This window comes from Abrus precatorius, unplaced genomic scaffold (genome assembly GCF_003935025.1).
Source record: "Abrus precatorius isolate BTA unplaced genomic scaffold, Abrus_2018 Scaffold7, whole genome shotgun sequence".
NCBI lineage: Eukaryota > Viridiplantae > Streptophyta > Magnoliopsida > Fabales > Fabaceae > Abrus > Abrus precatorius.
The window spans coordinates 21,344,638-21,488,816 of record NW_020874417.1 but is presented as its reverse complement, the minus strand read 5'-3'; the positions used below and the strand labels follow the sequence as shown (position 1 = coordinate 21,488,816).

General features: G+C 33.9%; 5 protein-coding genes, 2 non-coding genes and 1 pseudogene across 15 annotated transcripts; 6 read left to right on the top strand and 2 right to left on the bottom strand.

Moving 5' to 3' along the window:
• The first annotated feature begins 24,771 nt into the window (after positions 1–24,771).
• LOC113873908 lies at positions 24,772–24,878 on the top strand. The gene has a single exon (XR_003505974.1). It is a non-coding gene; the product is annotated as a small nucleolar RNA R71 (small nucleolar RNA).
• Positions 24,879–31,023: 6,145 nt separating this feature from the next.
• On the top strand, positions 31,024–31,128 carry LOC113873924. Its single transcript, XR_003505990.1, has one exon. It is a non-coding gene; the product is annotated as a small nucleolar RNA R71 (small nucleolar RNA).
• A 37,516-nt stretch (positions 31,129–68,644) lies between these two features.
• Positions 68,645–71,937, top strand: LOC113871610 (annotated as a pseudogene).
• Positions 71,938–88,075: 16,138 nt separating this feature from the next.
• On the top strand, positions 88,076–92,421 carry LOC113871972 (zinc finger protein GAI-ASSOCIATED FACTOR 1-like). 2 transcript variants are annotated; one of them, XM_027509077.1, is made up of 4 exons: positions 88,163–88,566; positions 88,735–88,839; positions 89,826–90,222; positions 91,071–92,346. In XM_027509077.1, exons 2-4 carry the CDS (start codon positions 88,803–88,805, stop codon positions 92,014–92,016), a joined length of 1,380 nt encoding a protein of 459 aa, XP_027364878.1. In that variant the 5' UTR covers positions 88,163–88,566; positions 88,735–88,802; the 3' UTR covers positions 92,017–92,346. The 2 variants fall into 2 exon arrangements, with proteins under 2 accessions (XP_027364877.1, XP_027364878.1); XM_027509076.1 differs by lacking the exon at positions 88,735–88,839 and having other exon boundaries at positions 88,076–88,566; positions 91,071–92,421.
• Positions 92,422–93,023: 602 nt separating this feature from the next.
• LOC113870829 (psbP domain-containing protein 7, chloroplastic) lies at positions 93,024–96,707 on the top strand. The gene is made up of 3 exons (XM_027507321.1): positions 93,024–93,548; positions 93,648–93,858; positions 94,186–96,707. The coding sequence occupies exons 1-3, from the start codon at positions 93,260–93,262 to the stop codon at positions 94,502–94,504; spliced, it is 819 nt and encodes a 272-aa protein (XP_027363122.1). The 5' UTR covers positions 93,024–93,259; the 3' UTR covers positions 94,505–96,707.
• On the bottom strand, positions 93,853–100,586 carry LOC113870828 (lysine-specific demethylase JMJ25). Of its 5 annotated transcripts, XM_027507319.1 has the most exons (14): positions 99,725–100,557; positions 99,504–99,646; positions 99,327–99,426; positions 99,086–99,218; positions 98,954–99,008; positions 98,193–98,832; positions 97,969–98,073; positions 97,744–97,842; positions 96,794–97,210; positions 96,614–96,686; positions 96,316–96,401; positions 95,496–95,615; positions 95,285–95,355; positions 94,727–95,070 (listed from the first exon to the last, which is right to left on the bottom strand). In XM_027507319.1, exons 1-14 carry the CDS (start codon positions 100,265–100,267, stop codon positions 94,971–94,973), a joined length of 2,685 nt encoding a protein of 894 aa, XP_027363120.1. In that variant the 5' UTR covers positions 100,268–100,557; the 3' UTR covers positions 94,727–94,970. The 5 variants fall into 5 exon arrangements, 4 of the variants coding, with proteins under 4 accessions (XP_027363117.1, XP_027363120.1, XP_027363119.1 ...); XR_003505693.1 differs by having other exon boundaries at positions 93,853–95,070; positions 96,316–96,416; positions 97,744–98,073; positions 99,725–100,583; XM_027507316.1 differs by having other exon boundaries at positions 94,054–95,070; positions 97,744–98,073; positions 99,725–100,586.
• Positions 100,587–107,360: 6,774 nt separating this feature from the next.
• LOC113872707 (DEAD-box ATP-dependent RNA helicase 16) lies at positions 107,361–113,694 on the bottom strand. Of its 2 annotated transcripts, XM_027510467.1 has the most exons (15): positions 113,315–113,694; positions 113,072–113,230; positions 112,876–112,965; positions 112,589–112,717; positions 112,218–112,318; positions 111,190–111,304; positions 110,549–110,680; positions 109,830–109,895; positions 109,484–109,663; positions 109,196–109,291; positions 108,886–109,023; positions 108,378–108,460; positions 108,240–108,277; positions 107,920–108,128; positions 107,361–107,640 (listed from the first exon to the last, which is right to left on the bottom strand). In XM_027510467.1, exons 1-15 carry the CDS (start codon positions 113,486–113,488, stop codon positions 107,536–107,538), a joined length of 1,815 nt encoding a protein of 604 aa, XP_027366268.1. In that variant the 5' UTR covers positions 113,489–113,694; the 3' UTR covers positions 107,361–107,535. The 2 variants fall into 2 exon arrangements, with proteins under 2 accessions (XP_027366268.1, XP_027366267.1); XM_027510466.1 differs by having other exon boundaries at positions 107,385–108,128; positions 113,315–113,678.
• Positions 113,695–116,010: 2,316 nt separating this feature from the next.
• On the top strand, positions 116,011–130,763 carry LOC113871224 (acyl-CoA-binding domain-containing protein 4-like). 3 transcript variants are annotated; one of them, XM_027508171.1, is made up of 18 exons: positions 116,011–116,452; positions 117,018–117,088; positions 117,365–117,428; positions 117,521–117,592; positions 117,881–118,075; positions 118,170–118,247; positions 118,453–118,560; positions 118,701–118,767; positions 119,263–119,324; positions 125,447–125,586; positions 125,928–126,054; positions 126,132–126,246; positions 127,607–127,695; positions 128,030–128,113; positions 128,213–128,395; positions 128,962–129,102; positions 129,314–129,373; positions 130,152–130,763. In XM_027508171.1, the coding sequence occupies exons 1-18, from the start codon at positions 116,294–116,296 to the stop codon at positions 130,338–130,340; spliced, it is 2,004 nt and encodes a 667-aa protein (XP_027363972.1). In that variant the 5' UTR covers positions 116,011–116,293; the 3' UTR covers positions 130,341–130,763. The 3 variants fall into 3 exon arrangements, with proteins under 3 accessions (XP_027363972.1, XP_027363974.1, XP_027363973.1); XM_027508173.1 differs by having other exon boundaries at positions 128,213–128,359; positions 130,152–130,594; XM_027508172.1 differs by having other exon boundaries at positions 128,213–128,407; positions 130,152–130,594.
• The last annotated feature ends 13,416 nt before the right edge of the window (positions 130,764–144,179 follow it).

Genomic DNA, 144,179 nt, shown 5'->3' with positions numbered 1-144,179 from the left:
TCATACATGTGGCTTTCTTACTGCTTGGATTATATTAATATTATATTTATATTGATGGCGTAATAAGTAGTAAGGGTGTCACAGTGTCTGCCACTGGTAGGATTCACGTACAACAGCAGTTAACATACTAGTATTGGGATGGCACCATTTGAGGCTTTGTATGGGTGGAAGTGCAGAACTCCATTGTGTTGGTATGAAACTGGGAAACAGTTTTGTGTGTACCGGATATGATTCAAAAGCAAAACGAACATATCAAAATGATCAGAGAGAAGATGAAGGCTGCCCAAGATCGACAAAAGAGTTATTATGATAATAGGAGGAAGCCTTTGGAGTTTTAGGTGGATGACCATGTGTTTTTGAAGGTCTCACCTGTGACTGGAGTTGGGAGAGCTCCAAAATCTCGGAAGCTATCTCCTAAGTTCATTGGGCCATTCGAAGTGTTGAGTAGAATTGGTCCTGCTGCATACCGAATAGCGTTGCCTTCAAATCTCTCGAATCTACATCCGGTGTTCCATGTGTCACAACTCAAGCAATATGTGTCGAATCCTTCCCATGTGATTGATCTTGACCTGGTTCAAGTGAGAGAAGACTTGTCATATGACGTGTATCCTGTAACGATAGCGGAGCATAGCATTAAATAGCTGAGGGACAAGGAGATCTCATTGGTGAAGGTAATATAGAGCTTGAGTGATTAAGGAGATGCCACATGGGAAACAGAGAGTAGGATGAGAGAGTTATACCCAGGATTGTTTGTGTAATCTGTGTATGTTGAATTGAATTTCGGGGACGAAATTCCCTAAATGAGGGGAGAGTTGTAACGCCCTGAATTTTGTAATATTAATTATTATTGATATATGTATATGTGTTTATATGTATGTGTAACTGTGAAAGATGTAATTTTCATTTGAATGCGTAGTAATGATGATATTTGTGGGTATAATGTATATGGATGTGTGTGTGTGTGTGTGTGTTTGTGTATAAATCTTTAGGACAATTTAAATGGTATAAGGATACCTTCATGTCCAGATTTTTAACCAGGGAAGATTGCAACCAAGCTTATTGGAAAGAAAAATATCTTGATGGGCTTCTTAAAGCTTTCGGAGATCTTATTAGAAGCAAACTCCGAAGTCATTCTCCTACTGGAGAAATAAATTATGACAGTTATGACTATGGTCAAATCACTGCCATCATTATTCATAATGCCATCAAAGTTTGTCAAAAAGATAAACTTCAGAAGCATCTTGCCAAAGAAAAAGCCTTGAGTAAGAAAGAATTAGGATCTTTCTGTGAACAGTTTGGTCTTCCATCTTGCTCCACCCAAAAGAAGAAACAGGTTCCCAAGAAAGAGGCTGTTAAAACTTATAAGAAGCCTTACAAACAAAAATACAATAGGAAACCTCCCTCTAAGAAACAAGGGGAAAGTGTTATCCCCACCATTATTCCTAAGAAACCTAGAACAGGAATAACCTGTTACAACTGTGGTAAGCCCGGCCATATCAGTAAATATTGTAGGCTGAAAAAGAAAATTAGCAGTCTTAATCTAGAGCCTTCTATTGAAGACCAGATTAACAATCTCCCTATAGAATCCTCTCAAGAAGATTCTATCAAAGAATCTGATGAGGATATTAATCAAATCCAAAACGATGACCAAATTTCTTCTTCTGATAGTGATGAAACTCCAAAAATCAATGTTTTGACAAAAGAACAAGATCTTCTTATTGAAGCAATAAACTCCATTCCTGATCCTCAGGAGAGGAAAGAATTTTTAAATAAATTCGAAGAAGTTTTAGAAACTAAACCTAAACCCAAAGAATATTTTACTACAAATAAGTTTGACATAACAAATATTTTCAAAAGATTAGAAAAGAATTCTAATATCAAACCAACTACTAATCAGGATCTCCAGATTGAGATTAAAAATCTCAAGAAAGAGATTAGAGAGATTAAAGAACAATAACAAATTCATCAAGTTATTCTTTCCCAATTAGATGATGAATCTGATATTGAGAAAGAAGAACTTCCTGAAAATAATGATTCTGTAAAGATCAATTCTGATAATTTGGAAGAAACCTTTATGTGTTTGATCAACAAGGTCAAAATTCAAAAATTTTACATTAATATCAAAATCATTATTGATGATTTTGTTCTTGATACTTTAGCCTTCTTTGATACAGGAGCTGATTCAAATTGTATTTTAGAAGGCTTAATTCCTACGAAGTATTTTGAGAAAACTTCTGAAAAACTTAGCACTGCTAGTGGTTCGAAGCTCAAAATTAATTATAAGCTTTCTAAAGCTGTGATTGAAAATCAATTCCATTCAAAATGATAAGAAGGCGGCAATCTTTGCTTTCTGATTTAGAAATTGAAATGTTGCTGGATCAACAAGCTTCAAGAGTTTTGGATTGTTTCCAAAAAACTCATTAACTCCTTGTGGTCCGGCATGTTCTGCATTGAATTGGTTCCACCATTTCACAAAAGCATGTCTGTGAATCATGGGAAGAATGTCATCATCTTCTATCTTGCTGTACCTGTACTTCCATGAGAATACCCAGGCCATAGCAAATGCAGAGAAATACTTGAGATCTGCACCGATTCTAGTGGGAGCATATCTATTTTTGAAGATTTCAAACCCTTCTTTTACTGGAGAGGGAAGAATTGCTTCTAATGGTCCAAAGAAGTCCCACCATTGAAGGAACCAATTAGGGAAATTGTAATTTTAATTTTTCTTGAAATAAATCAACCAAGAGTGTCGATTGAGTTTATTTTGGGACCAGAAAGTTCTTGTCCAGGCATCTATATAGTCCCAGTAATTGTATCCTACCGGATCAAAAGGTTGGGAGAATTTTTTGAATGAATTTGGATCTTTTCCAAAACTCTTTGGCGACAGAATTTTTAAAATTTGTATTGTAGAATGAGTGATTATTGAAGGATCTTTTTGGTCCTTGTAATGTTTAATAGAGACCGAATCTGAATCTATTAAAATGAATTCATAAAATTGTCTGGTCTTATTCAAGGCATATGGTCTAAAATGAAAAATAGGAAGGAAGGCTTTGGTGATGACTTTATATGGATTTTTGTCCCAAAATTCGGGTTCCATTTGGATGACAGAAGAGAATTTTCCTTTTTCCATGTAATGGCTGGTATTTGAGGTTTTACCCTTTTGAAGACTAATAGCTTTTTCTGTTTTATCAGGGAGACTTATTGTCTTTTACGATTGACTGAAGGACTGGATAATGGTGTTTAGGTTTGCTAAATCAATTTCCATGTCTTCATCTGAGGCAATGTCTGCCCAAGATTAGATGCTCGCCATAATGACTTCAACGACTCCCTTATAGGTACTGTTGAAACCAGTATTGGCCAAGGCCCAATTTATTTCAATTGTTTTCCAAAAAAAATAGTGAGTCTTTTAGATGAACACATTCTTGACTCTCTGTTCCTCAATATATGCTTTCATGGTTAAACATGAAAGAGGGATCTATTCCCGCAGCCTTAATCTATAGGATTCAGTACAAAGCCATGAACTCTTGTGCTTCTAGAGTCCTTCTCAAACCACAAAGAGGTGAGACTACTTTGTTTATCACTGATATGACAAAGGCTAATGTGCCTCTCCCAGGAATAATCAAGTGGGATGAAGTGGACAACCAAAATGAGTTACTTAGTAAAATTACTAGTCTTCTCACTACTGTCCTCGACACTCCTCAAAATTTTGAAGAATCTAGTGCCAAACCTAGAACTAGATCTCTCACTAAGACTGTCAATGCCATTTTCAAGATTGATTCAGAACATTATTCTGAAATAGAATCTCTCTTAGCTATCAATCCTATCAACAATTGGAAAAATTCTTCCAAACTTTATTATAATAGAACTACTGCTCCTGATCTTATTTTAGAAGAAAAACAAGATTTTATTCAAAGCTTTAATTCTAATGACATTTATATTTGGAATATTGATGGATTGTCTGAATATAATATCATTGCCAAACTCCAAAACATGTCGGTTGTTGCTATGGGCTATTTTACTAATCAAAATATGCCTGAAGACACCATTGTTTATATTTTAGGCATCACCTTGTGTCCCTAGACCTGCTCCTCAAATTGAGAATATTTCTCAGGACAAATCTAGGAAAGTTGAAAATAACCTATATATATATATATATATATATATATATATATATATATATTTGGATTGAATTGATTGGGCTAAAAATAGGCTAAGTATGGATGCTGCTGCAAGGCATTCTCGTTGTAGCGAGAGGGCACTGGGATAGAAGGATGAAATTGTCGCTTTGTCGCTGTAGTGAGAGGTCTCTCGTTGTAGCGACAAAGCCACAGTTTGGGCTGCATTTTTGGGTGTAGTCTCGCTGTAGCGAGATTCTGCAGAAACCAGAGTGCAATTTTGTCTAAGTTTTTTGCTGTAGCGAGGGAAGGAGTCGCTGCAGCGAGGTATCTTGCTGTAGCAACAGTGTCATGACCAGAGAGGATTTAAAGGGGGTTAGGGTTTGAGAAAGGTTATTTCTCACCTTCCCTTCAAAATTTCTTCGATTCTCTCGACCTAAAACCCTATCTCACCGATTAAATTGCCTCTAAAGCTGTTTGAGAGCTTGATTGAAGGTTAGATTCGTGTTGGGAACGCTTGAAGGTGAGTTTTAATGGTTAGGGTTTTCATTTTTCATCCCCCTTCTCTGTTTTCGCAATTTCCCTGGGTTCTCATGGAATTCTTCCGTGTATTTAGAATGAAATCCGTGTGAGAAGCACTTCCATGGTTGAATTCGAGTATAGGTCTTCAATCCAAGGTAAGGGGGACTTTACCCAATCTCTTTGGGTTTGATTGTTGTGTATTTTGATTAATATTGCAATGTGAGTGAGATAGAGTGTAGGAAATATGTATTTGATGGAATTGTTATGTGTTGTGAGGTGCAATAGCATGTGGAAACCCATGATGGGTGATTATGTAGTGTGAGTATGCTAATACTTGATGAATGAGGAATGTAAATGTGAACTATGTTGAAAGTATTGTGTGAGTAAATAAGGGCAGTGTGTGTGCCGTATAATGTGAATAAGTGTAGGCCGAGAGCCTTATACAATGGTGAATGTGTGTGTGGTTGAAAAGAATTATGTTGTAAATGCATGTGGGCACTTGTGCCGTATATTTGAATGAATATTATGAATAAGTGTGGGCCCAATGGCCGTGTAATATGAATGAATATAGGCTTTGTGCCGTGTACTGTAAAACGAATGAGGGCCTAGTGTCGTGTATTATGCATGACTGTGGGCTTTATGTCGTATACTGAGAATGAATATTACAATGTGTGTGAATGGGGCATGATTAACACTAGTGTAACGTACTATGAATGGTTCAGCGATACACTAGGAGTGTGGAAGATGAGGACGATAGAAATACCTTGGGGAAGAGGGAGTGGTGGTGATACCGATAGTGGGAGCAAGTACACCACGGGTCACACACACTCTTCCTGACTAGACCTCTGACCACTTCCTTTGCTAAGTACCCGTGACTGCCCATGTGGTATCCGTGAAGCAGGGTTAACCAGCGACCGTCTATAGTGAAAATCTGTAATCACAGTACCACCGTCAATGTGGCTGGCATGCATTGAGTGCATAGGATTATTGTTTGTTAATTTTGTGTGTATAAATTGTTTGATACCATGAGTGCATCGGTGTTTGAATTAAATTGAATGGAGTAGTATTGCTGCCTGTGAATGTATTTTTATGATATGTGTTAGAAATAATGTAAAATAGGTGCAAGGTGAGACTCTATGTTTATTTGTATAACGAGTAGTATAGAGTACTCACCCTTACATTCATTTTTCAAGTAATCAAGACGATCAGCACCGGTCTCAGTGAAAAGGGGGGGATGGAACTGCTATAGGACTTAGAATATTATTTGAAACTGTTGTATTTGAATAGGTCTTGGAGTAGTTATTTGATATGAACTTGTAACCATTCCATAATTTGAAACATTTAATGAGGATTTTATTTAAATGAAAAAGTTTATTCTCCCTATTTTGCAAAATCTATTGTTATTTTGGAAAGTAAAAATTTAGGTGTTACACTCTTTCTTTTCTAAGGTATTTTTACTATCCCTATCTTCCACACCTCCAATGTATCGTTGAACCATTCATAGCATATTTACAACTACATTTGATATGCCCTTCATACATAATTTAGTTATATTCTTAGTCACACACAATATTCATATTCATACACGGCACGAATGCCCACATTCATTCAAATCACATGGCACAAGTGCCCACACTCATTTGTGTTGCATTTAACGGACAGTAATTCCATACACACAACAATTTCTACATAATCCTCATTCATCAAGTTATTCAATCATTTCAGTACACATAATACCAACTGACGTCTAACATGCCATGTCTACATTGAGAAATTCATCGAAACACATATATTTCCATATCCAATCTTAACCGCATTACAACACATAGCAAATAAATGGATTTCCAAACAAAACGAGATAAGGTAGAGTTCCCCTTACTTCAAATTGAAGACCCACACACGAACTCAACTAAGGAGGCTCTCCCCACACAAATTTCGTCCTCTAAATGCCACAAACTTGCTTTCAACTTTCAATTTTACTTCCAAACGGCTTTGGAGGCAATTTAATCGGTGAAATAGGGTTTGGGATTGAGAGAATTGTAGAAGAAAGGAAGGGAAATGTAAAATAACCCATTTCCTTGAACCCTAACCCTTTAAATCCCCTTTTGATCGCAACATTCTTTCTCCAGCGAGATCGCTGTAGCGACACTCTGTCTCGCTACAGCAAAAATCTCAGAGGAAACTGCACTCTGGTTTCTGCAGAATCTCGCTACAGTGAGACTGCACCCAGAAATGCACTCTTCACTATCGCCCTCTCACTACAACAAGGGAATTCTCGCTACAGCTAGAACGCAACAATTTCGTCCCCTCTCCCAGTGCCTTCTTGCTATATTCTGAGTTTGATCATTCAAGATGACACTTTAAGTACATAAAGTGTCTACGCAGAGGCCATTACTCTTGAATTCTAAATCCAAGTTTTGCACGTTAACACTCTTAGTACCTAAAGTGTTAACGCGCAACTGAATTACACTGGGTGTTACCACTCTTGGTACTTAAAGTTGACACGTGCAACTGCGTGTTAGCACTCTAGTTGCTTAAAGTGAACACGTGCAAAGTGTTTATGAGAATTTCTGGAGTGAAGCTTGCGCGTGGACACTTTTATTACATAGAGTGTTAACGCGCACATTTATATCTTTTGTGTTGCTACTCTTATTACTTGAAGTGAACATGCGCAAAGGTACTTGAAGAATTCTGAAGAAATAACTTCTGTATGGCTACTCTAGCTACTTAAAGTGATCACGCACAACTACGCATGGACACTCTGGTCACTTAAAGTAAATACACGTGTTTGAACTTAGCTTCTACGTTGCTACTCTTGTTAGTGAAAGTGATTACGTGCACATGTTAGACCTTTTAAGTATCAACTCTAGTGGCAGACCTCAATTTAAGTGGTAACTTTGATTACTTAGAGTAAGTATGCACACTTTATATTTCATTAAAATTTTTCAAAGTGCTTACTTTTCCTAATTAAAGTGTTTACTCACTCTGCATAGCTATATAAACCCCTTAGTGTAACAACGCAGTATTTCAAAGCCTAAAATTCCAAAACCCTAGTTTTCAATCTTGATTTTCTTGCTCGTTTTTTATAACGTCCTTCTTGATCATTTGTTACACCATCATCTGCGAGTAGGATTACATTATTTCTGTACTCTAATTCCAGGTAATTCTTCTTCCAATTTTGAATTTTCTGATTAGGGTTCTTAAAGACATAATTTAGGAAAAAATTGGGAACTAGAAATTGGGGGTAATTTCTTTGAAATTGTTGTTTTGAATATATAATTGAAGGTTGATAAGGTTGATTCCATGCTGAAATTGTCATTTTTAACTTAGATTTAACATTGCATTAGGGCTTTTCGCATGAACATGTTGCTGTATTTTGTGCTTTTATAGAGGACTTGATTTCTGAGAATATTACTGTGAAATTCATGCATTTTGATGATGGAAATTGCTTGAAATATGTTCTGCATTATTCTGAAATAAGTTTTTATCAATCAAGTATGTAGAAAGGATTTTTAGAATGAATTCCATGAGTACTAATGTGATTTTTGGTGTTGAAATTGTTTGAGTATATCATTCTAGATTATTAATTTGCTGCACTACACTGATTGGCTCTGAATTTCATATTTTTACCATTGAATTTTGATTCTGCACATGTTGATCATACTAATTTGCATATTAGTACACTGCACATGAAAAATAAGAGTTGAGCATGAACACTCATTTTGCACCTACACATTGCTAAATTTGATGAGTTGTATTTGTTGATGAGTTGTTAAAATTGCACACAGTCTCTGAACAACATATCCTCTGTGTTTTGAACTAGAAAAAGTGTTGAAATTACTGCAATACTTTTTGCAATTTTATCAAGTTCTAAAACTTATTTCTTTTTATATTCACTTGTGATTTCAGCTGAAACATGACAAGTACACCTAGAGGAACTCCAAGATCAAAGAGGGGCAGATTTGCAGCTGGTCCTTCTTCAAGGACTATACCTCATCATGACTTAAGATTTAGGAGCATTGCACATGAAAATCATTTCAAAGCCAACTTCTTAAGGAGAAAGATTGTGCATGATCAAAATTTTGAGTTGCAAGAAAAAGAGCACCCTAAATTTTGTGAACAAATTCAAAAGAGAGGCTGGGAGATCTTCACCACTGCAGTTGGAAAAGGGTCTAAAGAAATCACTCAAGAGTTTTATGCCAATGCTCTAAGGACCAAGGGAGACCACCTGCCATATGATCACACTGCTGTTAGGGGAACAATAGTTGATTTCTCTGCTAAAAATATTAATAAAGTTCTAAAAATGGTTGTTGAAAAGTGTAGCGTCCTAAATCACTAAACTCTAATATCAACCTTCTTAATATAACAGTTCAAAAAACACCAAAATCTGGTAAAAAAAAAAATTTCTTTCTTCATACAATTACAAGTATAATTTTCTTTCTCTGAAAGAGAGTTAACATGCATATAACTTTCTCATCTCTTCATTCTTTAGGAACTAGCATTCCTCATGTATTTCTCAACAGCACAAGATAGTAAGAATATATGCAACTCATACTATGGAAATACCTTAATATATCAAGCATTAATTTGCAAAAATTGTCAAGTACTTAATTAAAGCTGAGAAAGATAAACATTATCCACATACAAACATAATATAGATAGACCAGACTTCCTAAGAGCAGTTCTCCTAACACATAAATAAACAAACAGTCATCAATCATAAGGAGAGTCATCCTCGATGGGATCAGACTCCTCAAAAGATGTAGGGGAAGTAGAACTGGAAGTAGCAGCCGCGCCATGATCTCCACCATTCTCCTTCATCAATTCAGCTGTGCGAGGAGGTGAGTGAGTAGCAGCGGGTGGAAACAAAGTAGATGGGTACGCAGGGTGCATATAATAGGGCATGGTAGTGTACCTAATGAAGGATTCCACCACATGGACATCCCTCTCCATTGGCATAGGTGGAGAAGTAGGGATTATAAAAGGAAATGGCACAGATGCGGGAGCTAGCCTAGCAATAGGAGTACGGGGTCAATCGACATGCGAGTCGGGGAAGCAGACAAAGCAGGGTAAGGTAACTGAGTGTCACCAGGAGGAACAGAAAAGACAATCTCAATAGGGGTGTCAGCTATGAAGTAGGTGATCCACGAACCTCCACTCTCCAATCCATGAATCACTCAAGCGAATCCGCGAAAGATACTTTGCTGAGCCGCGAAGTTGAACACCCACATATCCTCCTCAGAAGGAAGGATCTACACCTTCACCTTGTTCATGTCTATCTATATAAATAAAAGAAGAATGACACAATGCAAGACAAACAAAAGGGGTGAGTTCTCCAAACACAAACATCAATCAAGAGCCATACCCCGAGGAAGGCGGCGTCACAGTCACAATTCAGTCCAGCAATCAACATTTAGCATCATTGAACATTCAATAATATAGTAGGGTGATAAACATATTCATAATCATTGCCAATTTCACCAGTACTCAATCATCCCTAATAACAATGCACATGATGCATGAATGCAGGATTCGATCTCACGCATATAGTCACTCATATGTCAATAGCATGCAAATGATGCATGGGGATCCCATTCCTATATGATTGGCGACTTGCCCAGCTTTAGCATAGAGATAGATATATAGATAGATTCAAGTCGTATGGCGATTGAAGGACTCCATTCCCTACTTTGTACAGTGATACGATAGATAGAAATAGAATAATAGCACATCAGTCGATGTGTAGTGCCATTCAGCATGTTCAGGAATGGACCTCAATGACCCTAGTATTATGGAGTTCACGTCAGGTTTGGCTAAGGTCTTGCAAGTGGGTCACGACTCGGCTACAGGGAGCTCAACTGCCATATGCCACTTAGGTCGGATGTTCCCCCTTTCGCCACCCCCAGAAGGTCTACTTTGGACCAAACTTCTAATACCTACAGATGTGCCTCTGTTATGCCATCAAGTCATTTCACAAGATAATATGATGCATGAAGTGGCATTCTCAATTTTCTTGTGATAGTTTTCTCAATTCATTTTGTTTAGCCGCTTGGAGGCTATTGCACAATAATAATAGAAGCCATTATGGGCTTAGAATCATAGCATATAGCATATAGCTAGAAGTCACCATAGACTTAGCAACATGGATAGATAATCTCCATGAGTCACATGTCGTAGCATGGATAGATAGATTCCATGAGTTTCACAATAATTCTCAATAAGTTCATAATAATTTCAAGATAGTATAATTTCAGGAACTCAAGCATAGCATGGATCTTTCATCATAATTTCATAATCTCATGGTTTTATAGATTCATACTCATGGAAAATTTTAGTGCAGCATATAATATTTTGGACCTTAACTTAGGCAATTCATTCAAGCCTTCCTGATTCATTTCCTTTTTCTCAATTTACTCTTTTTCTTTCATATTTCAAATCTTATCTCTCTTGTAATTTAGTACAATCCCATTCCTCAATTCATGCAATCTCACCATTCAAATTCATCCTAACCATTTCATTTATTTTCATCAATCTCTAGCACCTTCTAAACCATTAATCACTCAATTCAACCCTTGCCCTCATGGTTCCTTCCTCTCGATTTTTCTCTCCATAAAAGAATTATTTATCCAATCTTAAATTCTTCTAAACCATCAATTAATCAAGTTAATTCACAAGGAGCCAAGGTTATCACCTCTCAATTTTTCACTCTGCATCAGAGAAGTGATAGCCATGTCGCAGTGGTATCAAAAACTACTAAATTCCTCACAAAAACATGCAGTTCAGGGAGCAACCTAGGTCATATCTCACAAGGATGCAATTGCACATTGCTCTAATCTCAATTATGCATGAAAGGTTGTATGTTTGGGGGTTTAATTGCAGAAACTGAATTGCAAATTAAAATGCAGAAAACGAAATTACAGAGAATGAAATCGCAAAGAATGAAATCGCAGAGAATTGAAATGCAGAAAATGAAATTGCACAGAATTGGAACCGAAAGTTAAAATCGAAATCCAGAGCACAAAAATCCAAAACTAAGATTGAATGAAAATCGAATTTGTTTAAATCTCTTCTGCACAACAAACAATTAATCAATTGATTGTTATACGATTAAGAACAATGCACAATTCAATCGAACAATGCTTCTATACAATCGTAAAAATGTGAGATCGGAAAACAAACTCGGAGCATCAAAAACGTCTTGAACAAATGTGATCTGGACTTTGGCAATGAAATTGAATGGAGAACATAGGAGAAATCATCTTGACTTTGTAGAATCTTAAATGTCTTTCAATTGTAATTGCAAAGGCATACAAATTCAAAATGGAAAAATGCAAGAAAAGAAGAAGAATGGTAAAAAAAATGAGAGATTCTATTAGAAGCGGGAAAGGTATTGCAAACTGAAAAACAAAAAAATGAATCAAAAGTCCTTCCCAATCAGCGTCTGATCTCTATAAATACTAATCCTAAAAGAGCAAAAATCGAGTGGGCCAAAGTTGGGCCGAAATTAAATACAAAAGAACTGCAAAACAAAAGCAAAATAAAAACTATACAATAGTCAACTAAAAGTCTAAACTTCTAAAATTCGTAGAAAATATCTCCGGACTCCAAACAGCACGATCCAAATATCCAAATTAAAGCCCCGGAAGTAAGGAATCCAATGCAAAAAGAATCAGCCAAAAAGGATATCTACAGAAAACGTTATGGTCAAATTAGTAACCAAAGGTCAGAATAGAAAATATGAACAAAAGTATAGTATTTACGAAAATTCCTAATTATCAAGATAAATGGAAAAATATATTAAATGGAAGAAATAAGGGAATGAAAAGACATGCAAAGGATGCAATAAGACTAAAACTGTGGGAACAAAATATGAGCTATCAAATACCCCCACACTTAAGCTTTTGCAATCCCAAGCAAAAGAAAAGAAAAGAAATGAACACAAAGCAAAATTTTTCAATGGTTCCCAAAGTGTAAGTAATGTGAGCAACAAAAATCAGCAAGCAATCAAAGTATGGAAGAATCAAAACAATCAAGAATATGCTCCAACATTAAAAGTAAAGAAGAGTTTCAATCAAATCAAATTATGGATCACAATTGATAGAATTCTCACATAGATGTGTATCACTTAATCTCTCAAGTGTCTAGGCAAGAAATTTCACTCAAAGCACATCATGAAAGTAAGTAATTCCATAAGCTTGAAGAGCCTCTAATTTCTACCATTTAAAACACATGCACCAAAGATCAATAGGACTTTAATTAAGCTTGTAATGTGGCTAAGGTAAAGGTAAGATAAAAGAAAGTAAACAAAGCTAAAAACCAAAGAGAAACGAAGAGCAATGGGGAATGGATTAAAAACAAGTAAAAGCAAAACAGCAACACATCACAACAATCAAGAACACATGTACAAAAGCTAGAAATAGAATAGTACTTTTTTTTTCTTTTTTTTTTAATTTTTTTTTTTTTACTTTGTAAGTACTGCACTGTTTTTATACAATCCACTTTTCTAGTCAACCTACAATGCATCAAAATATGCTCAAAGCAATATGTACAAAACACCCCCACACTTGTTTTTAACCAATTCCCAAAACAATTCCAAAGCTCATCTATTCCCAAAGGTTGGGCACATCATGGTTTTTCAAGTTACATGGCTTGTAATGAGCTACAAAATCATCAAGAAAAAGGTCAATAAGGCTCAAAGGGGATAACCAATGGAATACATGCAAGGTAAGTCAATTTGGCCAAGTGGCTAAAATCAAAAGAAGGCCTAAATCATATCAAAAGTGCATGTGAATAGATGACATCAAAAAGAGTCAATTCAAGCTCAAAAATACCTACAAACATGAGTGAATCACACAAGAAAGAAGATAAGCTCAAATCTCACTAAGGCATGCATTCTACCAATTAATGATCCACAACCTAATCATCATGAAAAACTAGCTAAACTCAAAATGCAAGAAACACAACTATGAAGTTATGAAACTTCCAACTAAGAATGACAAATGAAAAGTTGCTCACAAGAATGAAGTCTCTAAAAGCAAGGGAATCCAATGAAAAATATGCTAAGGACTACTCCCTCCCCCCACACTTAAAATACACATTGTCCACAATGTGGGATGTCACACTCTTTACAATTGTTGTTGCAATGAAGGTAAACTGACTAGCAAGTGTACTAGTGTTGTTGTAGCAAGTTATAAAAAATCTTAGAATCAAATTGAGTTCCAAGTATCGTCCTCAGGGAATAAAGTTCTCAATTACCACTTCACAAGATCACAATTAGTTGAGCTTTACAAATTTCAGATGGAATTGGTATGAATGTATCAAAAACGAAATTAGAAAGTAAAACAGAACAGTTAGTACAAAAGTATATAGTAAACAGATGTAGAAAGAGTAGTTAGGAAATTGTTTCACCAAAACTTTAACATTGAATCAATAAAGTTCTGAACTTTCAAGCATTTAGATGGAATGACAATCAGTTTCACGTTGTATTAATCAAAGGACAATCCCTTGCCTCAATGAATCTACCATCTAATCAAATAATTCTAATCCCTTAGATCTAATCCAATCAAATGCTGCATTAAGTTTAAGAAACCAAAAGATTGCAAGATTAAGATATCTTATCCCTAAGAAACCAATAACCTTGACAATTAATTCAGATCTGAGAAACAAATTCAATTCCCATTGATAAGAGTTCCTCTATGATTAGTTGATCAAATTTCCATTCAATCACTACTTTAACAGCAGAATCAATCACTCAATCCAATCCAAAACTCAAAGTTCAGATCCAAAATCAATTCAACATTTCCATTTCAGATTCACAGTTCCTAACCACAAAGAGTTTAAGCAAACATTACAAAAAGAGAAGATAAGAGAAGAGGAGAAGAGAATGAACAAAGAAGAAACATCTTCAAGCCAATCTCCAATCTGATCCCTCAAGAAATGAAGCTTGGTGTTCATCCTCAATCTCCCTCTTTGACTCTCTCAACAACAAAAACAAATGGAAAATGAAAAATGAACAAAAACTCCCAAAATTCCTGAGCTAACTGCCTTTTATAGAATTCCCGCTCTGCTGGCATGAACACTCTTTCCAGCAATAGTAATCACACAGAGGCTAATTCTTCATTTCCACTTGCGCGTGTTCACTTTTGCTGGTGATAGTAGCCACGCGCACTTCAAAGTGTTCACTTTTGTTGAAAATAGTAGCCACGCAGAAGCTTCCTTTGCTAATGTCACGCGCGTGTTCACTTCTGCTGGAAATAGTGAACACGCAGAAGCTGCTTTCTTGCGCGTGTTCACTTTTGCTGGTAATAGTGAACACGCGCAGCTACTCTTCTTGGAGGACTCTCTGGAATGCTCACTTTTTCCAGAAAAAGTGATTACACAGAAGCTCTTCTCATTGCAACCTCTCTGAAACGATCACTTTTGCTAGCAAAAGTGATTAGCAGAAGCTCTTCTCCATTTTATGGTTCTGGAGTGATCACTTTCACCAGCGAAAGTGATCACTCAGAGGCTGTTCTTCAATTATCAACTTCTTTCCTCCATTTTTTGCTACTTTTCTTCTATTTTTCCTTTGATCATCCAATCCTCATGAACTTAGCTCAGAATTCCGTACAAAAGCATACTTGAAATGTCATTTTTTACATAGAAAATCAATGAATTTTAAAATAACTATGTTTAAAAGTGACATGCAACATTTTATTATTTTTTTAAGGGTTTTCTACTATTTCTAGCATGTTTTCTTTATTAATTGCACTAGAAACTATTGTAAAATACTAGTAAAATATGGATTCATCACTACCCCAAACTTGAATTTTTGCTTGTCCTCAAGCAAATTAGAACATATCAAGGGTGTAAATTCTTATTATTTGGAATCCAAAAACTTTTTACATTTTTCAGAAAAATTCAGATTAAAAATCCATTTTACTTCAATGCATTCTAATTGTTTTCTCACTAAGTCATTCACTAATTCTTCATCATGATAGTCACACTTGACTTCTCTTTTTGCTGCACAATCTCATTCATTTCAATCAGGCAAATCATTAAAGCTACATGCAAACAAAGTTGAGAAACATTATCACAGCTCTCAGAAAGTGTTTCTCTAACTCAATTAGTGTTTAAGCTTGTGTTTGCTCTCAACATCACCAAATTAATCAAACTCTGCCATAAGCTTGCCTATATTCTCTACCTCCTTTGCAAATTTACAATTAATCACATATCAAGAGGACTTTTTAGGTAATATTAAGGCTCAAGGACAGGTATGATTTCAATGAATTCAGGATATAAATGCAGCTAATTTCAAACAGAAAAAGATGCAAATTGAGTAGATAAGCTTTTAAACTTAGTAAGGGCTGCATCAACTGTTTCTTTTCTTAATCAACTTTCAGTCACTGTTTAAATTTTTGCAGAATTATCTACCAATTTCCTTTTCCTTTTTTATTTGCTGATTTCTTTTTATTTCTTTTTCATTTTTCTATTTTTACTTGTAGCTTTTTACTTCTTTTTCATATTTTCTCTGCATGACTTTTTCTAACTTTCTTAATTCATTTCAATCCTTTTCTCAATCCTTTCTACCCCAAACTTAGAACATTGCTTGTCCTCAAGTAATGCTCTAGAAACATGATGTTACCCCAAACTTAATTTTAAAACTTATCTTTGATTTAACTCAATTTGCCTCTTTTCTATTTGAATAGGTAAAATGGTTTTTCTAGAAAAGCTTGTATTGAGGTTAATCAAAGAAAGGCTATCAGCTCAAAGGGGCTAACTAGGACATTCAAGAATTAAAGGCAGTCTATTTGGCTCACTAGGTAAATCTGAATAATGGCCTCCATCCTTTATGTGATTAGTGCAAAACAGCATATTCAGTTAAGAAACAAAGCAAGTTCTAGAGAGTGAATCAGAATTTGAGATCAGTCACACATTAATGAATGAAAAGGTTCAAGTCTCACCAAGGTAGTAAAAGGATAATATTTATCAATTTAGTTCACTATTTACTTCAAGAATTTGCATGAATAAAATGGCAAGACTGCTTTATTTTCTTTTTAAAAATACAAGTATGACAATCATGTTAAGAATGAGAAAAACAACTTATGTAATTCAACAATCAGAATTTCAATTAGGTGAAAATCAGGTTTATTTATCAAGAAAACAAAATCTAATGCAGTTTAATATTTTTCTAACTTGTGAAAATTTTATGCCAAATGTAAGCTGTACACATGAAAATAGAGGTACAGAATTAAACCCCCCTTTCATGGTAGCTGTGCATATTTCAATCATTCCATGCGCTCATTGTTCAGAGTTTGAGAGCATGGTCTGCACAAAAACATCACAAGTTATTCATCAATTATCAGATAAAAACTCAATAAAATTCAAAGCTAGTAGATATTTAAAACAGAATTGTTCATAACCAAAATAAAACTAAAATGTAATTACAACACTCAAAAGTCTGAAATTCTAATTACAATCTTTTTACAAAAATTAAACTAATGACAGAAATTTAAATTCCTAATCTACTCTTCATCTTCATCCTCATCCTCATCTTCCAAATCATCCTCTTCTTCATCATCTTCTTCCTCTTCTGCAGCAGCTGCTGTGGAGGGAAATGAGTTCTGTAGATAGGGAGGTCTTTGAAGACAGTTGACCTCAGGCATTAGGCATTATCTGCTTGATCTGGAGTGTGGTACAAGTCTTCTTTGGTCATGCCCATCTTTTGACCAATGTTCATGAGAACACCTTCCAGAAGCATGATGCCAACCTTCAAACTGTTGTGCAATTCATTCTGCCTCTCAGCTAAGGAGTTTTATCTTTCAGCCATGAAGGCTATCTTCTCCTTCATTGTGGTTGGATTCTCTCTTTTATACTGGGAGGGAATTGGGGCTGCTGATGTGCAAGAGACATTAGCATAAATCTCCTTCACCATAGCTACTGTAATTGGAGGTGCAGCTCTAATTTTGATTTGATAATCTCCAATTTCAATACCAACATCCTCACAAAGAACAGTTATTAAAGAAGGGAAAGCTAGAGAATCTCTTTTTCTCTTGAGGATGTCCAGAATGCATCCACTAATCACTTCTCCTATATCTATATAAAAATCGTTAACTATAGCATATAGGAGTTCAGCTCTCTTCACTGCTAGAGTGAAGCTATGCCTAACAGGCATGAATGAACTTAAAATAAATGTGCTCCACACTTTTGCAAAGGGCAAAAGGTTCTTGGCATTTGGGCTTTTCTGATAGATTAAGCTCCCAAGTAGTCCCTGGTTTCCCAATCCTCTCAAGGACTTGAACATAGTCCTTGTCTTCAGCATCCCTGAATGCTTTAAAGTCTTGCTGCCCAGGTTGCTTTTGAGCCTTAATGTTGAGGACTCTATTGATGTTAGCAGCAGAAAAATCAATTGTTGTCCCCTTGACCATTGAATGGTATTTAGGCAGCTGATCTCCCTTGAATCTCATGGCATTGGCATAAAATTCTTGTGTAATGTCTCTCCAGCCAATGCCAGCCATCATGCAGAAGGATTCCCATTCTCTTTTCTGAATTTCCTCCTTGTATTCTGGATAATGGTCTTCAGCTATCTCAATTGCTCTATCTTGGACAATCTTTCTTCTCAAGATATTAGCTCTGAAATAATTCTCATGAGCTATACTCCTGAACCTTGGATCATGTTGAGGATTTGGCCTTGATGAAGAAGCTCCTGCTAATCTTCCTCTCTTTGTTCTAGGAGTACCTCTAGAAGAGCCAACTGGAGTGTTGTCAGATGTGCTTACCATTTTTTAAAATTTCCTGCATAAAAAGAATATTTCAATACACTGAAAGACAAGAATGCAATGCAATGCAGGACATTTTCAATTTCAAAATAGCAGAATATGAATAATGCAGAATTTAAGAATATCATAACAATGCAGAATATGGTTCCTTGAAGCATTTAAACTCAGATATTCATGATTTTGAATGCAAAATGCTAGAATTCAAGAGTTACATGTATGCAGAAATTTCTTCCTAACTATTTTTCTCTTTAAGTCCTAAGGTTAACTTATGCAATCTGTCAATGTAGGTCTTTTTCCATCTAAAAATCTATCAATTGAAGTGAGAATTACTCTACATTGCCTTGTAATTGCATATTCAGCTTAGTTATTAACAAGAAAATTTCTATTTTTCCATTACTCAGTGTTTTCCCAAAATTCTGCAAAATGAAGAACCCTAATTTCTAAATCAGAGAAGTAGAATACTGACCTGAATTTGGAGAAATGTGCAGAATGAACTTCAATTGATTGCTTAGAAACAAATTTCGTTCAGCAAAAGGTTCAGAAAGATTAAGAATTTGAGAAATGAGATGAAGAAATGAAGATTTGAGATTCTGAAAATGGCTGTGCGTGGTTCCTTTTATGCATTTTAATGGACACGCTTACTGCACGTGGCCACTTTTTTCAGAAAAAATGGAAGTTGTAGAGATGATGTTGTGTGCGTGTTCACTTTTTCTGGCAAAAGTGAACACTTTGAGGGTAAATAGCATGTGCGTGTTCACTATTGCTAGAAATAGTGAACGTTCCAGAGGGCTTTGCATTGAGTAATTTGAAATGAGTTGCGCGTGTTCACTTTTTCCAGAAAAAGTGATCACGCGCAGGTAATATCCTTCTGCGTGATTACTATTACTAGAAAAAGTGGTAACGCGCATCAACTTTAACTTGAAACTACACATAACTCATGCGCGTGATCACTATTATTAGAAAAAGTAACTACGTGCATCACATTACCTCTATTTAAGCCTAGGCGTGGTTACTTTCACTGGAAAAAGTGATTGTTCCAGAGAAGGGTGTCTTCCAAAGGGTTCTGCGTGTTCACTTTCATCAGCAAAAGTGATTGTTCCAGAGAAAAGTGCGTTCCTTGCTCCTCTGCGTGATCACTTTCATCAGTAAAAGTGATTGTTCAGAATGAAACCCTGTAATTGAAGCTCTGCATGATCACTTTTCTGCAAAATAGTGACTCCTTTTGTTATTCAAAGCTCCTTAGAAACTTAATTGCCTCATGCATTCAATTTCAATCATCTCATTTATGCATCCACAGCATGAGCCTTCATTGAATCAACACATTATTCCTAAAACACATATAAAACAGAATCTAAAATCATAAAATTGCTAAAATTGAAATAAAGAATTAACAAAAGTTTAAGTAAATTGCAAATAGAGTAAAAATGGTTCAGAAATGTGAGTTGCCTCTCACAAAGCGCTCTTTTAACGTCACTAGCTTGACGTTAAATGTTCCTCACTGCTAAGAAACCAAGTTAATGCAAAAAGTATTCCTATTGAATTCTCCTCCATTGTAAATCTTCAGTCTTTGGCCATTGACTTTAAACTCTCTCCCTTCTCTTTGATCTTCAAGTAACACAGCACCAAAGGGAGATACTTCTTTTACCATAAAAGGTCCTGACCATCTAGACTTGAGTTTTCCAGGAAACAACTTCAATCTAGAATTGAATAGTTGAACTAACTGCCCTGGTCTGAATTCTCTCTGTAAGATGAATCTGTCATGTATTCTTTTAGTCCTTTCTTTATACAGTTTTGCATTTTCATATGCAATTTGTCTGAATTCCTCCAGTTCATGTAGCTGTAACACTCTCTTTTCTCCAGCCTTGGTTGAATCAAAATTCAGCCATTTAGTAGCCCAATATGCTCTATGTTCAAGTTCCACAGGAAGATGACATGACTTCCCAAACACTAATTGATATGGTGACATACCAATTGGTGTTTTGAATGCAGTTCTGTATGCCCATAATGTACCATCAAGCTTCCTTGACCAATCTTTTCTTGAGTTACTGACTACTTTCTCTAAGATCTTCTTGATTTCTCTGTTTGAAATTTCCACTTGTCCGCTTGTTTGAGGATGATAAGGAGTTGCTACTCTGTGTTTTACTCCATACTTATCCAGAACATTATCAAGGTATTTATTGCAGAAGTGTGATCCTCCATCACTAATCAGAATTCTTGCCACTCCAAATCTTGAAAAAATGTTTTTCTTTATGAAGGAAATCACCACTTTGGCTTTGTTTGATCTGGTTGGTATAGCTTCCACCCATTTAGACACATAATCCACTGCCACAAGTATGTATTCATGAGAAAAAGAAGTTGGAAAGGGTCCCATAAAGTCTATTCCCCATACACCAAACAGTTCCACCTCCAAGATATAGTTCAAAGGCATCTCATGTCTTCTGGAAATGTTACAACTCTTTGGCATTTATCACAGTTTTCTACATAAATTTTTGCATCTCTGAACAATGTAGGCTAGAAAAATCCAGCTTGTAATACTTTGGCAGCTGTTCTTGATCCACCATGATGGCCTCCATAATCTGAATTGTGGCAATGCCATAGGATATCAGCTTGTTCTTTCTGTGAAATACATCTTCTCAAAATGCCATCTACTCCAATTTTGAATAGATGAGGATCTTCCCAAATATAGAACTTGCTGTCATGAAGAAATTTCTTTCTTTGCTGCCAATTCATTCTCTTTGGAATGTGCTGAGTGGCCTTAAAATTCGTTATATCAGCAAATCAAGGTACTTCATCCACAGTTAGCAGCTTTTCATCAGGAAATTCTTCATTAATATCCAAGTAATCTGATGACATTGTATCCAATGGAATTCTGGATAGATGGTCTGCAACACCATTCTCTTTTCCTTTCTTATCTCGAATTTCTAACTCAAATTCTTGAAGTAATAGAATCCATCTCAGCAGTCTTGATTTAGCATCCTGCTTATAAAACAAATATTTCAGAGCAGCATGGTCAGTATATACCACAACCTTGGACCCTACTAAATAAGACCTGAATTTATCAAAAGCAAATACTATAGCAAGCAACTCTTTTTCAGTGGTTGTGTAATTAATCTGTGCAGAGTTTAGGACTCTACTAGCATAGTAAATCACATGTAGTCTTTTATCTTTTCTTTGTCCTAATACAGCACCCACTGCATTGTCACTTGCATCACACATTAGCTCAAATGGTATAGTCCAGTCAGGTTTAACAAGAATTGGAGCAGAAATCAGTTTTTCTTTTAAGATAGTAAAAGCATGCATACAAGATTCATCAAATACAAATGCTGCATCCTTTACAAGCAAGTCACTCAGAAGTTTGGCAATTTTAGAAAAATCTTTAATGAACCTCCTATAAAACCCAGCATGGCCTAAGAAACTTCTAATTCCTTTCACATTCACGGGTGGAGGTAATTTACTAATCACTTCTATTTTAGCTCGATCAACCTCCATCCCTCTAATTGAAATCTTATGGCCAAGCACTATTCCTTCTTGCACCATAAAGTGACATTTCTCCCAATTTAACACCAAGTTGGTGTCTTGACATCTCTGCAAAACAATGGACAAGTTAGATAAACAATCATCAAATGAATTCCCAAAAACAGAAAAATCGTCCAGAATACCTCAATTATTTTCTCAACCAAGTCAGAAAAAATAGCTAACATGCACCTTTGAAATGTAGCTGGAGCATTACACAGCCTAAAAGGCATTCTTCTATATGCAAATATTCCAAAGGGACAAGTAAAAGCAGTTTTTTCTTGATCAATTGGATCTACAGCAATTTGGTTATAGCCAGAATATCCATCTAAAAAGCAGTAAAATGCATGTCCAGCTAACCTTTCTAGCATTTGGTCTACAAAAGGTAGAGGAAAATGATCTTTTCTAGTTGCATCATTCAGCTTTCTATAATCTATACACATCCTCCATCCTGTGACAGTCCTTGTGGGTATCAACTCATTCTTTTCATTTGGTACTACAGTCATTCCACCCTTTTTAGGTACCACTTGCACAGGACTTACCCAATTGTTGTCTGAAATAGGATATATGATCCCTGCATCTAATAGTTTAATGACTTCCTTCCTTACCACTTCCTTCATGACAGGGTTTAATCTTCTTTGAGGTTGCACAACTGGTTTAAAATTTTCTTCAAATAAAATTCTTTGCTTACAAAAGGATGGATTTATACCTTTCAAATCTGAGATGTTTCACCCTATTGCTGATTTATGGGTTCCCAAATTCTCAGCAACTTCTCCTCTTCTTCCTTGAGTTCATTGCTTATGATAACTGGATTTTCATGTTTATGATCTAAGAATGCATATCTCAAGTGAGATGGAAGTTGCTTTAATTCCAGCTTCTGACTTTTCTCTTCTTCTCCTTCATTTTTCAACTCCTCTTTGATTGATTCTTCTGCAGGTATTAAAGTAGGTAGAGTTTCCAATTGCTGCTCCATTTCAAATACGTTTTCATCTTCAAAATGCAGAGATTTAGTATTTCCTGCAGCTATGGTTTCTCTCAACACAGAAATTTTGTCAAATCCATTTAAAGAATAAGGAGTGATCATAGAATCCAATGTATCTACTCTCATACATGTGTTATCATCAATTGGATATTTCAAAGCTTCAAATACATTAAATATTACCTTTTCCTCTTAAACTCTAAGCATTAACTCTCCTTTTTGCACATCAATGAGAGCTCGTCCAGTTGCAAGGAAAGGCCTGCCCAAGATTAATGGTATGTTTGCATCTACCTCCATGTCCAATATGACAAAATCTGCAGGAAAAATAAATTTGTCAACTTTAACCAACAAATCCTCTACTACTCCATATGGATAAGTATATGATCTATCAGCTAATTGCAATGTAATGTTGGTTGGTTTCACTTCCTCTATCCCCAATTTCTTCATAATGGCTAATGGCATCAAATTAATGCTTGCCCCCAAATCACACAATGTTTTTCCCACAGTACAATTTCCTATTTCACAAGGTATGCTAAAGGATCCTGGGTCTTTTAATTTTTGAGGAAGTTTTCTTCTAAGAATAGCACTGCACTCCTCTGTCAAGGGTACCGTCTTATCATGTTCTAACTTCCTTTTCTTGGAGAGTAGTTCCTTCATGAATTTTGCATAAGATGGCATTTGCTCCAAAGCTTCAGCAAATGGAATGTTAATTTGCAGCTTTTTGAACACATTTAGAAACCTCTCAAACTGCTCCTCTTGCTTAGGATTTTGCACTCTTTGAGGATAAGGCAGTCTCTTATATTTTTCTGGATCAATTGGCTTATAAGTGTCTTCAAATAATTGCTTCTTTGTCTTTCTTTCAGGACTTTTATAAACTTCTTCATTCTTTTTTGAATGTTCTCTCTTTAGTAGCTTGAAGTTCCCTTGCTGCAATTCTTCTTTTAAATTTCTTTCCTCTGCTGCATTTTCTACTTGCTTTTCTGCTGCAACATTATTCAGTTTCTTTTCAGCTGGTTTTGGATTGGCTACAACAGCTCCACTTCTTGTAACTATAGCTTGACATTGTTCCTTTGGATTCACCACTGTGTTACTTGGAAATCTTCCTTCATCTCTGCTTGTTAATTGTTCAGCCAGCTGTCCAATTTGAGTTTCTAACTTCTTCATAGAAGCTTCTTGTTTCTTGATGCTGGATTGAGTGACTTTCATGAACTGTAACATTGTTTCCTCAATCTCGTTCATTCTTTCTCTCATTGGTCTAGTTGAATGTTGACTCCTTTGAGGTTGAGTAGAAGAATTTCCTTGAAAGTACTGCTTTTGTTGGTGATTTCCTGCATTTGAAAATGGAAGAGATGTATTAGTGCTTTTCATTGCAGAATTCTGAGGATTCCAATTATAAAATTGTTGATTCCTATTATTAGAATACTGAAATCCAGGAGGAAATGATTGTTGAGGATAAGATTGTTGCTGTCTTTGATAATTCCCCATATAATTGACTTGCTCTTGTGGTTCAGGGGTAGGTACATCACATGCACCATTAGCATGATTCCCTCCACAAAAATTGCATGTCAACTGACTTGTTACCACATTTCCAGTCTGCAAATTATTAATCTGCTGAGTCAAAGCTGCTATTTGATCAGAAAATAATTGGTTCTGCAGCTGATTCTGTGCAAGAAAAGTTTCCATCATCTTTGCTTCATATTCATTGCCTCTTCTTGTATTCCTCAAGTTGGAATTCTGATACATGGATGAAGCCATCATCTCAATGATTCTTTGGGCTTCTTCCAAGGATTTCATGCTCAAAGATCCTCCTGCAGCTGCATCAATCATAGTTCTAGTTACTACATTCATTCCATTATAAAAAGTTTCCAGCTGCATCCATTCTGGAATACAATGATGTGGACATCTTCTCAGCAACTATTTATATCTTTCCCATGCTTCATAAAGTGATTCTCCTTCCTGCTGCACAAAAGATGTTATTTCTCCTCTCAGCTTAGTAGCTTTTGAGGGAGGAAAATATTTTGTTAGAAATTTATTCACAAGTTCAGTCCATGTGGTGATACTTCCTTGAGGTTGTGCTTGTAACCAACATTTGGCTTTGTCTCTTAAAGAAAATGGAAATAGCCTCAGTCTTATAGCATCTTTACTTACTCCATTCATCCTTATAGTATCACACAACTGCAAAAAATTAGAAATATGCAGATTAGGATCATCAGAAATTCCACCAGAAAATTGGTCCTGCTGCACTAGGTGAAGTAAGGCTGGTTTTATCTCAAAATGATTGGCTTGAATGGTTGGTCTAACAACTGAAGAATTATAGCCTTGCATATCTGGAATTGCATAATCTCCTAGTGTTCTCATTCTCTGTTGTTCTGCCATTTCAACTTTTGGAGTTGGTTGTCTAAAAGGTGAATGTTTCCTATTTGCAAAAGGAGTGACTTGAAATTTTGGAGAATGTATAATCTCTAAATCACTGTCACTTCCTACAGATCTCTCTGCTCTAGTCTCTTTTCTTAATCTCCTAAGAGTTCTATCAATGTCAGGACCAAAGACAAGAGTAGATTTATTTTTGTTTTTCCCACGCATATACAACTAAACACAGATATAGTATAATGAAAACAGAAAATTGCAAATGTAATGTAATATTTGCAGAAAATTTAAAGAAACAAATGCTTAATCTAGTTATTTTCCTGTTACTAATGATATCGAAACAAATTACTCCCTGGCAACGGCGCCAAAAACTTGTCACACTCTTTACAATTGTTGTTGCAATGAAGGTAAACTGACTAGCAAGTGTACTAGTGTTGTTGTAGCAAGTTATAAAAAATCTTAGAATCAAATTGAGTTCCAAGTATCGTCCTCAGGGAATAAAGTTCTCAATTACCACTTCACAAGATCACAATTAGTTGAGCTTTACAAATTTCAGATGGAATTGGTATGAATGTATCAAAAATGAAATTAGAAAGTAAAACAGAACAGTTAGTACAAAAGTATATAGTTAGTACAACTATGTTCTGAGCCGGCTCCACTGGTCTACTCTCCTGGAATAATTTCAGCTGATGACCATTGACTTGAAAAGTCCTGCTGGTAGCTTCATCCTGAATCTCAACTGCACCATGGGGAAAATCATGAGTAATCACAAAAGGTCCATCCCATCTAGATCGAAGCTTACCTGTAATCAATTTCAATCGAGAGTTAAACAATAACACTTTCTGGCCTACAGAGAACTCTTTCCTCATAATATGTGTATCATGAAATCTCCTAACTTTCTCTTTATACAATCTAGAATTCTCATAGGCTTGCAGGCGTATTTCATCAAGCTCCTGAAGCTGGAGCTTCCTTTCAATTCCGGCCTGCTCAAGTGCTATGTTACAACTCTTCACAGCCCAATATGATCGATGCTCAATTTCCACCGGAAGGTGGCATGCTTTACCAAACACCACTCGAAATGGAGACATGCCTAATGGTGTCCGATAAGCTGTCCTCTGAGCCCAGAGAGCATCATCCAGAAACTTACTCCAATCTTTCCTATTCGGGTGCACTAATTTCTGCAACAGGTGCTTGACTTCCCTGTTGAATACCTCAGCTTGCCCATTAGTTTGGGGATGATATGGTGAAGCAACTCTATATGTGACCCCAAACTTCTGGAACAAGGCTGCAATGGTCCTGTTACAGAAATGACTTCCCTGGTCACTGATGACAGCCATAGGCACACCGAACCTGCAAAAAATATGAGTACGGAGAAAATCCGAAACAACTTTAGAATCATTAGTTCTAGTGGCCTTTGCCTCCACCCATCTAGACACATAGTCAACAGCAAGTAATATGTAAGAGTATCCAGCAGAAACAGGAAAAGGACCCATAAAATCGATGCCCCAAACATCAAAGATCTCACAGAAAATAATGGGCTGCTGAGGCATCTCATGTCTCCTAGTAATAGTCCCTCCTGCCTTCTGGCATATCTCACAGCTCTCAGAAAATCTGGCTGCATCTCAGAAAATGGTAGGCTGGTGATGGTCTATTTTAAGGTGTTTAAAAGATTTGTCGCAAATCCTCATCAAAATTTAAACAATTCAATGTAGTACTAGGGTTACCCTAGATTGTCTCCCGTGAACATTGGCTATTAATCTTCATTAAACATGTTGAAGGCATTAATTGAACAAGCAATTAAAATGGGGGGGGTTTGTGGTTTCAAATCAAAATAAAGAGTAAAAAACAAACGAGTTTAATTAGCTCAAACAATAGAAAGCAGCAATCCTTAGTTCATCCACAAAGATTCTATCCTCATTCCACTTAAGATTTAACATTCATCCTCTCTTCAATGAATTAGGTTAATTTAACAAGCAAAAATCAACCTTATGGTCCCAACGAAATTACGCAATTTGTTAGGCTATAATCTCTCATCCCAAAATTACGCAACCTTAGAATTAAACCTAGGATTAAGCAATCCCTAGTTTAGAATCTCCTTAAAACAAAATTAGGGTTAATTGAGCAATACCCCCCCCCCCGTCATTCACCATTAATTCAATTCAAGAGACAAGGAAGAAGTAATTCATGAAAAGAAAGGAATTATATTATCATTAAATTCAAGGAACTTAAGAATCTATGCGAACTTACTAAGGATTACACAAAATTTAGCCCTCCATGGAAATGGGGGTCAAAAACGCAGTTGGGAAATGCAGAAAACTCATTAACATTAATGTAAGAGCAAGAGAAATGAGAAACCAAACCCTAGGTTGGACCCTTGGCTGTCACCCAAGGTTGCCCTAAGCTCTGGAAAATATCCTAAATTGAGTAAAGAAGAGAAAAGGTTCAAAAAGTATAAGAACTCCCCACCCTAATTTGGTAAAAATCTATTTATACTAAAGCTGGCTGAATGATGGGGGTTGTGGTCAAGGCTATCTTTAGGCAATCAAACGCCTCTTTGCACTTGGCTCCAAACTCGAAATCAATATCTTTCTGCAGTAACTTGGAGAGAGGAAGGGCTATCTTGGAAAAATCCTTGATAAAGCGCCTGTAGAAACCTGCATGGCCAAGAAATGCACGCACCTCTTGCACACAAAAGGGGTAAGAAAGCTGTGAAATGACATTAAGCTTAGCAGGATCTACCTCAATTCCCTTCTCAGATATTATATGACCTAAGACTACCCCCAGCCTAACCATAAAATGACATTTCTCAAAGTTCAAAACAAGGTTAGTTTCTATACATCTTTGTAAAACTCTATCCAAGTTTCCTAAACATGCAGAAAATGATGACCCATATACAGTGAAGTCATCCATGAATACTTCAATACAATACTCAACCAAATCAGAAAATATGCTCAACATGCATCTTTGAAATGTACCGGGAGCATTGCAAAGCCCGAATGGCATTCTCCTATATGCAAATGTACCAAATAGGCATGTAAAAGTGGTCTTCTCCTGATCCTCAGGAGCTATGCATATTTGAAAATAACCTGAGAATCCATCTAGGAAACAGTAGTGAGATTTACCTGCCAGGCGCTCCAGCATCTGATCTATGAAAGGTAGAGGAAAGTGGTCTTTCCTGGTCGCCTGGTTGAGCCTCCGATAATCAATGTAGACTCTCCAGCTGTTCTGCATTCTAGTGGACAGGAGCTCATCCTTCTCAGTCTTCACAACTGTAATCCTTGACTTTTTGGGCACCACCTGCACTGGGCTCACCCATGTGCTATCTGATATCGGGTAGATGATGCCTGCCTGGAGTAGTTTGGTGATCTCCTTCTTCACCACCTCCAATATGATCGGATTTACCCTCCTCTGGGGCTGTCTCACTGGCTTGGATCTTTCTTCCAGCAAAATCCGGTGCATGCACAGGGAAGGGCTGATTCTAGGGATGTCAGCCAAGGTCCAACCAATAGTCTTTCTATGCTTCCAAATCACATCAAGCAACTGCTCCTCTTGGTCCTCATCAAGCTCAGTGGATATGATCACAGGGAGCTTCTCACCTGTTTCCAAATAAGCGTATTTTAAATGCTCAAGCAAGGGTTTAAGCTCCAAGGTGGGAGGCTGCTCAACTGAAGGCAGTGCTTTAGCACTTTCATTTGAAATGATTTCTGCAACATTTAAACCACAAGGGTTAGATTCAATTAGACTTGTTGTACTTAATGAACCACATTCTAACCCTTTTGATTTTTTAATGTCATTAATGTCAGAAGTTGCAGAATCTAAATCCAGAAAATCAGCAATACAAATATCACACAAAGATGACTTAGTACAATATTCACAAATTTTAGTATCTATGGTATCTATACAATCAAAAAAATCAACGAAAGAGTCTCCTAAAAATTCAGCAAAATTATCATCTATCAAGCTATCAAGAACATCAATGTGAAAAACTGAATGCTCCTCAGGTGAGTGCTTAATAGCATCTAGTATGTTGAAGCGAACCACACTCTCTCCAAACTCCATAGTGAGAGTTCCAGCATGCACATCAATTTTGGTCCTGGACGTCTTCAAGAATGGCCTTCCCAAGATGATTGGTGTAGCTCCTTTTATTGGCTCTTCTTCTTGCATGTCCCAGATGTAGAAGTCAGCAGGAAAAATCAAGTCATTCACTCTCACTAGAACATCCTCCACAAGGCCGGCTGGATTAGTAGTGCTCCTATTTGCTAATTGGATGATGACACCTGTGGGCTGCAATGGTCCAAGAGACAAAGATGTGAAGACAGATAAACGCATAACATTAATAGATGCACCTAAATCTAGCATGGCATTATCTATCCTATTGTTTCCTATAATGCAGGGAATAGTAAACGTCCCTGGATCTTTGCATTTCTCAGGCATGGAAGTTTTCTGCCTCTCAAAAAGAGCTGATACATTCCTCCCCATGTTCACTCTTTCATTACCCTTTAGACGCCTTCTATGAGTGCACAAGTCCTTAAGGAATTTGGCGTACTTTGGGATTTGCTTGATAGCATCTAACAAGGGGATATTGACTTCAACTCTTCTGAAAGTATCCAGAATTTCTTTATCAACCTCTTCTTGCTTCTTGCTGGGCTGAATCATTCTTTGAGGGAAGGGAATAGGAATAGACCTCTCCTCCTTGTCTACCACTTTTTGTTGACATGGTGTGGGCATAGGTGCAGGCTGCTCTTGGCTTCCAACTTCTCCTCCTTCACCTTCTGCAGCTAAAGTGCAACTGGGATCCTTCTCAGTAGGCATTTCTGGCTCTTGCATCACCTTACCAGATCTCAAGGTAATGGCACTCACATTCTTTGGGTTTGTTACAGTTTGTGCAGGGAGATTGCCTGAACCTTGAGATTGAAGTTGATTAAGGGATGAAGCAAGTTGACCCATTTGATTCTCCAAGGTCTTGATACTTGCTTAAGTCTGTTGCTGGAAGGCTTGACTCTGTTGTTGGAAATTGAGATTACTCATAGTGAGTTGCTTTACAAGGTCTTCCAAGGATGACTCATTCTTTTGAGGTGCAGCGGCTATTGAAGAAGATGCTTGATGGTGCTCTTGAGATGAAGATGATGGATGGTGATGTTGCTGGGCTGAATATGGCTTGCTTTGTCCAGCTTGATGCGGTTGGAAATGGTTGTTAGTTGGTTGGCTAGAGCCTTGATGCTGTGCATTTCCTCCCCACCTTAAGTTAGGATGGTTCCTCCAACCGGGATTATATCTATTGGAAGATAAATCCCAGCTTTGTTGTTGTTGCGGCTGCTGAAAAGGAAATTTATTAGCATAAATATTAGCAGCATAAGCTTGAGGATTACCTTCTGAAGATTCAGTTTCCTACAATGTGGGGTAACTATCAGTGAAGTGATCCGTAGATGAACAAATTCCACAAAGCATTGCTGGAATGGATGGAGGTGGAGGTGTATATGCAGCAGAATTCTTTTGGATGGATGCCAACTGTTTTACCATAGTAGCCAACTCATCTAGTTTATGCTCCAGCTTGTGTGAATCTGAAGTTTGAATTTCATTGACATTTCTGGACATAATGGAATTTTGCCTTGTAGCAAACTATTGAGAGTTAGCTGCCATATTCTCAATAAGGTTTCTAGCAACTGCGGGAGTCTTGTCAACTAGGGCTCCCTCACTAGCTGCATCGATCATGTTCCTATCCATTGGGTGTAAGCCTTCATAGAAGTATTGGATTAGGAGCTGGTCACTTATCTGATGATGGGGGCAGCTAGCACAAAGTCTCTTGAAACGCTCCCAATATTCATACAAACTTTCCCTCTCCAGCTGCCTAATACCACATATTTCCTTTCTTATTGAGGCAGCCCTTGAGGCAGGGAAAAATTTTTCCAGGAACAATCTCTTGAGGGTGTCCCTACTTGTAATAGAGCCAGGTGGAAGATAATACAACCAGTCTTTAGCCAAATCCATAAGAGAAAATGGAAAAGCCTTTAATTTCACATGCTCTTCAGGCATACCTTGTGGTCTCATTGTAGAGCAAACAATATGAAATTCTTTGAGGTGTTTATGCGGATCTTCACCTGCAAGACCATGAAATTTATGCAAAAGATGGATTAGGCCAGTTTTAAGAACAAAAGGGGCATCCACATCCGGGTATTGGATACATAAAGTCTGGTAGGTCACGTCCGGTGCGGCAAGCTCCTTAAGTGTCAAGTCATTTTCTGCCATTTCTAAAGGTTCAGAATTTAAAGAATGCAGAGAAGAATATATAGAAGATGGAGAAAATGGTGAAGATGGTTCCTCAATATGTGCAGAATTTTGTCTACTAAGGTTCCTAAGATTTCTATGGAATGTCCTATCAATTTCAATATCTGGAGGATATAAATCTCCCGGATTTGATCTGGTCATTCATTAGGAATTATCTATGGAAATTTGAAAAGAAGTAAACTAATGAAGCAGTAAAAATGCAAAAAAATTCAGATGACAATTATGCAGAAAAACTAACATCTAAGTGCAGTAAAATAAAGTATTAACACCAAACAACAGAAATAGAAAGAAATTGCAATTATGGAATGAAAACATGCAACACACAAACACAAATTCTGCAGAATTATGCAGCAGAAACAGGGTAATTGCAGCAAACAAAAATACAGTGTGGTAAACTAAAATGCAGAAATCAGAATTCAAACAATATGCAGAAAACAACAATTGGTTCTACCTAAATGCAAGATATCTCTACTTATCTATGTAACTACAACTATACTAAAGTATTCACAATGCAAAAGTTAAAAGAGAATTCACTAAATATGCAGAAAACGAAAATGAAAACAGAGCAAATAACATTTTTATGAAAAATCAACACCAATGTTCCCCGGCAACGGCGCCAATTGGGTGATGGTCTATTTTAAGGTGTTTAAAAGATTTGTTGCAATTCCTCATCAAAATTTAAACAATTCAATGTAGTACTAGGGTTACCCTAGATTGTCTCCCGTGAACATTGGCTATTAATCTTCATTAAACATGTTGAAGGCATTAATTGAACAAGCAATTAAAATGGGGGGGTTTGTGGTTTCAAATCAAAATAAAGAGTAACAAACAAATGAGTTTAATTAGTTCAAACAATAGAAAGCAGCAATCCTTAGTTCATCCACAAAGATTCTATCCTCATTCCACTCAAGATTTAACATTCATCCTCTCTTCCATGAATTAGGTTAATTTAACAAGCAAAAATCAACCTTATGGTCCCAACGAAATTACGCAATTTGTTAGGCTCTAATCTCTCATCCCAAAATTACGCAACCTTAGAATTAAACCTAGGATTAAGCAATCGCTAGTTTAGAATCTCCTTAAAATGAAATTAGGGTTAATTGAGCAATACCCCCTCATTCACCATTAATTCAATTCAAGAGACAAGGATGAAGTAATTCATGAAAAGAAAGGAATTATATTATCATTAAATTCAAGGAACTCAAGAATCTATGCGAACTTACTAAGGATTACACAAAATTTAGCCTTCTATGGAAATGGGGGTCAAAAACGCAGTTGAAAAATGCAGAAAACTCATTAACATTAATGTAAGAGCAAGAGAAATGAGAAACCAAACCCTAGGTTGGACCCTTGGCTGTCACCCAATGTTGCCCTAAGCTCTGGAAAATATCCTAAATTGAGTAAAGAAGAGAAAAGGTTCAAAAAGTGTAAGAACTCCCCACCCTAATTTGGTAAAAATCTATTTATACTAAAGTTGGCGCCCTCCAAAGTAGTTACTCTCATTCTTTCATAGTAAACACGCGCAGCATCAGTTGGGTTTTGCCTCTCTGGAGTGATTACTATGAATATTCATAGTAATCACGCGCAGCACTGGGACATTTTGGACTCTCTGGAGTTGTCACTATGAATTTTGTTAGTAACTACGCGCAGCATCTTCAATTCTGCATGCTCTGGAGTGGCTACTATGAATACTCATAGTAACCACGCACAGGTTTAGTGGATTCTGGGTTGATGTAGTTGTCACTTTAAGCTTTGAAAGTGATCACCTTGGTCCCTTTGCTGGAAATGGCTTGCTGTAGTTGTCACTATCAATTTTTTAAAGTAGTTACTTTCACCTCAAATTCCTCAAAATCCAATGATTCTTCAAAATAAGCTTGGGAATCCCTGCCACATTATTCAAATGATCAAAACATGTAAATAAACTATATAAATCAATGTAAATTAACTAAAAACTAAGAAACCTATATTATTTAGCCTAATTGGAATATTCATCTTATTTACACTATCTAAGTCTATTCTTTTTTATAAAAAGTAATAAATGATGTATAAAAATTTAGTAAAATGTGGATTCATCATAGGCCAATAGAATTCGCTGTCCAAAACTCTCCTGGCTGTCCTCTGCGGTCCAAAATGGCCTCCTACAGATGTGCCATGACAAAAATACAAAATGTCCTGAAATTCGTGGTCAGGAACACATCGACGGATGACCTGATCATTACAAAATTTCCACAGATATAGATCATCCCAGACATAATATTTAGCATTACTTTTCAATTTATCAATCTGGGATCTAGATGCATCAGGAGGTACAACAGAAGTAACCAAATAATTCACAATATCAGCAAACCAGGGAATAGAGTCTATAGAGTTCAGAGCAAATAAATAATCATCAGGAAAACTATCATGAATAGGTAAAGGGTTTATAGTCCCTTCAATACGACTCAAATGATCAGTAACCTGATTCAGAACACCACTCTTGTCTTTTATCTCAATATCAAACTCCTGCAGAAGAAGCATCCATCTAATCAATCTAGGTTTCGCATCCGGCTTCTTCAGTAGGAATTTCAGTGCAGCATGATCTGTAAAGACAGTTATCTTGGAACCAAGCAAATAAGAACAAAATTTATCTAATGCAAACACTATAGCCAGGAGTTCTTTCTCAGTGGTGGTATAATTTATCTGGGCTGCATCGAGAGTTCTAGAGGCATAGGCAATAACATGAGGAAATTTACCAACTCTCTGAGATAGAACAGCTCCAAGTGCATAGTCAGAGGCGTCACACATCAACTCAAAGGGGAGCTTCCAATCTGGTGGCTGCATAATAGGTGCTGTGCTGAGTCTCCTCCTCAACTCCTCAAAAGCCTCCTTACACGAATCAGAGAATAAGAATGGTACGTCTTTCTGCAGAAGACTGGACAGCGGCAGTGCAATGGTACTGAAATCTCTGATAAATTGCCTGTAAAAACCTACATGTCCAAGGAAAGAACGCACCTCCCGCACAGAGACGGGGTAAGATAGAGAGGAAATAACATCAATTTTCCCCTTATTGACCTGTATTTCCCTCTCAGAAATAAGATGTCCTAAAACTACACCTTCTTTTACCATAAAATGGCATTTCTCATAATTCATCACGAGATTAGTTTCAACACATCTTTCTAACACCCTGGTTAAGCTATGCAGACATGAATCAAATGAAGAACCATAAACAGTAAAATCATCCATAAACACCTCCATGCAATTATCAATTAAATCAGAAAAAAAACACTTAACATACACCTCTAAAAAGTGGCAGGTGCATTCCATAGGCCGAATGGCATCCTTTTATAGGAAAAAGTGCCAAAAGGACAGGTGAAAGTGGTCTTGTGCTGGTCCTCAGGAGCAATATGAATCTGCATGTAGCCAGAGAAACCATCCAGGAAACAATAATGGGATTTACCTGCTAACCTCTCAATGACTTGATCAATGAATGAGAGAGGGAAGTGGTCCTTTCTAGTAGCCTGGTTGAGTCGCCTATAGTCAATACACACTCTCCATTTGTTGGCGACTCTGGTGGCAACCATCTCATTCTGTTGGTTCTACACCACAGTAATCCCAGACTTCTTAGGTATCACTTGGACAGGTGACACCCATGTACTGTCAGAAATGGGGTAGATGATCCCAGCCATCAGTAGCTTGGTCACCTCCTTCTTCACTACATCCAGAATGGTAGGATTAAGTCTTCTTTGGGGCTGCCTCACTGGCCTAGACTCATCCTCCAAGTGAATCCTGTGCATGCATACAGCTGGATTGATCCCAGGAATGTCACTCAAGCTCCAACCGATGGCTTTCTTGTGCACCTTCATGACTTGTAGCAACTTCTCTTCCTGATCCTCCAGAAAGCTGTTGCATATAATTACCGAAAACCTCTGCTGCTCTGCATCCATATAAGCATATTTAAGGTGATTTGGCAGAGGGCTCAACTCCAATGAACTTGGCTGCTGCTCTATAACTGATAATGGAGACTGTGGGGCTGCAGCAGCCATGGATATCATAGAATCTGGATCTGCACCTGCAATGGAAGGCAAAACAACAGAAGATATGGCAGTATTAATCTCAGCACAAATGGAACAAATGCCACTATCACAGGTGCGTCCTGGTAAAGCATCTAAATCTAAATCTAAGTCTAAAAACTGAGACAAGTCAAAATCTAAATTTACAGCAATATCAATACTAGAATCAAAAGCAGAATCAAAATCAGAATCGATTACATGAACTGTATCAAAATCTAAATCAGAATTTCTATCTACTACATTAATAAGAAAAACAGAAAAATCAGAATAGTCGAAAAGCATCGAATGGCTCTCAACTGGATGTCTCATGGCATCAAAGATATTGAAATGAACTGTGTCATCTCCAAACTCCATGGACAGTGTGCCAGTATGGACATCAATCTTTGTCTTCGCAGTCATCAAGAATGGTCTACCCAGAATCAAGGTCGAATTCTCATCCTGCATATCAAGAATGTAAAAATCAGCCGAAAAAATCAATTGGTTAACTTTTACCAACACGTCTTCGAGCACTCCTAAGGGCTGAGCTGTGCTTCGATTTGCTAATTGGATAATCACGTTGGTTGGTTTCAAGTCTCCCAAATGTAACATCTTATATACGGCTGAAGGCATAACATTGATAGAAGCTCCCAAATCCAGCAAGGCACTAGCAAAAGAGGACTCTCCAATTGTGCAAGGAATGGAGAAAGTTCCTGGATCACCACATTTCTGTGGATGGCTAGACTGGGACAAGGATGAAACTAGCTGGACATTCCTCTTCTTTAAGTTCCTCTTATAAGTACAGAGCTCCTTCAAGAATTTTGCATATCGAGGAATCTGTTTGTTGGCATCCAGCAGAGGAATATTAATCTCCACCTTCTTGAAGGTATCCAGCAACTCTTGGTCCATTTCTATTTTCTTTGGTGGAGGAACTCTGGTTGGGAAAGGAAAGGGAATCTGGTGATGTGGTAAATTATCTCGGACTCCCTCTTCACTTCCACTACTTTTACTAGCCTGCACTGGACAATTGGTCAGTTCCTTGCCACTTCTTAAAGTAATAGCACTTACATTACCTTTCGGATTAACTACAGGCTGCGAAGGAAGTGTTGCAGACCCTTGCTATTGTAAATTATTCACTAAAGTTGCTAGCTGCCCAATTTGGGTCTGTAAGTCCTTAATGGTGGCTGAAATGTTCTGCTGGAACTGCAGACTTTGAGTGGCCATTTGACTCATCAACTCCTCCAAGGAAGGTCCACTACTGCTGGGCTGTGTAGGAGGTTGTTGTTGAGTCTGATTTTGCTGTGCAGGCTGCTATTGTTGTCTCATAGGAGGAGGCAGATACTTTGGTTATTGCTGCTGCACAGGGTGATGTTGTGGCTGGTGGTATGAAGGTTGTGCAGACTGCTGCTGGTACACATATTTTTGCTGTTGCTGTGGTGCTGGTGGACCATACCTCAGATTGGGATGACTTCTCCACCCTGGATTGTATGTAGGGGAGAAAGGGTTATATTGTTGAGGTTGCTGTTGATGACTCAGGTAAGGAAGGTGTATGCCTGCTACCAAATGAGAAGGTTGGGCTGTCTCCTACAACTGAGGGCAAGAATCAGTATAATGGTCACTTGCACAAATGCCACACGTCTGCTGGATCTGTGGAGTTGCCTGGCCCATGGCTAATTGCCTCACCAAAGAAGTCAGTTCTGTAAGCTTGTTTTCCAACCTTTGGTTATCAACTGCAGCAACGCTGCTTGTGGATGCCTCATGTACAGCTCTAGTGGTAAGATTCCTGGAACTGAATTGCTGAGAATTTTCTGCCATGTTGGAGATCAAATATCTTGCAGCTGTTGGAGTCTTGTCCATCAGAGCACCTCCACTGGCTGCATCAATCATGCTGCGCTCCATAGGCATCAATCCTTCATAGAAATATTGAATCAAAAGCTGCTCATTTATCTGATGGTTTGGGCAGGTCGAACACAACTTGTTGAACCTCTCCCAGTACTCATATAAACTCTCTCCTTGCAGCTGTCTAATGCTACTAATCTCCTTCCTTATTGCTGCTGTTCTGGACGCAGGGAAGAATTTTTCTAAAAATTGCCTCTTCATGTCGCTCCATGTACAGATTGGTGTTGGCTGCAGGTACAACCAGTCCTTGGCTATGTCACATAATGAAAATGGAAATGCCTTCATCTTGACGAAGTCCTCTAGCACATCCACTGGTCGTATGGTAGAACACACCACATGGAATTCCATCAAATGCTTGTGTGGATCTTCTCCTGCAAGACCATGAAATTTAGGAAGTAAATGAATAAGACCAGACTTCAATTCGTAACTTGCTCCTCCCTCATGTAATTGTGGTATCTGAATGCATAAAGGTTGATGTCCAACATCAGGGGCAGCAAGCTCCTTCAAGGTTCTCTCTTGGTTGTTTGCCATGTTGCTTGTTTGTGAAGTAAACTGACTATAAGTAGTGTTGTGCTCTTTCCTCAATTTCAAAAGCTTCAATCTCGTCCTCTCTATCTCAAGGTCAAATGAATGCAGTATGCCTGGATTAGATCTAGTCATGCAAAGTTAGGGTCACAAGGAACAACACACAAATCCTGACTGCACAGAATCAGTTAACAAAGCAAGTATCATCAAAACACAAGCAATGGTTGAAGTAAGACCATGATAAATCCCCAAATGGTATAGGATAACACCACAAAAAGTTTCAGAATTTTTTGAATTGATCTGATATGGAAACTGGAAGCCTAAAGTCAAGAAAAATAGGTCAATAAATGCTTAAAAATAAAAAAAAATTAGAAAACATGCGATTTTTGAAAATCGGGGAAACCTCAATTGGCAGAGGTGGTTGCAGTGAATAGGAAATTTTATTCTACCCCAAAGTCATGTGTCGTGGAAAAAATTCTGACACTCCTAGCAAAAGTTATGACACTTTTAAGTTGCGCAAAATTTTTCTTCACCACCAAGGTGTATCTCTTTCTCTACAAATTATTTTTCAATTCTACCAACTCTACACACTAATATACACTAAATGTAATGTGGACACAAAAATTCAGGCCAAAATTCGACCATTTACTATTTTTTTGGAATTTTTCAAAATCAGTGAATAGTGGATGAATAGTGCAAGAATAGTGCAAGTCAGCAATTCAGCATGCATACACTAAACTAATTTCTACTAGTCCTCTGTTTTCAGCATGCATACACTAAACTACAACTTACACAAAATGCTATCACAGATCTATTGAACCTAGTCACACACACTCAAACACGAATTGAAGTACAACACCTATATATCATGCAATACAAACACATTCAATATGAATCATAACAGATTACACCAAATCACACCATTGCAGAACAGAACAGAACACACCATATCATATGCAACTGAACAATTCATGAATCACAAATCACAGAACTACAATTGGATAACATAATCAAATGCATACGAACTATACTGGACACAGGACACTACAATACACAATTATAGAATTCAAAAAACAGAATTTACAAAATTCACAATTGAACTACACAAACACAGCATACAGAAAACACAATGCACCATTGAATCAAAACAATACGAAATGCATCCCCAGCAATGGCGCCAATTTTGATAGCCATGTCGCAGTGGTATCAAAAACTACTAAATTCCTCACAAAAACATGCAGTTCAAGGAGCAACCTAGGTCATATCTCACAAGGATGCAATTGCACATTGCTCTAATCTCAATTATGCATGAAAGGTTGTATGTTTGGGGGTTTAAATGCAGAAACTGAATTGCAAAATTAAAATGCAGAAAACGAAATTACAGAGAATGAAATCGCAAAGAATGAAATCGCAGAGAATTGAAATGCAGAAAACAAAATTGCACAGAATTGGAACCGAAAGTTAAAATCGAAATCCAGAGCACAAAAATCCAAAACTAAGATTGAATGAAAATTGAATTTGTTTAAATCTCTTCTGCACAACAAACAATTAATCAATTGATTGTTATACGATTAAGAACAATGCACAATTCAATCGAACAATGCTTCTATACAATCTTAAAAATGTGAGATCGGAAAACAAACTCGGAGCATCAAAAACGTCTTGAACAAATGCGATCTGGACTTTGGCAATGAAATTGAAGGGAGAACATAGCAGAAATCATCTTGACTTTGTAGAATCTTAAATGTCTTTCAATTGTAATTGCAAAGGCATACGAATTCAGAATGGAAAAATGCAAGAAAAGAAGAAGAATGGTAAAAAAAATGAGAGATTCTATTAGAAGCGGGAAAGGTATTGCAAACTGAAAAATGAAAAAATGAATCAAAAGTCCTTCCCAATCAGCCCCTGATCTCTATAAATACTAATCCTAAAAGAGCAAAAACCGAGTGGGCCAAAGTTGGGCCGAAATTAAATACAAAAGAACTGCAAAACAAAAGCAAAATAAAAACTATACAATAGTCAACTAAAAATCTAAACTTCTAAAATTCGTAGAAAATAGCTCCGGACTCCAAACAGCACGATCCAAATATCTAAATTAAAGCCCCGGAAGTAAGGAATCCAATGCAAAAAGAATCAGACAAAAAGGATATCTACAGAAAAAGTTATGGTCAAATTAGTAACCAAAGGTCAGAATAGAAAATATGAACAAAAGTATAGTATTTACGAAAATTCCTAATTATCAAGATAAATGCAAAAATATATTAAATGGAAGAAATAAGGGAATGAAAAGACATGCAAAGGATGCAATAAGACTAAAAATGTGGGAACAAAATATGAGCTATCAAGAAGTTTAATCAAACTTAGGTTCTTTCTATACCACTAACTTAATCAAATTAATTTACAAATATTCAAAGTCCTATCCTCTTGGTTTATCACACTTTTTCTCGCATGACCACTTGCTGATTTTTCTTTCTTGATACTCAATCACTCATAACACAACTAGATTGTAACACTTCCAATAAGTCCAATCATATCCATGGTCCATTTCAATCAAACAGCCCTCAAGGCCACTAGATCATAGTATGATAAAATTATTTTCGCTGCACATTAGTATAATTCATCAATCCTTTCATGATGGAATGTAATTGATGCATGTGATACTATCAAAATAGCAATTTCATGGCATAAATCAGATTACATAGCAAGTAACTTAAGCTTTAAGCCATGCATCACATCATGCTCCTTCACGGTTTTCTAAGAGCAAATACCAAGGATGAATAGTATTTCATCTCACATCAATCACATTTTTCCAGCAATTCACTCAAGTAATTTTCATGATTTTCAAACATCATAACAAAGTAAAACCAAGTCATGCACGTACTTTCACCCGAGGTCTATCATACAAGTTTGCAAGCAACAATCAACTTCACAATCAAGCAAGCCCAACACGATTCAACCAAATCAAGCAAAGGTAAGGCACTTTCAATGTCATTTTAGCTTCCTTACACAAAACAAGGCATCACAAGGTATAGTTCAACTTTTTGCAATTTCTTAGAGGTCAAAACCGAGGCTATCCACTAAATTTAGCCCTTCCTTTTGTGTAATTTCTTTTTAAAATCCACACTAACCTTTTCCAAATAGTTCAAGACCTCATCATATGAAAACTCTAGCCTTTTTTTGTAATTATCAAAACTTTCCAGCATTATACTTTATTTTTCTTCAAAATCCAAAACATGCAAGATAGAAAAATTAACATGCAAATACTTTGCTTCATCATCCAAGTGTAAAACTTTTGCTTCAAAAAGGATTCATGACTAGAAGGAGTAAAATCAAGACATATACAAGCATTTTTGGCACTCAATCACTTAATCACCCAAGTTCTAAAAAGCAAACTTATTTTAAGAAGGGATCAAGCTTGAGAAGAAGGAATCTGAGACATGCAAAGATAGTAAATTAACATGTAACACCTTATCATGCCATTCAAGTACAAAATTTTCAGTTAGAAGGGAAGATCAAGCTATGCAAGTGGAACCCGAAACACACAAGAGTTAAAATCAACATGCAATGGATGAAACTTAACATGCAAGCTCACGATTCCATAGGTTCAAAGGTGAATCATCATTTGAACAAGAGATTTAACAAGATAAGTGTAAACCCGTGACATACACAAGAAGAAATTAACATGCAATTAATAAAATTTCAAACTTCCAAAGGGATCACCTCATCCAAGGACAAAACTGAGAATTTAGAGGCAATAAAAGTGAAGTACAAGATGGAAAACTCAACATGCAAAGAGTAATTTCAACTTGTCCAAAGTCATTGAAGATAAAAACATAATCTTTTCAAGAGATCAACAAAAGTGCAGCTATGAGAAAGCAAATCAAGAGTAAGAAAGTGAGAACTCCCCCTTGCCTTAGAGTTTGAGCGTGAAATGAAAGAGAAGAGGGCTGGAAATGGTGGATCTCCAAGGAATGCTTGTTGGACCGAGAAAACAGCACCAAAGATTTTGAGTTCTTCCTCCAAAGGAAGCTTCTTCAACACGAAAGTTTAAAAGAATGATGGAGGAAGTTGTTGGTAAAGAAATGTAGGAGTGTTTACAAGAGTTGGATGGAAGGATGACGAGGTTTTGGGGTTGGAACCTCTCGGTTCTTTTGAGAGAGTTTGAGAAAATGAGAGTCATTGGGAGAATGAGAAGTGTGAGAGCAAAGTGAGAGAGAAAAGAGAGAGAGGTCTCAATTTTTGAGTTGCAAAATGAAGAAATGGATTAGGCAAATCAATTTATATGGAGGGTCAATGGTTCTAATTGCCAATTGCAATTAGGCTCTCATGGTTTTGGCTTATTGGATAAGCCTTAGAAGTCCCAAAATTGCACACGATTCACTTGGAATAAAATTGGAGTGGAATTGGTGAAAATGATGCAAGAAAAAGGATGTCACGGTTTTTCAAGTGGGAATAGTGAATTTTAGGGAGACTTGCAAGAAAAGTCTACACACTTTTAGCAAGCAAAATGCATGGAATTTTTTAGGGCTGCATGAACACGGTTTTGATCATACAATTCCCAAAATTGACACTAAATTTCAAGGTTAAGATTTTGGGCAGCAATTGCATGAATTTCTATTGGCCGGAATGGAATGTGACATCACTAGGTTGACATGTGGACAAGACATTTGACATGGTGCTAAATTCAAGAAAGGTAATCATGGTGTCGGCATTTTGGAAGACAAGACAAGAATATTCCAAAATGATTATGTCTGCAAATCGGGAGACAAGAATTTTTTGCATGTAATTCTAGTGGTAGATACTAGATTTTGGAAGATTCGGGTAATTATGATGTCGGTGATTTAGGAGACAAGAATATTGATAAGTGCTTTCTATACTTGATCCTACATTGTAATTCATGAATGATAATTGAGAGTTTTAAGCTATTCATTGAGAAAATTTACTATTATTAATTTCATTTTATTCATATTTCAGGAAAAAGGATCAAGAAGTGAAAGCCTTAAAAATGTCGAGAATTGAAGAAAAAGAAACCAGAGATATATACGAGCAAGTACATGCCCGTGTATATGAGCGTGTATCTCACCGGTCGCGTCAATTGAAGTGTATCATCAAAACCAGAGATGTACACGGCCAGATACATGGTCGTGTACATGAGCGTGTACTTTTATGGAAAGCTTTGAAGGGCGTCTATTAGAAAACAGAGATGTACACGGCCAAGTACATGGCCGTGTACTTGGGAGTGTACTTTTACGCGCGTCAGAAATTTAACTTTTGCAAGAAAATTAACCCTAGGATAATTCCTATAAAAGGAGAACTGGTCTTGAATGGAAGGAGGCAGTTTTTTTGGAGACGAAAGACTCAGAGACGGCAGGAGGATAGGATCAAGCGTTTTAATTCATCTCTTTTGTAATTTTAATTTCAAGATGTTTAGGGTCTAACTTTCCTTTGAGTATCTAGATGTAATGAATCCTAATTGACTAAATTTTCTGGAATTCTTCTAATGCTATTTCATGTTCTTTTCTCTTGGGTTTAATTGAGTAGTACCAATTTTCTCTATCTTGTTTCCTTGTTTGAATTTGAGTAAAATTCCTGCATGAAATTAACATTGCTCAATTAAAAAGACTTGAATGTATTTCTAAAGATAGAAAGACGTGAGTTTTCTGTATTAGGATTAACCCTAATTATGGAATTCATAATGAACTTAATGCAACCTAGGGGTATTAATTAAGGAAGAGATTTCGATTAATCAACTGAGGGTTAGGAATCATTATCCTTGAGAAAGGTATTGATTTAAATTAGAATTTCCTGCAACGATAAGGGTTTGGAACTAAGTAGTTGAAGAAGAATTTCAGTTATTTGGACACTTAGGGGGATTTACAGTCTAGATACTTGCCTTTTTACATTGAATACCTTTAGTCATAATTTTCTATAATTTATTTTCAGTAGAATATCTGTTCCTTTTAATTTATTATTCTTTTACTTTTAGCAATTTCATCAACAAGATTTATTTTTCATATTTATTAACAATTACGCAATTAAGAAAAAGTTTCTTAATAACAGTCCCTGTAGATACGACACTTGATAATTTAATTTTAATTTTAATAATATTACTTCGACAACGGGTACACTTGTCCAGTGATCAGATTTTTACACACCAAATATTTTGCATGAAAATCTAGTGGCAAATACTAGATTTGAAAATCTTTAAGGTAATGATTACTAGATTTCATGAGATTCCGTGTAATAATTTTGACGTCTAGGACATTATTTGAAATCTAATGCAATGATTACTAAATCTTTGCAATAATTGCAAAATCTCACATTCTTCAAGGCAGATAATTATGATTTTTCAATAATTTAAATAAGACAAAAATTAGCTTTTTGGACGAGACTCTCAAGGTATGTTAGGTAGTACAGTTGAACATAATCAGAGAAATTCTTGGATGATATTGTAGCCAAATATATTGCATACAATTACCCTAAAATGCCAAACTCAGATATTAGTCAATATTCTCCTTAGAGAATAAAAATAAAAATCAGCATCTAGCTAATTATTCCGACACTAGCAAGTTGGAACTAGCAAATAATTAAGATTTAGGAGTTACTTCCTATTTGACAAAAATTGGGGCGTTACAAAAATGAGGAAGGTGTTACTTTCTCAACAGTTGCACTAAAAGTAAAATTGACTAGCAAGTGTATTAGTATAGTTGTAGCAAGTTATAAAATCTTAGAATTAAGTTTGAGTCACAAATATCGTCCTCAAGGAATAGTTTTCTCAAGTATCGCTGCACAGTTTCAACAATTAGTTGAGCCTAACGCAATTCAATTGGAGTTTGTAATATTTTGAAAGCAAATTAACAATTACAGAGTTTAGAAAATGTAACAAAGCAAAAGCTACAAATTTGGTATTGAAACAGATGTATAAAATATAGTTAGGGGTTTACTTCACCAAAACTTCAGTGTTAATTCAATCAAGTTCTGAACTTTCAAGCATTTGAATTGGTTGACAATCAGTTTCATAATTTATAAATCAAAAGTTAATTCCTAAACTCAATGATTCTAACATTTAATTCAACCATCCTAATTCCTTATATCTGATTCAATTAAATGTTGCGTTAAACATTAGAAACCATAAGATTGCAAGATTAAGATGTCTTATCCCTAAGAAATCAATAATCTTGGTAGTTAATTCAGATTTGAGAAATAAATTCAACTTCCATTGATAAAAGCTTCTTTGTGCTCAAAACATTGAATTTCCATCCAACAACTACTTTATTAACAGAATTAACTACTCAATCCAATCAAATACTGAAAGTTCAAATGCAAAATCAATTCAACACTTCCATTTTAGATCCATAAATCCTTAACTATAAAGAGTTTAGACAGTCATTACAAAATGAAAAGAGAAAGAAAGAGAAGAAGGAGATGAGCAAAGAATCATCTTCAATCCAATCTTCAATCTGATTGCTCAAGATGTGAAGCTTGGTGTTCGTCCCTAATCTCTCTCTCAGACTCTCTCAAGTCAAGAAAAACGAAATGAAAACAAAAAATGAACAAAACGTCCAAAAAGTATGAGCTAACTCATATTTACAGAATTTCCCACCTTTCTGGTGTGATTACTATTTTTCAATAAAGTAACTATGCAGAAGCCTTTTTGTTAACCTTCATGACTAGAACAATCACTTTGGTTTATAATAGTAGCAATGCAGAGGTAGATTGCTTCTAGTAACATGCGCATGTTCACTTTTATACAAAATAGGAGTCACGCGCATCTTGTTTTGTTGAAATGCTCTCTGGAACAATCACTATTTTTTGAAATATTGATAACGCGCAGCTAGTTTTTCCTTTGGATCATGCGCGTGATAACTTTACTCATAAATAGTGATCACGCGTAGCATATTGCTTCAAATTAGACTTGCGCGTGTTCACTTTTATACAAAATAGTAATCACGCACAAGTTGTTCTTCTCACCCCAGCTCTAGAACAATCACTATTATCAGAAATAGTGATAACGCAGGATCTCTCTTCATGGGTGTGGTTATTATTGTAAGAAAAAGTGGTAACGCACAAGTCAATCCTTGAAACTAGGCTTTAGAATGATTATTTTTCTTTAAAATAGTGATCACGCCCCAAAACTAGCTTCATAAATCCTTGTTCTTTGTCTCTAAAATTGCTATTTTCTTCTACCTTTCTCTTGATCTTCCAGCCTTATGAATTCAGCTCAGAATTTCCTACAAAATTTGTTCTAATTAATAATTTTTACACAAAAAATTCACAAAATCTAAACAACTAACTATTTAGAAAAGAATTGAACATTCTACTATTTTTATGAGTTTTTCATCTTTTTCCATTATGTTTTCTAAATCAAATGTATTAAAAACTAAGGTAAAATACTAGTAAAATATGAATTTATCAGAAGAATAGCAAGATTTCTCAGACTTTGGGAAATATATGGATAAGGATTACACTAAAATCCTCCATAAAATTGGCATACCTGGAACTACATGGGAGTTGAGTGCAAGAGATAAAGCTAGAAACATCTCTACACCCAAAAATATTCTGACCAAAAATCTGATGTCAAAAGAGCTAAGCTTATTTTTGCCATTATTAGTAACTTTTACATCAATGTGGAAGAAGTAATCAAAAACAACATCAAGGCAATTCTGAAAACAAGAAGGGACTCGTTGGGATTTTCAGAATTAATTACTTTACTTTGCAAATATATAGGGGTAAATTTTGGAGATTTCCAAGAGAAGATCAAGGCAACTCCTTCCATTACAGTGGCTAAGATCAAGGAGATTTATGCAACTACTCCAGTCACTGCTGCCTCACTAGTCCCTACAAAATTTAAGAAGGATTCTCCTCTCAAAGTCAAAGCGCAGCTGCAGAAAATTCTGGACAGACAAGACTCTTTGGCTAAGAGGCAAAATGCCTTACATGAAAGCAACAAGGATGGAGTTCTGCTCTTGGAAAACATCCTGATGAATATTGGTAAGAAGTTGGGCATGTCCAAGGAGTAGCTTTATGAGTCAGAGGTGAAAAATGCCCAATGCTTGAGAGCTACCACATTCAACAATCTCCCTCTCTTCAACACTTGCTTCAACACTCCTCCAAGAGTTGATTAGGATGAAAGTGAGAAAGTGAAGAAGAAGCTAAAGAAGAAAAAGAGAAGAGTTCAGACGACGAAGATGCAGAAGACTAGATTAGGATTTTTAGTTTTTGATGTTTTCAATTAAAAATTTCAGTATTGTGTAATTTTTAGTACTTAGGAACCTTATTTTCTGCAATTTTAGCTAGTAATTTTTAATTATTCAGAATAATTTTAATACTTTTTAGTTATAATGAAGTATAGTTTTCATTTGGTTTTATATTTCTGCATTTTAATTACTCTATTTTTTTATTAATTTATGGAGATTATGGTGTTTTGTACAAAATATATCACTATCACACAGCACCCAAGCACATAGACTTTGACACTTGCACAAGCTGCCATGAAAGGGGGGTGAATTTTGTACCTCTTGTTCATGAGTTTAGCCTCATATGCACTAAAAAATTTCCAGAAAAAACACAAAAATATTAGTTTAGACATTGAGCTGCATTCTGTGAATAAACTACATTTAATTGAAAATTCTGTGAATTCTAAAAAAAAAATTTGTAAGTTGTTTTTTCCATTCTCACATGATGATCACACTTGTAATTTTTCAAAAATAAGGTAGTCTTGCCACTTTGTGCGTTTAGTTCTGAAAAAATGGAGTGTGAGCTTGATTGATTAACATTTTCACTTTAAAATTCCTTGGTGAGACTTGAGCCTCATACATTCTTTGTTGTGTGATAATTCATCTTATATTTTGCGCACCTCTAGAACTTACATTGTTTCTTGATTGAATATTTAATTTACAGATCTTGCATATATGATGGAGGCCTTATTTGATCATGCTTAATTAGCCTAAATGAACCTCCCTTTATGTTGAGAATCCTAGTTCACCCCTTTTGAGCCTTTAGCCTTTTCTCTGGTACAACTTCAACATAAGCCCTACTGGAAAACCATGAGACCTATCCAAATTAGAAAGAGGCAGTTTGAGTTTAATCAAAGATGAATTTTTTGGGATGACATCTTTTTTTGCATTGCTTGAGGACAAGCAAAGTTCTAAGTTTGAGGTAGGGCAGTAGCAAAAATTCTGAGTTATGAGAAAAGAAAAATGAAAAGCAAAGTGTTAAAAGAAGAAATAAAAAGTGTGAAAAATAGAAAAGAATTGAAAAAGAAATTTCTGCATAATTGATACATCGATAGTTCTTTAAATGTTGCATGAAGTCCTGAAATTTTATGTAGATTTGAATAAAAGAGAATGCAATCTCAAATATCAGTTTTAAATTTCATCTACTTGAACTACATCTTTTCTGTTTGGAAGTAACCATATTATTTCCCCATTTGATTGAAAACTTACTTGTCTTTTAACCTCAATTTCACCTGAAAAAGTCCCCTTGATATGTGATATGTTGTATATTTGCAGAAGAGATTGAAAATATTTACAAGCCTATGGTAGAGTGTGGTAAAAATGATGATTTTAAGAGCAAACACTAAGCCTAAACACTGTTGAATGATGAGGGAAACAGCACTTGTGAGCTGTGATTATGTTTTTCAATTTTTACTAGCGTGAACCTTTGCTGAATTACAAGAACTCAAATGGCAAACTTTTGTTAAATAATATGATTAATTTAGTGTGATTGTCATAGTGATTGAATTGAAGAATAACTTGATTGAGAATGAGAAATCAGAAAACAAAGAATTGGAAATTGAAAAAAAATAAAAAAATAAAAAAATTGTAAGGCAACTTGTTGATTGAATATTGAGAAGTAGATGAACTTTCCCTTTGAGTTGATTTGATTTGCTTGAGGACAAGCAAAATTCTAAGTTTAGGGTAGTGATAAATCCACATTTTATCATCTTTTTAGCATAGTTTTTGTTAATAAATAAGTAATAAAGTACTAAATAAACTTGAAAATACCATAAAAATTTCATTAATATTCATAATTGTGTCGTAAGTTGGAATTTTGGATTTTATTCTAATTCTGGAGAAATTTAGCTTAATAAAAGAATTAATTTTTGTACAAAAGCTTGGGTTGAGACTTTGAAGTTGATATCGAAGTGAAGAAGCAGAAAGATTGAGCTTAAAAGATCAGGAATCAAGCGATAAGTGCTAGGCGTAGCCACTTAGGGTGCATAGAGTTAAACTTTGAAGAAGAAAATCCATGAAAATCAAGTGCGTAGCAACTTTAAGCACTAAAAGTGAATACTCCAGCAACAGAATTCATGAAGGGATTACGCGTTATCACTCTGACTACTAAGAGTAGCTACGCCCAAGGCTAATTTACCCAGGAACCATGCACGTTAACACTCTCACCACTAAGAGTAGCCACGCACAAATTTGTGTAAACACTCTTACCACTAAAAGTGTTTACGCAAAATAAAAGAATTCTGGAAACTACTTTTAAGTGTCAACTTTGGACAATTTGAGTTCCTACTTCAGCAATAGAAGCTTTTAGAAGGCCTTTCATGTGATAACTCTTAGAGATTAAAGTGTAGAATTCAAAAAAGGCGGGAAAATAATATAAATAGTAGTTAGGAATTCAGATTGAGGGACTTTTGTAATCATTTTGTTATTTTTCACTTTCTAACTATTTTAACTTCCAAGAGAAGTCAGAGAGAAGAATTGGAAGCGACTTTTAAGCTTTATTGCTAGACGAATCAGGGTGAAGAATGGGTCTTGAAAGATATTCTTCTGCTCCTTGTCTTCTTCTTTTCTTACTTTTCCTTCTTCCATTGTAATGATGTTCTAAACCTTTTTGTTTAGGGATCTATAGATCCAAATGATGTAATTTTGGATCTGAACCTTAAGGTTTTCATTGAATTAAGTATGTGATTCTGTTCTTAACGTAATTGTGAACTAATCATTCATTCAATTGAAGTTAGAGGAGTCTTTATCAATTGAAATTGAGTTTATTTCTTAATCTGAATCATATACTTAGGTTATTGAGGCCTTAGAAATAAGTGATCATAATCTAATAATCCTATAATTTCCAGAACTTAATGTAATATTTGATTGAATTTCACTTAAGAGATTAGAGAGGTTTAATTAGGTATTATGATCAATGAGGCAAGGAATTGTCCTTTGGTTAAGAAAGTGAATTTGATTATCAATCAATTAGAATTCTTAAGAGTCCAGAACATTATTACATTGCAATAGAAAATCTGGTGAAGTGATTCTTAACTATTTTTCATATAGCATTTTAATACAAAATTTGTATTCTACTTTTACAGCATATTTGTCACCTTTTATTATTTTTCTCTTATTCTCATATGTTACAAATCTTCCAAATGAATTGTGTGGGTCAAATAATTGTTGAATTGTGAAGTGGTAATTGAAAATAAAATCCTTATGGATGATACTTGGGACTCATATTGATTTTCAAAATTTTATTACTTGCTACAACTACCTAGTACACTTGCTAGTTAGTGATTTTACACAAAGCATATTGCTTTATTCTAAAGTGTAACAATATTTGATAAGTGTTATGAATATATATATATATATATATATATATATATATGGCAGTGCTGCTAAGGCTGAATGAAAGTGTATACATAGTTATGTTGCATCTTCTTGAATTTCAATCATTCTAGAGTCGAGTTACATGTTTATGTGGTTAGACATGTAACAATAGAAATGTTGAGCTATGTTGTGTCTTGATCCAGATGTCAGGATAGGTCACTCCCAAACTGGAAACATTTCATTTGGATTACTTAGGCTGTGAAATTAGCTAGAACTGGATTGTTGTATCTGCATTAAATGGGTTGAACATGTTGCATCAGTTGAGTTGTATAAACCTTTCTGATATTTTTATATTCTATAATAATGACTGTCAATTTCATAAGCTCATCCTTGCACTTGTCTGTGTGATAGGTGAGGCATCCACTTCTCATGCTGGAAGGTTTGGCTGAGAAAGGCATAGAGTCAAGTGCTTTTGTGAAGATTGTAGCTTTATTTATTTTATTAGTCTAGGTCTTAGTAGTGGGTCTAGACTATTTAGCTATAGTCTTCAATAATGTAATTGTTGTTTATAAAAATTATATTTTGAGCTCTATGTAGAGCAACTATTGTAAATACATACAATTGTGTAATTTTTGGATTATAAGAAAATGCCCTTATGGTTTTAGTATTTTGTTGTTGAAGTTTAATTTCTGAAAAGTATACCTTCTATAATCTACGTATATTTTATCTCATAAATAACTCATACTGGGGGAAGTGATGCATGATGTCATTGATTCTTTACAAAAAGAGATTGTGACATTTAGTGGTATCATAGCATGGTCTAGGTAAACCTACGGGGTGAGGTTACTAGGCTTCAATTGTGTATTCTGAGTAGGGGATCTTAGATGTAGATCATATATCAAAATTCGCTAGTCATTCAATTATGTAGGGAACAAGTTTGATCACCCCTGTTTTCTAACATGACAAATGTAAAGGATTTTGGCATATGAAGCTTAGGTGAGCTATAGGTAGGTTATGTTGTCGAGTAATGTGCTGCTGAGGTGAGCTATGATGGGTTACTAAATTAGTTGTTATTGTTAGTTATATGGCTAGTGAATGTTAATGTTGTGCTGCATGAGCTAAACTGCTATGACACGTTTGACTTTAATGCTTGTTGTATGCTAAACTTGTGTATAAGTTGTGTTGTTATGCTGAAAGCATGTTGATTTGTATATGCTATGTGCTTGGTAGATCACTTATATAGTTGAATAATTAATTTAAGATAGAGCTGGCCATTATTGTTCTGAGATAATTTTGCTTTGTGTTAAGATGGCGAGACCACCTAGGATGTGCAGAGAAGCGGAAAGTAACATATGATGGATATATATTAGTAAGAGATGTTGAGATGTGGTGGCATGGAGCCCGTACTATGTTGGAGGGTCGAGGAGAGGCTATTATATGGGCTATATTTAAGAATAATTTCCTGGGGAAGTTTTTTCCTCCCCATGTTCATGTAGCAAAAGAGTGAGAATTTCTAAGTTTAGTGTAGGAGAGCTTGTCTGTTTATGAGTATGCCATTTAATTTGAATGTCTCTATCAATTCTATTCACACCTAACTTCTAAAGAGTGGAGATGCCAGAGATTTTTAGATGGGTTGAGGACAGACACCAAGAGAACCTTGATCCCGCTCAGAATCACTTAGTTTCTTGATCTAGTGGATCAAGCTACTATTATAGAGAGTATCAATTTAGAGGATGCTAGAAGGGTAGGGAAAGCCCAATCTAGCAGACAAGCAAGTACTTATGGAGGTAATAAAGGCGCTAGGAAGGGCCCTTATAGTAGACCGTATCACCAGTAGCAGTCTCGACCTTCCCAATCTAGGGGAGCGACATCATTAGCTCCTAGACCACTGGGGACTGCCACCTCTGCTCTCTAGACTAGGGCAACAACTGTAGCACCTTTCAAAGTCGCAGCCCCTACGACAGTTAGATGCTTCAAGTATGGAAGGCTCCACATCTGAACCAGTGCCAGCAGGCTGATACTAAGATCTATTTTTCATGCCAATAGTCAAGGCATCTTGCCAAGGATTGCACTGCTTCCCGGAGTGGAGCAGTGTCATCCATAGCTAGTGCATTACATGTCGTGGGACCCAGAGCAGTTAGGGCCCTACACATGACTATGCCTAGAGTTGAGGCCTATAACATCCTAGTTTTTGCTCCCTCCAGGTTAATGTATGTTAGCATGATTTTATATCTTACAAAAGTAATTCAATGTATTTTACAAAATTTTATAATTTTGGTTAAAGAAGTTTTGAGATGAAAATATTTATTTTATTTCATTCAAATAATTCATCGATATATGTTTGAATTTTTATCAGATGGATCTCAATGCTTTAGATTATTTAGATATCCCATAATTATATTTGAGTTACAAATGCTATAAGAACTAGCAAAGATGGTGTAGTAGTAGTAAGGTTGGTCCTTAGTCTGGAGTTAGAAGTCTCTAAGTTCAAACCTCCGCAAGGTAGATTTTACTTCAACAAGGTTTTTCAGAATTTTAATTCATAGAATGAATTGTAAATTTGACCTGACTGCCCTTAAAATGTCATACATGCATAAGATAGGTAACGAAACCAGGTAATAGGTGGCGAAAGGTGGCAAGATCATCCCTTGCAAGCATGACACATATGCAGCCATGTGTTGAAAGGTGGCAAGCCCTTACATGCATTGCCACGTGTTGAAAGGTAGCAAGGAAGGAAAAATGTGGCATGCATTTGTAAAGCCACTTAAACTGTTGAAGAAGGAAAGAGTGTCATATGTGCCCTTGCATGTATTTAAGAAGGAAAGAATGCCATGTGTTGAAGTGGGAAAAAATGTGGCATTTAGTGAAACACTCTTCTCCCTCATTGTGAAAAGCTCTCTCTCTCTCTCTTAGTTTCTCTCTTCTCCCTAGCATTTTCTTCACTTTTCCAACAAGTTCTGGCCCAAAATTGCTACTCCTCATCACCAAAAAATGAACCACCCCTTCCCCCTCCACACAAGGAAGAACCAAACATTCACTTTCTCTCCTCTTGGAAACCCCATCTGTGACCTTGTTGTACCAAGAGAAATCATTTTCACCCTTGTACTGAGCTGTTTGTCCCCTCAATCGCCTAGAATACATGAGTACCTACAGAAACAACATAAAGAAATAATTTTTACGCCCTTTGTACTGAGTTGTTTCTACCTAAAAATTTTATTTTCGTAAACTACATGAAAACAGCTTTCTAATGCATATTTTTATGTTAACTTTGGACTTTATTTGAATACCTTACAAAATTAATTACAAAAATGGTGCAAAGCTAAAAAACTATAGTGATTACACGCACTACGCGTATTTACTTTCATTTACAATAGTAATCACTACAGAAAGGGAGGACTTCATGGACGTTGTGCATGTTTACTATCATGAACGATAGTAACTACTATGGAGGGTGTCAAATTCACTATAAATAGATTTTTACCATTTAGGGTTAGGATTTTTTTTCTAACCACTTTAAATTCTTTTCCATTTTAGGAGAATTTTGCAGAGCTTAGGTTAGCCTTGGGTGACATCCAAGGCTACATTTAGGCTTTGATTTCCATTTCTTCTTACTTTTCTTTGATTTTTGTCTTGATGTCATTAACTTTTCTTGATTTTCATCTTGTAATCGTGAGACCCATCCTTATGGAGGGCTAATTATCTTGTAATCCTTAGTGAGTTCATATGGATTCTTGAATTCCTGAGTTTTTACTTCTTCATGAATTTCTTCTTTCCCCAATCTTTTGAACTAAGTTAAGAATTGAATGGGAGGGTGTTGCTTAATCAACTTCTAATTCATTTTTAATGGAGGTTCTGAACTTAGTTTGCCTAATTCTGGGTTTAATCCTAAGTTTGCTTAATCTTAAGGATTAGATATTGGAGCCCATTGATTTTCTTAATTCCGTATGGAAATTTACAGTTAATTTTCGCTTGTTAAATTGACCTAATTTAGGGAAAAGGGTAGAGTATTAAATCTTAAGTGTAACGCCCTGAATTTTAGTAATATTAATTATTATTATTCTTATATATATATATATATATATATATATATATATTCCTATGTGTGTTGATTTATTTGAAAATGATGTTTTATGTGTATTAAGTACATGGATGTGTGTATATATGTGTATGTATGACTGGATAGGCTGAAAATGGGCTAAGTGCCTAAGTGTAGGGCATGATACTAGGCTGTTCTCACTGCAGTGAGAGGGCCCTGGGAGGAAGGACCAGAACTGTTGCCTTCTCGCTGTAGTGAGAGACGTCTCGCTATAGCGAAAGAGCGACAGTTTGGGGTGCATTTCTGGGTGCAGTTTCGCTATAACAAGAGGACCTCGCTATAGCGAGAGTCTGCAGAAACCAGAGTGCAGTTTTCTTTGGTTTTTTTGCTGTAGCAAGAGGGTGTGTCGCGACCAGAAAAGAATTTAAAGGGGGTTAGGGTTCGGGGAGAGTTATTTCTCCCTCTCCCTTTGATCCTCTCATTCCCCAAAGCCCTATTCCACTGATTAATTGCCTCCAAAGCTATTCGGGAGCTTGATTGAAGGTTAAATCCGTGTGAGGAACGCTTGGAGGTGAGTTTTAATGGTTAGGGTTCTATTTCTCATCCCTAATTCTCTGTTTCTCAGTTTCATGGAGTTCTTCCATGTGTTTTAGGCTGCAATCTATGTAGGGAGCACGTCCGTGGTCGAATCTGAGTGTGGGTCTTCAATCTAAGTTAAGGGGGGACTTTATCCTACTCTTTTGTGCATGAATTGTTGTTATTTTGTTGAATATTGTGTTGTGGCTGAGTTAGTGGGTAGGAAATTGCTGAGAAATGTAAATGTTGTGTGATAGAATGAGTATGGGCACTTGTGTCGTATATTTGAATGAATATTGTGAAAATGTGGGCCAAGGGCCATGTAATAGGAACGATAATTGTAGGCTGTGTGTCGTGTGCTGTAAATTGAATATAGGTTGTGTGCCGTGTGCAAGCATGAATATTGCGTGCGTGAATGAAATGCATGTGAATGGGGCATGTAGTGCCATTGTAATGCGTTGTGGATGGTTCAGCGATACATTGGGGTGTGGAAGATGAGGACAATAGAAATACCTTGGGGAGGAGAGAGTGGTGGTGACACCGACTGTGGAACAGGTGCACCACGGGCCACACACTCTCTTCCTGACTAAACCTCTGATCATTACCTTTATTGAGCGACCCGTGACTGCCCATGTGGTATCCGTGAGGCGGGGGTAACCGGCGACCATTCATGGTGTAAATCTATGATCACAGTGCCATAGTGAGTGTGGCTGGCACGCATATACATGGGTTTATGAATTGTATTTATGGATGTGAAATGCTGCTTGTGATTGTGTTTGTTTAATGCGTTGGAAATGTTTTAGAGGTGAGACTCTACGTTGATTGTGTGTTTTTGGGTAGTGTAGAGTACTCACCCTTACATTCATTTTTCAGGTAATCAAGACGATCACCACCGGACTCAGTGAAGGGACAGATGGACTGCTATAGGACTTAGATTTTATTTTGAAATTGTTGTAATTGAACTAGTCCTGTAGCAGTTATTTGATATTACTTTGTAACCCTTCACTTATTTCAAAATCTTTTATGAAAATTTGGTAATCCGATTTGTGAAATTATTATTTAATTGAAATTAAATTTAAGGTGTTACATTAAGAGGAATCGGGATAGAATCTAGATGGACAAACTAGGGGTTACTATATTTTATTGATTGAACTTTACAATTTAATTTTCTAATTGAATAAGTTGCACTCGGAACCACAAAAATCCCCCATTTTTTTTACTTGCTTTCTGAGTTAATGTTTACAACATGTTTGATGTATGTTTCTTATCCAATGGCACTGGAGAAAACTTAGGCTTGCATCCTCGACTACATTAATTTTCTGCATATTTTGATGAGGGATAGCGGCAAACTTTATTGCATCATCACCTAATCCTATGAAATTGGGGAAATGAAAATTTACAAGAAAATGGTAAAAAAAGTTTGGTCCCTTTCTTCTAATTGGAGGTCTATTTATAGTAAATTTAATGCCCTTCTGGAAATAGAGAAAGTAATTACACAAAAAAAACCTCTTGCAATTCTATCCTCACTGAAGTAATTACTATCGGTGCTGAGAGTAAACAAGCCTAGCTTCATCAAAAAAATTATGCTTGCGCGTGTTTACTATCAATAGTGAAAGTAAACACGTGCAGCTTATCAGAAAATTTATGCTTACGCGTGTTTACTATCAATGATGTAAACACGCGCAGCTTCGCCTCTTAGAAATGGCTCTGTAGTGATTACTATCAATGGTGAAAGTGATTACTTCCACCCAATTTTCTCTTAAAAGCTCAAATCCCATGTATTAATTGTCCAAAAATTTCTGCACAATTATTCTAATTAGCAAAATTACACAAGATAATTGTAAAAAATTAATATAAATTGAACTCAATTAAGAAAATTGAAATTAATTAACAGAAATGACATTTTTATGTTATTTACATTTTCTAAATTTATATATATATATTAAAAATCTATTGAAAAGACAACTAAAATATTAACAAAATGTGGATTCATCAGTCTGCTAAATTAACTTGAGATTTTACACGTATGACGGTAATTATACCATCTCCTATTAAGTGCCTCACATACTCATGTCTCAAGCTTATATGTCTAGACTTTCCATTATAAACATTGTTTTGTGCTTAAGACATGGTTGATTCACTATCACAGAAGATTGAAATGGCATTCATTGGTTGTGGCCACAACTCTATATCATATAAAAAATTTATAAGTCATTCTGCTTCTTTACCAGTAGCTAACAAAGCTATAAACTCGGCCTCTATAATAGAAAGTGAAATACATATTTGTTTCTTTGAGACCCAACTTATTGGTCCACCACTTATGGTGAAAATCCATCCTGAAGTGGACTTTTTATCACTTAGATTTGTAATCCAACTAGCATCGGAATAACTTTCTAATATAGCAGGATAATTACTGTAATGTAATCCCAAGTTTATAGTTTTCTTGAGATAACCAAGAATTCTTGTTATAGCTTTCCAATGTTGAATACTTGGTTTTCTTGTAAACCTTGATGGTTTGCATATAGCAAAAAGCTATATCTGGTCTAGTGCAATGCATTGCAAACATTAAACTTCTGATAGCACTTGCATATTCTAATTGTGCTACAAGTATCCCTATATTTTCTTCTAATTTAAAATTAGGATTATAGGGTGTATTGGATTCCTTAATTTTAAGATGCTCAAACTTTTCTAACATTTTTGTGATGTAATGAGATTGAGTTAAAACAAAGTTGATGTTATGTTTAAGCACCTTTATGCCTAGTATTGTATCTACTTCATTCAAATCATTCATCTTCAATCTAGAAGTTAGATACTACTTTGTTTGACAAATCCCTTCTAAATTTGTCCCAAAAATTAGCATATCATCCACATACAGACAGATTATTTCTCCATAGTCCTTAGTAAATTTGGAGTATATACATTTATCTGCACTATTATGTGGAAGCCATTTGATAATATTATAGAATCAAACTTCTCATGTCATTGTTTAGGCGTCTGTTTTAACTCATATAAAAACTTAACAAGTTTACAAACTTTCTTTTCATTTCTGGGTAGCACATAGCCTTCTGGCTATTCCATATAAATTTCTTCATTAAGATCTCCATTAAAAAAAGTAGTTTTAACATCCTTTTCATGAACATGAAGCTTATAAATAGATGCTAACACAATAAGAGTCCTAATAGAAGTAATTCTTGCCATAGATGCATATGTATCAAAATAGTCTAGACCTTCTTTTTGTGTAAACCCTTTTGCTACTAACCTTCCTTTGAAGGTTTGTAGTGAACCATTTGTATCATACTTTCTTCTAAATACCTACTCACACCCTATAGGCTTTGATCCTTGAGGCAAATCAACTAAGATCCAAGTATTATTAGATAATATTAAGTTCATTTCATCATCTGCTACTTCTTTCCAAAAGAAAGAATCTCTAGAGGTCATTGCCTCTTTAAATGTTTGAGAATCACCTTCTACACTTAGAACAATAGGGATTTTGTTTATCACAGAATCCCTAGTTCCTTCAACCAAAAAAGTTATAGCTTGAGAAGAAATAAAGTCTGGACCTAAGTCTTTCTCTATTCTCACTCTTTGGGTCCTTCTTAGTTCAAAGAATTCATTGCTACTTAGTCTTTAATTGCTCACATTTCTGACTGCTTCTTGAAAATCTTTTGTATTCTTTTGAAGATATTCCAAATTAGGGTTTCAATCACCAATGATTTTATTTTCAATAAATTCCACCTCCTTTGATTCAATGACTATATTGGAAACTGCGTCCAAAATTCTATATGCCTTATAGTTTTGAGCATATCCTATGAAAATGCCTTTTATGGCTCTTAACCTCAATTCAATTCTCTTTTTATCAAGAACATGATAAAAGGCTAAACACCCTCACACTTTTAAATAATTTAAGTTTGGTTTTCTTTCTTTCCATAATTCATATGGAGAAACCTTTCTATTTATTGACAGTATTCTATTATGAATATGGCATGTCGTCAATACTGCCTCACCCCAAAGATTATGAGATACCTTAGCATTTAACAGCATTGAATTAACCATATCCACTAAGGTACAGTTCTTCCTCTCTGCTAAACCATTTTGTTGTGCAGTATATGGAGCAGAACATTCATACACAATTCTATGTAATTCACGAAATCCATCTAATGAATTGAATCCCAAGCCTTCTGATAACTATATAAAATAAAGAAAGAAGAGGCATCTGACTTCAAGAAGAAAAAGGGTCTTTCCCTGCCAATTTGCATTTTGCTTGCTTAGGAGCTTCGATAAAGCTTCACGCTAACCGGAAGAGCCTTTATTTTCTTATCATGCATATTTTCTACTTCCATTTTATATTTCTTAAATATTTCAAATGCTTCATCTTTATTTCTTATAAAATACACATAAGTAAATCTAGAACAATCATCAATAAAGGTTATAAAATACATTTTTCCTCCTCTAGTAATATTTCCATTTAATTCACAAATATCACTATGTATTAGTTCTAGTAAATGTATATTCCTTTCAACTTCAGGAAATGGTTTCTTAGTAATTTTGAACTGTATACAAATTTCATATTTCTTATTAAAATCCTTATTACTAAGATCAATATAATTATGTTTTTGCATATATTCAATTTATTTATAATTTAACTTTGCTAATCTATTATGCCTTAAATCACAAGAATCAATAACACACAGAGAATCATTCATTTTATCATTAATACTAAATTTGAACTTGTCTTGAGTACAATATCCTTTTCCTACATACATATCATTCTTAAGCAAGATAATCTTATCGGATTCCATTATAATTTTGAATCCTCTCTTACATAAGAGACTAGCAGAGACTAAGTTCTTCCTCATATCTGGAACATGAAGTAAATTCACCAAGTTTAACTTCTTTCCCAATGTAAAGTTCAACTCTATTGTTCCTTGACCACACACTTTGGCTGAATTGTCATTTCTCATTAACACTTATCGGTTGTTCACTTCTTCATATGTCTTGAATTGATTGCGATAATTGCAAACATGAACAATAGCACCAAAATCTAACCACCACTCATGAGCTCTTTCATCTGTTGCCATGTTTAGTTATGTAATCATACCAATGTGCATGCATTGAATTCCGTCGGTAATCAGAACAACCAAGTCTCTTTCTTCCACAAGATTGGCCTTAGAACAATTCTTCTTTTGAGTTATTAGCCCTTTTTAGAAGTCAGCAATCCTTAATATAATGCCTTTTCTTATGGCAATGGTAGCATTCTCTTCGTCTCTTTTATCTTGCTTGGTATCCACAAAGGATTTCTTTCTTTTGCCTTTATTGGCATTTACTTCTCCAACATGGTTAACTTTAGAATTTTGAGAAAGATACACAACATCACGTTTTTGAGTTTCCTCTTATATCTGTAAATGCTTTAGTAATCTTTCAACAGAGAAGTCTTCTCCAAGATGTAGGCGTTTCTTCCTATAATCATTCCAAGATAAAGGCAAATTTAAAATAATTACTCTAAGTTGTAATGATTCAGGAACTGTTACTTGTAGATCACGAAGTCTACTTACAAGAATTTGTAACTTATGAACTTGATCCATGATAGGCACATTATCAACCATACTAAATTCAAAATACTTCAACATGATAAATTTATCCATACCTTTTCATTCATTATTGTATTTCTCTTCTAAAGACTTCCAAATCTCTAATGGGGATAGAATTGACATGTAGAGATCATAAAGTCTATCTGACAACGTTTGAAAATGTGTTCTTGACATGTAAAAGTGTCTTAATCACGTTTTTTCTTTAATTGGACAATCCTTTCCTTTTCTTTATCAGTTGCATCTTCAGCAGAATTAGGAATTTGTGTTGTATTTGGATCAAGCACATAAGCAAGATTTAGTACTAAAAGAAGAAACATCATTTTGTCCTTCCATCAGTTGAAGTTTGTCCCATCGAATCGATCTAGTTGGACAAACTCTTGATTCATTACCTTGAAAGTAGTATTCTGGTCTTGAGTCTTCTTCAATATAATATCTCTTTAAAATTTTTAATAAAATTTGGTGTAGAAGATGGTGAACAAGAATTTGAAATACTAGTTTCAAGGCACGTAATAATCGCTATCTTTAGGGAGATATTTGCTCCCACACGAGGTTGTTATGGGTTAATGACGATACTTTCCCAAGATACAATGAAACCTTTTAAATTTCTTGTCTAGCAATAACAAGAAAAATTTTCTCTTGAACTTGGAATTTAAGAACACCCAAACTCATATGTTATACACAGTAAAAAAGTTCGTAACGTGTTCTATAATGAGAATTATTTATAGTTGATGATTTAGACGCAAGTGAATAATTACATCTTTTCACTTGAAAGTCATGTCTTTAAAACCAAGAGATACCGAACAGAATTGGGAAGTCATATCCTTTCACTTGAAAGTCATGTCTTTTAAAAATAAGAGATATCGTACGGCATTGTTCGTGAACCAACACACTTATTCATGGTTAATGATTGTTTCATTTTTCTTATTTATTTAAATAATCTACTTTTAAACTTGTAAATATATTTCATTCATTTAATTGCCTCACGACCATGTACCCTTATGTATGCTAAGTGTTTTTGCTTTAACTAGTGGTTCACTCTAAGCTTGTCTTATATGGCTATTTTGACCACCAAATTCTAAGGTTTTAATTACCTTGGTTAATGTCCATGGTACTTTTGATTCCATACCTTTTTATCCTAATGTCTAATTTCATTTCACTTATCTTATTGAAATGTTTGGTCCAATTTTAAGAGCATAAGCCATAGTTACACTTTTTTATAAGATGGAAACCAAATCCTAACTTTAACAAAGATTCCTCATCATTGTCTTTGATTTTTATTTGACTACTCTTCCTCCTTTCATTGGATTATTTGTTCAGTTGGCTTCTACCATAATTAAATATACTTAAAGTTGTCTTATCTCTTAAGTTAACCATATGGATAAGCCAAGATTGATCCTTACAAATTTCAACACAAATTGCTTCCTTCTTAGGCTTATTTTCACATGCTCACAAAGCACAACCTTACTTAACAATCTGACTAGAAGTGCTTTGTGACCATTGATTTGCGATGTTATAATCACAATCAAATAATCTAGGTTTTAAACAAATGTAATATATGATGCAACCTAAGTTAAAATCATAGAAACACTTTCACTTTCGAATACAAATTATGAGGAATAAAGTTGGGAGAATCTATCATGCAAGTTGAATCAAACTATGAATTGAACTACGAATTAGAAACAAATTTGTTTAGGAAAAATCAATTCACAAAGATCAACCTAAGAAATTTGAATGCAACAGTTTAATTTCATTACTAAAGGCAATGCAATTCCAATCTAATTCTGTTAATTTTAGATTAATTACATGAAGATATTCAAGCAAGCAATCAATGTAACATAAACCAATTAGCAATTGCATAATTAATGTTAGGTAACTCGATTTAAATCCCAATCCCATTAACCTAGATCACAAACCTGTAATCAAGCCTCCAATTAAACCTAACTAAATCCAAATTTATCAATTCAAAAATTAGTGTATTATAATTTTACAAGATTCTATTATAATCAAAATAGATTAATTAAACACAATTAAATTTAATTCGAAATTGAATCAAAATAGAGGAGAATTAGAATATGAATTCAAATTAAACACAAATTTCATAATTAAAACTATTGCATTGAAAATCTCTTAGGTTGACTTCAAAAATTAGCATTCAATGGATATCTCTATGAATGAACAACTAGACAAAGATATAAAACAATGTTTAGAGAAAAAGAGAGTTTTTCACCACTAAAAACTAAGAGCTCCATGAGTTCTTCTGCCAAAATAATAAAACTATTTGATACAATATAATTTCTAAGCTACCTCTAGCCCAAATGAAACTACATTGAATCAACTTTCCAATGAGATATTATTTTCTTAATTTGGGCCTAAATTGAAAGAGATATGCCTAATTAAGTGAGAAAAGATCATATTGCCTAGCAGTCACTCATGTCTGATTTTAAGCCTAAATTTGTCCTTTAATTTGATCAAATCAACCAAAGTTTATTTTAGAAGGAACTGTAGGTCTCTATCTTAGCTTTCGAGAGTCACCAAGATCATCCAAATATGAAATCTAGATCTCCAGATATTTCAAGATGTAGTAAAATTTGAAAATTGAGCAAGGAATTCAAATAAATCCATTAAAGCCTAACATCACAAAAAATATTATCAAAATCATAAAAATTAGGCTCAATTGACATCTAATAAGACCTATTATAGACTTACAACGATTGATTAAAAAGTAATTGATCAACCATGCACGACTGTGCTGAAAAGTAATTATACTACCATGGTTGTGCTGCTTTATTAATAATACTCATTCGTTATTTACAAATTTCTAATAATGCATGATTACAAAAATATTATAAGAAAATTAAATGAATAGATTGACCAATCTCACATAAAAATAATTTAACTAGTGTATGTTTAATTTTAATATAATTTTAATGTTTAGTGTTAACAAATATATATATATATATATATATATATATATATAAAAAGAGAGTGGGAAGGAAGAGAATATTCATAGAAAATATTTAATTATTATGAGTTAAAAAAATAAAAGATTAATAAATTTTATTTAAATAGTATTAAAAAATAAATTTACAATACCTTTTTTATTAATACATTTTTAATCTTAATCATTTTCATTTTTCACATGTAATATATCTTAAATTTATAATTTTATCATCTTAAATTAAAAATTATTTTATTGTCATAAGATTGTTTTTGTGACATTTTTAATTTCTCTTTCTATAAATATAATAATTTATAACGAAGTAAAAAGAAATAGAGCGAATTTTTTATAATTATAGTGAAAAAAAATTACATATTTAAAACTTTCATTCTATTATTTAATTTAAGAATGTGCAAAGGCATTCAAGACAGTAGAAGGTAATTAACTACACTACATTATGATTTGCTAAATAAGATTACACTTCAATTGTAGGAAATATGCATATATTGGATTTCATTCATATACAAAGGTTTAATATTTATATATCACTACCAAAAATACATTAGGACTTGATTTATATAATTACATTATCAAAAACAATCTAAGTTTTAGTGAACAATCTATATCCACACCAAAATACTAAGGATACGATCCTAGTTATTATCCTCAAATCAGTCTTCTATCTCTGTCTCCGGTGTCATGTCCTTGCTGTAATGATCTCTGGCATCAGCGATGACCTCTATGCCGGTTACCTACTCTCAGGTGAATATAATTGGCCTCCCCATCTTATCGTGATCATAGAAAGTCATAGCTCATAACATCAGGTGTTCAAACCGTCTCTCATATATATACAAGTTGAAGGTATGATGGATTCTATTATGAACAAGGTAATCAAAAGGAACATTATACCCATTATCATCTCTAAGGTAACACAAATTTTGGACTCATCCTTACTATCTATTACAAATTTACAATAGCAGATTTGTTGTCGTTCTCTAAATACATAGTTCAATTTACTACTTACAAGCCATTAGGATAATCTAATAGGTCTTTGAGAGTTGGTCATTCTTGTTTTCTAAAAACATAAGTTAGGATGAGTTCTCTTCTCATCACTAAAAAACATAGTCAATTAAAATATCACAACATCAAACACAATAACAAAGATGTTAGCAATTACCATAAATATATACATATTCAGTCACATAATCAACAAATTTCTCTCTCTCTCGAATATGCATTTCTTTGAGCACTGTGATCATAGTTACTCGATGTCTCCAGCATTTCATGAGATCTTACATATATGTAGATGAATAGTCATCAGTTAACCCATGTACACGAATACAACATACACAATAATGGGTCCTTTAGCAAAGTATAGTCATGAGTGTTAGTTAAGAAATGAGTATGAGGTCATGTGACACATTCACTCTCAATAGATTGTGTACACACATGCGAATGTCATTCATCATCTTACATTTCTTCCAGACTTCCAAAATCAGTTCTATCTCGTATTCCCTAATGTATCTATGTAACTATTCACACTAATAACTTTCTTCATATTTACTGGTAATATACTTCTTCCATCTATTTCTTATCATTCAGTTCAATAAATCGTGCTTAAGATCACAAAAATTCAAACTTAGTTCAAGTCAAATATACATAAAAATACATTTTATCATTCAAGAGCAGTCAAACACTCTTCATCAATCTTACACAAACAATTAAAATCTCATTTAAGCGTATATTCATAAGACAAAGAAATATACCATCATACTTTCATAAGCACCAAATGTATATTATGTTCTAATGATGGGATAAAGCTTTTCTTACCTCGATGAGAAGATTTGTAAAGAGAATTGTTGAAGATATTGTTCAAAGGATTGAACTCCTCCTAAATATTACTGAATAGAGCACTTCTTTGAGAAAGGAGAAAACAGAGAAAGTAAGAAAACTGAAGAACTAAGCTCTGAGAAACTTATTTGGAGTCGATCGAAACAAATGTCCAAGCTCAAACTTGAGAGAAGTTCAGTGTTTGAAGAAGTTTTCTCTAAGAAGGGGAAGATGGAGTTCAAAGAGAAAAGTGAGAAAAAGTTCCTTGAATTGTAATACAAGTTTTAAAACAGAAAATTTCTTAAATACTCTTTTCAACTCGCAACTTCTCACTTAAGCGAGCAGACTCTCTGAGCGAGATCCATTCTCGCTTAGACGAGAACACCAAACAGAAGAATTATACATGTTTTCTGATAATCTTGCCTTAGCGAAATGCCTTCTCGCCTAAACAAGATGTCTTCTTACCTAAGCGAGAATCAGTCCAAAGAGCTCTCATCTTCCGTTGTGCCTTCTCACTTAAATGAGAGGACAATTGAGGCAACATTATCCCTTCTTTCTTGAGTGAGAATGCTCTCAAACACCTAATCTCAAAGACTTAATCTCACTTGAGCAAGATATCTTGCATTTACCAAAATTTAAATTCTTCTAATTAAAAACAAACAAAACAAAAAAAAAATTGCAATAATAATAATAAAAATGAAAATAGTTACTGTTTTGACTTAACATATAATTTTAATTTTGACTTCACACAAAAAATACTTATAATTAAATAAAAACATTTAAAATTATTTTCACTAAATATATTTATATAAAATTACTACAATAAATACTAATAGTTATTGTGAAAATGATAACAGTAAATATAAATTGTTAGTTCTCATTTAAATTGTTAAAATTAAAATATAAGAAATATAACTTTTAAAGTAATTAGATAATATGTAATTATTTTTTAATTTTAACTACAATATTTAAAGTTTTAAATAAGAGATAAATTCTCAAATATATATATATATATATATATATATATATATATATATATTTTGCATGCAATTGTATAAATGTACATTTGTGTATAATATTTAGCGTGTTTAATTTAGAATGTGCGTTTCAATTTACATGATAAAAAATAAAATAATATTTTATTAAAAAATAAATTATTTAACATAATATAATATTAAATTTTATAATTTTAAACAAATCTGTTATATATAATTTTTTATTATATATTACATTTTTATACATACAATACAAAAATGTAAATAAAATTATTTTAAAATGATTTAACATAATTAAGATGCATTTTGAAATGATTTTTTTCCTGATTTTTAAATGAATTAAAGTCATAAATTTTACCTTGCGTGCGTATTTGATTCTTGGTCCATCAAGGCAACATGCCCTTACTCGGACGACTTTCTATTCTAATATCGCCAACTCAGCTTCAGGTTCATGAACTCGGACGAGTGACTCGTTTAACGTAACTCGGCGTGTTTAAAAACTTTGGTGTATATATCGCTATACACTTCATTATTTTTTTCGTTCCTTCTCCTCTATCTCTTTCTCCTTCGTTTCCCTCATGGCCCGCGAATTCACCCTTTGAAGCTCGTTTTCACCACCAGGTTCTCTGTTTATCTCTTCTTCCTTTACCTTGTGCTTTTGTTTAGTGCTTCCTTCAATGTGTTTTCTATTATGTTACACATCAAACTCAAAATATCATCACTTATTTTCTTGTATATACATACATATGTATGTATGCTTTTGACGTTTCCAACACTTTGACGAGGTTATATAAATGTTCATTCATCTATCTCATTGATCGTCATCTTGTCCAATGCGTATCTATGTATATGTGCTGCTGTTGTGGATTATATATATACATATGTATACGTTTTTTTTTTTTTTGTATAATTAATAATATTATAACTGATCATAGGATACCAAGAATGACCCTTTTAAATATTTTTGGATGCTAAATGTTTCCATTCACTCTTAGCACTTTATATACGATTGTTATCATATGGGGTGTGCTCAATCTTTGTGTCAATGTACTTGTTATTTTCTGGTTTCCTTGATTTCATATGCTTTTTCTGTGTTATATACGTCTGAGTCTGTTTGGTGTATATTTAATTATTTATCTGCAAGCATACGAGTTAACTTTGATTATGAACTTATATATAAGAGGATCTGGGGTTTTGTTTTCTTGCAGTTGGTTGATAATCAAAATTATTCGCGTTGACATCATTTTGCCAGAAAGGGTATTTTTGTCCCTGCTAAGATCACACACATATATGTAGTGGTTGTTATATGGTATAATCATATTCAGAAACTGTGTCAACCTGTGAAGAATGCTGTATTCGAGAATTAGTAGGGTAGGAAAATTGGCTTTTCTTTTTTGGCAAAGAGAATCGAAAGGGTTTTATGTGAATGCTTTAGGTAGCCATTGTTCAGGATTCTGTTGCTTTGTCATAGTAGCAATTAATGATTTTGATTTGAGCTAGGTTCTAATTACTTTGGCGCAGAAAAATCAAGTTTTGGAATTACTGGTCAATGAAGAATTTCTTCCCCAAAATTGCTCCTCTATTACTTGTATTTTAATCCTGAACGTTTACCAAAGCATCAGTGGGCGGGCAGCCACAGTTTTTGTGAAGGTTGAAAATTCATTATTAGGCAATAATTTGATATTTGTATAGAATACAACTTCATACCCAGTAAAAGTAGAAACTCTTGCTATTTAAAAAGAATATATATATATATATATAATTTCCCCTTGATTAGTTTGAACTAATTCAGCAAAGTGCTAACAACCTGATCTTTTGTGCTGATGATTTTCTTAATACTCAAACAGGCAGTCCATACAGTTAATGAATAATCTGATTTTTAGAGAATTTGATAGTAGTGACTAAATTAAAAGGCAAAGGAAAAGAATAGCAAAATAGCTTCTATACTTGAGTACTAATGTTTATCAAATAAATAAGTATGATGCTTTGCATAAGTGCTGGCAAGGAAAATATGAAATAGCTGATGTATGACTAATGAAACTCCCTGAATCTCTGTACATGTATACCTAGTTGACACTCATGTTTGAAGCATTTTCTTGATTGAATTATAGTTATGAGTTAACCAGCCTATGCTGCTTGACAGATGGAATCAATTGATCAGGATTATGATAATTTCATGGAGCATGCATCTAATGAGCAGTTAATTCTTCCAAGTTCTCCTGATATAAACGAAATAGTTGGAGCCCCACAGATAAGTCCTGAACTTGGTCATGAATACCAGGTGGAAGTTCCTTCCATGATAAAAGAATCAGATCGGCTTCAACTTCTAAGGAATCCTGCTGATTCAGAACTTGTAATTGATAACACACATTCCTTCGCATTGGGCTTGCCCATCCCACTCATATGGGTACAAAATGAAGTGGAGGATAATGGACACCAAGAGTGGTTTGGTGACAATGATGATACAGTCAATGTAACTATACCTGCAGCAGCAGCTAATGTGAAAAAGAATTGTATATCAGATAATGGAAAAGAATTGATACCAACCACTTTTCAATCTGTGATGACAATAGATCAACTCAGTAAAGGCAAAAATTATCGAATGGTCCCTGGCACTTTGAGTAACTCATGGAGTGATGCTGATGTGAAAAGTTTTCTCCTTGGTTTGTTTATCTTCGGGAAAAATTTTGTTCAGATAAAAAAATTTTAGAGAACAAAGGGATGGGAGAAATACTGTCATTTTACTATGGGAGGTTTTATAAGTCTGCTGAATATCGTAGATGGTCAGAGTGCAAGAAAATAAAAGGGAGAAAAGGTGTAACTGGACATAAAAATTTTTCTGGAAGGAGGCAAAATGAACTGTTGTCTCGCTTGATTCCCCATGTCTCTAAAGAGTTTCAAGATACTCTGCTACAGGTATCCAACCATGCTATCTCAGAGAGACTCTTGTCTCATGAACTACAATATGTATGTTTAAGCTGCCTGATTTTTAGCATAGCTCAGATCTTTATGGTGTCAATATTCTTTCGTTCTCCTGTATTACTTTTCTAATTTAGTCCTTTGTAAGTTGCAAGGCGGATTACTTCCCTTGAAATTAAGATAGCGTTCTTTTAATTCCCTTCTTGGTGTTATCTTATATGTTTTATGACTGAATAATAATTTTGTTAAAGATAATCAGGTTTATATGGTGCATTGGGTGTGTGGGTAGGTGTGTGTGTGTGTGTATTTGAATGTGTATTGACTGTGTGTAGAATGGAAGCCATCAGCAACATGGACCTCAATTGGTGGCTGCTATACTTGTCCATTAACAGGCTTTACTAAAAAACTCGAAAGCGATATTTTGGCACAATTCCATAGCTTGATCCGGAAGAACTTCAGTTTTTAACCACATTATATGCATTAGGCATCAAAATGATCCATTTGATATGGGTTATTCCAGCATGCATTTTCCTAATCAGATTAATCATTAAAACTTAAAAACTTCACTAAATTACCAAGTATGTTATTTCCTTATTATTTTATGCTTTGTACATTTAGATACAGTGGTCATTAAGCCAAAATATCTGATGTAGCAGTTATTTTTCTTCTAATGATAGACCGATATATGATTTGAACCTTTATTGCCAGTAGACTTCTATTTCCTTTGTTACTCACTTAGCTTATGTCTATAATTAGGTTTCCAAGTCATTCGTGGAGGGGAGAACTTCTCTAGAAGAATATATCTCTTCTTTGAAATCTATTGTTGGACGTGGTGCTCTTGTGGAAGCTGTAGGTATTGGTAAGGGGAATGAAGACCTAACTAGCCTTGCCATGGAATCTGGGAAGAAAAACCGGGTGTTTTCATTACCAACTAGAAAAGATTGGTCTTCTCTTGGACCCAATGATATAATCAAATTTTTGACTGGAGGATATCGACTGAGCAAAGCCAAAAGTAATGATATCTTCTGGGAAGCTGTTTGGCCACGCTTACTGGCAAGAGGTTGGCACTCGGAGAAACTAAAGAATCAAGGGTATACTAGCTCCAAAAACTTTTTGGTTTTTCTTATCCCTGGTGTTAAGAAGTTTTCAAGGAGACAACTTGTGAAAGGTAATCATTACTTTGATTCTGTTACTGATGTCTTAAGCAAAGTGATAGATGAACCAACTCTTCTTGAGCTTGAAGTTGTAAAAGCTAGAGTTGAAGAGGCAGAAAAGGGATCCAATGAGGATGGTCAAGCTGATTACGATCGGCATTGTTACCTCAAACCCCAAGCTTCCACTAACAATGCAGACCATATGAAGTCTACAGCTCTTGATACTAATTTGGTGCACAGGAGGAAGTCATCAGATTTAAGGGAACTGAAATCTTCACCTGGTAATTCAGCAGGTAAAATTGAGGTAGATGCTGCTGATATAACAAATAATAAAGGAAACAAACATATCAGCACAAAATACCTCAGCAAAGGTAAGCTTGATAGGATCAACCTCAAGTTGAAAAAGTTCACGGTTGTAGATACTAGTTTGCTTTATGTAGGAAAATTATCCAAGGCTAGGGAAGTGAGATATCCGCCTGCTGAATTGGCAGATACGTCTAAGATGATTGAAATTGCAGGAAAAAGTGACAGGAACTCTTCTGATGACATTTCATCAAGGGAGACAGAAGCTACTATAATATACAGCAAAAGGAATAGTAGTAATGCTGATTGTCAGAAAGGTAAGCACCATGGAGATTCTACCCGTGAAAAAGAAGTGAATGTTAACCCAGCCAATTGTGCAAACAAGATGGAAGAAAACAGTGGAAATCAGAAGACCTGTGTGCCTGATGGTAATAAACTAAAGAGAGCCATAAAGCAACAATTCAATCGAAGAGCAAGATCAGGTCCTTCAAATCTTGCAGTTCCTCCCATCAAACGGCGGAGACTCACTGCTTGTGCTAAGGTTGAGACAAACCGCATCCTTGAGAACTCCTCAGGAGGCTTAGGATCAGAAAAACTGGGACTCTCTCAGTCTTCTTGCTTTCAAGATGCAAACAAGAAAGCTTCAGATATAGTCAGTCATCAACAGGATGTGACTATAGTTTCTTCTTCAGCTGAAGGAAGTGCGGAATTGAATGATGAAGAAAGCATTCTCAATAGAGTTTGTCATGATAAGGGTGTTTCTTCTGATAAATTTGAGAAATGTGAATCTCAACCATCCATCAACTTCAATGCAAATCAGCTTCTACTCAACTCTGAAGATGGTGAAATGATGGCAATGGTGGAGGACGATGGGCAGGACCTAAAGCCAAATGATATAATTCCCAGGAGGCAGAGCACAAGAAACAGACCATTGACAGTTAGAGCGTTGGAATCTTTGACAAACGAATTCTTGCATCGACAAAGGAAACAGAAAAGAAGAGACAGACTCACACTTAGAGACCCCTTTAGTGCATGCCGCAAGGCTCGAACCAGAGTCTAACCAATGTAGCATAGTCATAGCTCAGTCATGGGGCTCCAGATTCAATAGAAGAAATGCGTTTGAACAGAGATTCTAGTATCATGAAAATATTAGCAACCCTCTAGATTATATTAGGAATCTCCGAAGCTACCTATCATAATGCTTCTCCTGTCTGACTTAATTCTATTTTGAAGTTACCGCTGTGATTAGACATACTGTACAGATATATTTTTTATGTAATAAGTGCCTTTCATATTTAGTTATTTAAAATCAGTTTTATGAGCACTAATAAAGGTGCAACCCACTTTTTGTCTCTCTTCTCAAAATCAGAATGAAAAATAATATAATAAACAACTCAAGTAAAAGATCAGTTGCTTATATAAAAAATTCAGTTGGTTACATAAGAAACTCAATTCTACATGTAGAATCAGCATTTTTAAAACCAAGGAAAGCTATTCCCGTTAAAAATGACCTAAACTCTAAGAGCTATGTGTCTTTTTGTTTTTTGGCCCAAATGTGTGTTTTATTGATCATATACCATATTAGAGCCCGGTTGAAAACGGTTTTAAAAACATCAAGCTGACATGCCGAACGCTCTTTTTGTTGGACAGAGTGAATTCATCAAGTAACCTGATAAAGCATATCCTTTTTTAGCATTGTTTATATTTTAATATTCATGAATCTCTCTCTCTCTCTCTCTCAATTGTTTTGCTTATTTGTGTTTGAGCAAGCGGGAAATTCATGTTTCTTCCAGTTTTATATTTCAGCGGCTTAAGCATAATACTTTTCTTCTCCACTGCTTGTCATCAACTAGTTTTTTGCAAATAAGTTATGCACTTTTGGCTTCTCATTACTTGTCTCCCGTTGTGTAGTTCGAAAGGGCATATAGACTCTGCCAACAAACAAGCTTGTCTAGCTACGTCATCAACCTTAAATGTAAAATTGATTGTGAATTGCAGGTTCAATGAAAGTCAAATATGAAATATGACATGAGAATCTTGTTGGGAGAGTAGTTGCCACTCATTCAGGTTTGAGAAACTCTGACATCAATTTATGAACCCTCACTTGTCACACTTATATCTGACTCTCATGTAACGACGTTATATGAACTGCAAGCTACCACTGAAAATTTATATATATATATATAATCTTTTTAGAACTCACAAAAGATTTTAGTTCAGTAAGTGTTCCGTAGCTTCAGCTGTCACTTCGAAGAGCTGTCACGTTCTCTTTGGCCTTCGCAATTTTGTACTTGGAACGTTTGTCCAAACACCTATGGTTCTCAATAAGAAGCATATAAATCAATATCTTTTCAAATCAAATTGAACTGTCTTTTTCCTATTTTTGTTAGTGAATTCTTTTATCTATTTATACATAAGCCATTTGGTCTAAACCTAGTTTGTGTTGTAAGTATCTTTAAAGTTTAACATGAAACAATGCTCACATTGTTTGGGAGAAAAGTTATTGGAAATGTAAGACTGTGTTCAACTGCTAAATGATAGCCTTTTCTCTTACTATTAAACTATGTACAAAGGAGTATATATATATATATATAGTAAATCTTTATGTTAAAAAATAATTGAAGTAAGCTACGGATAAAAATTCAACGTTAAAGTTGCTCTACGCATGTTAAGATTTATTTATCTTGAGTCTGTACATAATTTGAGAGGATTGAGTTTGTGTGCGCATTTAGTCTAATGGTTCTAATTTAATGTATTTGCACTCTACAACTATAAATTATGATATTAGGTTTAGTAACTTTTAGTTCTTGCATATATAGTTTTATTTTGAATTTTAAAATTTTATTATTTAGAGATAATTTGTTTTTCTTAATGATGTATGATTGTTGAATGACATTCAATAATGTTGCTAGTTCAGTATATAATAATTAAAATTGAGTCCCTTATTTTGAGAATGAGTGTCTCTTGGATTTTTTTCTTCTCTCTCTTTATGTATGACAAAATCATTGTTTAATAATTTTTATACTTTAAAAAATCATAAGTTCTCAAATTTTTCATATATTGTTTTTTCAAAATTGAACTTTCTCAATGACTTTTATCATGCTAAATTTTCCCTCAAATTTTAGTTATTTATACACTCAAATTAATTCGTGTTACAAAAAAAATCTCCTGCCTAAATCTAAGGTAGTTTATATTGTATATGTTTGTTTGAAAAATTTTTATATTTTGTATAATTTTTATATTTTGAAATTTCACCTAAATTTAAAATATCTGTACATTATTCTAAATAATTATTATTTAATTAAAAAATTAGTTTTATTAATTTATCAGTGTATAAAAATGTTGAATCTTTTGTTTAAAGATATACAATTATTTTCCGAAAATGACACTGCATTGTAGGGTATAAAAGAAACTTTCCTTACACTGCAAAGTGGAATGAGCTGTTGCCTATTGATTTATGGATCTATGGCCCAAAGACATTGGACAAATGCCCAGAAAGATAAATGCATTTTGGATATTTTCCTCGTGACTTTTTCTGTAGGCCTTGTTATTCATTTTAAAAAGATTAATTAAATGGTTCAGATATCGTACATAACATCTATGACCTTGTCTCCGGAAAATATGAAAATGTACAACGTTACACCTACCTATATAAATAGGGTAAATCACCCAAAAAAATATGATTTAGAATGAACGGATAAATTGTTATCGAGTTTACATAAATCTCATTTTCCTTCGTCGGCTATAAATTAATTTAGATTTTTATATTTCAAAGAGAGGAAAGAAAAGAAACTGTAAGTAAGAAAATTTATAAAAATCTCTATAAAATTAGACGGTGATAATAGCCTTCTTTAAGTATGTGGAACCAATTTAATTTCTAGTTACGTGCATGAAAAAAATTACTAAAAGAGATAAAACTTACTTAAAAAATATATAGATTTTAAAATAAATTAGTCTCTAAGTATCAACTATATATACAGATGACCAAAAAGTTAAATTTTTATTTGAGCCACAAAATTAAAGTTTATACCTGACCCATATGTAATACATATTTAAATAAAATTAGACTGATTTGAACTCAAACAAAGTGTTTTAGGGAATTAAATCATGATATTTTAATAACATTTAACACGTGATTCCTTTCAATTTGGCCATTATGTCTTTGTTTTTGGGGGCAACCATTTGGTTCTAAGTTCATACCAAAGACCTAATATTTGTTTCCTGTATATGTTCCATTACGCAGGCTAATTTTGTAGGATAATTTTGCGCTTTTACTGTATTAAATTAAAATTAAAATTACGAGTAAAATATTGATGCATAAGACTTATGGATAACTTTGAATGGTGACTTCTTCGTGTCCTATTAAACCCATTTTCTTTTGGGCAACTGGGAGTTGTATGATTGCACCTCTAAGGGCCTAACGTACTTTTCAGCGAGCGTGATTTTGTGTTGTGCAAACTTTCAAAATAAAATGATTTTAAGTTAGTTGAAGATAGAGACAAGTATCTTCTTAATCAAGCCACCTAATTCTATTCAAAAACTATTCTTAGCAACATCAAACTCAGAAACCTTTCGAGGAAATTTCATACATGGGGCTACCCTTAAGTTCCCGCTCTTTTCTCTCACTTTCGAGTTTCAAGTGTGAAGTGAAGGACATGCATCATGGGCTCCACATGCCAATTTCGTTTGGGGCCCATCTCCTACATCTACTAACCCTCACGGGTCCAATATCATTCCAGGTTTTACCAACAAGGGAATCTATTTAGATTATCTCCGATTACATTATTATTATTTATAAAGTAATGACCGTACTAGAAGAAACCACACACACTTTTTCCTACGCTGCATGGAATGGCCTTTTGAAATTTTACACTTGTCATTGATCTCATTACAAGTTTTGTTTATTTTAGATGGATACATTTTCTTGTAAATTAGACCAAAAACAGATTTTTATTTTATTTGTATATCTGATCATTATCATCATTTTCTCTTATGTCAAAAGATTACAAAAGTTAAACTTTAGAATTAAGATGTAAAGAGTTTAAAAGAAATTTATCTATAAAAAGTGAAGGTGCATCCTTTTATTTTATTTTTTTCATTTAGGTATTCATAAAACGCATGAATAACCTCAATAAATAAATGTTTTTTTTTTATTATAAGAGAAACTACGGGATAAACAGTATAGCAGAAAGTTTGTCCACCTATTTTATTTATTATATAACTGACTTTTAACCAGCATTTTAGATGGGCGCTTATGTATTAAATTAATATTTTAGCTAATATTTTGTATGTTTGAAATTTTACAATAATAACAAGTTAGGTGATAAACTGAAAGCAATATGCTTGGACAAGAAATCAAGTATTTCACAAGTTATATTCAAAAGAAAAAAAAATCAGATGACGTAAACTTGATAAAATTACTGAAAGTAGTTTAAGCACCAAGTTACAAAACTAGAAATTTATATAACATAAAAGACACACCTAGTTTAGGTGTTGCTGCGTAGGAAATGATAAGAGTTGTATTGGAAAAGTTAATTTGTCAAATTTATTAATGCTCACCGTTCATTGTAGTCGGTGTTTGTTTTTAGTTCTGTATGTGAGCAATAGCATCTTGTTATAGCTTTTGAAGGATATATAAAAGCAAAGATTAACACAAGACTTCGTCGTTGTCCATTGTGTGTCATGCGAATGAAGAAAATGTAACATTCGCAGTCACGAAACATCTTTGAGCTGAAATGCTAATAGTTAATTTGGAGCATTATTCAAAAGGATAATAGGCAAAGTGAAGTTTTCAAAAATGCCAACCTAGCATATGAGATGTATGTTTGCAAAAGTGTACACTTCCACGTCCTTGAGAGATCCACGCTGGCACTTGAATGATCCACTCCCATTTGTTTGTAATAATTACTGTCAGCACTTAAAGATTACTTTAATGCATTTATTCATAGGAAATGTATATTGTATATTGTAAGAGTACCTGTGAATTACGTTGGGTTGATTTTGTTAAAAAAAATTAAAATTTTGAACTGATTAAATTTAGTTGAGTTAAAATTTAAATTAAAAAAAACATATATATATATACACACACTCTTATATTAAACTTTAAAAACAATAGAATAGATATTAATGATAAATATAATCTTTTAATATTTTACAACAAATACGTATTATATATCATTACGCAATGATTATAACCTAAAGGTTTTTTCACGCGCCAAATTAATTTTTACTAATAATTTTCCAAGTAAAACAATTTGACTGTCGGTTATTAAGTTGTTCCTTTTTTTTTTTAACAAATAAACAATTTTAATTCACAATTTTCATATATAGCCCAACACAGAAGTTCTGTTAAGTTGAGAAGTACATGTACAGAATGAATCACCATTTAGGGAATATTCAGTGGAGAGATCTTGTAAATTTTTTTAGAAATATTAAGTTAAAAATATTAGATTATCATATTCAGTATGAATATTTAAAAGGATTTTAAAAAGTTAATACCCTCAAAAATATTTTTTTAATAAAATTCTTTAACAAAATATTTTTATGAGAGGAGTGAAAATTTTAACATTTCTGTAAAGATGAAAAGAAAATATTATATAAAAAATAATTATATATTTTAAAATTTTAATATATTTTATGCTATCTAAAGTATGTTTTACTATCTCGTCAATGCTATTGCTGTTGATGATTATCAAAAGAGTCATTATAATGATTAAAAAATATTAAAATTAAACGTGAACAATTATAATTAAAAAGATTAAAATTACATATAAATTAAAAAAGATAATTAATGTAGGTGACAATTATCACTACAAAAAATCGCTTATTTGTGGCGGTTAAATTTTATGATTAGCGGTAGTTTTAACCGCCTCTAAATATTTTTTCAGCGGTTATAAAATTGACGTTAAAATTGGCGACGCAAAGCTAAATTTGTGGCGGTTTTAAATCGCCGCTAAAATTTGAAATTCAAATTTTAGGCTGTGAGCGGCAGTGTTCTATTTTTGGCGGGGCAACGTTTTATGTTTAGCCGGCAGTGCTTTATTTTTGGCTCCCACACTTTTTTTCATTTTATCTTCTACTGAGTTCTTTCTTTTGCTATTTGGTTCACATTCCATTTATTTTTTAACATCACAACATATATATTATATAATTTATAGTGTAGAATCGTTGGAGAAGAGTCTTTTTTGGAAGAAGTGAAAATGATAGTAAAAGATTACCAAAGTTGTCACGGTTAGAGAAAATATTTTAGCAGTGACAGCAGTGCGGCGGTGGCGACAGGGGTAGCGGTGGCGGCAGTGGTGGCAGTGACAAAGAGAATGGTGGAACTCATGAGGCTAAGGTGAAAATGAATGATAACTTTGAGTGGGTGATAAGAATAAAATTTTTTAACAAAATATTTTTATGAGAGGAGTGAAAATTTTAACATTTCTGTAAAGATGAAAAGAAAATATTATATAAAAAATAATTATATATTTTAAAATTTTAATATATTTTATGCTATCTAAAGTATATTTTACTATCTCGTCAATGCTATTGCTGTTGATGATTATCAAAAGAGTCATTATAATGATTAAAAAATATTAAAATTAAACGTGAACAATTATAATTAAAAAGATTAAAATTACATATAAATTAAAAAAGATAATTAATGTAGGTGAAAATTATATTTAACTCTTTTTGTTGTGCACCAAATATATCCTTAGCAATAGTCAACTAATCCTTTTAAGAATTAAGATAATTTATATAGGTCTTACCTAAAAAAAAATTATACAATTAAAAATTGAATCTTAAAGGGTTAATTAGTTATGAAAAGGAAGACAATGTCTTGTAATTGATGTGTTGTAAGCTTGAGTTATCGTTTGTTTTATTGGGAAAAATTAATATATATTTTTTTAAAGTAATGCTATTTAAGTTTGTAAATTTTTTACACCTGAAATTGGAGTATCATCTGTTCTCTTTAAATTTTAAAACAATAATAATTTTATCAATTTAAGATCAGTCTTTAAAATTAAATTTAAGCATCTAGAAACAGAAAATATGTTTAACAAAACAAAATATTTATTATACTTTACATTCCTTATACAATAAATGTTTTTTCCATAAAATTTATCATTTTTAATTATTTAAAATAAATTTTTTTATTAGCTAGTAGAAGAGATTTGGTGCTGTGTTAAGAAAAAAATCTCATTGTGAACTTTTTTATATTAAAAAAATGAAGAAATCATTTGACTTGATTTTATCCATCAAATTTAAATAAATCAAATTTCGAAACAAGTATTTAATTGCTTGATCGAAGTGGGTCTAGTGACCAATAGTTATAAGTGTGTAGAATTGATTATTTAAAACGTACATGTATACCTTTTAAAGCAATTGATCAATTGTCCCGAATGATCATCTATAGGGTGGAGACAAACACACATATATATAGAATCTAGAGTTCTGTTCAAAAGTATATCCCCTTTACTTAATCATTCATTTTTTTTACCACTTTTATAATTGAGGTATCAATGGATAACAGTGAAAGAAAAAAAGATTTTCAAATTTTGAAATAACAAGGAACTAAAGAGGGTAAAAGGCTAAAAGCCCAACCATCATTGCACATCCAACTCAACCGACTGGTGTTTCTTTTTATCATTATTTACCAAACGCCAACAAAAAGAACACATAATCTCTATGTGGATCTACCATGCAATTTTAAGTTTGATCATATTTGCAAAAGAAAAAAACAATGTGCAACATCATCTCTTTCCCCACCCCCATATACCAAAAGACAAGGAAAGAGAATGATTATCAAATATGTAAAAAGGAAAAGGAAAAGCTTTGATGGAAAATGTTACTTTTAGCAGTTCAAACAAAGACGTATAGGCAGTTGCACATGACGAGGAGCACAGCATTGGGCAGGTTCATATCATTTGCAACGACGTTGGTCCCATATGTGAACCAAAAAGTGCCTCGCACAGACCTTATAGCCTATTTTGTGAGTAGTGAGTGTTTTTATGGGTAGTGCCTCATCAAACCCTAAATTGTGTGGACCTTGTTAGGGTTTGGGAAATTATTTGTTAGCTCTTTGTCGGCAAATGCGCCATCTAAATGATAAATTCATGAATTTAGTTCTGTTTTTCTAGTCATGTCGTACACATTGATGAATGAGATTATATCAAAAGGAAGAAAAAAGATGTACATCTTAATAATTATTAAACCGCTGTAAGCCATTCATGTATGTGATAATATATCACTTTTTCCCCCTTATATGCACACACCCTTTTTACCTTTCCTTTAACAATTATTTAATTTATTACTCTCTATTTATCTCTTATATTGGGCTTTTCATAAATGACCCGGTAAACCTTTTGCTCTTATTTTCCTTCCCAATATATGAAACCCAGAGAGCTACAACATGTTTTGATTTGGTTAATTAATTGTAGGACAGAACTATATCGTAATAGAAGATTTTTGCATAAACAAGAGTTTCTAATATTTGTAAGCAGAGCGAGATCTAGAGAGATAGATAGCGAGCATGGCACAATTTCTTTAGACATGAATAAAGTTTATTTATATGAGAGAGAGAGAGAGAGAGAAATAGCCAGATTAGCCCCACACACAAGTGATATAACCCGACGAATGTCCCACATGTGCTAAGTGCAACTTCCTTCTCATATTTAAATTCTGCATGAGTGAAACTTTTGCCTAAAATGATTGATGAGGATCTTTCATCCATAACACTTAGATTGCCTTTACAGAATTACAGTGGAAGCAGGATAAGAGCGCATTATCCCCTGCATCCTCGATGCACGTGAAAAACAAAAAGAAATAGTGGCATCACAGTATAACTAGTTAAATTATAGTCATATATATTTAATTTTAACTAAGATAAAATAGCCTTATATAATGTAAAAGGATATTAGTACTGTACTATGCATATATTTTCTCGCGTGGACAAAGTTTACAAAGAATAAGAATATGAAAATGTATCACTAATATACAAACGGATTAAAGACGCAAGTTCCTTACAAGGGCAACAAGAAAGAGAAAGGAAACTGAGAAAAAACAAACCTGATGGTTTATTCATTACATGTCGAATGCCCTTCTTTGTATCATTATATGAATTGTACGTGAATCGGAAGTTTCGTTTGGTCATTCTTTGAATTTGTAGCATTGTTTGTATGCATAGATTGAGTGTGCTATTTTATGTCTGCTTCTCTCGCACAGGTCAATAATCATCGATGATAACAAAGCTATGATTTGGAAATAATGACAAAGTATGCGAGCAATGAAACTACAAAAATGCCGTTACTCGTTTGGTATATAGAGAGCTTGACCCCAACTTTTAGAGCTTACCAATTTCTCATCATTCCATTGTCTCATTCTCTCTCATTTGTTTATTTCTTCCGTTACCTTATAATATGTGCAACAACAATGGGTTGTTTCAATATTATATGAAGTCTGATCTACGCAAACGACAATAGCATCGGCTACAGGCTTATAAGTAAATGTAGTCTTTGATATTTTATTTTTGCTAGTGGACGACATTAAAGTTTCAATCTTAATCAACGGGACCTATCGTTCCAAGTTTATCAAAAAGTTGTGGGGACCGATGGGTCATGCCATGGCTCCACTCTTAATTACAGCAAATCACACCACTAACGGGGAATGAAATTTCTGAATGTATATTGTTTTAGATATAAAAGAAAATTTTGTTTGGATAATGTGAAGATTCAACAAAATAATGACTTTTCATCCAAAAATAGTAAGTGTACAACTGTAATACGATGAAGTTTATTTAATCATTTAAAATTTTCAACATTACCCGAGCCTAATAACACATTCATTTTATCTCTTTTTTTTTGGCAAGAACTATCGATTTTTATATCACGTTCAGCGATATTATATACACACACACACACATCTAATATAATGCAAGTTGCTAATATTCTAAAGCAAGTTGTTGATTCATATTAATTTATGGAAGAATTAGGGAAACAAAGAAGATAACTGATAGAGCGGCATGAGAATTGAATAGTTAATGGGTTTCATTTTGTTAACATATTTCAAGGGAAAAAAAAAGGGTTTGAAAACAATCCTTCACCTTTTCATTGATTGATAGGGATATTTACTATATAGGATCCATGTCTCTGTTATATATATAGAATAGGTAAATCTTAATGTAAACTCAAGTTTAGAAATTAACGAGTAGCTTTTACCCGAAAAACATGACAATAAATTAAACAAAGTAGCGTGGTGCCCGTGGGAATTATAGGAGACGTCGATCTGACTGTAAGATGGAGAAAGACAAATAATCAGATGTTTATGTATAGAATTATGGGAACTTGGATGCAAGAAATGAGTATATGCTCATAAGCACATGCATCAATTATTCGATAGTAGTACGAGCAAAAAGGTGTAATCATGGTTGTTGAGACAATGTTTAGAAGTTAAGAAACCAATGCTTAGACAGCCAAATCAAAGATTTTTTGGGCATTATGGCCAAATCAATAGATCTGAACCTAATATTTTCTTGAGATTGATTAGCATACAACTGAACTAGATCTTAATTAATATTAATTTAATTAAAAATTAAACTAATAGCACAAATATTTAATTGAATAGCTTATAATTAATTATGTGAATATGAATATTTGGAGTAGAATATGAGAGGGTTAGTAAACATCGTGCCTTTACTTTGTTTAAAATCATATTAGTACGTTGGTTATAACATAAAAACAATATGATTTTATAAAATAATGATGTGCACAAATAAATTAATCTATATTTACAATAGTGAGCTATATACTCAGTCTTATATTATTTAATAATTTTTATCATATAAATTATATTTATAAAATTTTAAATTAATTTAAAACTATTTGATACTCTGTGTATATCTTACTTAATATAATATATACTTTTAAAAAATAAAAAATAAAAAAATTTAACTATATTTTATAATTATAATTAATAAAAATTATTTATATAAAATTATTATTAATATAACAATAAATATAATTTATATTAGTATAATTTAATCGAGATCTTCAACATAAAAATATTGAAAATGATATACTAATAATATATACTGTGAGTCTAAATTAACAATATATTTAACAGTTATATAACATATTAATTAATATATTAGTACTTAATAGAAAAAAAGAATATATCAGTATTCAGTAGCAATAATAAAATTATTTATAAGTCTGATGCATCAAATCAATAGTGTAAACATATAATATTATAATAATTTAATTTCTTAGAATTTAAGTACAATAGAAGATATTACTAACAATGTTCTAAAAGTACTACTTAAAAAATTAATAAAATAATTTTTTATTAAAAAAGATTTTAATTTATATTAAAAAATATGAGACGTATGTTTACATTTTTAATAAAATATTTGTATATTTAATTTTTAACAGTATCTCTCGGACACTTAGATGCATTTTTTAATATTATTGTTAGCTTTCTCAATTTTTATGTGATAAAACTTATACTAATTAATATAGGATAATTTTTGTAAATTATTTATTTATTTATTTATTTGAGATATCTCTAATCTTGGATCTGTACTCGCAGGACACGCATATGAAAAAGAACGTAAAGGACGGAGGACAGCACGTTAGATGGAATAGTCACTTTCTTTGGTTCTTTGAAAGTGGCATATTAATTTGGTGAACGAAATTTAAAAAAGAAAAAAATGGTCATTTTCAAAAGGAGAAGTGAAGATAGACACAAAAGCAGGAGCCAATAAGTGGTTCAATATTACTCATAATGTACCAAAAAGGCATACGCAGAGCTGCGGTTCCAAAGTCCCATCAATATGAAACATAATTACTTCCTATGAGAGTGAAAAACCATTGAGTTATGCTCTCTTTACCCATATATCATAAATGTTGTATCATTTTTCAAAAATATAAAAGTTTTATATAAATAATTTCAAACAAAAAATATAAATATCTTAGTTTCTTTTTATGTGTGCATAGATATTCTTTTCCCCTTTAGAGTTGAAAATATTATGTGATCTTTAACTTAGGAGAAAAATAAAACAATATGTTTTTTGTTTTCTTACTTCTTTATAATAATGAAACGAAATAAAAATCACACACACTTATAATTTTCATATTATCAATTAATTAAATAACACCTAAAATATGACTTATAAAATAATCGAAACTAGTAATTTTAATGATATAATAATTTATGATTAAGTACTGATAAAAATAATATTTACATTGAAAATTTTTAATTGATGGACAATATAAAATTTGTATATTGTATATCAAAATTAAAATTTTCAATTATTATTAAAGATTAATATGATTAAATTTTGAAATTTCATTTTATTACTCCTAAATCTTAATTTTTGTCAATCAAATAATATTTATAACTACCATACTAGACTGTGGATAAGTATGTATAATTTATTTAATAATTTTAAAGTTTAAACTATTTTTTATTAAATTTGATTCAACTTTTTTAAAAGTTTATATTAATTATTAAAATTATTATTATTATAGGTCAATATGATTAAATTTTGAATTTTTTATTTTTTTAATCTTTATTTTTATTAATCAAATATTATTTATAATTAGAAATGGAAGTGGATTTTGCATTAAATATGTTTGACTTATTTAATAATTTTAAAATCTAAATGTAACTTATTATTATATATAGACTTTATTTTTTCCACATTTTTAATAGTTTACTTTGTATAGAAATATTTGATAGATCATTAAACTATCAAACTATTTAAATAAATTTATATTTTTTAAAAATTATAAAATATATATTTATTATTATAAAATTTATAGATTTATTTATTTTAAAATTTCTTTATTTAATATAATATTATAAATATATTATAATTTATGTATAAATTTTATTTTATATAATTTATGAAATTAGTAAGTCTTAAATAGATTAATCTATATATTTAATATTTTTAAATTTTAAATCTAACTTATTTAATTAATTAAATCTTTTTAAAATGATAGAATTTAACATTTTACTTAAATAAATTGAGTTTTAAACAAGTTAAGCTATAAACTTTGTTAAACAATTTTACGTATTTTTATCTCTATTTATAATTAATAAAATAATATTAATATACATAATATTTTAAGATTTATTCAATAATTAAGATGAGAAAATAAGATAAGATGATTTAAATTTATTTTTAATTTAATTTTCATCTATATTAATTTATTTTTAATTTTTGTCTAACAACTGAAAATAATAGCTTATCCTATTGAATTATCATATTTTATTCTTATAATTTAAATGTTTATTATAAAAAACTTATGAGGTGGAAAACATTAAAATTGGATAAATTTTTTCTTTTTACTTTATACTTTATGTTTTTTTTTAAATCATTATTTTGAAAAAATAATTTTAATACTTGTTATAAAAATAATATATGAATGTTTTTAAATAAAAATATTTTCCTTATTTTATAAAGATATTTTTTTATAATTTATTTTGTTTTAATAAAATTTTTGTCAAAGGAAATTAACAGGAAAAAAATTAAAGAAAAAATTATCATTTAATATAAAAAATTTGATATTATATGTACACAAAAGTGATATATATATATATATATATATGAGTTTTTTAAAATTTATATTAATTTTGATAAAATAATAATTTTGTGATTTAAATTAATTTATATATTATTTTATAAATCTCTATCCTATTATTTTTATAGAAAATATTTTTTACATTAATTAATTAAATAAAAAATGACAATAGATACTGTCAAATATATAACCAATTACGTGATATATATATATATATATATATATATATATATATATATTCAATAACAGTAGTTAAAAATTTAAAAATGAAAAAAATAAGTTTAAAATAATAGAACTATATGATTAGAAAATATTTAAGATATATTTAGACGAGAAATAAAATAAAAAAATTAAAGTAAAAATGATAAGACGATAAAAAAAAATAATATGTAATTTAGGTGAATTAAAATAAAAATATTTATTTAAATTAATTTAGAAAATATAAAAAATGAAATTATATTAAAAAATTTATAAATTATTAAAAGTTTAATAATTAAAAATGAAAAAGCCTATATCTTTCATTCTTAATTTAAATATATTATATATGAAATATTTCTTTCATATTGATTAATTAAATAAAGAATATATATATATATATATATATATATATTGACGGCCAAAATGGATATTGAATATATATAATTCAATAGAAGTAGTTAAAAGAAAAATTATAAAGGATAACAAGAAAAAAGAGTTTGACATAACCCAAATCTACCATCAGGTGATATAAGTAACTTATGTTCATGGCTTTTTCTTTTTTTTTCGTTATTATTGAATTCTCATCACTGAACTTCTGTAAGAAAGATTTAAGATGTGTTCGAACGAGTAGTAGAAAATTTAAAAATTAAAATGTACTATTTAAACGAGTTTAAAAAATAACAGATCTTTATATATTTGAATGAATAAAAATAATAAATAAATTTTATTATAATTTTTAATAAAAAATTTTGAACAATTTATATTTTAAAAATATATAAATATTATTAAATTTTCAATAATTATAAATAAAAACGGCCTATGCTTCTCCTTCTCAATTTAAGAATATTTTATTTTAGATGGACTCTGGAAAAATTATCTTCCTCTTGCTTCTTTTCATTTAAATATTCAAATTATTATTTTTATTACTTTCTTCCCTCTTCACTTCTCTTCTTCCAACCAAATAAACCCTTAATTTTGCTTATTATTATTAAATAATTGAGAAGCTTAACATAATTTGAGTATCCGTTCATTTAAGTAATTGTTATGTTTCTCTCTCTCTCATTTTCATGGTAGTAATGTCATATTTACTCCTTTCATTTTAATTTTAATTCTAATTCTAATTCTACTACCTACGCTTTTATAAAACATTATTATATTAATAGACTATCATTTTTAAAGAAAGAAAGAAAAATTTAAGGCCAATTGTCACACGCCATTACTAAGCATATTCGAAGTTAGATCAAATTACAAAAAAGCCCCACATTTGAAATTTAATATCAAAATTACCCCGGACTCTTCTGACCCATCGGAAATTACCCCGAACACACGTGAACAGAAGAATTTTTGTATTATTATGGGGTCATTTTCGAGAATGATTCGATCAGAATCCACCCGTGACTAGGTAAGGTCAAATTCGTAATTACATTCTCTAGGCGGCTGAGTCTTACTAATAGTGGCATTTTTGTTGTTTCGCTTAAAGGACAAGGGCGTTTCCGTAACAATAGTTTTCTCTTTAAAATATCCTCAGAAGCAGACAAACTTTCCAACTTGAAGCTCTCGTCCTCTAGCAACGTCAAATAAATTAAACTTTTTAAAAGACAATCACAAGTGAAGTACCCATAATACCCTTTTTTATCCTTAATAAGAAGGAATATTTATAAATATTCTCTTTCCCTCTTCAACATAAGTTGATTCAATTAACCATTTTAACATAACAAAAAATAATGTGAATTTCTTCTTTAAAAAAACCTGGGTTCGGTATACGGGAATCAATTTACGTGCATTTGAATCTATTTATAGTATATTTTGGATAAAGTTCTCATCACTATTTTAACACATGTTTTCATGCACTTCTAAGCAGAAGGAGCTTTATTAATTTTTCGGTCTCTCTAATACTCTCATATTGTTGGCAAAATTTAATGCAATTTAACAGTTAATAGTTGATATAATTAAAGCAAGTTATAAGTTAAATCTTTTATCACAACTAACTAACATAATTAATATTAAAATACGTGATTGTACATCTACTCACGCAACGTAGTTATTTATCACTAAACCATCTCTGATTTGAGAAAGACATTGACTGTTGAGTCTTCACCCATTTTTCAAACAATGTGTGTGATAATTATTTTTTGAGAAAATTTCTTGTATATTATAGTTTTTCTTACGCCTAATAAACGTAAGAGAATTTTCAAGAAATGATATTAGAAAACTATTTTCTTCCATGAGCATATATTGGTATTTCAATTGTTATCTTTAAGTAATAAAATATTGTGAGGATGCCGTAAGTAGCTAATTATACATAAACACGGAAAAATAAGTGAAGGGCTTTGTTCTTAATATTAAACAATGCCAGGGGCATATGTATATACAAACAACAGTGCCTCAAAGAAGTATAATATATAATTTTTTATTACAATGCAAATCCAAAGCCTTGTTCTTGTATTCTTGTGCCAGCAAGCACCCTCGTCTCCACACCATAAAAGGAGGAGAGTTTCCTGGTTTTTGTCTTCCTCTAGTTGCACAAATCCCATCTTTTCTGTTTCACTTACCTCTCTTTTTTTTTTCCTTAGTTTTTCTGTAGAAAATTAATCTTGCTGCAGCTAGCTAGAGAGCTGCTGCAACAAGCTTAGTGAGACAAACACTTGTTTGTAAATTAAATAAAGTGAACATTTTCAATAGATTCTTCTCTTTTCTTTGGCTACCTTCAATGTCAAACATCACAAGCTGTGATAGTGGAAGCTTCTCTACAGAGAATACCAGAGAAGATGCACTTAAACAGCAACAAGAGATGCTTGGCCAGTTCCATAGTCCACATTCTCATACTTCAACAACAACAACAAATAACAGCAATGGTTCCAACAATAATTCACAACCACCTGCACCTGTTAAGAAGAAAAGGAGCCTACCAGGAAATCCAGGTTACTTTTCTAACAATCATCTCGGAAAAATTGACTCTTCCACACCCCCATTAACAAATATATCGATCTTAATTTTCTTTTTCCTTTCTCCTTATTTTTTGCTTTCTGAATATGTAAATAGTTTAAGTAACACTTTCTAATTATTGGTTTTGCAATTACTTTTTGTAGATTTAAACGGACAACCAAATTAAAGATGCAACCATAGATGAATATTAATTGTTATCCATGGCCTGCACATGTTAATTCCTACAATACTTTATAACAAAAATTCTGGTATATTTCATTTACATACATTATAAAGTACAGCATATATTTCTTCACCCGTCTCTTTGATTCTAAAATTGAAATAACGATGCCTAGTTTGTTGAATATTTGCTCAAAATGGGCTTTTATATAATAAATAATAATAATAATAATATCCCACAAAAGGTCTACATTAAATTTCTGGATGATGACATGCTTAATTAATTAGAGTACATTTAATAAAGATATTCTATAGGCTCCATCAAATTAAGAGGATAAGGGTCGATCTGTTAGAAGTCATCTTCCTTGTAAACGGAGACAAGGATCTGGGGATGTTTTAAGCCCGAATTTGATTGCCAAAATGATGAATTATTGGAGAGTAATTAGTAGGCGAAGAAGCTCAATTATTGCCTTTGCAGGGGTTTACAATCATTGCTGTTCACTGTTGACTTTGCTTGACTGCTAGTTCTTCTCCTGTTTCCTTTGATTTTTGTTTTACAACTGTTTCACGGTAAAGGACCATATCATATACTTTCGATATCAAATATCTCTTGCTTTCTCCCTCTTTATGTGGTGCTGTGTTTGTGTGTTCTCTTGTGTTTGTTTCCTAGTGTGTCTGTATCTGGAAGATGTGTCAAAATAAAAAATAAATAAAATAAATGAAAGGGGTGGACGAGACAAAGAGAGAGAGGAATTGGAGTTTCAAATTATATATATTCAATCTTTCTCTTTTTTCTTTTTTTTCATTCTTCTTATCTTCGTGGCCGTGTGAACAAAGAATCCGACATCACACATTTTTCTTCTTCGTTATTATACTTATTATTACACTTATATATCTTCATTTTGTAGGTTTTTTTTTTGTCACTATCTTCAACCAAATATATCCATTGAAACAACTTGAAATAAATATTTTATGTTTGCTTTGGGTGCATAATTGAACACTAATAATTAAATGGTAAGAAATATGCATTATATAGTCTAATCTGTTTAATTAATTAGTACTCGGGCGTGTGCAGATCCAAGTGCTGAAGTTATAGCTTTATCACCAAACACACTCATGGCCACGAACAGGTTCATATGTGAAATCTGCAACAAAGGGTTTCAAAGAGATCAAAACCTTCAGTTGCACCGGCGGGGTCACAATTTACCATGGAAGCTTAAACAAAGAACCAGCACAGAAATTCGAAAGCGGGTTTATGTTTGTCCAGAACCTTCGTGTGTCCACCACAACCCTGCAAGAGCACTGGGTGATCTCACTGGCATCAAAAAGCACTTCTGCAGAAAGCACGGCGAGAAGAAGTGGAAATGTGATAAGTGTTCAAAGAAATATGCTGTTCAGTCTGACTGGAAAGCCCATTCAAAAATCTGTGGTACAAGGGAATACAAATGTGATTGTGGAACCATCTTTTCCAGGTTGATACACACGTATATAAAACTTCTACGTAGTATTATTTATGGATTTAATTGTTCTATAAGATAATGATGACAATTTATTTATAAAAATAATATAACTTTAATATAGTATTTTAATTATATTAGTTCATGAAATTATTTAATTCATATGATAAGTTAGACAAATACATTATTTACATGAAATTTGACTCATCAATATTCGTTCATAGTTCGTGCACAAGTTGCATGCAGCGGCTATATATATCCTTTATAAATTAATATTTAATTGTTACGTGGAGGTCTTTCTTTGACCACACACGTTCTTGTTGACTTGAGTAATGTGTTACTTGCCATCTTTGAATTCATTTTTCGTAAACTTTTCTAGGATAGTTTAATTGTCAGTTTTGAAAATTTCTCTCTGGTTGACGAACAAACAAGTAGCATCTACATATGTTTTTTGCATAAAGAAAATATATATAACTAAGTCTTCTAGTCTAAAGGGTTAGTGTGCGCGTGTGTATACATGTATATTAAATTTTATCATACATGGGACAACTTTTTGTTTTTTGTTTTTTAAGTTTATATATATATATATATATTGTTAATTTTTTATTTGTTTCAAACAACAAAGTTCTAAATTTATTTGGTTCAGTCAAAGATTCCTGGTCCAAGACACTAAATTATTAATCTTATATTTGATAATAATGCTCATGCATGGTCCCATGAACAATTATATATATATATATATATATACTTGGCAATATTTATTTACAGCTCATAACATTCTCCAACCTGCAGTCTCTTTTTCCTTAATGCATGTCTCATGATCAATAACTTATTGCATGCATCATATTTACTTAACATTGCAGAAGAGATAGCTTCATTTCGCACAGGGCTTTCTGTGATGCACTAGCTGAGGAGAACAACAAAGCCAATGAAGGACAATTGTCAAAGATAGGTTCAAACATGCAATGCCAACCAATACCAAACCTCGTTTCCTCATTACCACTCAACACCAATATTCCCAACCCACAAATTGGTGGCGCCTCGAAATTCAACCATTCTGATCACAAGCATCCACTTTCACTGCCACAAGAACTCATGCCAATGCCTTCAGCAAAACCCTTCAACAGCAACATGCCGGGGAACTTGTTCACAAGAAGCCTTTCATCCACCTCTTCTCCCTCTCTTCAACTAAGTTCAAACATGTTCGAGGAAAACGGGCTTCACTTAGCTGCAGGTTCGCCACACATGTCAGCCACTGCGTTGCTGCAAAAAGCTGCACAAATGGGTGCAACAGTGACGGAAAAAACCTTTGCAACAAACATGGCACCGCCATCATTTGGTGTGGTGCAACAACAACAACAACCAAATGGGCAATCCTTCATGAACCAGTACATGCACAATGGCCAACACGATATCAATATTTCTGCTCAGTATACTAATTTTGGTGCAAATGGAATGGGAGGAGGAGGTGTTGGAATGAATGGTGTGGATATGTTCAACGCAATATTGGATCAAAGCAAGGCTTTATCGAAGATCATAGAGCAAAACAGTAGAAGCAATAGTGGAGGACCAACAAACGGTGGGTCAAGTAGTGCCATTAACATTGGTGGAACCAAAGGAAGCGGAGATGTGACGACTCTTGACTTGTTGGGGATAGGAGGAGGAGGAGGAGGAGGTGCTGCTGCTGCACATGGAAATTTCTATGGTGGTACGCAACAAGCAGAAAGTGGTGCAGCAGATGAGGTTTGGAGAAATTGGTCGAGTAAGAATGCGGGCTTTGAATCATTTTCAGCAACAAGCAGCATTTGAAAAGAACCAAGGAATAATAGTCAACCTTTTAGAGGGTGGAATTTTCAGCTGAGTTTGGTCGTTATGTGCTTGTTTTTCTTTAACTAATCCCCCCTTTCGGCCATATATAGTATACAAGTCGTGGAAGAAATCCAAAGTGTCTTTCTAAAGAGGAAGGCGCATTAAATCATCGATAGTGGTCGATTTTACCATGACAAGCTAGCCAGTGTAACAGTGTACACTTTAATTTGGTCCCATAAATTGAATGTGTTCCACTGTTGAAATTTATGGCAAATCATTAAGAATTCCCTACTCATGCACACTGAGTTTATGTTATATACTCCATCTATTTTTTTTCTAACTTTTATGTATTTTATAATATCAAGAATATAATTCTAAATATAAAATCATGTTAACTGTTTTATGAGAATTAAAAAAATATATAATTAATTTTATTAATGAATTAATTTATTAATAATTTATATTTAAAATTATTAGGACTCGTTGTCTTCCTTTTTTTCACTTAATTAATTACTGTCTCTATTAAGAATAATTTTATTAATTAATTAATGCAGAAAACAACTTGCATAGAGTTTTATAAAATGAATTGTGATAGTTTTTTAAAAACAGTCTTATATCTAGGATTAGAGGTAAAAATTTTATTTTTTATTTAAAAGAATATGTTCATTATTAAGTATTACTTACCTTGATGATTATAGTTTCTTTTGTAAGAGATGAATTATCAATAATATATGTTTAAAAAAAAGATAATTCAATCTGATAAGTACCTTTTTCAATAGATGTTAAGACAATTAATAATTATTTTTTAATTCGTTTGTTACTGATAAAATGGCAATTATTTCATAATGAAATGTATATTATAAATATTAAGCGGGAAAGCATATCATGTGAGATTAATTTTGATCATGTAAACTAAAATAAATTTTCAAAATTAGATTTAAGTTAAATATTTTATACTTGAAGATTATTTTTTTTTCTCATAACTCAATTAAGTACAGTACACAAAAGTGGCTCTTGATTACCTGAAGGAATGAGAACCACAGAAGGCAGATAAGAGCTATCCCACTCCATTACCATCAAGAGCCACAAACGGGCCACACACAAACACGTGACGAACCAGAAACCACCAGTGGATTATTCTTGTCCTAGACTTGGAGATTAGACCTGCAGGAAGGAAGAGGTTGCTTAAAGGGGCCAGGAAGTAGGGACAAGTAGAGTCGACAAGTGCTGGGTTAGTGAGTATATGGGGATGGCAGTGCAAGCCAGGTTTAGGGCATGCAACCGAATTCGCATAGAGGGAATGAATGGAGGGCCATCTCCGGCGGAGGAATTTGCACCGTTAGCCACCAAGTTCCAGAGGCGCCTTCTTGTGGGTGTTGGATCAGCTTCACTTGTAGCTCTGGGTGCAAACTTTGGTGGCATCACCAGTTTTCTTCTCGGTTTGTCGCCACAAAGTGGCCGTAATCTCAAGCTCGACGTGCTTTATCCCATCGCTGGCTACAGCCGTTGCTTTGAAACAAAGGAAGGATTCGGTAATATATATAATTCACCTTAAAACTTCATTATATAATATATTTAAAAACGCCAATGAAAAAGAGTCTTTTTTTTTGTCATTGTATTTGGATTATCAGAATTCCTATACCCAGCAAATTGGGTTGGAGATCAGACGGTGCTGTATCGAGCTGCTAAGAAAAGAGAGATGGAACGATCATTGGATCCTCCTCCCCTCAATGTACGGCGACGTTTTAGCATCAATGAACCGGTTGTTGCATTTGGTCCACCCGGTTCCAATGGCGAACTCAATGTTAGTGTCATTGTTTCAACCGTTGCCCAAGACTTCTCGTAAGTACGACTAATAACTACATTGCTAGTAGTATCACACATGCCCCCTCACTTACTTTGTTTCCCACCAATGTTGTTATCCGACTAAAAGAATGATATGTTAATAATAAAGAAAAAGATAACTTTTCACTTTCTCCTTGTTTTTTTGGTCAACCAGTTTCTCTTTTAAGTGGAAAGTGTCGGGTCCCAAAATAACATAAAAAATAAATGACTAATAAAAAATAGTTTATCGATCACCTGTTTCACTTGATAAACTCCTTTTCATAATTATACTAATAATTAATAAAAGGAAGATTGACAACTTGAATTTCTAATCCTTTTCGGTAGGATTGAAGCATTTGGAGGCCCAGATGAGGTGGGCGAAGCCGTTGTTCGACGCATAACAGGATCAGGGCAACGCCCTGAAGTTAAAGGCACATTGATAAAATCAAGTTTGAGGGAAGATTCCGTTAGAAATGTCAAATACTACGAGTTTGAGTTCAGAGTAGAGAGCCCCTCGTTTCGACGACACAATGTTTCCGTATGCTGCGCTCGCGGTGGTAGACTTTTTACTTTAAATGCTCAGGCACCTGAATCAGCCTGGTCAGAATTGAAGTCAGATTTCTACAAAATTGCTGATTCATTTGCACTCACCACAGTGTCTTAAAACGAATCCTCAATGTTTAAAGGCCAGACGCCAAAACTGGGGAAAATAAACTTCCCTCTTGTTTTTTAATTGCATGGCAACAGAGACTGACCCCTAAAATGAACCAATTTTAGTTTTTTGTGTGATCTATGGCCAGATCTTTTTTTTTTTTGTCCAACCTGTTGCCAGTTCTAAACCCCAAGCATTTCTTAATTTAACTACAAGGATACTACGACGGGCAAGCAGAAGCAAGTTCGTAAATATCACTTACATGTTTCTATCCAACTTTTTGAAATAAAATACAGATTTGAATTTTTATTTTTTTTCATTATATGACTCCCTAACATGTAACTATTATACACATAAATGATTACCTAGGTATTTGATCAACTACACTGAAACATCAACCCATAAAATATTGCTCAAATACAACTATTATAAACATAACCCCTTTCCTTGATTCAATGACCAAACTGAATGTGAAAATTCAAGCACAAGTAATCTGCCTCCGCTTAACCATCTTCTCATAATTCTCAGAAACCATAGCAGTTAAATGGGGGTCTCCATATCCGATCTCTGCACCAAGTCTGACAAAACAAGCCGTTTCACTATTTTAGGTAACAGTAAGGGGAAGTGTTGACGTTGGGACAATTATTATCACAAAAAAAAATGCCAAGGGATAGATAAGAACCATCAGTCAAGCAAAATAATTTGTTTGCCATTTCTAAGGACAAGGGCAGGCGGTTTGGTGTGTGTGCGGGGGAGATGCAATAACAAAAACAAGCGTGAAAATTTGCTTACTTTGGGTCAAGTACAAGTTTCTGAACTTCTTTGATTGCTGAACTTGCCGCATAGAGAGATATTTTGCCAATCTGCATAAATGTTGAAGAGAAGTACAACACGTTGTCAATACAGAAATTAAATGAAACAGAAGCATTTTAAGAGGAGAAAATAGGGATAGAAAAGTGGCAACGATAAAAAGCAAAGGTTAATTAAATGCAATTCTTCTGACCTCCAATACTTGGAGCTTTGCTTCATGTTCATTAGGGAGACAGCGGATTTCCTCTGCCAATCTTACAGCCTCCCCCAGGCTTTCCGGAGATAAGAAATCAAGGCCCAACTGAACATTGGACTGAAATATAGAGAGTGATTGTTTTTCATTAAACAAAATAATTTCCATTTAAATTCATCAAATTCAATATTCTACGATTATTGTAACAACTGGGTTGTAATGAATCTAGGCTCCAACCAAAGTAAATTAATAGTTCAGTCCAAAAAGAAATGAAATAAATCTAACTAAAGAAGCTTACAAAAAAAAAATATAATCCTTTTAGTTAAGAGAGTTCAGGCCTCAGAAAATTTAGAATAAATTACTTTGACCTTCATAAAAGCTTTTGCCTTTATAACATCTAATTGGTGTTATGTCCATATCAAGAGGCTAGGTAAGTGTAATCTGGGAAAAAGTTGGGAACATCAGCGTGATTACTCTAAGAAACATTCCATCTTTTGACAAAACAAACCCTTGAACTGGTACCTAAACACACAGCATTGTAATAGAAGCCCAAGCTCTTAACCTGTGATTGTGAAGTTCTTCCAACTAATGGGTCCGGGGTATTATTAACTTTGGGAAAGAGATCCCACCCAAAAAAACAATTTTTGATGTTAACGGAGGAGTCAAACTCAATAAATATAGTTGATAGATTAAGAATAAAAAACAGTGAACAAATAACGAGATGAAAATTTCAGCCTTTGTATGGTCAAGCAACAGATAAAAAACTATATAGGTCACACCAATTTACTATATGGAGTGAAGTCACAAGGAAAGAACTCACCTGAACATTCCTTGCTTGGAAAGGGCAACCAGCAGGAACAAATATAGCTTCCCCCAAATTCTGTTCAAATGACCAAGGCTCCACTCCTATTCAGGCAGGTACTAATCACATTAAAAGGGAAGATAAATAAAATTAATTATTTTCAGAAATCTCTAGGGTTGCACAAAATTTAGCACATCAGTACTAAGTTTTCTATGATAAACAGTACAAATGAGAAAATTGCTCTCAGATACTAAAATTAGGTCTCCTTATTGTTTCTCCTATGCCAGCAAATTAATTTCGATGATTTTTTACTTACCAAATTCTTCCTTCAACTTGATTTTGTGGTGTTTGTCAAGAAAAATAGCTCCCTCATAAAGAGGCGATGCAACCTTGAATCCAAAGATTACCATAAGCAATAAAAAAAAATCAAAACAAATGAATTAAACAATAAAAGGGGAAAGTAATGTAATTTTAAATGTTATTTTTAAAGACTTACAAATTCATTTACTATATCATATGACTTCTCAATTTCCTTCCAATGTGTTTTCAAATATTCAGTCACCTTTGGAACATCCTGCCGACGAAAAACATCCCAAAGAACTCCTGGATGTGTTCTCTCAGAGACATCTCCATTTTGTGTGAATGGAAGTTTACAGTTGACTATATTACCTTCAGCACTAGAATAAATTTCAAACTCTTGGTCCATAATTGATTTACTCTGGTTTGAATCCATATCCAGTCCATTACTTTTCGTACCAAGTGATGAATCAGGTGAACTCTCCCTCGAAGATATTTGAGGATCCCCACTAGATTCTTTTGCCTCAGATTCCTTAAAAGCTTTTGTCATCGTTTCAATTTTAGTTTTCTGCCAGTCCTTCATCTTCACTTCATTTGTATGAACCAAAAGGTACACCTGGTGAAACTCAGTAAATTCATTATTTGTTACTTTTACTCATAGCCCTTTCAGTCCTTTTCTTTCTTAAAATAAATCAAAATTCTGTTATTTCACTCTAGACTAACAGGGAAAACAGACAGAGAGAGAGCTTTAAAATACTAAACACAAATGTACAATATGTGCAGACTTTGGGTAAACAACCCACATGTTTGGACATTTGACTTCAAATAGCACATTATAATTTGTCACTAAGCACTTATTATTAACAACTTGCAATTAGTTACAAATATCAACAATCTGCATGTATTAATATGAGAAGTTAGACCATGATAAATGCGAAGCCAAACATAAATTGGCAATGAAGCATCAAATTTATATTCTTAAGACACTTAAGAAAAAATTATAAAGAAGGTGCAACATGTCCAGGAACCCAGATTACCGTCAAGTTGTTGTAAAATAATAACTGGCAGCTACTCAAACTCAAAACCATACCATTGAAGACAAAAAGATCATTTCTCATATCTTGGGTTAATGAGGATAAAGCAATATACCATGTCACGCATATTGAAGTGGAGATTTGTCACTGAATCACCTCTGCCAAGTTCATCACTAATCCCATGAGATATATATATCTTGGGTCCTACATCATTCTGCAAGGAGTAATGAGGCAATTTAGCTGCAACATTGAGAAGGCCCCACTTGGAGTGAATATACTGAAGTAAAGGTAGTTTGCTGATAAAGTCAGGTCTTTGGTACAATAGAAATTCTTCACATGCACTAGGTGAAGGCCAATCCTTCAACTTCAATAATTGTGGCCAACCATTTTCATGAATATGCCCTTTGGTGTATCCTTCCATGAATTGAGTAAGCTCTATATCAATCTGTCAAAATGAAAATAATAAAATGTAGCCATAATGTGGAGTAATTTAGTAAGACTGATGAACCAAAAATGCAGTACAATTCAATTGCCAAAAGAGAAGAGCTATAGATATATGTGTACCTCAGACCCATCTAAGCAATCTATGGCCTTAACCATTCTGTTTTCATCTCTCACTTTTTCATCTGATGTCTCTAGAACCCCTCTCCATATGACCATTGGATCCCAGCTTGATATGGATGACCCGTCAAAAACTTGCTTAACAATAATGGGTTCACCAGTTTTCCAGTGCTTTCTAAAATTGCCAATCCCATCAGTTTTGAGATCATCAGATGTTGGACAATAAAGATAATTATCATCACTATCTTCTCTATGAGAATATTGGCATAGTCTAAGAGCATTCAACTCGGCTTCTGGTGTATCATCAGCATTACTAATTCTGCAGCCACTAACCATTTCCTCTACATTTTTCACCAACTTTGCAACCCAGTTCATCTTGAAAATTCGGCTTAAATTTAATGATGAATAACCACAGCCACCATACTCCTTAGGGGGGCATGGAATACTTCTGTTGTCATTGGATCTCCAAAGAGGAAACTTACTTAATATGTTTCTATCAGAAGTTTTTGCTTGCTCTGTTTGGGGTTCTTTATTGAGATCTGCAGTTGCTTCTCGAAGATCTCGACAGCAATTAAGGCACAAGTCATATGAGCAACTTGGACACCGTCGATGATAATCAGTAATAGGTATCCTACAGAAATTGCTGCAAGAAAGCAAATCAAAATAAATAATGAGCCTTATACTATCTATGAACAAGGAACATGCACATGATGTTTCTGCACCCATTAAAACCACCAATTCCAAGATAAGTCTTATAAATGTACCAGCACATCTGCTCATCTGCATTCAACTTTGTCCTCGGAAGATCTATTTCAGCACCTGAGGATGACACCATTATTAAAACATGGCCATACACTCATTCACCAGACGAAAAGAAAAACACCAGAGGACCTTACCCCGCAACTTCTTTTCAAGTTCTACTTCAAAACACTGTTCACGATGGATCTGCTTCACCACAGGAAGCACCGACGACAGCAGCACATGGAGATACTGTAACTTATCCATAACAGGTATCTCACGTATTCGAACCTTAAATTCAGCAAAACCAGAAATTTCACTAATCGAAAGAAAAAATTACCTATGCTAAAGTTCAACGACACCCTTCATCAAATACTAAATTAGTAACTATCAAAATACCTTAATTGAATTATCACTTCGCAAGCAAGTTTTACAATTACATATTCCACGGCAAGCAGGACACATCCTCTGAATCTCATCCACTGAAAAGTCCGAGTACCTAAAAAACAAGTAGAAACCATAACAATCACCATCCAACTGAAACTGTTATCATCTTCACTAAAATTCCACACTCACCACGCTGATAAACAGCCATCACAGTATCCCCTCCTATCACACCGGAGGCACCAAGTAACTCGTTCTCTGTCATTCCTCCGGCACTGATGACAAGTTTGCCCGCCGGTGTCTCCAGAAGAACCGGAGGTTCCATCGGAATATTCCTGCAAAGTAGCATTCCAACTCATTACACACAAAAGAGATAAAACAATCCATCCGAATTAACCTAACACTCTACTCACAGTTGTTGCATTAGCATCCAAGCTCCTATGCGATCTTTTCTCCGGTGGAGAATCATAGGAGATCCAATTGTCTTCGTAGAGAGGCGCGTCGACATCAGCATCAGCATCAGCGTCAGCGTCAGCATCAGCATCCATGTCATCATCAGCGACGTTGCTGCGAGCGTGGAGCGCAGAGGAAGCTCTTCTGGAATCAGCTTCAGGCGTGTAACGGAACTGATTCTTAGAAACCTTATCTAAGAACTTCTTAGCGGAGTGGTTGATGGAGGAAAGAGGAACGTCGAAATCGTCGCTCTTGCTCTCCAAATAAATATCCGATTCGCCAAGCGACAGTGACTGAGACTTCCTCTTAGCTTTCTTGAGGTTAGCCCTCATAGCGGAATTCGCAGCTCTCTTCTTGGCTTGGATGTAGTGCTTCTCGCACACCGTCTTGTCCGGCATCGACATCGCCGTGCATCGCCATTGCTTCCCGTCGGATCTCTTGCACCGCAAGTCGTCGGGAATCCCCACATTCTCCTCGCCGTTCGTCGATCGCGCGTGGTCCATTTTCGGTTCGGAAAACAAACCCTAGCTTCGAGGACGAAGCACGAGGCTCGGGGGATGAAACCCTATTATAGAAGTGGAAGAGGGAGGCGGGGAAAGGAATTGAATAGCGATAGCGATTCGGCGAGTGAGTTGAAAGTGGCTCGGTGGTTGCTACGGCGGAATGTTCCAGAAATTGATGTTGCAGAGAGGGTAGTGTTGGGATGGAGAAAGTGTTGTGTGCGATAAGAATCGTGTGCAAGCTTACAGTAAACGGTGGCCTGCGGGGGGATCACCTTTCATGCGCCTGCAACTCGAACGGTAAAAAAGGGAATAAGGCAATAATAATAATAAATTATTGGTTTCATATATGTTTATTTATGATTTTTTTTTAATGGTTTCTGTTTGACATTTTAAGATCACTTTCATTAGTTGGGATTAGGATCTTCTTAGGATGTATGTATTATTAATGAATTATCTGAAGTACTTCATAGACCAAACTTAAAAAAAGACTAATAACAATAAATTATATGTTTTTTTTTTAAATTGTTATGAATTCGTTTTAATGATTTGTATTTGATATGTTAAGATCTATTAAGTCAGTTGGGATTAGGATCCTTTTTTTTTTGGGATTAAGATCTTGTTATGATACATTTAATGAGAATCATCTTAGTATGAATTTGTTTTAGTTTTTAATTTAGTGTTGTTTAATATAATAAAATATTTATTTTTAATTTTATTTAAACTAATTGAGTTAAAAATTAATTATATAATAATTTTATTTTAATTCAATAATATTCATACATATATATATACATATATATTCTTTATTTTAAAAATAATATTTTAAAAAATTAAACAGTAATATTTTAATATTTTTTTCTCATTATTTATGTGATTTATATTGTGTTTGTTATTTATTTTTTTAATTTGATTTTGTTTTTAAAAATATCTCTTTAATTTATTTAATAAAATAATATTTTTACTAATAATTATTTTTTATGGAAGGTATAGATTATGATATAATTTAAAAAAGATAAATTTAAATTAAATTAAACAATAATTGCTCTATAAGTCAACTTTAAATTGAAACCTCTATAAATATCATACCTCTTTGATCTTTCAACTTAAGTTTAGAAAAATAAATTCCTTAACATGTGTATAACGTTTATCTTTAAAAACAAAAACTTGTTATATCAAAATTATTAAAAAATAATAATAAATATACTTCATAAAAGATAAAAAGTTATTCTTTAGGTGTTATCAATATCGTTTACCAATTAAAATTAAAATTAAAATTTATTTTTAATAAAAATTTTATATTAATATTATTACTAATTATTGAGTTAAAAATTAATTAGTAATCATACTAAAAAATACCTTAAAAAAGTGTGCTTAAGTTTTGTTCTTTATAAAAAAAAAGTTTTCAATATAGTATATTTAATAATTTTTAGTACATATCATTAAACACATTAAAAAAATTCTTTAATAAATATAAACACATGTAAAAGGATCAGTTTTTCTTTTCAATCATTCTATGTTCCATGGAACTATATTTTAAAGTTCTAATTTGATTAGTAATAATAATAATATAATAATAATAATTAGTTACGAACCAAAATTTTCTCTTGTCCAAAAAACGGAATAAATGCACATTCTCTTATGATTTTCAATGCTCTAACATAAATCTCAATAAAATTTCCTATTTTTAATTTCTTAATTAATTTAAGAGCACTCGTTAGCAAGATTCTAATAATTATAATAACAATAATAATAATTTAGCTTAAAATTTTAGTAAATTTTTTCCGTTAAAAAAAATTCTAAAATTGATGATTAAAATTTAACATTATTTTTTAAAATATTCTGTATTTCTACTATTTCTAATAATTTATTAATTTTAACACACAACTATCAATAAATAATTTATCGTTTTCTATAATTTAATATAAAAATAAATTATTTTAAATAGCTCAAACAAAATAAATCATCTTAAAATTACTATTATCTTATCTAAACATAAATCTTATTTCTTGTAATCTATTACATCTCTACAAGTAATTCAAGAAAAATAAATAATCTACTTAATAACTTAGGGGTTATGACTCTTTATTTTTTATACAAATTTCTTAAAACATACTCTAAAATTATATAAATATTTTTTAAAAAAATTAAATTATAAATTCAATTTTTATAATTGAAACACATTTAAAAATTTATTTTTATATTTAAAAAATTATATTTTAATGTTTATAAAATATTTTCTTATATTTTAATTTATGTCATTATAATACCATTTACAATAGAATGATTAAAATATCAAAAATATTTACATAAGGATTAACATATAAGTATTTTTAATTATAAAAAAAATTATAAATATGTCAAATATATAAACTAATTGTATATTTTAATTAATTATAATTTTAAAAGAATATATGACACTTTACTTAGTTAAAAAAAAACTTCTATATTATAATTCAATTATCTTACACTTAATTTTTAACTAATAAAAAAATTTACTTAATTTTATATTTTTACTTTTATCTTATTTTTAGAGGAATAAATAAAATAATAATGTTAGAATTTTTTTTTTACAATTTTTAATATATAAATTTCTCAAATTATATATAATATACTTTTTTTATAAACATTGTAGTGACACTAACGAGTTTTAGCATGCAAGACGTTGTATGGACGAAAGCAAAATTACAGTTTCAATCAGATGATAATAGCGCACAATTGCACCATCACAGTTTGGGGCATTGGTCTTGTCACCGAAGTTATGAGTGGTTAACACGGAGAAGTCGCGTAACTATTACAATTTTTAAGAAAGTAAGAAACTTTTCTATTTTTCTAAAGCATATCTCATTTATTATATATATATATATATATATATATATAGAGAGAGAGAGAGAGAGAGGAGAAGGATCTTTCCACATCAGTTTAAGTTTAAAAATTCTTATATTTAATTTAAACTTTTCATTTAACTTATATATAATAAATATATGAGATAATCAATTGTCTTTCTTCTACATGAAAAGTGAGACCTCAAGAGAAATACTTTATCTCCTACTCACTAGCTCACCCACTTCATTTTGCCAAAAAAAATCAACTTGTTTTAAGGCTTCCCAGTTCTATTTCACTAGAAAAATAAGCTTTTCTAGTGTCTCCTTTGCTTTTTTAGAGATTTGCCCACTTCTTTTTTTTCATAGAAATCAACCTTTTTTGGCATAAGCTCTGCTTTTCTATTCAAACTTTATTTTATTGTTTAGTCATGCTTTGTTGTTCAAGCTTTATTTTGTTGTTCATTATTTGCTTTGTTATTCAAGCTTTACTTTGTTGTTCAGTATTTACTTTGTCATGCCCTGTTTTGTTGTTCACATTCACGCTTTATTTTTTGTTTACACTCTGTTGCTTGGAAAGTCAAGACTTGAACAATCCATGCTTTGTTTGTTGTTCCAAACTTCTAATCCCCCTTCCATGGTATCTTCTTGACAAGGATAGAAGCAAGGAGCTTTTGTAATTGATGTTTATGGCTTGGTGAAGCCCTTTAGAGAATTGACTTAACATAGAAAGAGTATTACCTATGAGTTTTCTTTAAAAACCATAACAGGGAGAATTACAAGAGCAAAAACATACCAAATAGTGATAAGAAGAGATGTAGGTACCCATAAAAAAATTCCATTAAAGATTAAGAAGAAGCTCATTAAAGCATACTAACAAAAAAATGTTAAAAATAAAGAAGATATAATGGTGGAATTAAAAGAGGATGAAGACGAGGAAGAAGAGGTTCAAGAAATACACCTTATTTAAGCTGGAAAAAGACCTACAATTGAATCATTTAATGTTGGTTCTAATGTGAAGAAGGGAAAAAAAATCTAAAAGGCTTTCTGAATTTGCTCCTCATGAAGGAGTCAAAAGCATCAATTAAATTGAAAAAAGTTTAAAGGTAAACAAGCATCAAGGATGCTTATGACAAAGAAGTAAGGACAATGACAATTCAATACATTGCAAAATTCTTCTATAGAAATTCAATTCCATTTAATGTTATGAAGTTTAAAAGCTTCAAGTTCATGATTGAAACAATTGAAAATTATGGTCCACGCCTAAAACAACTAAGCTATTATCAAACGAGAGTTCATTTGTTGAAAAAGGAATTGAAACTAATAAAGGAAATTATGAAACCTTTGGAGGTAGAATGATTTAACTTTGATTGCTTTATTATGCCAGACAGATAGACCAATAAGAAGAATAAGACATTGATTAATTTATTGGTGAATTGTTTATAGAATTATACATTATACAAAATTTATTTTTATTATTTTTATCTTATATAAATTCTTGAAATCTTACTTTAGGTAAATATTTACAATTAAGAAGACCACACTTATTTTGGATGGACTCCTTGTGCAACTCATTGTTTGGACTTGATGTTGGAGGACATTGGAAAGATTCAAAAAGTCAAAAAAATCATACAAAGGAGTTATTCTCTTATAGGGTTCATACACAACCACTCTTTGACTTTGAACTTAATGAGAAAATTCACAAAAAAAAGATAGAATTAGTTAGGTATGTAGTCACTAGATTTGCAACAACATTCCTCACTTTGCAAAGGTTGCATGAACAAAAAAGCAACCTTTGAAAAGTGTTCACTCTGGATGATTGTTTGAAATCAAAGATAACCAAAGATACTAAGAGTAAGAAGGCAACTGACATTGTATTGATGCCTACATTTTGGAATAAAGTCTTGTACACTCAAGGTGATGAAGTCTCTTGTGTGTCTGTATTTAAACTTGTATAGAATGAAAAAAGATCACCAATTATATATATATCGAATCTATTTTTACCCTTGTAATTTTAGAAGAACCACTCTCTTTGAAATTTCCATTCCTCAGAGTAGAAATCTTTCCTAAGGGTTTCTTTATCTATAATGAATTTATGAAATAACATCATAAGATTCATTAAGGGAAGAGTAGGTTGGAGATTGGATACTTTGGTTTTCTTCTTCTTTTTCAGAGGTTTGATAGACATTCCTAGGAATACTAGAAGATGTATCTAAACCTGCCATTATTATTCATAATGCTATCAAAGTCTGTCAAAAAGATAAACTCCATAAGCAGTTAGCCAAAGGCTTAATAATATTGTTGAGGTGTGGAATAAAATCACCTACATAATTAAGATATCCCAAAAACTTCTGAAGCTGAGTTTTATCAAGGATTCTGTCAGCAAATTTGTCAGCAAATTCAATAGATCTGCTGATACGAATGATAAATCGTTGATGAATATTGTGACCAAAGAACCTAATATTGGTTTGGAAAGATTAATCTTAGACTTGGAAACAATAAGTCCATTTTGTTTGATAACATTAATAAAAATATTTATATGTTTAAAATGCTGATCAATAGAATGAGAAAAAATTAAAATATCATCAATGTAGACAATGACAAATTTAGAATAAGGATTGAAGATATCATTCATAATTTTCTGGAATTCAGAAGGGGCATTTTTTAAGCCAAAAGGCATAACATTCCATTCGTAATCTCTTGCTAAAACTATCAATGCCATCTCTAAAGCTGACTCAAAACAAAATTCTAAGACAAGTTCTGTTTTAACCACTAATCCAATCAATAATTGAAATATATATATATATATATATATATATATATATATATATATAAAGTGATGGATAGAGCTAAGGAAGCCATTAAAAAACCTTTTAATAGAAATGAAGAGAAGTATAAACATGTATTTGTATCATTGATAGAAGGTGAGTGTCAACTTCATCACTTAGTTACTATTTCAATCCAAGTATTGAGTTTGATCTTTGTGTCATTGATAGAAGGTGAGTGTCAACTTCGTCACTTAGTACATACAAGTTATTTCTTAAACCTTAAATTTTATTATTTCAATCCAAGTATTGAGTTTGATCCTGAAGAGACACATGGACTATACAAATGCATTGAGAAATTGAGTACTTATAAAGAAAAGGCAGATAAAATTACAATTAAGCTACCCATAGACAAAAGAGTTGATGAAATTTTTGATTTGAATGCATATATAAGATAAAAGCATACTTCAATTTCTCTTTAGTTTAAATCAAAATAGTTTGATTTACTTTTAAAATTATTATTTTTATTTAAATAATGTCAATTATTTTAATTATAAAATTGAATGGTGGAAGAATTATGAAAATCAAGTTTTAAACTTGTAAAATCTAACCATTAAGGTGTTAAACTTAACTTGTAACTTATCAAATTGTAAGAAAAATTAGAATATTTTTAAATAAGTAAATAACTAAATTTTAGTAAATAGTTTTATTTTAGATTTATATTAATTGGTTAAGAAAAGATTATAACATTTTTTTAATTAATGATTAAATTTACTCTAAGAAGAGAGGCAAATTAGAGAGCCATAAGTTGCAAACTATGATTTATATCAAGTATAATCAAAATTTGTTAAATTGTTAGAACAATTGTAATGTTATTAATCTCATTGTTTTAGTTGGTATCGATGATTGTAATGAGTGGTTAATTAAAAAATAAAAGGAAAAAATAGAAAACTTATTGAAGATGAGTAAGTTTTTATGATGATAATTTAACTTAAATTGTTGGTAAAGCTATTGGGTTGATTTAACTTGAGTAAGTTGTTGTTGAAGCTACCTGGATTGATGAGTCTCTTGCTTACCCTAGACAACAAACAATGTTGAAAAAGAGAAAAGAGATGCAAAATGAAGAGTAAAAAAAGAAATTAGATAAAAAAAAGTTAGAAAGAAATAACATATCTACAAAAGTAGTAATACAAAGAGTAACAATGAAAAGGATAATTTTCTATCAAGAACATAATCTGATTAGATTAAGGTATAAGGACAAATATTTTGAGACTTTAACTTTATTATATTAATCATTTTTGGTTTAATATAACACTCATTGTACTATTTTGCACTTTTACTTCAATAGATAATTATGTAATTAATTTAAAGAATTTCTTAAGCATTTATATTAAAAATCTGCATATATAACATATTATATATACATATTATAAATTTTTAAATTACAGTCATATCACTGTACGCTATTTCACTCCAGTGTCTTAGAGATTAACTACTATTCGTGATTATCCAAAATTAACAACTATAATTTCAATAAGTAAAATTTAATTTTGTAATGGGAAAATATTGACTTCAAGTCACATTAAGGAGCAACAATTACAATAGTACTTTTGATTTACGATATTTGGAACCAAAATTACAACAAAATTGAGCCTATTATAAGGCTTTGTAGGAAAAAAGCACATCAATCAAAAATACCCTTTTTCTTTTGGCGTTTATGTCTATCACTGCTATTGTTGCTCTCGCTTGCACCAGCCTTCCTAGCAACTTTGTGCGGTCTTTTTGATACCTGACAAAAATGTAATCCAAAAAGTCATAGAATACAGAAATAGTATACCACAATGTACAACTAGTTAAGTTTTCAGCAATGAATTTATCTGTAGATCTATGCAGGGTTGTGCTAACATTTTTTCAGTTTCATACAAGTCCATAAAAAACTACCCAAATTCTTTTCCATCCTTTCATTTTCCTTGTCTCCCACACGCCCCTCCTCCATCCCCTTTACCCTTAAAGATTCAGAATGGGCATAAAAGTGAGGTAAAACCCCAAGGGAAAAAATTAAACATACCGCAGCAGAGACAGCCTTCAGAGGGTCTCCACCTTTTCTCATTTTTCTCTTGGATCCCCTGCGGCGATTATTATTTCCCATTGCATCCCTTGCGAGCTTGACCATTGCCCTTGCCTCTTTCGTTGTTTTGTCTAATAGGTATTCAGGCACATCACGTAGGTGTGAAGGCGGGGTATTCTTGCTCAAAACTTTGTCATGTTTCAGTAGATCTGCTCAAATACAATTTCAATCCTTAAATTCAACTTCAAACATAAAAATGCAAAATAAATGCCAACTGCATACTGTAACAATACAACCAACCAATTACAATGTTAGATTACCTAGGTCTCTCGGATTAGTTTCAAAATGGGCTTTCAACCTATAATAGAAACAAAGGTTGCAGGAATGAATTAGAAAGGAAATAAATCGAAGATGGCAGTTACAATTCTCAATAGAGTCACGTGATACCAGGCACTCACCTTTCAGAGTTCAAAATTTCATTCCTCAAATCCTGGGCTCGTGACTCACGAACAGCAATTTTAGTTACACTCTTTCCAACATCCTGCAAGATAATGCCAATCATCATTATTGATTATTATTTGCAAAAGCAGATACTTACACCAATTATACTCAGACATGGACTGCAAATCCCTAAAATCAGAGAAAAGAACAGAAGGTGCAAAATATCCCTTACATAATATACATTTAAACGAAAAAAAGGATGAGAAGATGTGCAAGATGCTAGTAAATATTCTCAAGTTTAACCAAGACACAAATGACATGATAAATCACAAAGAATGTTTCTCATTTGACACATAAGACAAAATAATTTCATTTTTGAACATGAGGATTCTTAATCAATAGTTAACAATGAAGAAAAAGATATACCAAGCCAATAAAAAAAGGCTATCATTGGTTTGATGCATCAATGGAATACTATTTAGTTCTTTCTTAAAGAGTAAAGGAATTAAGGAAATAATAAATCACCTCAGCCCTATAACGTAAAGATTCAACTGCATTCTTTGTGAGGAGGGGGAACTCAGCAATGGAATTTGAGCCTTTGTTTTCATCATCCCCAACGAAAGATCTTATTTCTTCTAATGTATCCATCTCATCTGCAGAAACCTAAGAAGACAAAGGAATATCTAAATGATCCAGCATTAAGTAGCAAGGTGCCACCCAGGATCTCAATAGAATATCCAGTGGACCAAGATAGGCTAGAGAGCAACATCTATAAAGCAATAATACAATTTTGGACTTTTACATGAAAAAGGGGATTTTAGTCTGACAAACTCACCAAAGAGATAGAAGCACCAGAATTATATGCTCTTCCCGTACGCCCAATTCGATGTACATATCCTGCAACACTTTGAGGCATTTCAAAGTTTATAACCTGTTCATTAACAAGAGAAAGCATTAACTAAATGATGTCAGTGAACTGGGCACTCTCCCCATGAAACAGATATAAACCAGAATATTTACCATAGTATACAATTACTACCAAAATGACATGTGCAGAGCAACAATTTGAAACAAGTCACAAACACCACAATTCACAAAGAGATGTAAGAGAGAACTTGCATACCGTGAATACATTTTTAAAGTCAATTCCCCTCACAACTCCAAATTCAGAATCTATTTTTGTCTTAGCATGTTTTCTAGACTTTCGTGATCCAACATTACTTTCCTTTGGTGCTTCATCCTTCTCCATTGACTGGCTAACATCTGTTGCAATTAGATAATCAAACAGGCCTGCATTGAATTCCTGATGAAAACATAAATTATAATTAATTAATAATAAGATTTTTTTTCAAGAAAACATAAACTTCTCATGCTTGACTGGCATGAAAATGTCATAACTCCAGGTGAAGTAGAGAAATCTTAGCAGCTATTGTATCAAAAGAAAGAAGGAATTGGATAATTTTGCATACCTCAATAATATGTAGACGAGAATTCTGAGGCAACTCAGGATTTAAAACAGCAGACCTGACCCCAAACTACAAGTATATAGGGGGAAAATGAGAGAGGAAGAAATGATGACAACAAAATAATCCCACTGCTAGTAAATGTTTTAGACTACAAGCACAGTTATCAAAGATACTATTTTAACTAAAAATACAACCTTCAGGAGGATTTAATTTACTGAATGCATAACAAGAACTATTTTGAGCAGCTATATTGAAGGATAAAATTTTCAGAGTATAGAAGTATTTATTAATTATTATCCATTAAACTGATACAATATGAAAATCAATGCAAAACAAAAAATACATTTGAGCTAATGTTGATGTACAAGTATGACATGAATGATGTCACATATAATCAGGAGGATTTAATTTACTGAATGCATAACAAGAACTATGCACACTGCCAGTAACCAACTACCCAAAAAGGTCAGGCTATTAGATGAAGGAAGGTTCATGAATGGTTTAGCTACTACAATTGTGCAAGAGTCCTATGGGCTTGATGCATGACCAATGCATAAACCCACACTAACTTCCCATAAAATTCAACTTTCATATATAAGAATGGATGGAGAGGATCTAATTCTTAACCATTTGATCTTAGAAACACTAATACCATGTCATTGACTAACTATCCCAAATGCTTAAGCTTATCACGTGAAGGCTCATGAATATTTAATACATACCTTTTCCAAGAATAGTTTCAATCTGAAACTCGCATCTATGGTATTAGTAAATATCAAAACTTTCTTTTGGACTAACTCCAACTTCAACACAGCAAGGATGTAGAGCAACTTATCACTGCCAGGACATGAGATCTGACAGAAAAATATTCAACGCAAAACAGTTAAAACTTGATCAACTCCACAGAATAATGTTGAATAAAAAGGATGCAGGCATAAAAGAAAAAGAATATTTTTAAAAATTGAAGTAAAACACTGCCTAAAAATCTATTATGCAAAATGGTAGCTTTCAAGCACCCTCAGAAGAGGGGGGTGGGGGGGGGGGGTGGGGGTTCAGTATTCTTAAGTAGCCAACCATATCAGTATGCAAGATTTTGAATTCATACAAAGGCTTAGAATTTTTGAAGGATCACTGAATCCAATGATGCTTTAAAGAGTTTTCTCCCTTGAAATCGAAATTTTCCTTGCCATAATGGTTCATTTCCTTTTAGTATCAATGAAGAAGACAGATCCCAAGCATAGAGAGGAAGTATGCTCTCCTTCTCTATAGAAAGAAATGATGCAATATTTTTGAAGATACAATAAAGAATTATATTAGCTGCAATTAACTTCATAATGTCAAGAAACAGGAAGAAAGTTATTACCCAGAATTGTTGAACATTTTTAGGAATGACCTCATCCTTATGATTTCCCACTTCAGGTAAAGTCAAAATAAAGGGGTTGTGTAGAATCAACTTCTTTAGCTTGTCAACATCAGCGCTGCAGACAGTACATTAGAAAAATAAATACAACAGAAGAGAGATTAAACAAATGGACACGGTATTTTTGAAGTATGCTCTCCTTCTCTAAAGAAAGAAATGATTCAATATTTTTGAAGATACAATAAAGAATTATGTTAGTTGCAATTAACTCCATGATGTCAAGAAACAGGAAGAAAGTTATTACCCAGAATTGTTGAACACTTTTAGGTATAACGTAAGGCCAATCCCAAAATCAGCTATGGAATCGTCAATGACATACAGGGAAAAACATTTGGCTGATAAAACTTACAGATAATATTCATCTATAGCAAGGATATAATATAATCTACAAAGGTGCAAGAAAGGTCATTGTGTTTGTTTTAAGTTTTATATTATTTAATACAAAAAAAATGGCCAAGCACATTTGAGAGAGGGAAAGAGAGGAGGGTCGGTTCACACCAGTGAGTTCTACCTACTCTTACACCATTCAATAACCTTTTACCAAATAATTTTATCTCAAAACCATCACTGGATTAAAGGTTTCTATCATATATAGATCATACTTGTAAAATCATAGATTAATCTAAAATTGTTTGGAATCTCATCCGTGACTATTAAATTAAGTAGTACATATTTTTTTAAATATATAAAAATAAAGACCATTTCATTATCTACTTATTTTTGTTCAATTTAACAAGATGTGACGTGAATAATACAGGTACTAAACAATTATCAACTTATTCAACAGTGAAATCGATGAAAATCACAATTTATATTAAGTTATATATGTTATAAGAGTGAGCATGACTCATCTCTCACCGTACACACACATTTGAAAATGACAGATGTAGCATCCCATTATATCATAATGCTTTTTACTAGGAGAAACATGAAAAATATAATAAGTGGAAGAAACATAGTAAATAACATACCTTGATGTTGCAGACATAAGAAGACACTGACAACTTCTGGGTACATGAGGTGTAAAAGCTTTTATGTCATTTTCATACCCATATGATAATAGAAGATCTGCCTGAAAGCATTATATTGAATATCAATCATGTCATCAGATACAAATAAGGAGTAGAATCAAGGATGGTTCATCAACTACTTAAATCACAATATAAATTAAAAAACAACCAAAACATGATAATTTCAAATAAGTAAAAAGTGAAAACTATTAAACCCAACAATTTTTGGATATCAAATTGTGTTAAAATGCAATTGGTGTGTGGATAAATTCAACATGGGGGAAAAAAAGCTGATGGTTGTTTTAGAAATGGAGCAGCTAAGAAGATTTCACCTCGTCAAGAACCAGAGTTTCAAGCGATCCATTAATGGATGCTGCCCGAAGTATGCCGCCGGACAAACACTTCGCTATGCAAGCAGGAGTGGAGATCAAGACATCAGGGGGTCCAGCCAATGCTGCCCGCTGCAAACCCAATTCAAGGACAATTACAGCAAAGCACATTCTTAAGCAGAAAGGAAATAGAATATCCACACATGTATCAGGTGCAGAAATTAACTTTAACTTGCTCCCTAAAATAATTATAACATACAAACGAGACTCGGGAAAGAATCATAACCAACCAAGTCATTAGCAAGCATATTGCTATTCAACTGCACAACCTTCAGTTGAACTCTGCACAACTCAATAAGCGACAATACCTCCGCATATACCTGAAATCAAAGATAGAAATAAAAGGGGAAAAAAGATGAAATCAATTTATCCAATTCAATTAAAAAAGAAAAAACGCAGAATACAAACTGAAACAAGTGAATGCACCTGTTGAGACAGTTCGCGAGTAGGGACAAGAATAAAAGCATTGGGCGCTAGCTTCTTCCTATCAACGTTACTGGTAAACAGTTTCTGAAGCAACGGGAGAAGATACGCGAACGTTTTCCCCGAACCTGTTTTCGCTCGTGCAACCACGTCTTTACCTTCCTGAAAACAGCGAGTGAACTAGTTTAGGGAAAATGAAGGTGAACCGTTTATAGCGATAGTTGAAGTTGAAGCAGAGAGTGTGACCAAAATGAGAGGAATAGCGACGCGCTGAATTGGAGTGGGTTTCTCGATTCCCTTTTTGAGCAGAGCACGAACGAGGCGAGCGTCCAAACCGAGTTCTTCGAAACTTTGGTCTTCTTCTTTCTCCTCGTATTCGCGAACGGTTTCATTCGACGCGTTTTCGCGCGTTTCCGTCATCGCGACGCTGGAACTTGGAAGGGGAAACCAAAGGTAATAATAGTTCGGAATTTGATGCTGCGGCGGTGGCGAGAATTTGAATGCGCCGTCGTTTAGGGTGGTTCGAGTTTCGTGCAGTGTTTGTATGTTACATGTGTTACCATGCCACGGCTAATTGGTTTTTGTTTAGGTCTTTAGTTCAACAAAGAGGTTTAGGAGGTAACGGGCATTGGACATAGGTGTGTGATCCAGTCCAATATATATTGGGCCGCAGCGTCTGTTTTGATTTTAGCCTTAGTTTGGTTGTCACTTTAGAAACAAAATATTTATATCACACAAAAAGTAATGATGAAAAATATATATCATCAAAAAGTTTAATTCTATTTTTGAATTTATAATTTATATTATATATAATTTATTTTCTTAATTTTAATTATTTATATTTAATTTTTATATTATTCAAAGTAAGTCTCTTATATAAATTTTATTTAATAATTAATATAAATATAAGACGTGTAATACATAATTTATTTATACAGATTTATAAAAAAAGTGTATAAAATAATTAAAAAAGGAAAAAAATGCATATTGTTTTAATCTGTTTTTATTTAAATATCTACATATCTTTTAATTATTATGTATAAATTAACGATATATCATATTTTTGCAATAAGTCAATTTTATAATAAAATATTTTAAATAAGTAAAGAAAACTAACTCTAAATAAGTTTATATATATATATATATATATATATATATATATATGTTAATAACATTAAGTTATGAAATGAAATAAAATAATATTAAAATACTATATTTATTACTATTTCTGTTGATATTATTTAAAATGGTTAAACACACTTTTTGAATGAGCCCAAACTTTAGTATGATATATTTAGTAAATAAATCTTACTTTAATTAAGTAACCTAACCTATTTTCACTCATAAGTGAGAATAATCCACTCAAGACCATTAATTTTTAATTTTTTAACATGCTTGTCCTATTTTGCATTATAATTTGATCATTCTCCGGTGACTATTAATCATCATTACTTCTGGTAATAGATCCAAATGACATTTTGTGAGTTGTCAAATTGACGCGAGTATCACAAAAACAACACATTTTATAGCATTTGCATGATTCGATCGACTTGTCAAGTTCACGTTTCTATATACATTTAAAATTCTACCTTTTCGTTTTTTACAATTTCTTTGTTTATGTTTTAGTTTATTACTTCACAATGCATTCTTTATTCTAAACTATTCAAGTCAAATGATAACAAAAATATAAAATTAAATACTAGGGCTGACAACGTAGGTATGTGTGTACACGTACAATGAACAATACGAGATAGCTGCCAACTTGTTAGACATAATTATTGAAAGTTAATTAAAGTCATTTTTGTAAACAATTATTCACAACTAGCTGTGATAGAATTGTTTAATATTTGAATAGTAAATAGTAAATATTAAATATATCAACCACAAAATAAATGCTTTAATATTATGTTTCATTTTTTTTATCATAGTCTTTTCTTTATTAAAATTTAAAAATGCAATTTAATAAAATTTATTTTGATTCCCTTGTCAATGTATAGGATGAGGGGGGGGGGGGGAATCCTAATTCTCGAATTTTAATTTTGCATTCTTACATTAATATGCAATAAAAATAATATAAATTTACATCTTTGCGTTTATATTATGTTTGAATGAAATATAAAGTGAATAGGAAAAAAGTAAAAAAAAATGAAAAATAAATAAAAATTTATTTTGTTTGAATCAATAGAAATAAGAGAAAAATAAAAAAATCTTTAATTTAATTGGATGATAATAAAAAAGTAAAAGTATATATGATTTATATTAAAAAATATAATAAAAATAAAAATTTTAATATGTTTTTTTGAATTATATAATTTTATTTTTTGTATTATTTTAAAAATTTTCAATAAAATATAAAAAAAATGTCTTTCACCCTCACCCAAAATCTCATAATTTTGGAGGAAAAGTAAATTGATAGATCTCATGTTAACGATAATTTCCACTTATATAAAAGTCAAAATATTTAATCACATTATTTTTTTTTACATATACTTTTCTTTATCTGCTTAATTTTACCCAAAACAAACTAAGCATTACGGTGCATTTAGATCACTCTTTAACTAAAAAATTATTAAACTAACGATTTATGTCACAAATTTAATCATAAATTTTATTAGAATAAAATAAAATAAACTAATTTTAACCAAAAAAATTATTAGACTAAATAAAAAATTATGAAAAATAATATTTTTTATAAATTCCTTAGAATAATTTCTTAAAATTTATTTTAATAAAAAATAATCATACTATATAACAGCGTGTTTAGATCTATATTTATTAAACATTTAATTAACGTTATTAATTACAACTTTTGTATTCTATTAAATTTTATAACTTTTAATTATGTTTTCAATATTTGTAAAAGTGAGAGAGTAAATAATAAGTGTGAAGTTTATTTTAATTTTTGGGGAAGAACAAAGAAACTAGTGCAAAGGACAGATTACAGGGGTTGACACTGACAATTATGGAAACATTGGGGGATTAATGCCAAAATTTTTACCAATTATGGTGGATCTGTGAAGTCTGCAATAACATGGCAGGCAACGGGTACATGGTAATATTTTAACGTGTAGAACACCAGTTCCACGCCACCTTCGTTTTGTGTCGTACTTGTAATATCAGCTCTCGAGAAGGAACAAGAACGACACGTCGTATTGTATATTGGTGTAAGTGCGGGAGTGAGTGAGATCAATTGAATAGGAATTGGTTTGAGTGTGAAGAAGGAAGATGGCGATGGCGAGAGCAAGCTCTGGTCTGCAATATCCAGAGCGCTTCTACGCCGCGGCCTCTTACGTTGGATTTGACGGATCCACGTCTCCTACCAAAGCCCTCACCGCCAAGTTCGCCAACTCCACCGCTCTTCTTCTCTATAGCCTCTATCAGCAGGTACGCACCGTTTTCGATCTCTTCGATTCACTTTCTGCTTCGGCGCGCATTTCATGCTCTCGCTTATTTTCGCTTGTCGCAACTCTTATTTATGTGAATATCGAGTTTCGATTTTTAATTTTGCTATTGCTAGCTTGCTCTGTTGTGTTGTGTTGTCGGTGATGGAATTGGAAGGCGTTTCTGATCAATTGAGTGTGCCTCTAGCTATTCCAGGGGGTGTAGTTATTGGTAGATCTGGAGTTTAGACAGTGAGTGGAACAAAAATGAAAAAACAATTTCAGGACGCAATGGTTTTGTATGCAATATTGGTTAAAAGAAAAAGACAAACCTAGTCTGTGTAGATTCTGATGAAATGCACACCAATAAATATAAGACGCGTTTGAAACACCGAGGAATGAAATGTTGATTTGCCACTGCATTGATCCATCCATCCCACCATTTTAGCCTCCTCGTATCAAATGGCTTTTTGTTTTTGTTGTCAGATGTGCTGATATTATTTTGATTTGAAGTAGGGATTTATTCATGAGAATTACGCGTAAATTTAATGTTTGATTTGTTATGCCAGGCTAGTATAGGACGTTGTAACATCCCTGAACCCAGTTCATGGAAAATTGTGGAGCATAGTAAATGGGCCAGGTTAGTGTGCTTTAACATTCAAGCTGTCTTTTTGTTTTTCTTTTTTTTCGCTATGCTATTTCTATATCAGTCTCACTGATCCTTCACTCTATTAATGTATGCATTTATGTGTGGTTAGGATTTTACCAATGTTTCTTCATGCTGTATACGTTATGCAAATAGTTTGTTGTGCATGCTGCACTAATTTTAATAATTGTTTTTATATTATTCTGGCTGTTTGCACTGTGCTTTTGTTTTGTTGAGAATATCAATAAGCAGCAGTGGTTGTTGATGCAGCTGGAACCAACTTGGAAACATGTCTTCCACAGAAGCCATGCGTCTTTTTGTGAAAATATTGGAGGTCATGCTAATAATTTTGTTTCACCTTTCTTCCTTGGTACAATGCAGAATGGTAGCTAATTACTTTCATTCTTATTTCCCTTTTTCATGTAGGAAGAAGATCCTGGTTGGTATTCAAGAGCATCTAACTCCATTGTAGACCCTGTTGTTGATGTACAAATGAATGTAAGTATCACTAAGGTTATATGTAATGCTGAGTCATTTCCTTTCATCCACCAGGCATGCATCCAATTCTTGTGCGACTGAGAGTCATTTCAATGTTTTTGTTGCATGTTGTGTGCTGATTTATTGATATAATATTTAGGATTTGATCTTTAGATGTGAATTAATGTAAGAGATTTGTCATCGTAAAGTTACATGAGAAATGCAATGAGAGCATCCTATTTTTCTCCACTTTTCCTGCTACTTTTGACATAATTCTGCCCCTTCTATTTTGTCTTGCTGGTTTTACAGTATGATACCAAAGTTGAACCAGTAATTGAGAATGGGAACTCATATCCAGAGATAAAAACTATTTCCACTGAAAATGGAAGTCAAGTTGGATCCCAGGATAAGGATGTTGTCATTGAAGGCATTGGTTCAGTTGGAGTCTATGACCAATGGATTGCACCTCCTGTATCTGGTCAACGTCCAAAAGCCAGATATGAGGTCAAAATATAAATTCCATTCTTCTTTGCAAGTTGTTTATATCCAATCAATTTACTCCTTTTCCTCAGCTATTATTGTGTTTTTATATGTTCAGCATGGAGCTGCAGTCGTGCTAGACAAATTGTACATATATGGGGGAAACCACAATGGTCGTTACCTTAGTGATCTCCATGTAAGCATATATTTAATATCTCTGCTGCATGAAACATGCATTTTGGCTAAGTAGTAATATATCTTGTGAGGTTGTCTCAAACTGCCAATTTAAGTTCAAGTAATGGTTATGTTGTGGTTTTCACAGGTTAACTTTCTTAACCTCCCTCTACCTCTTGAGTTGACTACACTCTGTTTTAACTTTGAATTACATTGAAACAATACAGGTTCTTGATTTGAGAAGTTGGACTTGGTCAAAGGTTGAGGCTAAGGTTGAAGAGTCTACTGACTCGTCATCCTCAGCAACATTAACCCCTTGTGCTGGTCATTCCCTGGTTTGTGTTGAAAAAAAAAAAATTTCTCATTTGAAAAGTCCTGCATCATATTTTCTTCTATATTCAACGCGTTTTTGTTAGTTGCTAGTACTAATTTCAGAATATTTTGGATTTTGATTATTGTAACTTCGTCACCATAGATTCCATGGGAAAATAAACTTCTATCAATTGCTGGGCATACAAAAGATCGGAATGAAAGTATCCAAGGTATATGATAATAATGTTATGTCTTGTCATTCTTTAGCATCATATCTATGCAAAACTTAAAGCATGTAGAAATGGGAAATTTAGGAGTGTCATTTAAATGAGTTTCAGAGCAAAAGCTTTACAAAATTTTATGGTTCACTCTTCACTTCATTTGAAAAACTGAAAGACATGATATTATTACTTTATTCACCTTGAAGAAACGCAATCTAGACGGTAGAGAGTGATGAAATTTGTGTACATACTCAAGTGAAACATTCATGTACAAATTTTGTTAGTAGGTTTCTTTTTGTTCTTCAAGTAAATTTTCATTGAACAATAAAAACATGTAACATTTTGCTTTGTTGATTCAATCTATGCCCATTGATATGGTGTTTCCTCCCTGTTTAGTTGCTTTTTTCCTACTTCTGTATTCTTTTATTGTCATCTTTTCTACTGTAATTACAATTAAGAATCTATTTTTAATATTATTATTGAATGTTAATTATATTATAATAGTGAAAGTGTTTGATCTGCAAAAGGCAACATGGTCAACTCTAAAGACTTATGGGAAACCCCCGGTATGTATCTGTCATTAAAAATCTTTGAAATTGTTGAATTTTAGATATATGTGGCATGTTGCGTTTTTTTTTTTCTCTGATTGTCTAACAAGAGATGCATAAATTTGATGCTTATGCAGTGTTGCTTCATCTTTTCTTTTTCTGTAAAACTTAGACCCCCACTTCCTTGAGAGATACTTAGATTAACTAATTTAAAAACTTACACTCCCTCCCATGAAATATTCCACCAATGTTCTATACTTTAGTCCATTTTATTGTAAACAACCATCTTATTGACTGTTAGCAACTACGGAAGAGCCTCCTAGAGACATTTTCCTTCTTTGTAACTTTCATTGTCAATAACAACTAATTTTGAATACCCTATTATTGATTTTATGCTTCAGAGAGTTTGTTAGGAATCTATAGACAGCAAAATGATGAACATAAGAGTAACAGAAAAAGAAAAGGAATGAAAATTGGTATTGAGATAGAAAGAAAATGAGATATATATTAATTACGAAAATAAAGACAAAAAACCAGAGAATTTGAGTAATTCCCTATCCAGAGCTATGCTCCTCCCAAAACGTACAAATGCCTCTGCCAACAAAAATGCATTTGGGCCTTCTTTATGAATTAAGGGCCTATCATACTCCTCTCCATGAAAACTAGGCTTGTACTCAAGCTTGAAGTCAGGGACTGATTGCGGATGTTGTACTTCTCCTCCCAACTAGCCTCTTCAGTTGGTTTTCCCTTCCATTGGATCAGCAGTTGAGGAATTGACACCCCTTTCTTAGTGATGACTCGAGAGGCCAAAACAGTGGTAGGCTCCAAAGGGGAATTGAGATCCCCTTCCAAATCAGTAGGTAAATTATCATTTTTTGAGTAGTTTCCAACAGCTTTCTTGAGGAGGGAAATGTGGAAAACGGGGTTGAATGCAAGACTCTAGGGGTAATTGAAGCTGGTAGGCAACCTTCCCTACCCTGCTCAAGATAGTGAAAGGACCATAGTAGCGAGGGGATAATTTTGGGCAAATTCTTGCACCTATAGATTGCTGACCATGAGGCTTGAGTTTTAGAAACACCACCTCACCTATGTCATACTGTCGATTAGCGTGATTCTTATCGGGTTGAACCTTTATAGAACTTTGGGCTCGGTTCAAACGTAACTTGAACTGCTTGAGGGCCTCATCTCTATCCTTAAGCTCTCTCCCAACCGCTTTCACCTTGATTTCACAGGGCAAGAATTGAGTTACTACAGGGGGTGTCTGTACATATACTACCTCAAAAGTAGTGCTCCCTGTATATGCATGAAAGGTGGTATTGCACCAAAATTCCGCCCACGGCAACCAGATAACCCAAGATTTAGGTTGGTCAGCAATAAAACATCTCAAGTAGGTCTCAAGGCACCTGTTTACAACCTCAATTTGTCCATCGGTCGGAGGATGATAGGCGGTACTCATTTTCAATTGCGTCCCTTGCATTTTAAACAACCCTTTTCAAAAACTACTAACAAAAGTAGGATCTCCATTGTTTAGAATGGAAGCAGGAATCCCATGTAGTTTCACCACATCTTTAGTGAAAACTTCAGCAACTGTTTTAGCAGAGTAAGGGTGTCTTAGAGGGATGAAATGACTATATTTTGACAACCAGTCCACAATGACTAAAATAGCGTCAAACCCTGCCCAGTGATGAAATCCAAAGATATTTCTTCCTAAATCTGTTCTGGAGCTGGCAATGGTTGTAAAGCCAGCAGGGGATGCAACTAAGTATTTTTGGTGTTGACAAGTATCACATTCTTGCACAAATTCTGAACTAAACATCTCATACCGAACCAAAATAGGTTGGCTGCTACCCTTCTATAAGTTCGATAAAAACCAAAATGACCACGAACTCATTTAACAAGGTAGGTATCCAAGCAGATTGGTTAGAGATTACCAAACGCCCTTGATAGAACAAAACCCCCTTAGTGTAGGTGAATCCTAGTTTGGTGGGCTGTTGGTGCTGCAATGCAGAAATAATTTGCAGTAAATGGGCATTTTTATGCACCTCTTCAATCAACTCCTTGCTTCCCATCCAGCTAGGTGTATGGAGCATAGAATTGAGTTCTAAATCTCCAAACATACGGGATAGAGCATCGGCCCCCTTGTTCTCTTGACCAGGCTTATACTCAATGTCAAATTGGTAACCGAGGAGCTTGGCAATCCAGTTCTGCTGACAGGCAGTGGTAATAAGCCGCTGCATTAATTGCTTGAGACTTTTCTGATCTGTCATCATAACAAACCTACGATCAAGAAGGTAGGGACGCCAATGTTAGATAGCTAGAGTCACGGCCATGAGCTCTGTAGAGATTAAGAGAGAAAGAGCATATAGAGATAGATAGATTAGTGTGCTGGAAATGGATACTCTACAATGTGTAGAGATTCTTATATTTATAAGGATACATATGTAATCCTACTAGGTCAAGCCCATTATTATAATACTAAAATAAATTCTAATCCTAATACGTCTTTTCTAACTATTCATAACAAGCTCCTTCTCGTAGGCTGATTTAGTTAGATTCCTTTTCCCAAGAGCTTTGCTGAAATAAGACACAGGACGCCCCTCCTGCATCAAGATCGCTCCCAAACCAAGCCCAGAGGCATCACTTTCGATGATAAATTCTTTAGAAAAGTCTGGTAAGGCCAAAATTGGCCCAGTGGTCATCTTTTCTTTGAGTAATTCAAACGCCTTTTGTGCTTCACTGGACCAAAAGAACCCATCCTTCTTGGTCAGAACAGTCAATGGCCTGAAAATTTTTTCATAATCCAGTATGAATTTGTGATAATAGCCCGTCAATCCAAGGAAATCGTGGACTCCCTTCACATTAATTGGAACATGCCTCTCTAAAACACTCTGAATCTTGTTAGGATCCATTGCCACCCCATCCTTAGTGATTAAATGACCCAAGTACTCAACTGATGGTTGGGCAAAAGAACATTTCTTCTTATTTGCAACTAACTTTTCAGCTTGAAACCATTGCAGCACCTTGACTATATGCTCCAAATGAGAGTCTCAGTCTGGGCTATAAATCAAAATGTTATAAAAAAACACAAGTACAAAATTACGCATCATATCCTTGAAAACGGAATTCATGAGGGCTTGAAATGTTGAAGGGGCATTCATCAAACCAAAGGGCATTACTAAATATTTGTAGTGGCCCTCATGAGTTCTAAACGCTGTTTTGTGCATGTCCTCCTCCTTGACTCTGACTTGGTTAAATCCATATTTGAGATCCAGTTTGGAAAAATATTTTGCACCATGGAGTTCATCTTGTAATTCATCAATAACTGGGATGGAAAATTTGTTAGGAACGATGACCTTGTTCAAAGCATGATAGTCGACACACATCCTCTAAGAGGTGTCCTTTATTTTTACTAAGATAACCGGACTAGAGAAAGTACTCTGACTTGGTTTGATTATTTCAGCCTGCAACAATTCCTTTACTTATCGCTCAATTTCATTCTTGTGATGATGAAGATATTGATATGGTCTTACATTAACTGGACCTGCTCCATCCAACACAATAGCATGTGCCTCTTTTCATTTGGGAGGCAACCCCCTAGGTTCTTGAAATACCGCATCGACAAGGTCAGTAACTTCTGTAACTCCTTTGGTGTCCTCATGTTTCCTCCTGTAAGGGACAAATTCAGCTCAGCATAAACCAATATACCTTCAATCAGCTGCAGATATTTGTTCAAAAAACTATGTAATGCCATATGACGCTGTACTTCATTGCCAATTCCCTTCAACTCAACCCATTCTTCTTGCAGTTGCACTAGCATGAGTTGCTTCTCCTAGTCTACCCACATCCCTCCAAGGGATGCTAGCCAAGACATTCCCAACACCACATCTATTCCTTCCAAATCAAATTGAATGACATCCATTTTCACCTTATGCTTCCCTAACTCAAGCTCTATGCCCACACATTTCCCTTGGGTTTCTGTTCTGTGACCATCACCCAATTTGATTTTTATGGGTTTGGTCTCAACAATTTGCCACCCTAGCTTCTCGGCAATCTTCTTGGATATAAAGTTGTGGGTTGCCCCACTATCAACCAAGAGCAGAATAGGGACTCCTTTTACCATATCTTGAAGCTTTAATGTGCGTGGATGGAGGAATTTCAACTCTTCCAAGCTTTGAAGGTTCATAACACTGGACTCTCCTTTGGAATCACCTCCTTCCTTCTCATCGACTTCCATTTTGTGGGTCTCACCTGTTTCGTTATCGTCATCCTCAGTCAACATTATACGCAGTTGTTTGGCTGAGTATTGGTGCTGTGGGTGGAAAGGGCCCCCACACCTAAAGCATAGCCCCTTTTGTTTCCTCTCGACGTCCCCTTTTTTTCAAATTTGGGCTTATATTTGGATGTTGGGCCATTTGTATTTCTGTCATGGCCTTCTTTCCCTCCTTTCACATGGACCCAATCATCCATTCTGTCTTTACTCGACCCATTCGACCCAGATCTATGCTGTGCCCCGAATCTAAGCATGGTATTGGATCCGAACTGTCATGATCCAGCCCAGTTCTCCTTCGTCTCCCTCATCTTCAACTCCACAGCTCTGGCCACATTCAGAAGGCGAGCATGAGGTAAAGACCCAAGAGCCTGTAAGCTTCGCACCTTGCCCCTTACTCCGTCATGTAATCCATGGACAAAATACCTGGAAGTTATCCTTGGAGATAGATGATTGAAACTTGCATTGGGAGTTGCTCTTTTTAGGAAGACAACCAACCTGTGCGGTCAACCTCTCAAATTGCTGGATGTAGTCTTCAATATCTCCGTCTTGTTGCAGTACAGCAAGCTGTTCGAAAACATTTTCTTCGCTGATTCCATTGTATTGTTTCAGCAACTCCTCTCTGAACTTCTCCCATGTCAACTCTCCTCCTTCCTCCGTTAGGGACCTAAAAAAATGAACAGTTGGCCCTTCCATGCACAACTAGGCCAAATTCACTTTTACCTATGGTTGAGTACCTCGCACCTCGAAATACACCTCCGCCTTAATGATCCAATCAACGGGATCTTCTCCATCGAACATCTGTAGCTCAACTTGCTTCACCAATCGTCGAAATTCCTCCAACGAGTCATCGTCAAGCTTGGACCATCCGCTCTCATTCGGATTTGCCTCTGGTTTCTTCTTGGACTGAGAGCTTATGTCATTATCTGATTCTTTGGTAGCGATGGAATCAAGTCTCTCCCTGTTTTCCACTATCAAAGCTCGTAGCTCCGCCAGAATGTTACGAAAATCTGACATTGCCTCTTTTATGGCTGAGACTCTGCTTTCCCTTTTCTTTGGTGGCATTCAAAATGTAGTCACTAATGCTGATTATGGAACTAACGATGTTCGTCGAAATTGAATTATCAGGCAAGAAGGACCAGTTTGTTAGGAATCCATAGACAACAAAATGATGAACATAAGAGTAATAGAAAAAGAAAAGGAATGAAAATTGGTATTGAGATAGAAAGAAAATGAGATATATATTAATTACGGAAATAAAGACAAAAAACCAGAGAATTTGAGTAATTCCCTATCTAGAGCTATACTCTTCCTAGAACATACGAATGCCTCTGCCAACAAAACAAGATTCTTCTTCCCCTTTCTCTCTCCTTATCACTTCCCTTGTAAAGAATTCTCCCTCCACACCAACTCTACTGTGCCACCTGGCTACTACTAACCTCCCCGCTCTTTTTCTTTCTCTTGTATACTTTCCAAATTAGGGGCTTAGAGAAATTCTTGGACAAAAATGCATTTGGGCCCTCTTTATGAATTAAGGACCTATCAGAGAATGAAATGAAATTTTAGACTCCCTCACTAATGGTTTTGGAACTTTAACCAAAATATTCGATGTGTTTTCTAAGGCACCAAAGTTGAGTAGGATTCAAAATTAGTTGCTAATGTTGTTGATAGTTGCAACAAGAAGAATTGCCTCTAAATGGCTTGTTCACATTTCAATGGATCAATACGTTGCAAATATTAATTTCTCAAGAGTAGGAAGTATAATTTTTTGCTTAAGCTATTAGGGGTGGGGAGTTTAATTTTATCCTTTTTTTTTTAAATGGAACACATCAATCAACAGTTAAATTGAATTTTTTTCATGTGTCCTTTTTAGGTATCACGTGGAGGCCAGTCAGTTACCTTAGTTGGAACAAGCTTAGTAATTTTCGGTGGACAAGATGCCAAGAGAACTCTCTTGAATGACCTGCATATTCTTGATTTGGAAACCATGACATGGGATGAAATAGATGCTGTGTAAGAAGTTTCCTGAAGCAACCTTTCTATCTTATTATATTTTTAGTTGGGTGGGGTTGGGCATGAAAGTTTTAATTAATATGCTGGTAAATGTTAATGTTTTAAGGGTGTAAACCAAAAAAAAAAAAAAAAAAAAACATAAGAAGGACTTGATGTTTGATTTTGTTTTGCAATTATCTTCTTTGCTTATGCCAAAATCTGGTTCTGATACATGGTAATTGTTACTCATTTTCATTGGTGTTGAATATGCTATTATACTGGCTTTCCTATTCCTATCTAGAGAGAAATATTAACAAGGGAAACATGTTAATTCTTGATGCTAAAGAAATCTCAAATGGCAGTGGGGTGCCTCCTTCTCCAAGGTCTGATCATGCTGCTGCTATTCATGTGGAGCGATACTTACTTATCTTTGGTGGGGGTTCACATGCAACTTGCTATAATGATTTACACGTTCTCGATTTGCAGACTGTAAGACCACTGCCTCTTCTATTAGGCTGCGGACTGGAAAAATCAGCTTCATCTAATCATCTATGTGAACTATGCAGATGGAATGGTCTCGACCAACACAATTGGGTGAAATACCAACACCCCGCGCTGGACATGCTGGTGTGACAGTAGGGGAGAACTGGTTCATTGTTGGTGGGGGTGACAATAAGAGTGGTACGGCTTTTTGTCACCTGGTTACCTAAATTCAAAATATTTCATTTTGGGGAATGGATATTTCCTGTATAAAATATTTTTTGATTCATGTACAAATAATTTTGGAATTCTTGCAGTAGACACATTCATTCTTAGGTCAAACTAAATAAATAAATAAATAACTAGTTTTATGATGGTAGTGCTGCATAGTTTGTTGGTTTGGCATGCTTTCAAATATACACGCACAAAGAGACATGTTTGTGTGTATGAGAAACTAATTTAACTGGTTTGATTCTCATTTTTAAATTGCATGTATTTATGCATACTTGTACTGTCAAGCATGGCCCCAACTTCTAAAAACAGTAGAAAGGAAGATAAATGTAGAGCAATATTCAAATTGATAACAAGCATTCCATTGATTATCTCAGGTAGTTTGTGTTAAAGAAAATGCCATTTTTAAGGTAAAGATTATTGAACATGCAGTGTGTGCCATCTTCTCCAAGACCTGTTTGAATTCTTAATATGTATTAACACATGCATAGGCCAAGTTTGGCCTATTTGTCCTGCATATTTCTTCCTTCTTTGTGTGCTTTATGAGTGAATGGAAGTGATACCAAAATGTTTAAAACTTGGTGGAGAATCAAATACAACCAAAAGAAATCAAAGCACATAGAAGATCCTAGCAACCAACATTGAGATGCACTTGATTAGTCCTTCATTGTTTAGGTAATTGGCAGAGTATTACTTTTTTATGAGAATGGAGTTTGCTTTCGGAAGTTTGAATTCTATGTTTGGGAATGTTCACCTGAACATAATTTTGTAGAAATGAGCTTCAAATGGTTAGATTAAATAAAATTACTTGTGAACTTACTAAGATACTGCATAATGCATTCTGGAGTTACTGTAACAGAATAAATTCATGGCTTCGAAAACAATTTGTATAAGTTATAGTTATAAAAACATTACTGTTCTATTGGGATCATTATGGTGGGTAACTTGTAGTGTAGTTATGATAGAAAACTGGTAGCCTATTAGAAAGAATAGGGAAAATCTTCCCTGATTACAGCACTACAGAACTTTGAGGGTCTGACTTCCAATGCCCAAAGGCCTCAATTTCCTCTCAAATGATTAGATACTTCTACTGTCAACCCCTCTTCTCAGTTACGGGGAACATGCATTATGTCTTCTCATCCCAGCCCAACTAACTAATTCATTCGCGCACTAACAATTATCAACAGATGCTAACAGATATATCTGTATGGCTTTATCACCTAGTTTGTTGCAAATGTATCGTTGATTTTAGATTAGAAGACATTTCCGGTGGTGTCTTACGGTTGCTTTATATATCTTGTTTCAAGTTATATTCCATGCTATTTTGCAGGGGTCTCAGAGACTGATGTGTTAAATATGTCTACACTGACTTGGTCAATGGTAACTTCTGTTCAAGGGCGTGTTCCTGTTGCTAGTGAGGTACTTTTAATTGTGTAGTGACCTTTTATCATGGGAGAACACCAAATATTCACTCTTGTTAAAAATATTGACATGTAGAAAAAATAACCTTCTGATGCTGTCATTTTGTATAATGTGTTACACTCCAAGTGGTTATTCCCCCTTGATGGTAAATATTTTTATCAGGAGTTCTGTTTCTGGACTTCTCCCTTTTATATATGCATATCTTGTTACAGAGTTGCATGTGCTATATATTCATTCTAAATGTTACATCCTTGTTAACTCCATGCTGTCATCACTCATCATAGTTTTCTAGTGCTATCTGCTTATGATATTAAAGCATTTCCCATTGCAGGGCTCAAGTTTGGTTGTAAGCTCATGTGATGGTGAAGACATACTTGTATCATTTGGAGGATACAATGGACGGTACAACAATGAGGTGAAGAACTAAATATTATTTCAAAATCTTGGCCTTTACTGCTTTGTTTTACTTTTGTTTTATTGTTCTCTCTCCCCTGATGTAGTTTACTGTGTTCAGGTCTATGTCCTTAAACCAAGCCACAAATCAACCTTGCAATCAAAAATACTTGACAATCCCATACCAGACGGTGTTGCTGCTGTGCACAACGCCACAAATGCTACTCGAGATCTGGTGTCTGAATTTGCAGCAGGGCATGAAGGGAAAGTTAAGGAACTTGCTATGGAAAATGTTGATTCAATAGTATGTATTATTGTAAAGCATGCCCTATTTCACTTGACTGACATAGACTTGCATTGTCTAGCCAATGTCATTGAACCAGTTAGTGTGATATTTCACCTTTTGCTGATGTTAGGTCCAAAGCAAAAATAATAATGAAAAATCATTTGGAAGCTCATAAGAAACTACAAACCACACAGATACCCTATATGTGCATTTGTATTTTGTCAATGAAGAATGCTAACAACACACCCTCATACACACTCTTTAACGCACTCTACTATTAGCTAAAATTTATTGAAAATTACAAAAATGATGTGGATCTTACTCTTAAATTAATGTTTTTCTCTCATACTTTTATAGTGTCAATAAATTTTAAGCAATAGTGGAGAGTGTGTTGCTAGCATTCCTCTTTTGTTGATAGTGAATTCCTATTTCACTCCTCAAATATTGCAAATTCTGTCTGCATTATTCAAATTACAGGCATAACAGATAAATTCTGCATTTGGTGTATTTCATTTCTATTCCTGCTTTCATTTCAGTTCTTGCTAGTCACCACTTTTACATTTTGATTTTTGGGTATCTAACAGAAATCAAAAGGTGATCTTATAACAGTCCTGAAGGATGAGAAAGAAGAATTGGAATCATCACTCAGCAAGGAGAAGTTGCACACACTTCAACTAAAACAAGAGCTGGCAGATGCTGAAACTCGTAACTCTGACCTTTGCAAGGTAACTATTTTAATTGTTGAAGTTTCTTTTTCATTTTGGAAGTAGATGAAACACTATGTTGCCAGTACACATTGAATATAATCCATGGGTAAAGTACTGGTAAATTATGCGGTTAAATAAGCAGAATGAGATCTAAAAACACAACTTGTATGTTATCTATTGTTCTATAATGCTATCAAAATGTCCTCACTTTTTTGCACTGATAATGCAGGAGCTCCAATCAGTACGTGGTCAGCTTGCTTCTGAGCAGTCAAGGTGTTTCAAACTTGAGGTAATCATTAATGCTTCTGACAACCTTCCCCTCTGGGTCACCACGAGAAAGTGTTTCTGAACATTTATTACCATTATGAGAAATTAAAGCTCACAATTTTAAACCGTATTCCTGATCTCTCCAGTGGATCCAACTCACAATAGTATTGTTAGAGAAAGAGCTCTTGATGAAATCACAAAACACCTAATTGGAAATTGAATGCTTCCCTTCTTGGCTTTACTGGCTAGGGTTGTCGGTGAGGAGTACTTTTGAAATCATAGATTCATAGTTAATCACTTGGAGTGAACCGAGTCCACTCTCCAGCAGTTAAGTAAATGCTTAGTTCGATAAATTATCAGCTATAGGCATTCAAATGAAGTGATCAATATTCCATCACTGGGTAATTTTTTTCCTCCAAATGTAGCTTAGTGAGGAAAAGTTATTGGGGAAACGCAGTACAATGTCATTCATGTACTAGCTATTCATAGAGCAAGGAGTTGTCAATTTGATCAGGAATTTGAATTTCAAAATTTTCCATTCTTCACAAAAATTTCTTGATTGTATTAAAAACTGTTAATCACACCAAATGCATATTACTCTATGGTCAGTTTGGTGTCACTTGGGGAAGCATACCTGCCTGAGAGAATTTGTCAATGAAATCATTCTAGGAAAATCTCTCTTTGTTATGGTCTAGTTTGTCTGTGTGAGACTGCTTTAGAAGTTTGGCGTTTATCTCCTTTTATTATGTGGAAGAATTTGGATTTTTCTTTTTCACTGAAAAGAGTATTTGGGATCACAGGTGGAGGTTGCTGAATTAGGTCAGAAGCTCCAAACAATTGGAACACTACAAAAGGAACTTGAACTCCTCCAGAGACAAAAAGCTGCATCTGAGCAGGCTGCCTTAAATGCAAAACAAAAGCAGGGTTCAGGTGGTGTGTGGGGTTGGCTTGCCGGTACTCCCCCTAGTCAGAAAGCAGATGATGCGTGAACGCTTGATTAACCTAACTTTATAACAATGCCACATTTGGTTTTTTTCATTAGCCAATCGTTATATCCAATGCATTTTTTCTTTCGTTTTGATTCGGTTCTTTTCGTAGTGAAGGAAATAAAATCTAGCTGCTGTTTGGCCCAAAGGAAACCACCCCATGGGGGTTCTTCCAGTAATAGATATTACACATATACTGTAATTTTAGTTATGTAGTTTCATACAGCTCTTTGTCCAGGACAATGCATGTTGTTGTTCCCACCATTTTTGCTGATTTGTATTCAATTCAAAACAAATCAATGATTGAATGAAAGCATAGATATTCTTTTATTTGGGAGAGCTACTAACTCTATTGAATGAAAGCACGTGTAATATCTATTACTGGATTAAAAACATATCAATGATTGAATGAAAGCATAGATATTCTATTATATGGGAGAACTACTCTATATTTTGAATTTTTTTTGGGTCAGGTTACATTATCAGAATTTTTGTATAACCGTTACTCACTATTAACCGTGTTTGTTAGAAAAATGTCATACCATGACACGAATTCTTAAGCTTCATCAACAGTTGAAATTCTTTCATGCATAAATTATTAGATAAGATTTAATGGAAGTGAAATTTTTTTGCTTTAGTGAAATTTTATTAGCATTTTTCTGCTGTTGCAATACAAGCATCCTGATGAACAAAAGATTTGTTACAAATTTCATCAAAATATAAATAGAAATTAATTTAATATTAAGGTGCTAACATAGGTCTTCTTTATGAATCATTGGATGAATAATTAAATATCTAGTGTGCCATGTATTCAGAAAACAAGTAAAAAGGAGAGTTTTTGTAATTTCAAGTTCAATCAACTTAAGCAGAAAATTAAATTTCAAAGTTCAACCAATAAAATGTAATAACCTTTAGTAGACTCTATCTCTATTCTTCTCAAGATTTAATATTCTTTCACTCCTCTCAGAATTAGGTTAATTTAACAAGCAAAAATTAACTTTATATTTCCATACAAATTAAGCAATTCAATGGACTCCAATCTCTCATCTCAAGATTACGCAATCTTAGAAATAAATTTAGAATTAAGCAATTCAAGTTTAGAATCTCATTAAAATGAATTAGGGTTAGTTAAGCAATGTCTCCCTCATTCAACCATTAACTCAATTCAAGAGATTAAGAAGAAGAAATTCATGAAAGAAAAGAAATTATATTAACATTCAAAAGCCAAGAAATTCAAGAATCCATATGAACTCACTAAGGATTACAAGAAAGTTTAGCCCTCCATAAAGATGGGTCTAACAATTACAAAATGAAAGTAAAGAGAAATCAATAACATCAAGATGAAAAATTAAAGAAAAGTAAAGAAGAAATGAAATTCAAACCCTAGGTTGGACCCTTGGCTGTCACCCAAGGCTAACCTAGGCTCTGTATTCCTAAATTGGTAAGAAATCTTAAAGTGTGTAAAAACTTCTAACCTAATTTCCAAAAATCTATATATACTAAGTCTGACGCAATTTCATAATGATTACTCTTGTAAACAAGAGTGAACACGCGCAACATTTCTCGGGTTTCTCCCTTTCTGTAGTGATCACTTTTGTGTATAATAGTAGTTACTTTGGGTGCGCGTAGTTACTCTCACTTATGAGAGTGAACACGCGCAGAGTGTTCTAGTTTAGTCTTTACTTGAGTGATCACTTTCACTTTTGAAAGTGGTTACACACAAGGTCCTTCATCCTGAGGCTTTCTGGAGTGATTACTATCACTCATGAGAGTGATTACGCGAAGACACTGTGGTTCTTTTTAGCTTTGGAGTGATCATTGCTGCTTCTAAAAGTGATTACTCTAGCCTATCCTTTGGAATCAGCTTTCTGGAGTGATCACTTTGGTACCTGAGAGTGATTACTCTCAGTTCATATTTTCCTAAAGAGTTAAAAATTTATGGAATTTGTCTAGAATCTCCTGCACAATTATTCAAATGCTCAGAATTGCAAAATATATTTACAAAAGTTAGTGTAAATAAGGTAAAAATTAAAAAAGCTATAATATTTGACCTAAATAAGATTTTTATGTTATTTACAATCTCTAAGACTATTTTTCCTATTAAAACTCTATAAAAAACAAGACAAAATATCTATGAAGTGTGGATTCATCAAAGCCCTTGGTTGTGTTAGCTGTTAAGCTTGAATTGGTTTTTGGAAGAGAACTTTTACAAGTAATATTGATTTAATTTTTTATAATTCTTTTCATTGTTATCTTATTAATTTTTAGGACTTGATTGTTAATCAAATCAAAATTTTATATGTATCAATGTCCTTTTATTTATTTATTTATTTGAGGTAAGTTGAACAAAATATGTTACTAAAATTTAAATAAAACTTTTCAAGTTAAAATAAAATTTCTGTTTTTGTAATAAATATTTTGAAATTTAATTTCAGTTAATTTTTTTTAATGAAGTTTTAATCTCTAAATTTTTCAAAATAAATAATTTTAGTTCCTATTATTAAGTAATTTCTATTAAGTTCTAAATGAGTTTTGTTTTGTTTTTGTTTTTAAATGCTTAACAATAATTGAATTTAGTATTATCAGGTATATTTTAATTATTATTTAAAAATTTTGGAAATTTATTTTTGAAAATGGTTAATAATTTTGAAAATTAATTCCAATAAGTATGAAACTAAACTAATTTTTGAAAGTGTATAGTCTTAATTTCAAAAACTTATTTTTAGAAACGTAAAATTCTAAAATAATTTCAAAAATTAATTTCTGAAAACATGAAAACTTATTTTTAAAACTGTAGAATTCTAATTTTAAAAATTTATTTTCAAAAATTAATCTCTAAAAGTTGGAATACATAAATTTGAAAATCAACTTAATTTTAAAAAATTACTTTTAGAAGTGTAGAATCTTAATTCTAGAAACTTACTTCGAAAAAAGATTATTAATTTTAAAAATTATTTTTTTTAAATATAAAAACCTAATTTTAAAATTAATTTTTAAAGTATAAAATCTTAATTTCAAAAATTTATTTTAAATAAATGGTAGAGTTGATATGTCAATGAAAGTCGTGTTAAAATAGGTGATGATAAAAGAATAAAGAAATTTAGGACAATAATGAGAAAAAATAAAATGCAATAGAAATGAACAATGTAAATAAAAGAAAAAAGTTATTTCAAAATTTGAAACAAAAATAGAAAAATTTATAGGTTATTTAATTTTAAAAATTATCTTTATTTAATAATTTATTTTTTTGTTAGAAATATTTTAGAAAAAAAAAAAATATATATATATATATATAAGAAAAAAGAGTTGAAAAAAGCAATCAATATATTAAATAAGAAGTAAAATTGACCCCTGGCCGTTAATCCTCGACATCATCAAATGTTGGACATTTTAATCTAAATAACAGCTTTGTCATAATAGTGTTAATTTTTATTGTAATGTGATACTTGATATGTCAAAACGATTACTGTTGCTACTATCATCTTCAACAACTCATCACCTCCTTACCTACTATGTTCTCACTTGCCATTGCTATCTCTTACTCTCCCTCCTCCACTAACTTTACCTCTTATACCACCACTTGCTCTAAACTCTCCCATGTCCTGAACCTCCACCTATTCCTTGTCCTTCATCACCTTTTTCTCCTTTATTATCAACACCACCTGCCTCAAAGTCTTTACCACAATGTTCCTTCATCCTAGTAGTAAAACCTCATTCTTTATTAAATAACCCTTTGGAGAAACATATTAAAATTTTGGCAAGCGTACCTAACTTTCATTTTAGTAAAGGAGTATGTGTTGTCGTATCCACAGAGATTGGTAGATATATTTATAATTTTTATTATCTTAATTAAAATTCTTATAAAAATATTAATGTTTGCATAAATATTCATGAGTTGAGAAATTTAGACAATCAATAATTGAAGTTTGAATAAGATGTAAAAATATTAGCATTTGAATTGGGATTAGATTTCATCATTCATCTTTCTCTATATTTTAACGAATAGATACATAGAAACTATTCTATAGAAGTAGATGCACTCTTTTAATGTTTGCTTATATCAATTCCTCAAATACAAAGTTCCTAAGAGTATACTATAAATAACAATTTATCATATATACAATGAATCCTTCAGTATTAAAAACAAGAGTTAAAAAATAATTGATATATTGAAACATATTCCTAATTTTATAACACTGAGTGAGTTTCATTTAATATGGTTCTAAGACTTACCTTCCATCTAAACTTTAGATCCTAAATCAAAATACTATTATTTAAAATAGAATCAATCATTAAAAATAGAATGAAAGCACCAACATCTATAGAAATAGATAACTATATATAAATCATCAAAATACTTTAAAGTTGAAGATTACATCCAATTTGAAAGGGAGCTTAGCCACTCATAGCTTCCATTACAACAAAAGAAAGAAGAGAAAATGGTTGAGAAATTGTATCCCAATGCTTATTCACCAAATGCCTTAGTTTTCCCTTGTTGAAGTTCTATTCTTGCTCCGTTTCACCCCCCTTTCTTCACCGATTCTTCTTCCTTAAAAGTGAAGTTAATGAATTCTCGCTCAAGTAAGGAAGTCTTGCTTAAGCAAAAATCAGGCAAAGACCCAAGTCTCTTACAACTTGCTTTCTTGTTGAAGTCCTAAATTTTAGTGTATGCTCACTTGTTCTAAGTCTCTTACAGCTTGCTCATTTGATCCAAAAATTGAAAGAACTATGTGAAGACAAAGGAAAGAGTTGAGAAGCCAAAGAATAGTAGTGAGAAGGAAATCAATTCAAGATTATATTACACCCACTACTGAAGGTGCTTCTTGAAGCATTGCAGCCCCTAATATGGAGGCCAACAATTTTTAGTTGAAGGCAGCGTTGATTATTATGGTTCAAAACTTACACATTTTGGAGGAATGCCTAATGAAAACCTAAACCTCCATTTGACAAAATTCCTCCGACTCATAGACAATATAAAGTAGAACGGGGTCACCACTAATGCTATTAGGCTTCACATTTTCCCATTCTCTATCACAAAAAAGATGAATGCATGGTTTGCCACGCTCCCAACAAGCTCCATGACAACATGGAAAGTGTAACACCTTATGTTTAATTTTAATAAATCATAATTTTGCAAATTCAGAATAAAATAAATGTTATTTCAAATAAGGTTCTCAACCCTTGGTTTCATCAAATATTTTAAAATAAGGAAAGAGGTTACAATTTCTATCAAGTCACTACTACAGGACCCATTCAAATACATTAGTTTCAAATTAAACTCCTAGTCCTATAGCAGTTCCATTCACCCCTTTCACTGAGTTCGGTGCTGATCGTCTTGATTACTTGAAAAATGAATGTAAGGGTGGGTACTCTACACTACCAAAACACAATCAAACATAGAGTCTCACATTTAGCACATTTCCAACACATTACATAATCACAATCACAGGCAACACTTCACATTCATAATTACAAAACACAAATCCATGCATACGCACACCAGCCACACTCACTGTAGCACTGTGATCACAGATTTACACCATGAATGGTCGTCAGTTACCCCCGCCCCACGGATACCACATGGACAATCACGGGTCGCTCAGCAAAGGTAATGGTCAAAGGTCTAGTCAGGAAGAGAGTGTGTGGCCCGTGGTGCACCCGTTCCACAGTCGGTGTCACCACCACTCCCTTTTCCCCAAGGTATTTCTACCAACCTTATCTCCCACACCCCAGTGTATCACTGAACCATTCACAGCACATTACAACGGCGCTAACACGCCCATTCACACATATTCCATTCACGCATGCAATAATCATGCTTACACACGACACACAACCCACATTGCATTCAAATATACAACACTAGGCCCATATTCATTTCACATTACATGGCACATAGCCAACATTCATCTATATTACACGGCCCTCGGGCCCACATTTGTTCACACACTGCAATACAAAGCAAAATTCCATCAACCACATATTCTTTCATCCATACACATAATATTCATATATCACGGCACATGGTCCAGATCATATTTCATAGTAATTTCCTATCCTCTAGTCAGCCACATCACAATATTCAACTAAATAATGATAATTGCATACAATGAGTATGGTAGAGTTCCCCCCTTACCTCAGATTGACGTCTCACACGCTAAATCCACCAAGAAGCGCTCCCCCTCATAGATTTCGTCCTAAACACATGGAGAAACTCCATGAGAACTCAGGGAAACCACGAAAATAGAGAAAAAGGGGCAAAAAATCGAAACCCTAACCATTTAAAACTCACCTCCAAGCGTTCCTCACACAAATCTGAGCTCCAATCTTGCTCCCGAACGGCTTTGGAGGCAATTAATCGGTGGAATAGGGCTTTGAGAATGAGAGAAATCCAAGAAATTTCGAAAAGAGAGGGAGAAATCACTCTCCCCGAACCCTAACCCCCTTTAAATCTTTTTCTGGTCGCGACACTCTCACCTCGCTGCAGTGGCACGCCCCTTCGCTACAGTGAAAAAACTAGAGAAAACTGCACTCCAGTTTCTGTAGAATCTTGCTGCAGCAAAAATGTGACAGTTTCAGTCCTTCTTTCAGGGCCCTCTCGCTACAGCAAGAATCCTCTCGCTGCAGCGAGAACAGCCCAATGTTACACCCTGCACTTAGCCCATTTTCAGCCTATCCAGTCATACATACACGTATATACACACATCCATGTACTTAATACACATAAACATTATTTTCAAATAAATCAACACACATATGAATATATATATATATATATATATATATATATATATATAAGAACAATAATAATTAATATTACCAAAATTCGGGGCGTTACAACTCTCCTCACCTTTAAGGAATTTCGTCTCCAAAATTCACCCAAACATACACAGTTACAAGAACAACCCCGAATACAATTCTCTCATTCTACTCTCCGTTTCCCATGTGACATCTCCCTCATCACTTGAGCTCCATATTACCTTCACCAATGAGATGTCCTTGCCCCTCAGCTACTTAACACGGTTATCCGCAATCCTCACCAAGTATACGTCATACGACAAGTCCTCTCTCACTTGAACCAGGTCAAGATCAATCACATAGGAAGGATCTGGCACATATTGCCTAAGTTGTCACACATGGAACACCGGATGTAGATTCGAGAGGTTCGGAGGCAACGCAATCTAATATGCAGTAGGATCAATTCTACTCAGCACTTCAAATGGCCCAATAAACTTAGGAGACAGCTTCTGAGACTTCAGAGCTCTCCCCACTCCGGTCACAGGCGAGACCTTCAGAAATACATGGTCACCCACCTGAAACTCCAACGGTTTCCTCCTCTTATCATAGTAGCTCTTTTGCCTGTCTTGCGCAACCTTCATTTTATCTCTGATCATTCTGATTTGCTCATATTGCCTTTGGATCATATCCGGCGCACACAAAGTCGCCCCTCCGATTTCATACCAACACAACAGAGTCCTGCACCTCTGCCCATACAAGGCCTCAAACGGTGCCATTTCAATACTAGCATGGTAACTGTTGTTGTATGTGAATTCCACTAGCGACAAGCACTCTTCCCGTTCCCTACTGCTCGAGCACACAACCCCTCAACAAGTCCTCCAGGGATTGGATGGTCCGTTCAGTTTGACCGGCAGTCTGTGGGTGATAAGCCGAGCTCAGTCTCAGCTTAGTCCCCAACGCCTGTTGTAGGCTCTCCCAAAACCTTGAGGTAAACCTCGGATCTCTATCTGACACCACACTAGTCGGTACTCCATGCAGCCTGACTATCTCCTGCACATATAACTCCGCAAGTCGCTCCAATTTATACTTCATATTGATTCAGAGAAAGTGTGCAGCCTTGGTCAACCGATCCACTATCACCTAGATGGCATCATGGTTGTTCCTGGTCTTAGGCAGCCCAGAAACATAAGTCCATGGAAATACTATCCCATTTCCACTCAGGGATCTCCAACGGCTGTAACAACTAGGTGGACGCTGGTGCTCTACTTTCGCCTTCTGGCAAGTTAGGCATTTAGCCACATATTCAGCCACATCCCTCTTCATTCCATTCCACTAAAAACTCTTCTGAAGATTCAGATACATTTTGGTTGCACCAGGGTGAAAACTCATCCAGCTCTTATGTGCTTCCTCAAGCACCATCTGTCTCAGCTCATCTGCTTGAGGAATGCACACTTGGTTCCAAAACTTAATCACCCCGTTTTCATCACGGTGAAAATCCAAGTCCTTTCCCTCATCCTTCTACCTCATCATGTCTTGCAGGAAAGCATCTCCCTACTGAGCATCTCGGACGTACACCAAATAGTCGTTGTGAATTGTCGTTGCTCTGAGATATAAACTCCCCGGCCTCACCTCCATGGCCAAATTCATGTCCCAAAATTCCTCAATCAACTCCATCTCTTTCACCATCATCGCTGCCACATGCAATGATTTCTGGCTCAAAGCATCGACTACCACATTTGCTTTGCCAGGGTGGTAAGACAATGTGAAGTCGTAGTCCTTGAGGAATTTCATCCATCTCCTCTGCCGCATATTCAACTCCTTTTGGTCAAACAGATATTTCAAGCTCTTATGATCATTGAACACCTCAAACCTCGCCCTATACAGGTAGTGCCTCCATACCTTAAGAGCAAAGACCACCACGGCTAACTCCAGATCGTGAGTTGGATAGTTGACTTCATGTGGGCGTAACTGTCTTGAGACATAGGCGACCACTCGCCCGTCTTGCATCAAAACACAATCAAGTCCTTGCCCGGACACAATACACGTCAAACTTCCGCTCCGGGTCGGGTAGAGCCAACACTGGTGCTGAAGTCAACCTTATCTTCAGCTGTAATTGGTTGTTCCTATAGAAATGATTTGTTTTATTTGACTGATGGGAGCAACAAACAATAAATTATAACAAATGAAATATATATATATATATATATATATATATATATATTATTTATATTCAGCTCCAAGAAACTAGCTTCACATCCCTTGGTCTACTTGAACTCCTTTCCCTTGTGGGTCAGCTTCGTTAAGGGCAACGCTATCTTAGAAAACCCCTCGATGAACTTCCTGTAATAACCTGCTAGTCCCAGAAAACTACGAACCTCAGTCACATTTGTCGGCTTTGACCACTCAGCCACTGCTCCCACTTTTGCAGGGTCTACCATAATACCTTCCTTCGACACTACATGTCCCAAAAATTGAATCTCTGACAACCAGAACTCACACTTGGAGAATTTCGCATACAACTGTCTCTCCCTCAGAATTTGTAAAACAATTCTCAAGTGCTCGGCATGCTCCTCCTGAGTCTTTGAATAATTAAGGATGTCGTCTATGAAAACCACCACAAAATTATCCAAAAACTCATGGAAGATCCTGTTCATGTAGTCCATGAACACCGCAGGCGCATTGGTCACCCCAAACGGCATAACCAAGTACTCGTAGTGACTATACTACGTCCTGAACGCCGTCTTAGGTATATCTGCATCCTTCACTCGAATTTGATGGTATCCTGATCTCAAGTCAATCTTCAAAAACACCGTTGCCCCCTTAATTGGTTCATCAAATCATCGATCCTCGGAAGTGGGTACTTGTTCTTGACTGTCACTTTATTTAGCTGCCGGTAATCCACACACATTCTCATGCTTCCATCTTTCTTTTTCACCAAGAGCACTGGTGCTCCCCACGGTGACACACTCGGTCTCACAAACCGTTTCTGCAACAAATCATCTACTTGCTTCTTGACCTCTGCCAACTGCACAAGTGACATCTTGTAAAGTGCCACAGAAATTGGGCTTGCTCCCGGAATGAGGTTGATAGCAAACTATATCTCCCTCTCAGGTGGTAGCTCAGAAATATCTTCAGGAAATACCTCCAAGAAATCCCTCACCACTGAAATATACTACGGCTCCACTACACTTTCGGCTTCCATTGAAAACATAACCATGAAAGCCTTGGCGTTCACCATGTTCTCCCGCGCTCCCTGGTTCATAAGCCTTGGAACCTCTGTCATTGTCCCACCAAAGATCAAGGTCTTCTACCTACAGTCCAGCAGCAGATGGTTGACAGCAAGCTAATCCATTCCCAGAATTACATCCAATTGCGAAAGAGGTAAGCAAATCAAGTCCACCTTAAACTCCCTACCATGTACCATTATTGCACATCCCAGACACACCCATGATGTCACAACCAGCTTACTTGTACCGGTAGTCATCACCACATTACACGGCAATTCAGTCACATAGAAGCCCAGACCCTTCACACAATCCATAGATATAAAAGAGTGCGTAGCACCCAAGTCAAACAACACATCAAGTAATCTGCCTTTAATAATGCATTTACCTCGGATCAGCTCTTCTGACTGTGAAGCCTCTGCCCCACTCATAGCAAAGACTCTCCCGGGGATGCTCGGCTTCTGCCCCGTACTCGGCCCCGTACTTCCTCTCAATTCTGGCCTCTGAGCTGTACTTGTACTGCCTCCCCTCTTGGCGGCCCAACACTCATTGGCAACGTGCCCTGATTTCCCATAATCTTACAAGTTATCCTCGATTGTGGGCAGTCCTTCACCATGTGTGGCCCTCCACACCTGAAGCACTTAAGCGGCCCTCTGAAAGAACTCGATCCTGAACCACTTCCACTACTCCTTTCTTAGGAAGAACTTCCTCGAGATTGAGAACTGTTCGAACCTGAATACGGTCCCCTTGAGAACCTAGGGGGTCTTCTATCTTGCCTCACTGGGCTGGCTCCCTAGTTTCCACCATCTTCCCTCTTGAGTTAGCTTAAAAAATTCTACTTTTACTCACCAGGGTAGGCAAATCTGTCAGCTGAAACACACTGACCGCAGCTCGGATGTCCAGCCTCAATCCATGCTCGAACTAAGCACATAAGTCCTCCTTTCCATCATCATGCTGATAGTGAGGCCAGTACTTCATTAGCTTTTGGAACTTAGCTGCATACTCCCCCACAATCATACTTCCTTACTTCAGCTCAAGGAATTCCCTAGCCTTCTGCTTCCTTAGGTCCCGAGGAAAGTAGTTCACTAGGAAGATGGTCTTGAATGTCTCCCACTGGACGTAGCCATCCTCTTGTGGCAGGGTCTAACCGGCAAACCTCCACTAGTCCTCAGCCTTCTCACACAGCAAGTAGGTGGCATAGGCAACCTTGTTTTCTTCACGGCACCCCATTGCATTGAAGATCTTCTCCACATCAGCCACCCACCTTTGGGCTCCTTCGAGATTGAATCCACCCTCAAACTTTGGAGGATCATGCCTAGTGAAGGAAAATAACCCTCGATACTCAGCCGACTCTCTGCCTTGATTGTGCACCATGGCTTCCAAAATTTGAGCCATGCGTTCCATGAGGTCATTGGTGCCTCTAGCTCCTCTACCTCTACCTCTACCAGACATATTCTAAGCTATACAATTTAATAGTCACAGTCCAGCACATCAAACCAATAATACATTTATAATTCAAGCAAACAAAACAATCAACACTTATCTTGGACGCTTTAGCCCGATACCCCAGTCCGGTTTAGATGAACTGCTCTGATACCAAAATTGTAACACCTTATATTTAATTTCAATAAATCATAATTTCACAAATTCAGAATAAAATAAATTTCATTTCAAATAAGGTTCTCACCCTTGGTTTCATCAAATATTTTTAAAATAAGGAAAGGGGTTACAATTTCTATCAAGTCACTACTACAGGACCCATTCAAATACATTAGTTTCAAATTAAACTCCTAGTCCTATAGCAGTTCCATCCACCCCTTTCACTGAGTCCGGTGTTGATCGTCTTGATTACCTGAAAAATGAATGTAAGGATGAGTACTCTACGCTACCAAAACACAATCAAACATAGAGTCTCACCTCTAGCACATTTCCAACACATTACACAATCACAATCACAGAGACACATGCATGCCCGTGCTTATTGAAAAGCACACCCTTTGCTCCCCATACAGGCATGCCCTTGCATCATAATCAACACGCTCTTGCACATAAAAAAGCATGATCGTGCTTATGTCAGCACACCCATGACAATGTAATAAGTACAGCCATGCATCTAGACATGCAAGGTTGTGCTTCATGCGTAGAATCAAAAAAGGAGGAGAAAGATGAACTAGTTGCATTGACGAGGCTTTTGCACTAAGGATTCCTTTTCTACAGAGATTGAAGGGCAACCAAAAAGATCCACAGTTCAACAAGTTCTTAGATATTCTCAAGAAACTTCACATCAACATTCCTTTTGTCAAGGCCATCTTCCAAATGCTCAAATATGCAAAGTTCATTAAGGAGATGTTAAGTAACAAAAGAAAACAAGAGAAGTTTGAAACTATGAAATTAAATGAAGAATGCTCTGCAATCATGTTAAAGAAGCTACTACCAAAGTTGAAAGACTGATGAATCCATATTTTATTGAATTAATGGTTGAATGAGGGGGACATTGCTTAATTAACCCTAATTCATTTTAATGAGATTCTAAACTTTAATTGCTTAATTATGAATTTATTTATAAGGTTGCATAATCTTGAGATGAGAGATTGGAGTCCAGTGAATTGCTTAATTCGTATGGAAACATAAGGTTAATTTTTACTTGTTAAATTAACCTAATTCTGGGAGGAGATAAAGAGTATTAAATCTTGAGAGGAATAGAGATAGAGTCTATATGAATGAACTAGGAGTTACTATATTCTATTAATTGAACTTTGCAATTTAATTTTCTGCTTAAGTATATTGAACTTGAAATTACAAAACTCTCTTTTTACTTGCTTCCTAAATACATTGCACACTACATGTTTGATATTTGGTTACTCATTCAATGATTCATAGGAGACGATCTAGGTTAGCACTCTAGTATTACATTAATTTGTATTTATATTTTGATAAAGATTTGCAACAAATCTTTTGTTCATCAAAGACCTAAGAAGTTTTACTATCCCTTATACCATAGGTAGCGCATATTTTGATATGACACTTTATGATTTAGGTTATAGTATTAATCTAATGTCTTTTTTTGTTTTAGAAGGTTAGGTATCTAATAGACGAATACCAAGTCGTTATCAAAACAACTAAGTTTCTCTAAGAATTTTATAGTATATAACTCAACTTAGGTCAATTCACAGAGTCACATATTCAGTTAAATTCAATTTTAGGTTCTTTAATAATGTGAGAATCAATTTGGGGGTTTGTGACTTTAAAATTAATTAAATTAAAATTAATACGTAATTAACTTGATGAAAAACAGATTATGAATTAGCAATCCACATATTCACAAATGCATGTAATTCTGATTATCACAATATCTCAAGGTTTTAATCTAAATTTGAATAATTACCCAATCCAATTATTAATTCAATCGAATAACCTAATTGAACCAAATTACGAATTAAATCAACTTATCATTTTACCTAACCCGAATTTAATTATCAAATCAAAATATCAATTGAATCCTAATTTGAATTCTAACCCACAAAAAAGTTAATCATAATCATGAATAGAAAATATAAGATTAGAGAAGAAGAGAACAAACTCGGAGGAATTATGTCCAAAACTCAAATCAAATTTACATCATCTGGATTTTGCCGATTAAGGGGGAGGTTTAGCTTTCCATTGAAGCACTAACTCAAGCGTGAATGAGAAGAAGATAAGAGAAATCGAGAAAAGAAAAAAAAAAGAATTCTGATAAAGAGCCAAATCTAGAAATTTAAAATATAAAATTGCACACTTTATTTAGAGCCTCATTAATCTATTTGTAGGTTCTAATTAGGATAAACTAAATGGTCAAAATTTAAGCCTCAATTGTATCTAAAAGCCCTAATACAAATATTTA

What these genes read in the sequence shown, in the direction of transcription:
- LOC113870828 (XM_027507316.1), bottom strand. Translation starts at nt 100,267, where the DNA reads ATGGACCACGCGCGATCGACGAACGGCGAGGAGAATGTGGGGATTCCC. An exon ending in ATTGCTTAGATGGGTCTGAG is followed by an intron (nt 98,074 to 98,192) that starts GTACACATATAT and finishes TCATTTTGACAG; the next exon opens with ATTGATATAGAGCTTACTCA. An exon ending in AAACTTGTACTTGACCCAAA is followed by an intron (nt 95,071 to 95,284) that starts GTAAGCAAATTT and finishes TTGTTTTGTCAG; the next exon opens with ACTTGGTGCAGAGATCGGAT.
- LOC113871224 (XM_027508172.1), top strand. Translation starts at nt 116,294, where the DNA reads ATGGCGATGGCGAGAGCAAGCTCTGGTCTGCAATATCCAGAGCGCTTC. An exon ending in CTTGTGCTGGTCATTCCCTG is followed by an intron (nt 118,561 to 118,700) that starts GTTTGTGTTGAA and finishes TCGTCACCATAG; the next exon opens with ATTCCATGGGAAAATAAACT. An exon ending in GTGTTCCTGTTGCTAGTGAG is followed by an intron (nt 127,696 to 128,029) that starts GTACTTTTAATT and finishes TTCCCATTGCAG; the next exon opens with GGCTCAAGTTTGGTTGTAAG.
- LOC113870829 (XM_027507321.1), top strand. Translation starts at nt 93,260, where the DNA reads ATGGGGATGGCAGTGCAAGCCAGGTTTAGGGCATGCAACCGAATTCGC. An exon ending in TGAAACAAAGGAAGGATTCG is followed by an intron (nt 93,549 to 93,647) that starts GTAATATATATA and finishes TTGGATTATCAG; the next exon opens with AATTCCTATACCCAGCAAAT. An exon ending in ACCGTTGCCCAAGACTTCTC is followed by an intron (nt 93,859 to 94,185) that starts GTAAGTACGACT and finishes CCTTTTCGGTAG; the next exon opens with GATTGAAGCATTTGGAGGCC.
- LOC113871972 (XM_027509076.1), top strand. Translation starts at nt 88,356, where the DNA reads ATGTCAAACATCACAAGCTGTGATAGTGGAAGCTTCTCTACAGAGAAT. An exon ending in GAGCCTACCAGGAAATCCAG is followed by an intron (nt 88,567 to 89,825) that starts GTTACTTTTCTA and finishes GGGCGTGTGCAG; the next exon opens with ATCCAAGTGCTGAAGTTATA. An exon ending in TGTGGAACCATCTTTTCCAG is followed by an intron (nt 90,223 to 91,070) that starts GTTGATACACAC and finishes TTAACATTGCAG; the next exon opens with AAGAGATAGCTTCATTTCGC.
- LOC113872707 (XM_027510466.1), bottom strand. Translation starts at nt 113,488, where the DNA reads ATGACGGAAACGCGCGAAAACGCGTCGAATGAAACCGTTCGCGAATAC. An exon ending in AAACTCTGGTTCTTGACGAG is followed by an intron (nt 112,319 to 112,588) that starts GTGAAATCTTCT and finishes TAATGCTTTCAG; the next exon opens with GCAGATCTTCTATTATCATA. An exon ending in ACTTTAAAAATGTATTCACG is followed by an intron (nt 109,292 to 109,483) that starts GTATGCAAGTTC and finishes GTTAATGAACAG; the next exon opens with GTTATAAACTTTGAAATGCC.